The 122,705-nt window shown below is 37.0% G+C and overlaps 1 protein-coding gene across 1 annotated transcript; it reads right to left on the bottom strand.

Annotated features, from left to right (window-relative positions):
- Window positions 1–6,086: 6,086 nt before the first annotated feature.
- On the bottom strand, window positions 6,087–112,798 carry PHIP (pleckstrin homology domain interacting protein). The gene is made up of 40 exons (XM_053937843.1): window positions 112,301–112,798; window positions 112,133–112,191; window positions 111,907–111,936; window positions 111,689–111,748; window positions 101,549–101,699; window positions 101,337–101,435; window positions 90,725–90,885; window positions 85,437–85,658; window positions 84,769–84,869; window positions 79,047–79,117; window positions 78,178–78,278; window positions 78,022–78,062; window positions 76,791–76,889; window positions 74,663–74,816; window positions 73,574–73,708; window positions 58,426–58,554; window positions 53,113–53,338; window positions 50,074–50,211; window positions 48,837–49,020; window positions 48,049–48,172; window positions 40,201–40,341; window positions 39,323–39,399; window positions 38,430–38,661; window positions 35,262–35,381; window positions 31,645–31,752; window positions 31,115–31,239; window positions 30,831–30,913; window positions 27,643–27,754; window positions 27,364–27,425; window positions 25,686–25,841; window positions 23,620–23,740; window positions 21,983–22,108; window positions 19,957–20,029; window positions 19,506–19,556; window positions 19,063–19,212; window positions 17,449–17,601; window positions 15,293–15,456; window positions 14,537–14,817; window positions 14,062–14,223; window positions 6,087–12,291 (listed from the first exon to the last, which is right to left on the bottom strand). The coding sequence occupies exons 1-40, from the start codon at window positions 112,344–112,346 to the stop codon at window positions 11,645–11,647; spliced, it is 5,475 nt and encodes a 1,824-aa protein (XP_053793818.1). The 5' UTR covers window positions 112,347–112,798; the 3' UTR covers window positions 6,087–11,644.
- Between the last annotated feature and the right edge of the window lie 9,907 nt (window positions 112,799–122,705).

Below are 122,705 nucleotides of genomic sequence, written 5' to 3'. Positions count from 1 at the left end.
TATTGTCTTTACATCTGTGAGGCTTTTTCAAATCAGAACTAAGATGTGCTGAAATTTGAGACTTGTGTCTTTTACATAGGTGTTCTCAGAATACCCAGGTTTACTGCAGCATTCAGCCACTCTGTTCTCCAGGAGCACCTGTTGCAGCTCCTACTCTCTCCTGGAGTGGGATACTCAGCCTGAAGCAGAAGCAATTCACTACAGTTGTGTCCAAGTTGCTTCTAGATCCTGCTGTCCTAATTTATGTAATATGCAAAATAATTTGGGTTACTGTAATATACATATCACATGTGCACATGGGAAGGTAGATTTATGAAAACTGCCCAACAAAAGGAGTCAAGGTCACAAAACAATGCCAAAGGAGGTTCAAAGAATATTGTAAGGAATATGGAAACATCTTAGTGTGTGATGAAGCCTTACCACAAACTGTGTTTTTTACTTCTGCATCATCTGTTTTAGAGCTACCAGTAAAGACAAAACATCTTATTTTAGACGTTATCAGTAGCTGTAGAGTACTTGGTTAGCCTTGTGTGTTGTGAGGGGAGGAAGAGTCACAGTTACAGCCATGAGCACCCTGCGAGGCAGGAGGGCTGGACAGGACCCGGGGATCGCAACCGCGCTGCCCTCTGCACTTACCCAGTACGGCAGTACAACTTCTGCCGCTGCACATCTTCCTCCTGTCTCTAAAATCGGCATTTTGAGCAGCCGCATCCCCCAGACCGAAAGGATGCGATAGGCCGAATCAAAGCATTTTTGTGCATTTTTGGAAACACCCGAACAGCCGCAAGAAGTGCGCTGTGTTTGCACCCCCCGAGCGGGCAGCGCCCGGGGGAGCCGCGGGCCCCCTGCTCCTGTCCCGGGCCCCGCTGAGCCCCGCTCCGGCCCCGCGCAGCGCGTCCCGCCGGGGCGGCAGCTGGGGCCGAGGGAAGGGTTGTGCTCTCCCCTGCACAACAGCGCCCTAAAGGACCCCGGAGAGGCGAGCGCCGAGCCTGAACCCGGGCCAGGCTCTCAGCCGGGCTGGGAGGTTGTCCCCAGCTCCCGTCTGTCTATCGCACAAAAAGCTCTCAGGGCAGAAGGGATCAGGATTTCTTAGTCTCAAAATGCAACAAACACCCGCGTGGACTTTACACCCCGACAGCTTTAGAAAGATTAAAATGAAGAAATAAAAAGTTCTAATTTATTTCTGAGGCTAACTCAGAGAGAGTAACATTTTCAACTTCCTTACCTAGGTATTTTTTTCTGTGAATGCGGATGGACAAGTGGCTTGAGCCGGCTATGAATAGAAGTCCGGTGGTAGCTCCCTCATGTGAAGTTTATGCAAAATATGTCGTAACGCAGCCCTGTAACCCAGCCTCATGTCATGCCTCTCAAAACGCTGTTGGTACTTCAGAGAGCACCTGGTGCGGCCCCTGGGCCCGGCTTTGTCACAGCTGAAGCAGGAGCTTCTTGAGGAGTTTCCGTAGCACAAGTGTCAGCACCCAGCAGAAACTGCGGGGCTGCCCCTGCTGGGCTGCTGCAGGGCTGTCAAACCCAGCCACGAGCCTCATCTGTGTCACATTTCTGTGGTGTAAATTCAACAGCAACCAGACTTGCTGATGGCGCTCAAATCAGAGTGGGAGCAAACAGAGGAGGCAGACTCAAACTGTGAATGATTCAGAGAGATCGGAGCAATAAGAACATTATAGACAAGAAGAGAAATTCATCAGCAGCAAACATCAAGCCTTACTAAGAGAAAGGAAATGCTCTAGCCATCACTTCTCACTGAGCACAACTCTCCAAAAGGCAAGACTCTGAAAAAAAACAAAAGTGTTATGAAGCCATGCCATACCTAGCAAACATGTAGGAACTAAGGGACCAGGCTGGGATGGATTTAAACCTGTGCAACATGGCAGGAATGCCCAGTTGAAAACTCATATGAATACTAGCCTAGACTAGAAATACAAATTCTACCTAAGAAAAATAGAATCATAGATCGCTTGAGTTGGAAGGGACCTTTTCAAGGGCACCTAATCCAACTCCCATGCAATAAGCAGAGACATCTTCAGCTAGATCAGGTTGCTCAGAGCAACCTATCTGCTTCCCACAGCCCACCCCAAGGAGAGTGGACTCGTTGGGGCCATCGTGGCTGTGTTTGCATCACACCAGCCCAGGCTGCAGTAAATACTGGGACCTACTGTCTCCCTTGAGCAAGACCTCAGGAGCCATGTAAGCACCTGATCCCACCTCGGGAGGCTGAAGCTTTTAAAGTGTTACTCAAGCAACCTATTACTACCCAAACATTAAGACATCTTCTTAATACAAAGTAAATCAAATTGCAATATGAAGATGCTTCTTTTACAAAACAGGTTACTCCCCGTGTGCTTGAATGGAGATTTTCAGTGCAAGAGTCAGAAAGAAAGCAGCCCTGTGTGCTCTGTCATGACTGAGAGGTGGGCAGAGGCCAAAGCCAGAGGAAAATTACAACTTCATAAATTAGCATGCAAGAAAAAATGAGCAATCCTAACCACAACACAATTTCAGATGATCTGCCCTTTCTTAAGACAATGCTTATGTGAGTTTTCTAGTAACTTTTCCTAAATAACTTAACCACTGATTTCCCTTGTAACTGTATTGCTCAGAAGAGTTTAACATTAGCACACATTGTACAGCCTCAAACACTTTACAAGCATTAAAACAGCATAAATGTTTTGAATTCCAGATATTTAATCTTTCCCCATGTAGTTGTGTGTGCAGACTGATTGGTGTCAGTGAGGGACAACAACAGTACAGACTGTACATATACCCAGCTCCTCGTGTTGAGATTCTAGCTGGGTAAAAATAGGCAGTGCATTCAGAGGCAATCACTAATTACAGACTTCCTGGTAGCTCTTTTTTTTTTTTTTAAGTTTTTGACAGCTGTATTCCATTTCTTAACAGTTCATGGAAGCTTACTCCATCTTCCTTAATAGTGAAGAAAATTCAAGTTTTGAATAAGGTGCTCAAATTTCAAAAAAAAATAACCCCACTAGATTTCTCTGCTACTGAATACAAATACAGTAATTCTTTCTAACATTTTAATCATATTCTATCCAAGTTTGCATTTTAAGTTCTGTCTTTATTATGTTGAATATCCTTGTTCAAAGTCAGATTCTGAGATCTGAGACAAAACACAAATTTACAGCTGAGGTTGCCTGGCTCTTGAATGCTAACATTACTTTAAGTCAGTACGTCCAGGAATAGGCCTCTGCAAAACTTTGATGCTGAATGAGTTGGTTACCTGCCTCTTGCTTCCTCCTTCTTGATTTTTTGTTTGTTTGTTTGTTTGTTTTGTTTTGGTTTTTTTTTTTTGTTTTTTTTTTTTTTTTTTTTTTGTATTTATTTATCTAGCTAAAGTAAAATGAAAGGCCAACAGACCAAGTTTGGGTAAAATCTTCCCATTTCAGAGACAAGAAAAGAAGAAAAGGAAGCACAAAGGAAATTTGTATGGCTGTTACCAGACTAGGAACATCATTCCCAAATTCTCTACCGTGTCCTCCCTTCAACACTCACACAGATTTCAAAGCATAAGAGAAGATTCATAAATTCTCACTGCAGTCCTGTCAAACAGTAAATTAAATCTCTTGCAAAGATTTCTTAGCACATATTTCTCTGAGTTAGAAAAACAACCAGACGTTTTGGGCTTTGAGTTTCCTGTTAACAGTAGTAAAAGCCACAAAAATTATATTTTGCATTATAGTTTGTTTGTACAGTAACTCAACTTTTTACTATTTAAATTCCAGTCACATTGTCCATTGCTTGCTGGCACTTGCTTTATTTTCACATTTGCTTCAACTAGCAACATTGATTAATTTTTAAAGCCATTAGTCTTTGCTCATTTGTCTTTGGGAAAAGTGACAAACGTTTTTTGCAAAGCTCATATTGATTGCTAGAGCAGTGAACACCAACTTTGGCACAAAAAATTTTCACTTTGAAAGCAAAATGGTCAACTTCAATGATCACACAATTTCCTTTGTTTAATGAGCATTATGATCTGTCCTGGTTAAAGAGGGGATGGAGTTTAGCAGTGTGGATGTGACCAAGTTGTTACTGTGTACCACACGCCGCATCACCTGGGCCTGCACTCAGCAGGAAAAGCCAGGCGCCCTTACGGGAAGATGGCCACTTTTGCTTCTCCTGCTCCTGCAGAAGGGTGACAGCAAAGGCCCCACAGACTCCGTGCTGGGATTCTTTCCTGGGCCATGGTGCTGAGGCGAGGCTGTGGCGCTGCAGGACAGTGATCAGGGGCAGCACAAAGCCAGCATCCCAGTGGGACCATCCTCCCCTGCCCTGCTGTACAGGAGCACTGGAGGCAGCAGCAAAGGCACTTGCACGGAGCTGAGCTCGGCAGAGTGGTGGCACCACCCCTACTCAGATGACCCAACTTCCAGGGGTTTGTCTATCACTGCTTTCCATTGTTTTGGGCTGGAGATGTTAGCCATGGGAGCTCCCCACCACAGCACCTTTGTTTCCCTGACCACCATGTGGACAGCGTGCGGGAATGATCATCCTATTGCCTTTGTCTGGAAAAAGCACACGGACACGACCCGTGGCGAGTGTTCATCACCACCTTCGTTGTTGTCCCTGGTGGTGAATCCCTTTCTGTGGGTAAAACACCTTTCTCTTTGTGGGTGTATTATTCCATCATTTCATGTTTCAGTAAGTTATCTCTACTCATAGTCTCTCCTCTTTTGTCCCTCCTTTACTGGAAGGGACAGGGGCTGGAGTGTGGCTTGTTTGGAGTTTAATTTCCTGCTGGTGTTAAAATCAGCACACGTTCCAACAGCATTGTCAGGTTCCAACATTTCACAGCATCTGTTAATACTAAGCAAAGTCTTGATTTCTACACAAAATGAAAGAACCACAGTAGGTTTCCAAAAGGTATCTGTCACAGAAATGGGAACAGGGATACAATTGTATTTTAAGGTTCCTCTACAGAGTTGCACAGAAATATAATTTTTAATATTTTCAAAACAAAGGAAATATTAACTGCTTAAGACTATTCTCAGTAACAAAACTAAAACCCTGGACCTGGAGTGGCTTATGCTTGGATAAGCACACCACTATTGCTGTTGTGCTGCAATACTGGAAATGTACATTCAACAGAACTACCACCTCCAGGACATAACAGCAGCACCAAAGTGTGTCATATTTTCAGTATTCTTAAATTATTTTCTCCAAGCAGAATGCGCCAATGAGCAAAACTCACATGCTTGGGTCAGAGATTTTTCCTCAGTTGCTAAAACAAGTCTTGCTTTTGCCAGACTTCATGTGGAGTCTGTAAAGTCACAGGGAACTCAATTCATTCCACATTCCTGTCGCCCAGAAGCACACATACCTGCATCTGGGAGGTGAGTGAGGGCCTCTCCCATCACTTCCTTGTGTTTTCAGGTAAGGAACGTAAGGGAAAGATCATCTGATAAAGCAAATAAGATGTGAAATTAAACAGAATCCACATTTCTTTTTTATTGCATCTATTGAACAGAAAAATGTAGATAGAAACAAACCAACCCTACAGTTTTGTGAAAACACATCCTATGTCTACTTTTTCTTGCATCACCCACTCAGGGCAGCTAGGCTGCAGACCGGTACTCTACAGGAGGGAGGCAGGGCATTCTCTCTGCTTATGTGTTTCTAGCTTCTTCTAGAGCTGTTGGGAAGCAGAGATTTCCATGGATTGGACATAGCTCTGGTACAAACAGTTGTCACCTGAACAGGGAAGGCTTCCTGGAGGGTGGGAGGCAGATGCCCTGGTGCACACGTGAAAGCGAGCTAAGAGGACTCAAGGAGGTGTCTTCAGTGCCAGACACTACTGCCTTTGTATTGCCTCTGGAACTGCAGGGCTTAGTGAAAACCCCTACCAAACAGCAAATTCTGATCTCTATCAGAGAGTGCTCAAGTTCCAGTTTTGTCTGTTCCCACTTACCCACCACACCATACTACCAGATACAGCTATTCCATATTCCACAAGGAATCAAGAGGAGCTGAATTTAGGGAGCTCTAAAAAACATACAACCAATCATCGCATAGCACAGTAAATTACCAGATAGAAACAAACACTGTTGGACAGCTTAGAAAAACATGTTTTCTATTTATTTAAAAATAAGTTTGTAGTTACTACATTGCAGTGACAGTAATTCTTACACGTACATTCTAGTTTGTATAAAAGGATTCAAAGTATTATGCATCAAAACTAACATAGAAAGTGTCCACATAACAGTAAAGAAATTTCCAATCCGTATGTACAAAAAGAAAGGGCACTGTTATCCTGGTGAGATACTTCAGGTTATATATAACATGATAATCTAGATTTCTGGAAGAAAAAAAGCTTTGATAAAGCTAAAGAATTATAGTTTTCAAAACTGTTACTCATTACATACAACAGATTTGTGTTTTACATAATTCTGTACAAAATAAGTGTAATTTTTAATCTGAAAATCTGTCAGTTTTAAAATTAACCTTTCTAGGTAATTTACTTGAAGTTGAGCTCCACTCTATACATATTGAAACATTACGACAGAATTTAATTCACGCATGATCATTATCCAGTTGTCCACCACACTTCTGCAGTTTTAGTATGGTCCAAAAATGTAACTTCTGTATGGTCTCAATGCATTAGCAAACCAACCTGCACAGTTGTAAGCACAAAATAGTACATGTACATCACACAGTACATGACAGGTGCTTCTATTTCTTTCTACTCCTAATTTGTGTGACCTCATTCTTTGTTCTTTCAGTGTAGAAATTCATAGTATAGTACTACTTTCCCTCCCTAAAATGTATTGTTTGCATTATTTGAAGTGAATTTCCTGATGTATTTATCTGCATTAAAAAGGACCCAAATGACTACTTGTCTCACTATATACCCCTAAAAGCTAAATTTATTCACCCTTATTTTATTGCAGCATATAAGGTTTCTCTCTAGAGTGCCTTGAGGCTGTTAGAACCTTGGGAAAAGGGGGGGTGGGATGTGAGGGGGAAGCAGCTAATCGCCTTTTTCTGCAATTTAAGATGTCTTTTAATCTGGCTTCCTGGCATGTTTCCTTCTCTAACACACTGTAAAAATGACATGGCGAATTCCCGCATTAAAATCAGCAGAAACACAAGAGCACCTGGAGGTTAGCTCTGGTTTAAAAGCTACCTGCTGTTTTCCTCCAGACATCACAGAAAGTGAGCAAGCTGTATTCACAATTCAAAAACAAGAAGCTACGTAAGATGTCAATGCCAGATTTGTTATTTGAAACACATTGTCAAGCCCTGACCAGATTTATGAAATGTCATACACTTTCCTCTGCATACGAACAAACATGTATATACAGTAATTTACAGCAGAAAACTAACAGCCCTTTTATCAGTTGAATATCTAGGTCCCCTTGGAAACCAAACTGTTACAAGAACTTCAGGGATAAAAGAAAATACATACTCATTTTACACGGTTCACTTGTCTTCATTTAGGTCATAAACAGAAAACGAGCTTTTGCTGTTTCTAGGTGAGGTTTCAAAACCCTCTACCTTCTCTATCACAGCACGGTAGCAGAGTTATAATTAAATATTTTAAACACTGTTAAAAAAAAAGGCAAAATGAGAAACCTTTGACAATCTACTATAGACAAAAATACACTATTTTAGAATAAGGCAAGGACTCGGGACACAATGTGAATATTGTGGTATGGCTATATTTTAATTGACCAGTGATGTTAAAATTACCTCAACAAGATTCACATGCTACAAATAAAATGTGAATGTTGATGAAAGTGAGCTTAAAAACCTCTAACCTCCAATCTACTAAATAAATACAGGGTGAAAGGGTCCCATCCAGTTAAGCCTATTGCTTTTATAGAACCAATCAACTATTTAACATGTGCCTAAATTCAAATTACACACTAAAGCATTTACTTGTAGTCCTCAATCCAACAAATGTGAGCAAAATATTTAAAAATGCGGTGTAAAAATCGTAACAAGCTTGAAATTACCGAATGGACAGACTGTTTTTTGTGTTGCATGTTGTCCTTTTTTTGGTAAGACAAAAGCCTCTGGCACAGAATTGGTACTTAAAAATATTTGTACAGCAGTATAGTGAATAAGCTGTCTCTACCCTACAATTTATTTTTTAATAGATATTAATATCTATACGTGCTGCATCAGGGTCCTTTATCAATGAATAGCTTTACAGATATTAAGCTATAGTAATATTTAACTCAACCAACTCAACCTTACAAGTCTATCAACAAACTGATCACAGGTACAAACCGGACACTGTACAAATAAACACCTGTAAATCTTTATCACAGCAGTCGAATCACTGGAGGAAGACATTTCTCTGTGAAGTTGTATCACTGGTCATTGCTGAGTGACAAAGAGCTCTAGTTCAATATTGACAACAATAATGAACACTGCACTGGTAAGATTTCAGTTCAGTTCCCAGAGAACACACTAACAACAGAAACAGAGGGGCTGAAGATTGTTAAGTATGTAGGCACAGGTACAGGGTTCCTGTTAGACATTTAGAGCACACTCATGACAGAAGCAGAAGTATTTCCTCACTGGCAGTTAAAGAACACACTGTTATGGAGATACCACTCAGCAGCAAAGAGCAATTAGAACGTTTCCCAGTATAGCATACAAGTACCAGAACAGTATCCTCATATCCATGTCAAATATAAACAAATGTCATGAATAAAACTGAGTTAATTGCTGCCAGATCATTTGCATGTGTGTGACTATGAAGCTATGTTATTTACAATGCAAATGTAAATCACATGAGGTTTTGATACTTCATTTTCTGAACCAGTTGTTAGGTACTTGAGATGGCATTATAAAACATGCATATAACTATAGATCTTAAATTAGTTCAGAACACTGACCAATAGTTTATTGCTCACATTTAAAAACCTAAGACTCTGTAATCAAAAGCTCTTTTTCTGTATTGAAACAGTATCTCACAACCACCTCAAATAATAATTTTTTCCCCAACCAAAATACAGTCTGATGGTGACTAAAGTCTCATTAATAAAGTTTGCAACCTAGTGAAATTAAATTATAAAAAAATATAACTTTAAAATAAATCTGGTATTAATTTCTAAGAAATGTCTAGCATTGCTTCCATAAAAAAATTGACCCAAATTATCCACAGTTTATTTTTAAAGGAAAAACATTAATGTATCTAATAAGAATCAAAAACTTTCTGGCTAAAGTCACCGATATTACTGGGTGGGAAGCAGTACCCATGTTCTGCAGGTAAGGCCTTCTACCCCTGTAAAATTAAGATGTACACTCCTCTACCTACTGTTAAGGGAACGCAGATTATTTCAGGTTCCAAAACTTACACAGAAGGTATTTTTGATATATAAATATATACATAAACATGCCATATAAAACATTATTACAAACGGAGTAAATACAGAAGATGAATTTTAGATATAATCTATTTTATATATTACAATGCAGATAACATCAGGAAATTACACATTTTCAAATGATTGCCTCCATCAGTGAGATTTGACAAAATTAACAAGTAGAATCAATCAGTTTTGAATTGTGAAGCTGTATTGCAGCTGTCCAAACGTAGCTTGTTATCTTACCATATGTTTAGTGACTTCATTTCAATTGGATGATAAAGAAATACTTATTAGAAAAAATAAATATGCCAACAAATCAAATTCAAACTAATCCCTGGCCCCCTAATTCCAATCCAGAACAATTCAAAGAGGATCTGGAAAATATCTCAGCCATTTTTTGTAGCAAAATGAACTACCTAAAAATAGGTATGGTGGATACTAATATGCTATCCACAGTAGCCTATTTCTATTACTCTTGGTGGCAAATACCAACATTCTTTGTTCAAACTTTTAGGCTTTTTTTTTTTTTGTAAGAAAATAAAGAGTGAAGAATCAGGCCTCAAATACATATACAGAATCTGTGCATATTTAAGATCTTAATTCTGCATGTCTTCCCTTCCAGACATTGTAGATGATGTGTAAAAACAACAAAAAAAAGTATAACCAGAAAATTTTGGTTACATTTTTGTACCATACCAGATCTCAGTAAATACCACTACTTATGTATTTTTTTCCTTGAAACTGGACAATACTTTTTTTAAGTGATAGAAAATGGTATTAAGGTTTGTTTGTAAAGGTATAAAATAACTAAATGTACCATAAACAAATAAATAACTGCTTTTCTTTTCCAGAGCAGTACATATAACAATACATTCCCCTAAGTCATATAGTTATCATTTACAATAGACAACTTAATTTTAGTAAGGATGCAAGAAATAATAGAATACAAGGCACAATCATTAAATGGAATTTTTCTTTAGGGTGTATATTGACATATGTCAGCGTGATATACCATAAAAAGTGCAGAAAAACACAATGTGCAATGAGACCACTGTATAAAACATGATTGCATAAAAAGTGATTTGGCCTTTTAACCCTAATAATTGAAAATAACCAATCTTCCCCTTAAAATTAAACTATAAAGTATGACATTTTAAAATTTTCAATTCTAGTGCTATCTAAAAAATCCTGAAAAAAATTTATACCTGGGTAATATTTTAGACATATGTGTTTATGTATATATTAATATATACACATACACTATTCTTTGTAGGTCATTTCAGCCTCTTAAGCATGTCTAAAGTTGTAGAAACAACAATCTGGATCAGAAAGTAAACATCATAATTCCATACCTGTCCTGTAATTTCCTTGAATCCTTTAACCAATTATACATTTAGACTAAAACATCTCTGTCAAAGGACCCCACCAGTGCATTATTTTCTACCAGAAGTACCAAAAGGATACATTTCAGAACAATGTTAACAACTTACTATTTAAAACAAGACACAGCTTTTATCACTGCAAATGGTATGCTGTACTGACACTCAAAAGAAAAAAAGGTTTTCCACTGCACTGATTCTCAGTCTTTGGCACAATAAACAGAGATTTAGTGATTGATACAAGAATCAAGGTCTGAAAAATTAGACATCAGTCAAACTTTTTCCAATGTGGATATATATATTTGTGATTACATTTTTGCTATGTTTGGCAGAACTTGGATAAACAATGGCCTGTGCTAGGCTTCTTTTGCAGCTGAACGTTCCATCACAACTGAGATTAAACTTTTACAGATTAGCAAAGTTTGGTATTGTATTATTTAATAGAAATGCAAGTGAATTTACTGCCACTTTTTGCCTAAGTCTGCCTTCCTAGGCGACTTGACTTTACAATCAAAGTGTACCTTGCATGGTCAAAAATAGATTTCTGTTTTCAATTTGTGGCAATTAAAAGTTCTATTACCTCTTTTCAAGTGTGTAGAGATATTACATATACTTGAGCAGAGTAGCTCTGAACTCTGTACGTCAGTCAGAAATTGCTTCAATTACTCTCAACCATGAACAAAATGACTGTTGAAATGTATAACCTATTTGGAGGGCAATAAATAGCAAAAGTTTAAAATATATATTTCTTTCAAAGAATGTTCTTTCAGTTTATCATTTTGCTAAATTTTTCTCCTCGAATCAGAACATACTCTTCTAACCCATAATAGCAGCAGGGAAGCAGAAGTCTGTTCTGCTGTTCCTTAACTGTACCTGCTTCATAGCATTCTGAAGTAAAACCCTTGGTAAAAATTACCAACCAATTAAATTAGCTTTTGCTTTTTCAGTCAACTTTCGGACTCTGCCTCTGCTTGAAGTTCCAAAAGTTAAGGAGGTGTCTTCAAACAATAGCTGCCTTTGCTCTTCCTCAGAGTCATCTTCATTGTAAAAGGCTGTCCTCCTACCCTGGTTTCTAGTTCTCATGTGAGGTTCAGAATCTTTAAGCTCTTCAGAACCCTCCTCCATAGGCTCGTGTGTCTTTTTCCTCCTGCTTCTCGTTTGCATTTTAACATTTGCAGGAGCTAAGAGGTCTGAGCCTGGCTGGCGGATCTTTATCTTCCTTTTTGGCTTTCTACCCCCTCGGCCTTTTTTTTGTAACAAGTCTTCCTTCACATTATTTTCAGAAAGAGAATTGCATGCAGTAGAAACAGAGGCTTCCTCTGGTATATCCCTTGTGGTCTGGATTGTATTCTGCTCTGCAACCTTTTGCTGTTCAACAATTTGTAGCTTTTTTGGTTTCCTGCCTCTTTTCTTGTGCACCACCACTTCACAGCTACTGTTATTAGTCTCCACCTTGGGCTTCCGTCCAGGACCTCTTTTAACTGGAGGTTTCAAAGGCTGTCCTCCATGTCCATTTACCTGAATGTTTCCTGATGCCAAAGCATTATTCTTGCAATCTGCTGTAAAGAAATGGTACAGAAATGTACACGTCACATAAGAGATCTGCATTTACAGTCATTTTCACACTGCCTTAATAAAACTCTTACTAAAATATCTGAATGGATTCACAATGATTGCCAATCTGTCAAAATCTAAGAAACCCAAAGTTGAGCTCACAGAGTTTTTTTCTGCAATGGAATGAGGACTAACTTCTAGTTGGATTTAGCACATGGTAGCTGCAAGGAAAAAAAACCTAAGAAACAAAAAAAGCCAGGAAAAATGCAGGAGGGAAAAAAGAAAAAAAGAGAACAGCAGAAGAGTTTTTCTCAGATGATATAACACCAGTGGACAAAACTCCTATTTTGTATCTGCAACAGCAAAGGGTTGCTCAAGAAGCATTGGGAATGGTGCAAGGATTTGGAATGCTTCACAGTAAGTCATCTGGAGAAATAAAGAGTTTCTTTCAACCTGAGGTACCATCTTTTGTATCAAATTTGTACAGATTTCTCACACTAACAGACAGCATAATGTACTTGCTTGGAGACTTTTACAGGGTATGAATTTTCATTACATGAGGGGTAATCAGCTTCCTCAGAGGGGCACGTCACTGGACCTCTTAGAAGGATGTTCTGACACCTCAGCCTTGCCTAAAATATGGCCAAGAAGAGGCTCCTAGCCAGCATGATAGTTCCTGCAGCCCTTTCATGGAACACCCACGCACAGCTTCTGCTGTTTGCATGTGCACCATCAGGCACTAAAAGCACAGCCTCTTCTGTCCTGTGAGTGGATGTAAGGAGACAGGACCATGTCAACAACATTCAAAACCCCTGATATCCCATCCTGTACCAGCTGCATATTTAGCCAGGCAATGTGGGTACAGCTGGGGCCTTTGTGAGAAAGCTCACAAGCAATGGACAGATGATTTAACTTATCAGACCACAAGCTACTTTTTCAGAAGCATGGAGGAGTAAGAAAGAACTCCTTGGGGAGAGGACTACAAGGAGTAGGCAGATTAATTAGATGGGACCCAATTTGCAGACTACTGTGTCCCCATTTTCAGAGAAAAGATGTTTGTTTAGTGGATCTACCTGCTTCAAGCATCTTCCTAACAGTTCAAAGCTCCTTCATAAACAGGAAAGCTTTCTGACTAGGAGATCTTATTTCATCCTCCACAGAAGCTTTGAATTTTAAGGTATTCTGACATCAAAAGACCAAGCAAGCTCACACAGGAGATTTCATGAACTAGGTCCAAGCAGGCCATTCAAATATACTAAAAACAAGCAGTAAACACTGCATAGTTTGTTGTTTTGGTTTTTTTTTCTGTGCCAAAAAGTGAAATAATGATCCTCTGATCCTTATGCTTGCTGCTCTGCAGAATGTCATCACACTCAGTGTTATTCGACCCAAATATAATGCACAGAAGTTTTATGTGATTAAACACACAGGATTTATAAAGTGTAACCATGCAGAAGTCTGCTTTGGAATTTAGAAACTTATAACATGACATTTGTAATAATTTAAATTAAGGTACAGATATGTTAACATCTCAAAATCATCTAGACAACAATTATCACACCATGGAAATTGTGTTAAGAGTAGTCAAAACCGTGCTAATTCATCAAGAGGGAAACTAATGGTGACTGAGTTGTTCCATTAGATTTCCCCATTCTGCTAAATCTGAATGCATTCTAATTTCCCTACCCCCCAATTACCACAACTAAAGTACCACACTACAGTCACTACATCAATAACTCTGAGGGTGGGGAGGAAGTTCCAGAGAAATTTGGTACCTTGTGGATTAACAGTGGAAGATTTTACTTTGCGCTTTATTTGCTTCTCTTTCTCAGGATTTTCTTTTGTGGAGTTATTCCTAGTGTTATGACTGGAATCAGATGGGGAAGGGTTTGATACGATATTCTGGTTCTTGGAATGTTTGGTTGAATTCTCCAGTACTAGAAGGATAAAAAGAAAACATAATTATCAACTTAAGTAATTTATATTACATTCAATCTTGTTGGGCTAAACTCATGTTCTACTACAAACAATTTGACTCTGTGATCCAAAAGGGAGAGAGCTTCCTAGATAAAACAACATAGCCTAACTTGTTCAATTTTCCTCTGAAGAGCCTCAAAGGCCCATCAGTTTGAAAACAGAACCAGTCTTAACTGAAAGAAATAGATCAGATTTCCAAAGAGCCAGTTTTATCTTTAAAAACATTCATGGCTTAATTAATAGAAAACCAAAACCAAAAGCACCCCAACTTGCCTGACTTTGCTGACCCTGCAGTGGTATTAGGCTTTGTAATTAAAGGCTTTATAGTTAAAGGCTTTGCTGCTGAAGAAGTAGATGGTTGCTCTGTAGCAGCCACATCTGTAATCCCCCTGTTGCTTCGAGTCCGCACAAGGGAGGAGGCCTCCGCGGCTTTTCCATTCATCTGAGGCGGAGCGTGTCGCAGTGCTGTCGACCGTGCAGCTGCAGAAGATGATGAAGTGGCAGAAGTTTCTGCCTTCAGCTGAGGTTTTATTAATCTCCTCTTCCTTTCAGGGCTGCAAAAGAAGTAACAATTTGTATCCTGGATGACCACCTTGTCATTTTACAGGAATAAATAAAATTAAATGCTAGTGTCTGAGATCGTGGGAGTAAAACAATCACCTCTGCATGAAGTATGTTAAAAATATGGCATTTACTGTGGAAATTCATGTAAGTTGTGAGCTTCTGGAAAGTGAATCTTTACAATAAATACTATAGTTATATGATAAAGCATGATGCCATCACTATCCTAACAATGCTGTTTTACTGTACACATTTAGCAGTTATTTGAATTTTAAGCACTTACACTAGGATAGCTCTAAGTAAAGTTTAAAACTCTTCCACATCATAGGGACTTGCATGTCAAAGCTACCATTCTGCAATATAGGGAATAGTAAAGGAAGTATTAAGAAAAAAACACACTAAGTTTTATTCTTTAGGTATGTCATAAATTCACAGCATTTCATGAATACTGTAAAGGAATTAATGTACCTGGATGCAACACTACTGGAAACTGAGCTGCTTCTGCTTCTTTTTTTCCTTCGTTTCTTTATTGTATTTCTTTTATGAAAGCGTAGGGCAGATTTATAATCTGATAAAATAGAACTTATGTGCTCTTCAAAGAAAGCAGAAAGGCGCAAGCTCATGCTGTAGATCTAAAAAAGAAAAGCCAATAAATAAGTTTGATACCTTTCCAAAGCATCCCTTTACTTATTTATCACTGAACAACAGCTAGAAAAGTGAAAAGTGATTAATATAGAAACGTTTTAGGGAAATTTACCATCTGCCTCAATAAATATATGCTAACCCATGTGTAGGTTTGCTTTAACTATTTTCATGGTTTTGAAAATTGTACCACAACTGAAGATGACACAGAAAAGGAAGAATTGGAAAAAACAGTCTTTCAATTGCCTTTCTAGAATGTAACCCTTTCTAGTTTCAACAGAAATTAAAAGAGAGATTCTTAATGTAATTTTGCTGTATCATACCAGGGTCAAGAAATCTTATTTTCTGCTCTATTAACTCGCATCCTTCTATCCTATATTTGACACCAGTCTATTCCTTTTATATATGAATGGATACTGCAAGTAAGTTGGCTGCAACAGGTACAATAAATGTATTGGAATTATGTAAGTGCACTTTTTTTCCCATCTCTTGGATGATTTACAGAGACTCCCAAATTCAGTTTAGATCACAAGTAATTATTTGAGCACAGTTGCTATTAATTCTGGAAACAAAAAACACCAAAGTGACCTGCCTAGGTACTTTGAGAAGACACAGCACCCTTTGTGTTGAAACAAAGACAATATTGAACCAGGTCCTACTTAATGATACACCAAACCATCTGAGTGTCAGACTCAACAGTTTTGACAGATTCTGCACATGTTACTGAAGATAGCATGCATGTTTGATGTGCAAGCCAAAAAAAAAAAAAAAAAGCTGATGACTTTAGGTTTACTGTTCGAGAAAGCATCAGTGACATAAAGATGAATGACATAGTAAAATCATCACATTCAACTACATATTCCATGCACTGAAAACACATAGGTTCTAGAATATTAAAACACTTGACATAAGAACATTCCACTTCTGAGTAAAGCAAGAAAAGACAAATTTATTACTATACCAGCCTGTTTGGAAGAAACATGAAAGAAATGAAAATGTCAAAAGAATCTATGAAACCACACAAAGCTAAAGATAACATCAGGTATGATGAGGTCAAGGAGAGAAAGAAAAACCACAAAAGAATCCAGACCTGCTGCAAAAGCCCTGCCATTTGCTGCAACTGAAAGAGTAATTCTTTTATGGGGTATGGCAGCCTCAACAGTGAGTGGGCCTGTCTGCTACTGACTGGAGAGTAATCACTGATCCTGCTAGTCACCTACTAAGAAATTTGTGCCCAAGTCTTAAAACAATGAAGTCCTAATGATTAACTTGCAATTTAGAACAACCAAACATAAAAGCTGTTAATAATTCTGGTTTTAAAACCTAACACACATTAGTAGAAGAAAAGCTACACAGAAGCCTTGAACCCATGTAAATATGCATCCATAATTTAACTGCTATCAGATACTGCACCTACTACCAGCAGGACATCTCAGTATGAAGAGGTTTCTCAGCTGGCTCTTTATGGAAACTGTCCTGTTTCCCACAAATCCTAAGAGTTTCATTACAATCCTACTGCACAGTAGTGAACAGCACAGAATTTCAACATCCTCTTCTGTCTATACCTGGATATTTCAATTTTGGGCAACCTTCAAAGTAGAGAGGCTCCCTGTGTGTTTGTTTTGAAAATCTGGTTTCTTCCCCAAAATATCAGTTAAATTTCACTATTGTACTCATAATCCTGCTTCTACAGAACTTTTCTTCCATGTGGTTTTCTATTTAGACTCACTTTCTAATATTTACTTTTGAAACACATATGCAGAACATCAGAAATTTTGGTATTTAAAAAGCTCACATTCCTTTCTGTTCAAATACAAAGCTGTAATTGTTTCTCAGAAATATTCATATTTTAAGATCAGAAATAATTTAACTTGTTTTTTAAAAGCCATCAAATTACACTGTCTCTCTGCTTTTTCGGTCCCATATTTTTCAGATATAAGTGTTCTTTCAAACAACAACAATGAAAACCAGTAAAATCTTACCCTTGATCTTTTACTTGGTGTATAGGCCTTGGAATTGCTGAAAATAAGTCTCACATCTTTACACAACTCCATTGGTGACTCGTAGTTGCCAGCTTCCAGTGTTTCTCTAACAGTAGCAAAGTCCATAGGCGTGTCAATAATATCTCTATAATCCTGTTTGCAAATAGCAAAGCAATTTATTACAATTTTTCTCCCAAGTCTTACTATATAATTTTCATCGGGATGAGTCTGATAAACCTGTTTAACCAAAATGTCCTGTTTAAATAGGTATGGAAGACTGCTGAAGACATTTTCCCCCTTTCCACTAATATACAACATACCTCCCTTGCAGACATACTCAGCAGGGTCAAGGTTAGAAGTTAACTGATAGATGATTTAATTCATTTTATAAACTGATTTACTGAAACGCAGAGCTCAGAATTTTGTGTCCTGAGGGTTGCATTACTGACACACTGACATGAAGATAACAGTGATATGAAAGTGTGTCTACAAGCCTTCTGGGTGGCTTAGCAGCTCAAACTTAGGACTAAGACTAATAATGTTCTCACATTTTAGCTTTAAAATATGAAGTTTGAATACTTGAGCCTAATCAGAGGCTTATCACATCCTTTCTGAAGCCTGAGCAGTTTCCCAAATGGAGACCTGACCATTTACAAATGCAATGAAGTATTAAAAACTCCACAGGCTTAGGTAGGACCCAAGTCAAGCCAATGACAGAAAAATCTTTTCCAGGCTATGGAAGAAACAGAGACATGTTCATACAAGAAAAAGCCTAAATACCGAATTTAACCAGAAAGTTTAAGTGAATCCATCAGAGGAAATAGAACCTGAAGGAGTGCCTCTGCATGTTAAACAGGCTTGTGGCACCGGAGCAGTGTGTTTCATGCCTAAGCCTAGTAAAGTGCTCTCTATCAGGTCATTTGAGGATCTCAAACACATAGGACCACTTGTAGTTGGCCACAGCATAAAGTTTAGGCTACTTAAAAAATAATGGTACCCAGTGGCTGCAGAAGTGTCAAGACAGATGTACTAGTGACTTCTGAAAGAGAAGCATTTATTTTCTCTAATTGAGACAGTTAATTTTGCCCAAGTTAATCACCATGGAGTGATATTTTACAAAACTTAAGATATGCTAGAAGGAAAGCAAGCAAAATCTTTTCTTTATTACATTAAGTTTTCATATAATCTTACCTTTAGTTTTTATACTCTGAAGAGAAACCAATGATCCTTCAAAACACATCACATGCAGAAACCAAATATATGCATTTCATATATATGACCATTTTCTTAGTCAGAAAAGGAAAGACAATGTATTTGCAAAAGCTGTATAAAAGCTGTAATCTACTTAATAACACAAACATCCCTGAATATAAAATATTTTCCAACAAAAGTATCTGAGAGAGCAGAGAAGTATTATTTATTTTGAAATTAGTTGGAAAAAAAGCAGTAAACATTGAATAAGTGACAATGAAGTGCTGAAAAGCATTCTGTCACTACAGTTGTCTGAAATTTCAATTGAAAGAACTGAAGAAATAGTCAAAGTTAAAAAAAACCAAACCAACATACCACTTAACAACTGGATTATAACCAGTCACCTTGTTCTAAAATACTCACTGGATACTCAAGAAGATCCACTGGTTGTCGAAATGGTTCAGAGTCTTCACACTGAAAAATGAGATTCAGCAGCTCCTGGCATTGCTTCTTCCATGACTGAATGTCGTATGACTGAGCCCTGTTACGTAGGCGCCGCTTCGGCTGATGATCCTGAAATGACAATATTGCCTGGTATATATTAAATAAACTAGCTGCTTTTACAAAATCTAATGGAAGAACCACCCCACAGGATATAAATGCATTCACAACGTGCAGCAGCACAGACAGAAATACTTTCACATACAACAGTTCAGTAGAACAAAACGTCAGTAAGTTCAAAACTTTCAAAAAGCTGACATTACACAATACTAGAAATATTTCAGTTTTACATTCCATTGTTTACAAATCCATTTTAGCAATTGTAGCACTAAAAAATATCAATTAAAAAATTTAAAAACATTTACCTTTCTTTTTCTAGTAGAAGTCCCCGGCACATTTGTGTCTTTCTCTTCTTCCTTTGAGCAAGATAATGAGTCGCATAAAGAGGTTAAAAAATATAAGCATATATGAGTAGGCGAGTTCTTTTATACTTTGAACTTATAATTTGAGTCTTTACAGTCCTACCCTCATCCCTCTGAGAAGCATTTTATATGACTGTCAGTTTTGAGAGCCTCTCAGAAATCTAGCAGAAGCAGCATCCTCCAGCAAACTATTAAAGCTCTCTGCACTAAAGGAAGAGAGAAGGCTGGATTTTCACCCAGTTTCCCAGCTGACAAGAAGAAACATTGTAGTGATAGACAAGTACACTCCACTTCCAAGCAGTGACTGAAACCAGCACTTTGGTCCTGCACAGGACAGCCAGCAGTCTCGTTTCTCCAGTGTATCAATGCCAATGCCCAAGACACAACCACTCACCTCATCAGAGTCAGACAACACTTTCTTCTTCATTGTATTGTATAATGGAATTATGTCATAGCAGCTCTGGTCTCTGCAAAAAGGAACACAAGCTTACATTTATTTTCTATCACCACCTGTGGAATCAATTGTAATTTGCCTAGGAAACAGAAAATATTTATGAAGCCATTCCCAAATAAAATGAGAATGTGTTTAGTGCTATATGAATACTAAGAGAAGTGAAGTAATAAGTCAAGCTAGCCATCTGCTCAAAAAGTTGCAAAATATAGATGACTTAACAGTGTGAATGTTTTAAAATTAAAATTCATAATCCTTTACCATGTATTTGTCAGCATCAGAAAAATCTAATCCTGTAGTACATAAAAGGTTTGAGGCCCATCTAGCTTTGTAAGGAGCATTACAGTAAATTTATTGTACAAAAGCACATCTTAATAATTTAATTTAGCACTCACAATGTATGACATTTGAAATGCAAGTATGGAAGGACTAGCACTGTTATTGCATAAACCTGCATAATTAAATCAGCAAAACACACTGATTTTCAATTCTTGGTTAACAAATAAAACTTCCTTACAAAGGAAAGCTCAAAGGTGTTCTACTATGTAGCAATACAAACCACCGGGCAGAAAAGTGGTTTGTAACACTTTTACCACTTGTAACTGTAAACTCTCAGCAGAAGTGTTTCATCAGAATCAGAATCCTAATACAGGCTACTGCCATTACCACTAGAACAGCTGTGAGAGAAGGTAAAAAAAGATTAACTGCAACACCCACCCCCCATTTTCAGCTCTTTAAGATACTTGGGTAACATAGGAAACTAAGAGGTATATTCTCGGAGGCATCTAGATATTTCGTTCTCATTAGAACCATGGGCTTTACTTTCCATTGTCTAGGCCTTCTACCTTCCAGTTACAAAGTCTGGGCTTTACATGACTTACTAGTTCACTTAAATTAGTATATTAATAAGCTCAAACTATAGGCCGTTATTAAATAAGAATATTCAAGAATATCCACTAATTTAACTAAGCCAATTAAAAACATACACTTTGAAAAACTCTAAGCTACATACACTTTGAAAAACCCTGAGCTGCTTAATTAATCAGAAAAAAACCCATGTAGGACAAAGATGTTAAAGAAGAAAATTAGTAACAGAAAAGCCCTTTAGACTAATATCTGTTCCTATATACTTCACTAAAAATTTTAATGTCTAAAGCAGTTAAGTGTTTTACATTCTCCAGCAAGTATCAGAAATCACAGGCACTGGAGAAATTGAAGATTTATTTATGGACTCAAAGCCCTAGATTTCCAAATACTAAACAGAGTTCTAATGTTTTTTTAAGAACACACAAAATAAAAAAGAACTAGATTCAATTTAACACTGACAAACTAAATCACTAAAAATGTCACAATTTTTGTTAAACTAATGAAGTAGCTTGCTGTGTCTACAAGGTGGAAACAGCAGCGCTCGTTGTGTACGAGCAAACCAAGGCTGTGAGCACAGTAAGCTCTTACAAACTTAAGCTCTGTAGGTGTGTCAACTGACTGAAAAATCTTAAATATTTGTCATTGAGTTTGTCTATAGATAACAACAGAATGTTTGAAAGACAGCTACAACTTCAGTTGACTACAAAGCCTTTAATTTTTACTTTGCATACATATAAAACATCATTTTCAAACCTATTATAAATTGTAATCTAGATTTTAGAATTATGTTAACATAGCCAGTATTCAAACTTAAAGTTAGAACTCCTAACTTACCAATGAATATATCTGTAACTCCATGAAGATACTCAAACCCATTTTTATAATTTAGGAGTAAGTCTCTCAAAATAAAATGCCATGCCAGTCTATGCCACTCAATGTATTACAAAACTTGTTTTGCAAACTTATGAATGCTTTGTCACCATAAGCTCTATTCTTTTCTGCCCCAACAGCAGACAACAGGTTTATTTTAAAAATTCAGATCTAAAAAGGTTCTTAGCTCAGTAAGAGATAGGAATAACAGCAGACCTACTAAGCAACTCACTTTATGAAGTGTAGCAGAAGATCTGTGACAAATTTGGCAGATTTGACAATAGGACTTCCAGGTTCGTTAAATGTGCGAGTGTTGTGCTCGATGTAGCGGACTTCCCACATTAACGAGGAAAGGCGCCTGTACCAAAACAGTTGGCAGAACAGAAGAGGAAAAAGAAATAACGACAATTTCTAGTGATGTATTTGAACAGGGGAAAAAACGTTACAGCCTTCTTCTCATTACCACTCGTTTCCCTTACATCAGAAAAGGTGCACATCGGATATGCTGCCCTAAGTGACCAGCAGCAGGCAGCTTCCTCTGGCTTCCCATTCTTATGTGAAATTCTATGGTAATCTATACAAATGGCTTTAACATACAGCTGACAGCCATCAGGAAAACTCAGCTGTGGCACTTTTTATTTTTCATTTGTGATATATATAACCCATCCTACATCACCTTTGAACTCAGTTAAGGATTAACAAAATAGTAATAAAAATGTTCTAGAGTATACCTTTTTCTGACAGATAACAATCAGATTTCCCCTGATTAATAACCTAACGACAGAAAAGCCACATTATAAAAAATTATGCACAAAAGCAGAATAACTGAAAAAAATAGATCCAAGTCAAAAAGAGAAAATAAAAAGATAGTAAAGATTGACAGCATAAAAGTTACAGTTTCAAGGTAAACCTCATGAAAAAACACCAAAAATCAAGAGATCTAAACAATCTACTAAATGTAAAAACAAAACAAAAACCAACCAACCATAACCATATATATATGTATATATATATATAAAAATCTCCACAAAGCACAACGCAGTGTGGTTGCTTACTACCTACCTAGACCTCAGCAATATTACAAACTAAAAAAGCCCTTTTATTGAAGGTGTGTTGATTACCAAAAATAACTGCTTACTCTTTTGACAAGAGAAACAAAATCCAGCAAAGCAGCGCATTATAAAAGAGAAAGCTGGATTACCTCAATAAACATAGAATTCAATATTGCAAGAGAATGATAAAAATCAGAGGTGCTATTTTGAAAATTAAAAAGCATTCCTATATATAGATAGTTACAAAAACAAAACAAAACAAAACAAAAAAAAAAACAACACAGCAACTGCAATCACAGTTTAGGAAAACATCAAAACAGTATCAAAAAGTATAAACTTTTTTTGTTGCTGTACAACACTCAAAAGTTCAACACCAATAATTTAAGAAGTCAGATTCTGTGTAGCTGCTTAAGTGATGCAAGAATATTTTTTAAAGCATATCAGGACAAAAAAACACATGAGATATTTCTAAGGTTTCTCTTATTTAAATTATTTTGAAAATACTTTAAAAATTATTAAGTGGAAACTTTATTCTTTGGACCAAAAGTCACTTTGCTAACCCTGCAATTTGAATCTCACATGGAACAAGTAATTTGCATAATCAGGAATTTGAATGCCATGTACTTCTAAAATACATTTTGGAGATGTTCAATCCTTATTTGAGTTTTAGAAAATGGAAACCTAGATCAAGGATAGAAGATGAAAGGAAGTAAAAGCGCACACTCATGCGCACCTCCTAGTTTGGTATGACAAGACAAAGAGCTGCCAAAAATACAGCTGCTGGTAGATCACAGCAGAGCTGAGACTTGGGTCTAACCTGTAAAATCTGCTTTCCAGTCTTTGCTTAATGGTACTGAGGTCTGTGGGATATGCCACAACAGTGCAATACATTGGGTAAGCCTGAAGATCCACTGGTGCCACAAATGCAGAAGCAATATCTAGATGAAAAAAAAAAGAAACCACAAAACCCCCAGTGTTATATACCACAAAGTTCTATAGCAGTTTCAAGATTCACCCCCCTGCAACATAAGCTATTTCTTCATGTTTGAAAATCACAGCAGTTTCCCAAAAAGAACAGTAACTAGATATTCCAAACGATTTCTGATATTCTATTTAGAGTACTTGCTGAGGCTGTGCTGCAGTGACTGGGTGCCCATTATGTTATGCATGAAGCACCACACTCCCCAAAGGCATCACAAGTCCACATAGGAAAGATACACATTTGAAAAGCCTAAAAATTATACACAGATCAAGGCATGCAATTCAGAATCATTATTTACAGCACAGGCACATTTCATTTCACTTTATATTGCCACTCTCACATCTTTAAACAAAGCAATACATTACATTCCTGCCATTAAAGTTACAGTGCTATTTCAGCCTCTGTAAGATGTGGGTAAAATCCACACTCAAAGTAAAACAGAAACACACTCTTCTGTCCCTACCTAAAAGCAAAGAAGCCTTCCAAAACCAATCCAATATAGTGCTAGAGGACTGCTGAGCAACTTAAGTCTCTGCACCTAAACTTCCTTGCTTTTTCCCTCCTGTACTTAGAATCATCATAAGAGCTTAACACATCATGCTAACATCTTGTATCTCAAGGAAAAATACTGCAATACAAAACCATAAAATCACCTTTAGAAGTCTCAAAAATCTTTAAAAATCATAACTTTGACATGCTGTTGCTAAAAAGACTGCTCTTCTTCTAAAATCTGTTTAGTTACTCTTTGAATGTTCTAGCAACTGCTACTTTGTACCAATATGCACCACACCTGCTACAGCCAAATCCCAAACTAAGTGGTCTGCCATACACCACAAGGCAAAAGGTAAAATGATTACTTTTAGATGGCACAGCAAAAACATTTCATTTCCTCATAGGTGATTTTTTTTTTTTTTTAACATAAATCTCTAATTTGTTCTGCTACACTGTACAGATAATACCTTTGTTTAGGAAGCAAAGGGAGGCTTCTTATCCAGTACGTCATCAAAGAAACCATACAGGATATACAGGTGATCAGAATTATTTCAAGAGTTAAGAGGTTTTTGGCCTTTTTTGAAACATAAATCTTACCTTGCATTAAGTGCTTCAAAAATCAGTTAAACAAAGTATCTGTAACTTTTACATTTAATGCATGACCACTGTTAGCCCAAAACCTAAGACTACTGATTGAACACCTTTTGATCCCCATAAAGACATACAGAAAACTTGTAACTCAGCCTCTACTTACTTATGGATCTCCTTCCAGACATCCATCTTTGATCAGGTAAATTTTGCAGCAATGCGTTAAACATTTTAACAATTACTTTTTCAGAAACTGCCAGTAAAGAATTGCTCCACAACCAAATAGCAAGTAGCTTTCCTAAGGTAAATAAATTACTTTTCCCTCAACATTTTGCATAATTAAGGAAATGTGGGGAAAAAATCAGGAATTAGAAGAGGCTAATACAGGGAAAATCCACACATAGATACAAATTATCTAAGTAAATCTATGCTTTTTTCTCCCCTGTCATGTGTCTGTAATTTAGTTAATATTCACTTAATCATAAAGGTTTTAATTTTAACCCCAACTTGAGATTCTGGTGGCTAAAGTTAAAAAATCAAGTAACTTGCTTTTAACATATAAAACCCAAACCCCTAGCATATGTCAAATTACCTACCAAAAACAACAGTTACCTTGGGAAACAGGAAAAAATGTAGGTTTCATAAGTACTCACTATAAAAAAATTCTAAAAATGTTTAATGAGAAAGTTTTGTTCCTGTTAATCAAGAGGTTAAATGTGTATTTTATCACATTCATTTTGGCAATTTCAGAACTGCACATGATCATAGTCTGAAAAACATAAACCAAACCAAAACCATTTCCCGTATTATTCAGAATTTACCTAGAGTCATAAGTTGGTTTATGCCCGCAGTAATTCTGTCACACTCCTCATCTCGGGTCCTGGAACCCCACTCTCCATCCAAAGGTTTGTAGAGCAGTGTTCTACGTTCATCGTCAGTTAAAGGAACGCTAGTTCCCAGGACTTCTGGAAATACAGCTGGAATGCAATATGAAAAGGAAATAAAACACTAATGTTTGTATCTTGTGTAATACTTACACCTGTAAGTCAAAGATAGCATGAAATCATTTTTATAAATGCATAGCTATTGATTTGATCAAAGACATTTTGGATGTATCCAGTATCTTTTGTGCATATTATTCTGTGTTACATTTAAATCCTTACAATGCAGTTTAGTGTAGAGGTCCTCCCTGAAGATTCATCCTCTTCCAAATACTAATTGTAAAATTTATTTTAGAACCTACTAAGACATTCATTTATCACAGTTAAAATTTGTATTTTGGTTTTGGAGTTACTCTGTGTTTAAAAGCCAATATTCTTGGAAATCAGTTATTTTGGTAAGGAATGGCAGATGATTTCCAGATAGAGTTTAAGATAACTTTGACATTGCTGCTAAAACATTCTCCACGTAGTGGTTCTACACTGCCACAGTTTTGATTTCAAATGCTAAAACCACAGTTCCCAAGTATGCAAATTAATAGTGTTATCACCTTAGCATCCCTGAGGACCTACCAATTTTGACAATTTATACTGTAACAGCAGATTTTTAAAGTAAGATGTTAAGCAGTCCTCTTAAAAATCTTTAAGGAATAACTAATGTTGATATTCATGAATATGGCAAAAAAATCAGGTTCAGGTTTAGTTATCTTAATCAGTACCTATTCTTTATCTAAAAATGGTTTTTCTTTTCTTAAGACAACAGGAATTGGCCTCTACTAAGTAAACAGGGGCAGTCTATTTTAATTATTTATTTTAATCATGTTATCACTCTGACACCTGTATTTTACTTATGACAAAGAGGTATCTATTAAAAGAAGGATCAAACCAAAATAAAAATTTGAAATGAACACAATTACAATTAAAATAATTAAGAATTATTTATGCTTACTTTTGAGAGACAAGATTATCAAATGTTTCATGGAAAACACAAGGAAAAAAAATGCTGATTCTACTTTGCTTTTTAACATGAGTTCTATGAAGTCTTAGAAAAAGTCAACCAACCAACCAAAAAGCTGTGAAGATGTGACCAGTGCCCATGCTATGCTGTCCCCTCTGCAGCATGTGTATCTGCTACATGTGCTGGGCCAGAGGGGGAATAAACCCTGCTAACCAAACTCTCTCACAGGCACAGGCTGCATCTGCAATGCACTGAATGTTTGCAGGAATGCTGACCTATCTTAAAGCAGACAGCTTTCTCAAGCTGACCTAAGTTATCTTCCTAACTGTACAAAGAGTTAAGTTTAACTGTACATTATCTCTAGCAATTTCTGTATTATTTCTATTTTCAATATCACTGTTTATCTAGCATGGCTGTTTTTTCACAGTTCTTTTATCTTGATTCACCTTTAGTTTAGTAATTGATTTAAAGATATTCTTTAAATGCAATTGGTTTGTGGACCTTCCTCCCATTCCCCCCCAAAACCAGGATTTTTATGTAAAACCATTTTTTTTCTTCTTAAAATACACTCGTAAAGCAAATTATATTATTAAGGTAACATACCATTACTTGGTATCAGCTCCATGTCCCAAGGGCTCATCTTCTCAGTATCACCATTGTCCCAGCTTAAAAATAACCACACTTCAATTATCTACTAATACTGCTTCAACAATTTAATTATTTAATGTTTGAAACAAAGCTTTGATTTATAAACCACAGAATATTATAATAAACTGGTACAGTGAGATGCATGACTGAATTTAATGAAAGTAAGTTTCTCAGTCAGTACTTCAAACGAAGTAACTAATTAACATAAAGAAGATTGAAGATAAATTTGCTAACCAGACATTGTAGCACTGAAATAAGCTATCAGGATAATCAGGCTGAAGAGGTTCCTGGCTGTCAATTGTTCCAAACCACCAAGCATCATCTATCACTGACCTGAAACGATCACCTAAGTAAGAACAAAAAATAATTTTGTCAATATAAGGCATGTTACCCTCCCAGAAAAGCAGGTTTAGATATATCTGGCTTGATCTTGAATACAGAAATCCTTCTGAACATTTACAGCCTCAGCAGGCAAGCATGAGTCAATGCTAGTTAAAAACCAACAAAACTATTAAATTCTTTCTGAAGATTGTTTTTTAACCAAAATGAAAGTTAATATGGCATTTTAGAAAAATAATGATTCACAAATCTACCTATATATTCTTTACTTATGAATTTATTTCTTAATTTCATATAAAGGTAAGACATTTCAATGCTTTAAGACTCCTTTAAAACTCAGATCTATTTGCATTAAATACTACATGCTACCTTAAAATAACTGAGCACTATGACACTTCTGTATGGGGAATATTTTACAAGCTGCTGAGCTCGTCCTCCTTAGTTTCTGAAGTGCTTTTTCAGCAATGCAAATGTAACTCAAGAGGTTCATTCTCTTTACTATGCAGGCAATCTGACTGATAATAGAATAAAATTTATTAAAACTGGCTCAAAAGGTTAGCAAAGTAATTTACTGTGACTTGCCATGGCTTCACTACCACAAAGCATTCATGCAGCTGAGAAAAAAGGTCAGAAGCATTATTAAAAAAAAATACCCATGACAATGCATGTATTACAGACCATCATAAATACTAACATTTTCTACAACACATGCCACAAAATTAAGAAAGTATTTTAGCGTAGTATTCTGTTCAATACAAGAAAAAATGTAATTTAAGCCTGAGATTCCAAGAACTACACTTTTTTATGTGGGATTTGAATAAATACACACTCTCAGCTGCTGCAGTATTGTTCCATTTGAATACATCCACCCTCTGCCCAAACACTTGCTGAAGTTGTCTGAAATAATAGGAAGCAAATATATTCTCAAAAATGGTCTGCTTTCTTTACTGCATTTAAAAAAAAATTGAATTTAATGGATAAGTAATTCAGGACAATTATAAACCTTCTATTAATAACCCTAATTGTGCTGAATAGAACGAAGTAAAGTAGAAATACCTGAAATGCAAGATCAAAAATGTAAATAAGGGCTGACGCTTTAATTTGAAAGAAGAATTTATTTTCTGAAGAGCTATAAAATTACAGTTTTCCAATATGGCCTTCTCCAGTGATCAGTTTTACAAAGAAACATCCATAGGTACAACTAGGAGTGACTTCACTGAGCTGAATATTAAGCAGATAAAAAAAAAAAAAAAAAGAGGCTGATACTGGCAGCTGCTTCTAAGTTCTCAAGAGCCACAGCATTCCTACAGACAGAATGCAGCAGCAGAAAACAGCAGGAGTGAAAGAACCATCTCCTGAATCTCTGTTTTCCCCATGTCCTCTGTGCTACCTCATCTATGCACAAAGTAGTCCAGAATCTCTCAGAAGGCAGCTCTAGTGCAATTTTCCAGAATTGAGTATCCCTGCATAATGCTCACTTGAAGATAACAAGAAATGTATGTCAAACTCACAGTGGCTGCTATGTAAGAGACAGGTACAAACACCTGTCTAAGACATGCAGCTGAAGTTGCAGGAATACTCTGGAATAGCTTCTAGCCCAAGTATTAAAATCAAAGTTTAACTATAGTAAGATAAAGATATGCAGTAAATAGAATCTGAGTGCATGTAAGAACCTGTAATTTCAAATTTTATGTTTGTTCCTTCAAAAAGGATTCATACATTAATATAAATTTAATATTAAAAAATATAATAGATAAGCAAATATTCTTTCCTGAAACAAAGCACAAACAACAACAGAAATTCACATTATTTGCATTGGAAGTTTGATAAAAGGTCCTGGTATTTCCAATACTTTCTGTGTAGCTTAGATTTATTCCAGACTGCAAATTTCTTGAAATCCAGTACCAGCTCAGGAAGCCTGGCTAGGCTGTTCACAAACAAACTATGGCAATCATTCTGCTGCTGCTGCGATGATTTTGCGCAGAAACATGGCAGAGGAGGACAAGAGCACAGATCCATAACCATGAGGAACGAGCAAACTTAGCAACCTATTAGTAGATCTTCATCAACATTGTCACTTATGAGATCTTTGAACTGAAATGATCTTTGAGAAGAGATCAAGGTTTACATTTCTTATTGGATCAGAAGTCTAGGGTCTTTACCCAATTCCCTACAGAACTGAAGATGAGCTGTCTTTTAACATAGTGTAAAGTATGAGGTGATATGGAACTTATTCCTATGGCATCATGTAATTTATACATTATAAAATACCCAACCTCAGGATACTGCTGAGGCACACAACCATAGGACATCAAAGGACAGGAGATTAATTCATTCCATTGCTGAAAGGCGATCTTTGTCATCATATGGAAAAGATGACTTGGAAACAGATCTGACTGGAGGACCTACCAGTCATGGGCAGTGTTCCAATATCAGTACTCCAAAATAACTGGGCACAGGCAAAGTAAAAAGAATCCAAGTCATTCCCTCATCACTTGGCAGCAAATTACAACTATATATGCTTCAGTGAAGCTAAACCACAGGATTTAGAAAAAAATTCAAAAAGTGTAAGAAGATGGAAAGAGTATCCTTTTTGTACGATCTAGACATCAATTTGCAAATTTTGAAAAAGTATTCCCATGTTTTCAGCAGAAATTTCAGAAAGTGGTAAAAATTAATCCTAGCAGCAATGCAGTTGTAGGACAGCCTTCAATTAAAAAAAAAAGAGATACAAACAATATATAGGCTACAAGAAGTTATTAGCTAGCAATAAATACCATATTCCTAAAACACATCCCTAACTATTCTCTCTACAAATATACAACTGAAATTTTCTTTGCACTTCCTTTTAAAGATCACCTGCACTGTTTTGTTTGCTTGCTGCAAATTCTTCTAGTTCCTTTGGTCAAGGACTAAGTAGAACTCCCTAGCTAACTATGGGCAGAGGTTACTCTCTGACTTCACCACAGTATCAGGATTTCTTTACCATAACTTACTTTTAAGAAAGTTATCACGCAAATAGGTAGACACTTAGAAAAAAAAAACTAACAAAACCACAGCACACAACTTTCCCCACAACTCACCTATATTCCATCGCCTATGCTTTGCATCATCAAATTGTTGCCTCAAAACTAGGAAATCTATGACATCTGGCATATCATGGTACCTAATTACAATAGAACACACAACTATTAAGCAATAAAACAGCAAAAGCATAACATAAAGCACATAAAAACACTTTGAAGTCAACACTTCAAAAGCACAAGGTCAATATTAATGTTATCATGTAGCTTTCCAACCTCAACACCCCCCTGGCCATCCCCATCCAAGAAAACCCCCAATTTGCATACAATATTGCTTTCCTTACTTCATGGTGAAGGCTCCTCCAGTCAGTTTACCCGTATCGGGGTCAAGAAAAGCTAGTTTAAGACAGCAGAGAGTAGGCAATCCCACTTCATACTTAATCCCAACTATTTTCATCAGCTCTTGCTCCTAGAATAAACAAAACAGTATGTATCACCACTGAAGTTAATTGAAATAGCTTTCTGAAATGTGAAAACATGGGTATATTGAATGTACTATATTTCTGCCAGATCACATCAAAATCAAGAATCTGAAATTTAGTCTTCCACAACGACCTATTATTTCACAATGCAGTATGTTTGAAAAATATTTTGCTATGAAGTATAACCATCTTATCTGCTCAAGCTGATATAAAAAGCAGTACAGTTTAAGGTCTTATTTCATTTGACTAGTAAATTAAATTTTTCCCCTTATCTTACAATATTAAGAGCACTAGATTTACTTGCATCAGGGACTTACTTCCAAGTTAGTTTCTTTTTTTTTTTTTTTTTTTTTAATATTAATATATAAACAAAAAAGAAAAAGAAGTCATACCCGCAATTCCATTTTATGCCACGGTTGTTTCTTGGGATTAATATTATAAATTTTGTTCTTCTTGGCCATTACAACGTATGCTTCATGACCTTGTCGGAAATAGTAAACCTAAAAGTGAAATGTGACAGTTATCCTATCTAGTTCATCAACTTTTCAGTCTGTTTTCCTGCCAAAGACATGGGTCCTCAAAAATTAACTAAAGGACAATTTAAAAAGCTATTATAGAAACATTTACCAAAAAAAAAAAAAAAAAAAAAAGCAGGAAATACTTAGAACATTATTTTCTGTATGAACAAAATACCCTAAATTACACATGAGTGAGATCAATAAAATCAGTAACAAAACCATCCATTTATCATTGCACCATAGAGCAATTAAATGACAGCAACAGGAATTCCACATCACTGCAGGACAGCCCTAAGTTAACAATCAAGTATCACTAAATTCACTATCTAGCTTATCTTTTTTGAACAAGAAATATATTCTAGAAAGAAAAGTCTGTTATTGTTCTGGCAAGATTTTGGTGTTTGCTTCCGTATCACTGAAGAAATAGCCTAACAAAGGCCTGAACAAACTAAAATAGACATTTCCAGTTTAATCCTTTTAGTATAAATTTCCATGGTTCAGACATCCAATGTCTAATCCAGTTCTGCTTTGATCTTGTTGTATATCATACCACATGGATGAATGCTTTTATTATAAGCCATCACTATAATGAGTTAGTGAGCTCAAACCCATAAACATTTATTCAAGGAATGTATTTGAAATGCAAAACAGAGGTTCCAGAAACTAGTTAGAACAAAGATCTGATAAATGGCTGTATTCTTGGTACAATTTATGCCAAATAAAAGATCCTCTTCAAGTGTCCCAACATGGGATTTCCATCTAATAACACAAAGGAAAGATAGCTTTAATGTAAAGGTCCAATACAACAAAAAAAAAAAAAAAAAAGCAGAGCAGAAATCACTCTAAGTTTTAAAATACACAAATAAACACACTAATATTTATATTTCTAGCTACTTTCTAAAACTCTTGTATCATAAGACATTAATGTAGAAACCCTTTGCCAGGTTTCTACATTAACATGTACTGAACTCTTAGTGTCATGTGGCAAATTGTATCTTTTTTTAAATGGAGGACTCAGCAGTACATTTTTTTTTAAATCCCTGTTTTTAGAGTATTCAATATGCACAATATCCTCACAGGGACAAAACACACAGCAGCTACAAAAGGCATGAAAGCAGTGAGAATCTCCTAGGCACTGTCAGAATCTATCTGTCAGGAAAAGGAACAGAGGCTACTGAGACACATCTGAAGGCAAATTTACATTACACTCTCAACATTGTGATGATTGTTTCCCATACATTCCAGTGAATCAAAACAGAAAAAAGTGCACAGGCTACAAACAATCTCTGCTACACTAAGTGTTTCTGCTAAACCACTACATAAATTCAACCCACTGTTTATGGAAGTGAAATATTCTTTATTTTGCAAATGACTCTAAGCATTGCATCTTCTGACAGAACAACAAACTGGAAAGATATCTGTGAACAAAAAAGAATTAATGTCTTTTCCCAGGAAATAATATTTTTATTCTTGATGAATTCCTGCTTCTGCATGTTTGTTGTAGTGCCCAGACAGAAGTGTTTTTTATTGTGTTAAGGACAGAACACTCCAACAAACATGCCATGTATTTGGATATTCAGACAGCAAAGTTTCAGCCCTATCTCTCTGGTGTGCTTCCACCGTTCCTCAAGACACAGGGCAGAGATCTGTAAACCACACTGTTCAGAAAGGGAAATGGGATGCTATGTGCTATTCTTATACACTAAGTGTAACTAAATTTAGCACTACTGTTTTTTCTTACTTGTTTGTACAGCTTGAGAACAAATTTTAAATATACCTCCCCCAAAATCTTATCTACCATCCAACAAAGTGTTGGAAGGCCACACAATATCTCTCCTCACAACATTCCTCTAATTAAACCAACCTTTTATTTCTGTAAATCTCAAAAGTAACTTTCTAGATGAATAATTTCTTTTCACATATTACGTACATCCGGGGCAAGTATCAGAGATGGAATTTCAGACAGAGCAGCTGGATTACAAACATACTCTCTATTGGTGCAATTATTGCTACTTTCTAGGCACAGGACACAAAACTTCCTGTTTTCCCACATAAAGCATTTTCAGCAGAAGGATGCACCCTACTTAGATATTCCTAGTACACACTGTACATGGCATTCAGCAGGTGCCAAATCAAACACAACTGTTTATCTTACTAAACCAATACGATGGTAAAGTCTCCTGAGCAGTATGGTACTGATAAATCTTTGGCTGCTTCACTGTATCCAGATGGTATCAGGCACCAAATATATTTATTTGGACTTGATCTTTTGAACAGGAGAGTCTCCAAAACATGCTTCCTGGAGGGTATCAATCCATAAGCATTCTGTCTAGCTGCAACTCTCAACTTGAAATGCTCCTTCCCTCCCTCGCTAGGCTTTGCTGATGTAATTTTTGTATAGCTGTGCTGTGAACTGGATCAGTGAAGTGATCCAGTAAAAACAAACCTGCTTGCACATCCAACCTCTGTTCCTGATTCTGTTTCTGAGGTGGTGCCCACAAAAAGCTTTAGCTGGGAACAAAGTTAATCAACTTTGCCACCATGTCAAGTATTTCTCCAACAGCATTCTGAAGGTGTGAACTATACAACAACTCTGCTTAGTAACTCAGAAAACATGCTGCTCCCCAAAGAAACAACACACACTGCCCATTACAGCATAAGCCAGCTATTTCCTCTTATTTTAACCTGAGGGGCTTTTAAGAAACATGCACAGACTCTGGCTTTCAAGATTGCATTCCACCGAATACTACTTATTCACAAAATTCAGTGTAATGTTCACCTGCTACATATTCCAAAGTAGAAACTGGTGGGTATCCTTTTGCTACCATATTTTGAGATATCTGGGTCATGTTTACAAAGTATTTACAGTCTCGTTTGTATAAAATACATATATACAAAACTTTTCTCATGGTTTTCCATTGTAAGAGATGAGCAGTAGTTTTTTATATCAGGAACACAAGTGATAAGGACTATATCAGAGTTTTTCTTCAGAATAAATTTTTTTTTTTAATTACATCAAAACAATCGTACCAAGCAAAAAAATCCATACTCTTCCCCAGGAGGCTTAATTCTTGGGGTTTTTTTTCAAGTCCCAAACTGAAGTATGTTTTCCAGACTTAATTCCACAACTGATTTCTTACCTCTTCGTCAGGATACTAAATGCTCTACAATTAAGGAATATTTTCATGACATAAAGCACCTCACACAGCTTGTCTACAGGTGTCATAAGGAAATCAACACACTGAATACCATACAAGAAGGAACACTACTGCAACAGCATGGAATAATAATAAAAAGTTAAAGCAACATTATGCAGAATATTTTCTAAGTACAAGGAAGCGAAAGTAAATTTTAGCCAGATCAAAGAATGTTTTTAAGAAAATCCAAAATACTTCTATTATAAGTCTCTGGGGAAAAAATGCACAGATGGAAATACAAAAGGCAAAAAGAAGCTGAAAGAAGCAAGGACACAGAGGGAAGCACTACAATACCTCATCTCCCATCTGTGGGACAAACGGGCACCGCCGAGGAACAGTGTCTGTAATCCATGCTGAAGGCAGCCATTCTTCCAGTGTCAAACCATTTTCTGCCAGGACTCCCACAGCCAGCCTCTGAAAAAAACAGAGGATTAGTACGAATTATTGTTAGTGTGAGGATTCATCTCAACTGCTTTTTAAGGTTTTTTGGGAGGTGTGTGGGGATGAACTGAAACAAAAACTGAATTTATTAACAGTCCAGTAATTATGACTCATGCCCAAAAAGATAAAATGGAAGCATGTCATTCTCTTGAACCAAATTCACACGGTTGCCTTGGCCAAAAAGGCACTAAAATTATACCACTGCCTCCAATTAAGGAGCCTTGCACAAAACAAGGAGGAAAAGATTTATGAGGTAAATCATGTGAAAATTACCTGGATTGGGTACATCCACATTAGCTACTGACATATTTACTATAAAGTGCTGTGGAACTGCATTTTCAGAATGAATTTCCACATCACATACTTGTAAGCAATGACACTCAGGGCAGTTGCTAGTCCTAGGTGCACACTGCTTGTCTGTATCCAATAAGTCAGATAAAGCAGGGGTTTGTACAACCATTCAAGCAAGGCTGCTTTGAAATTCCTAACAGGATCCTGTGTGTGTGTGTACAGAAAGCAACCCTGGACGTGTGTACAGAAATCCACTTCATAGTCCTCCACTGCTGGAGGACTGACTGCATCTCCAGACTGAAATAGGCTATGCCATGTGTAATTCCATTAGACCAATTCAAATGTGGTTTCACATGACAAGAAGCACTGTGATGATTGCACCTGTGAGTATCACAGGAAAAATCATACATATAGTAAAAAACAAAAGCCCATCAAAAAAGAAATCAAAACAGAACTTCTCTATTGTAGTAAGTCAATAACATAGAAGCACTTTGTGAATTCTGAGGTTCAGGCAGGACTGTCTTGCAAAAAACTGGTACGCTGCATCAGAGCAAAGTGTCTAGCTAACTGGTAAATTATGGGAAGGTAAGAAACAGCCTTTATCCCTTGTTATAACTTTACACATTAATCATCAGTTTAAAACCTTCTGGAAGCCAAGTCTGATGTTAGTTACTCATCAGGAAGGGACTATTCCCAGTGACTTTATTAAATAATTTCTGAAACTCTACTAAATTCTTTAGTAATTAGTTCCACTACCTGACTACACGCTCAAGTGGGTTTGGGGTGGGAGAGGGATGTTGAATGCGAAAATGGCCATTTTTGAGCTTTACTGTATCATCAGATGCAACATCTCACTGTAACAAAACAAGGAAGGAAATAATTCTGCATTTATTTTATACAAGCTTTTTCATCATATCTCTTCCAAACTCTCTCCCTTCTAAGAGTCAGTCTCTGTGTCTGATCTAAAGAAAAGAAAATGTTCAGTACTTTTGATCTTCCTGGGTGATCCTTCCTTGTCCTTCTTCACTGCTGTATCAGTTTTTAGATTGATTTTTGGTAGAGGGGGATTAGAAATGTAAGCAGCATTCAAGATCATTAAACCCATGCAATAATAGAGATGAATGTAAATTTTTCTCTACTCCATTTTTAATTTTTAAGATTCTGTGTGTGGCTACAAAGACAGTCAGAACTTCTTTCCTCAATGGAAACACCTAATTTCGAATCAGGATCAGAATTAGGAAGAACTTTCTACCAGAAAGGCCTGTAAGCTCTCTGCTCAATAGGGAGGTCAAATGTTCACCACAAGAAACTTCAAAGTTTAACATCTGCCAGAAATGACAGCTATAACTAATGCTACCCAGGGATAGAGGAAAGAGAGATGATTTTCTGCAATTACTTCCAGCCTCATATTTTCATCTGACAAAAGAAATAAACAGGTCAGCTTTAAAAGTCTGAAATATCTAAACCTGATACTTTTTGAATCAAAGATATCTCATATCTCAATAACACAGACTAAAATGGATGCAAGATTCCCAAAACACTCAGTTTAGTTTTAATCTAAGTGGAAATACTAGCTGTCAACCAGTTTTTTTATTTTATAATAAGAAGCTAAACTAGAAGTTTCAATCATTTAAAAAGTCCCCCACCATCTATTTTTCTCATCTGCTTTCTTATTCCTTCTGATACCTTCTTTTGGTTTCAGACTGTGTAAATAGCAATATACTTTTAGAATTGACAGTGCAACTAATGACTGTGTACAATACAGAAAAAGTAGCCAAAGCAAAGAATAAAGACTACCACCTGTATGCATACATCCTGCATGCCATACCAGAGAGTCACAGCTCATCTGACACTGTGCCAACCTCCGTGTTCAAACAGCTGTTTTGTCAGTCTACCTTCTAATGAGGGCTAAAATACTGAAATAATGATCTTAAAGAATGCTGAGGACTCCTAATCTAATAAATAAACAAAATGCAGGTACTTAGGTTAGATGATACAGTTAACTTCCTTGGGTACTGCAAAAATAGAAGCTGTAAGTTTACAAAAACTAATAACATCTACCAGATAGATCACTTCTGGTCTCTGTAAAGAAAGAAGGAAGAATGAAGTTTTCAGATCTAACAATCAAAAAGAAAACAACCTCTCAAAAAACACTGAAAATAACTGAAGTCACTGGAAATTTCTATGTACTGATCTAAACTGTAATTACATTACACTAGAAAGCAAACAAAATACAAATAACAAAATCCTGATTAAGTCATATTTCCTTTGATGGAGTCAATAGTGGCAAGCCTAATGCAAATATCATATATCATAGAATTGACAGGAAAAAAATTACATGGTTGCACAGATCTAAAAGAAACTGCAATTATATAGGAAGACAAGTCAGCACAGCTGTAAAAAATACTGGCACATTATATCAATACTCAATTGTATTGGAAGTTGAATACTCTACTTCCACAGAAAGGAAGTTTCTGGTGTGAGCAAGGATAGTGATAAGGACATTAGAAGTGCTCTTTACATCAAACATATCATATTCAGAAACCATATCCTTTTAGCCATCTATCATTTGTCTTGCAAGAACTCTTTAATTATCATTTGTAAAGAATAAAAGTCATTATATGTTTTAAAATTAGACAATATTAAGTTGTAGATGTAAATGAATCATTCATCCAATTATTTCTAAGTCAGCTGGAATGAGCAACCTGTAATACACAAAGAACATCTAACCTTTTGTTTTCTCTCTTTGGGTTTCCTCTTCTTTGGTGATGTTGATGGTCCATCTTTCTCCTCAATACCCTTTTTCCTTTCCTTTTTAATTTGCTTCCTTTGTTTTTCAGGTCCTTCTTCATCCTCTGAACTACTTTCTGCTTTCTTTGTTTTAATTTTAGGAATTTTCTTTGGTGGTTGCAAATTGATTCCTGCATCTGCTGTCCAGTCAGAATAATCGCTAGAATAGTCACTATATATGATATAACAAAGAAAAAAGAAATTAAACCCTTAAAGTTAAAAAGTACATTGGATTCACAGATATAACCAAATAAAAGATTACAGTTAGCAGTCTAGCTAACTACAGTGTTTTAGTAGTTAAAACCCTGATGTTTAAAACCCTATATTCTATCTACAATTTAAATGGTAATATACCAAAAGTCCTGACATCATTTGATCTTGCAAGAAACTTAACTTATAGCATCCATCAGTTTACTTCATCAGTTCAAGATGATAAACTTTGAAGTCTGGATATTGTTTTCAAAACTTCTGGTTTTGAATAGCTTTGAATGAAAAAATAAAGGATGCTCTATTTGCTCTTCAATTTCAAACCAAGGATGACAGCTCAGACTGAGAGCCATAGGAAACTGCTACTACCTGCCTGAAGTGTTTGTGTGCCTGAAAAGAAATACCTTCCTGCAAAATAATTCTGCTTCTAGCAAACAAGGAAAAACCTTCCCTAAATTTTGGTTAGCAATACGACTGAAAATTAAATCCTGAAAGTTTCATGTTCTTCACTTTTTCTTCTAAATCTGCACAAGTGTTAGTTATTACTCATTAACTATTTACAGCAAAAATTATTAAAGATTTCTTGGAAAGAATTTTCTCTGTATGTTATATATACTGTCACTTACCTAGAACTGCCATCACTGTGCCATGCTCTTTCATCATCTTCTGATGTTCCACCACTGGCAACAACTACTTCTCCTTCCTAATACAGAGAGCAGAGGGCATTGGGAAGGGGCAGAGGGCGAAGCAGAGAAAAATAAAGGATTTTCTCTAGAGCTCAAGTTATATTATATGACAATACAATGAAAACTTTTCTAGGCTTTATATGTGTTATAAGCATCTGGCATTTTAGAAGTTTTATGCTAAAAAGGCATTTTAGTTTGCAGATAGTTCCTTTACTTTAGTGGACTTCTATAAAAAAAGTATGAAGATATCTGTGCCTGGCCAGATGCAGTTTAGAGCAACATTTTTCATCACCATTTGACAAGGCTAGTTTACCTTCTCAAAAATTATTTCAAGTGTTTTTAACATTGTATTTCCACATCTTTTCAATATGAAACAAAAACCCACTATTAACGTTATGTACTCCTCATTCATTCTCTACCATAGTTACAGAAGCAGAGAATAATTGAGGCTGGAAGGGAATTCTGGAGGTTATATTATCCAACCTCCCTGTTCAAGCAGGGTCACCTAAAGTTGGTGACCACATTGCTAGCCATGTGGGTAGTACTGCCTAGGCTTACAAATTGCACATATACTTTGCAAAATACCTTTACAAATGAGCATTTTTCTCCTTTGTCAATTACTTTTCAAGTCAAAGCTAAACATATACAACAGCCTGTGAAAACCTAATACGACATAATTTTTTAAAGAGGTGAAAGGAAATGCCCAATGAAAAATGTAACTTGAGTTTCCACTAGAAATAATGTTTCATTAGCTGAAGCAGGAGCTTAATGCATAGAAATGGAATATGTAAGAACTGCTTCAAGAATAAAGATCTTACATCTGAAGAACTGTGTCCATTTTCCAACTCTTCAGCAGGCCTTGCAGTTTCTTCTGCTGCGTATCTCGTACGGTAGTTGTGCTGGTTAGCTGCTTGCTTCTTTGAGTCACTAACATCTAGTAAATTATCATGAGAATGGTTCTGTGAAGATATAAAAGTCAAAATACATAATTTTTGACTATACATTTATATGCATTTTCTTTAACAATACTATTCCAGGAAGCAATTTTTGCATTGGCAAAAAGTTACAAGTCCAAAACTAAAGAGCAGCTGAAGATAACACTCCACATGTGTAGCTGAATGATTATAAGCACCAAACAGTTCCATGTATTCTGGAAATAATTAAATTTCTTCCCAGACATAAGAACAATTTTTAAATCTGTAATTATTAAAAATATTCATTCTCTGCAAAGTACATGTCAATTAATAAGAACTAAAACAAGGGCTAAAACATAAGTACTGATAGGCTGCTAAAGACCTGTAAAAGCTTAGAATTACACTAAAAATGGCTAAGGAAAGAAGATTCTTAAACAGAAGTCCAGAGTGTTATTTTGCAGCCAAGGAGTCAGATGTGTTAGAAAATAAACCCATACAGTAATACATCCCTTAGCATAGAGAGATGACAGTTAGCAAATACAGACCTCTAAATAGCATGATGATGCATTGAAGAATTCAAATGAATGAGTCAGTTTGAAAGAATATGAAGCTTAAAAGAATGAAATAAAGCCATAATGTAGAAACATTTCATGCTCCAGCATTAAAAGACTTTGTTCCTCCTGTAGAATATTTATAATGCAAACACTTGCTCTCTACATCAAGTGTGCAATCTTGTGTTAGTCCCCAATCATTGGGAAAAAAAACCAAGAGTTATGATCTCAGTTTCAAGAGTTTTATGCTAATATGTTTTTGCATGTATTCGACCTTCACCCTAGCTCAGATCCAACAAAATAATTTCTGGGCACATTTCTAAGTGCCACATGAAGAGGTACACTTCCCCAGTGTTATCAATCTGCCACAAAGAAAACCTCAGATATCTACTAAGTGCTGATAATATTTCAAAAAAAAAACAGACCCGGAGATGAAGATAGCAGAACTGTAACAAAACAAAAAAAGGCACTAATATTTTGACAGTCTTCTAGTAGAGCAGATTGCTTGTACCTATTCCTCTTGATGTTTTTTTTTTCTTTTGTAGGAAAGAAAATACCTTTGCTATCATGTATGATAAAAGCTGGTTCATTAGGTTAAATTTTCTTCTTGAGGAAAATAACTCCCACTTTTTACAATAAAAGCTGTACTAAAAACTGGCTAATCAACAGTAGCTAAGATTTAGTTTTCCTTAGCCCAAAAATCATCATTATAGTCCAGAAGTGTAGTAACTAGTTCTCCTCCCACGCTCCCTTTTAGAAGATACACACCTTCTGCAAGCATGACTGCAACAGTTCAGTAAAGTAGGCCAACACACCACTGTACAGCTGTGTTGCAGTTTTCATCAAAGCACAGAGGACCAACACAAACTGCTCAATGCTCTTTTCAGTGAGTACTGTGCTGCTGTTGTTCTGTCCTTCTGTCTAGTTGGGGAAGTTAGCACTGGCAGCACAGTTATCAGAGACACTTCTAATGGGACTGCTCAGCTATCAGCATTTTATCATTGTCTAAGACTTTTGAGACCTGAGGCACTCATTCCTCCTTCTGGATTCAAACTGGCAGCGCACAGGAGATCTCCTCAAGCTGCTCTGACCTGACCCAGAACAGCTCCAAGGCAGCCCTAAGCCCAGTGGCTGAGCCCATCACACAGCTCTCTGTCCTTCAGCCTTCTGGGGCTGCTCACTTCTTACCAAGCTCTCAAGATTCATCACTGAAGCACAGAGGTCACAAAGCCAGTGTTACAGGAACTTGTTTCTGCTACTGAACTGTGACTTTTCCCACCATGAAACATAGTGGAGAAAGCAAGGATAACAGAATGGAATCACATAACCCATATGAAACCCACACAACCCATATGGAAACAAATTAGTCAAGTATCCATTTCAATAAGGGGGACATATTTTGCAGAAGCTACAGTACAACTTGACTGCAATGTTCATGTCTAGAATCCAAAGTCCTAAAACCTTACCTCCCTGTTTCTCTTCAGATGTGTTATCATAAATACAGCTTTTCCCTACCCAAATAGAACTACAGGTGCTTGGAAAACTGAAGCACATTGCATTACTCTTTCGTTTTGAAGAGTTCTTTTCTTTTGGCTGTTCAAAGATTGAGGGGAAAAAACAACACCCCAGCCCCTCTGCCCGAATCATTCCTACATGGAAAAACATAACACCACTGTATAAATATTGGTTCATAGTGATGCTTTGGGAAAGATACAATGCCAAAACAGTAACAGAAAATTAAAAAAAAAAAAAAAACAGAGAAACAAAACCACAAGTACTTATCCATGAGTAACAGAACAATAGAATGAAGTTGGAAAGGATCTCTAGATGTCACCTTGTTTAAACCCACTGCTCAAACAGGGATGAGAAGTGGTCATAATTGTGGTCATACAAAAGTGGTCATACAATTGCCTCAGCTTGCCAAAAAAAAAAGCATTTTAACATCATTCATATTCAGCTTAGCTTTTCAAAATCTGAAGAGAAGCTGTAAGGCAGAACTTTATTTATTTGAGGAGAGGTAGAGTTGAATGTGAAGGTTTGACTATAAAGTACTACAGGTTTTTTTCTGACAAAATGTAGTTATCACCAGCATGTTCAACTGTAACTGAGCAAACACAGCTGATGCCTCCTCTCCCTCAATATATAACCTAAAGAAAGAGCTTGAAATTGTACTCTCAACTCTAACAGCAGGCTGGGAAATAAAGCCAAGATAACCTATGATTTGAGGTTCAATCATCACTTTTTCTCTAAACACTTTGATGAACAGTCATATATGCTGACAAGTACCTTGTACCTTGTCCAAGGCTTCCAGTCAGTATGAGAGCACATCTATTAATACACCAGAAATTACAGCTCCTGAGAGATGTTTTTCTGTGAAATAAAAATGATGGCATTTCCTGTATTTGAAAGGGATACTGGACACAGCTGGGGGTCTTGGTAACATCATTTGTGAGAGATACAGTGGAAAGCCAGTGATGTCCTGACAACTCAGAGCACTCTGCATGCTACAGTCCTTATGACTCTGACAGCACTGGGAAGCACAGCTTTGCTGCAGTCTCATATAGGGCTGAAGCAATTCTGGGGAGCTTTGGCTGTAGCAATTTCATAGTATTTCTTAACCAGCAGCATCTATTTATTTATGTGAAAATGATTCTTCCTTCCTTAAACCTACTGGAATTAACTTCTACTAGGAAGTTTAACAGGGGCAAGGCACAAACATATGTCCAGTGTCAGAACCCCAACATTAAAGAGGTCTTTTGCCCTGGCATTTTCTCTTTGGCTAAAGAGCACCCTTCCACATGCTCCTCAAGTCTGAATCAGTGTCTGTAATTACTTAGTTTTGACTCTTACCACATCACATGTATGTAAAAAATGAGTAAGGACTGTTCCAAAAGCAGTGAACATAACAGGCACTAAGTGCAAGGTTCTGAGTTGTAGATTTTCCTCTTAACATCTTGCTGATTTAATTGGAAGTATTGTTTAAATAACATGTAAGTAGAAAAACTTATTTCTGTGGAACAAAAATAAGCCACTTTCAGCAGAACAAAGCACATGTTTCTCCTCCCTGGCTTCTATTAGCTTACAATACAGTCATTTGCACCCATCACAACAGAGGTCTATCCCTACTTTTGTCCATCCATAACAATTTCCCATGTTAATTCCTTGAAATTTTGGCATAAAATTTCCACTTAATGATAATGAGGAATATTTCCATTTTTGTCACATTTTACTAGGACACACATCATATCAAGCCTCTAGTGTACAGAAATTTCACACTCTGAAATATTTATTAAAATGCTCTAATCCCAGTAGCTTAATAAACTAACCCTCTTAATTACTTGGACTGGGAATATTTACCTAAGCATGTTATTTATCTCAATTTTCATCTGCTCCTGAAAACAAGTAATTTGGAATACAGTTCCATTTTGAAGATGTAAAAGTTCCATTCTATCCTCTTTCATTAATGTATTGGGGGTTCAAGTTGTTGCTGTTTGCTTTTTAAAGTGTTTTTGTTTAATAATAGAAAAATCCCTATTTTTCACCAGTGACTTTGAAAATCAAACCAAGTTTGTCATTCAGCCTGCAGGTCAGTGATACTAAATACTATTCAGGTCAAAACACCCAAGTTTTTACTTTCTCCCCCACAACTCCATTAGTCCCTTAAGCAAGCATATACAAACACTTTTCTGTATGACCTGTGTCAAAGAAACCTGGGCTTTCAATAGCAGAACAGTTCTGTGACTTCCATTTAAATTGCAGATATTGTTAAAGAAGAAAGGCTGAGCTATAATTCTGTACTACTTTTAACACACCCTACAATGGCCCTGAATTAAAAATTAGCAATAGGACTTTGGAATCTCCTCAAAATATAATTACAGCTGGCCTGTGTTCTTCCTTATTGACCTACACTTCAGCTTGCAATCCAAAATGCTAATAACATTAATTCTTGCCCATCTTTTCACTTTACTTCTGTATTTTGACTTCTTGCAGTTAGAAGGGAAGAAGGGAACAGAAGAAAATATTATTTCATCATTATCATATGAATATACCTGATAAATTTCAAAACTTGATATAAAAACCAGTATTTCCTACTGGTATGAATTACAATTTTCCTATGAAGACAATGTTTTATTTAAAAGCCTTTTTTTACTGTGCTCCCAGAGAAGCTGACAGTTCTATAGCGTGAGACATTTTCTAGAATTCTTGATGCTGTAGTTCTTAGGTCTAGAGATTACTGGAAGAAAATGTCATGCCCTGTATTTTTTGTTGGAGGTGTTCCCCACCTCCTTTAGATCATAAATTCTCTCATTAAGCCTGTAAGAATTCACTATGCAATAAGGACTATAGTCTTGCAACTGTAATATAACTTACAAGGAATCAGTATCAAAACCTACTGGATGTTCTCAAGGAAAAGAAAGATTTACACTGTGCTTTCCAGTTCTATCTTCAACCTAACACAGTTTGTATTTCAAGTCACACTGCTACTGTAAAAGTACAGCAACAGAAGAGCAACTATAATGAAGTTATTAATTTCTACTTAAAACAAGCCTAAAAATATTGCACAACAGTTTTTGGATTGCAGTCAATCTTGCTCCTCTTCCCGGGTGTTTATTTGAATTTATTGTGAACACTACAGACAATGACAATACCAGTTCACTATTCCTGTTGTTCAGACACTCCTGAGCCGAAGTGTTGCTCATGTTAACTTAAGTTACAACAAAAATCATGCAAATCTGAGCAGTTAATTTGTGAGACTCAATCCCTCAAGATCAAACACCTTTTTTCTTCTTGAAACGTGCTTATTTAAAGCCCATGGGATATCTACTTATTTCTGAATCCCTCTGAGATTTTACTCAAGAGATTTGAATTAGTGTACTTCTCAGTCTAAGTCCTCCGAGAAGAGATGTATTTAATGAAGAATCAGCTATGGAGGAATACCACTTTTTTATTCCAAGGTGTTATAAAAAAGTATTCAGTAGGGTTTATGAAGGCTTTAAGTGTTCTGAAAGTATTACTAAGCATATCAGTAATTATTATGTAGAAAATTTACTGACATACTCATATGAAAAGACCACAGCTGCGTGGGGTTTTTCGTTATTTCCTCAGAACAAAAGGTAGAAAGTGACTAAAGGATTTACCAAGTTATCTCTTTCACATTCTGAGAATCCAGTTCACAGAACCCCCCAGTTCTGAATATATGAAACTGAAGAAAGTTATTCCTAAGTAGCAGTTGCTTTGAAGGATTTCAAGGAAATAAATATCTGGAATAAGATATCTGGCCCAAAAGATCCAGTGCTACCATTGCAGTTTGGAGACCAAAAAATTTTTTTTTTAAACAGGATTTTAAAAAAACATTTGCTTTAAGATTCTTTGTTTCAAAGATATCATAAAAGTATTTGCTAAAACCAAAATGCTGGACCGGCTAGGCTATTCTCTAAAACTTTTATGTCCTAGTGAAATTTTAAAATTAGAAATTTAATGGTAATTTGGTATTAGTTCACATTATCAGGAAGGATCTTTTGACTAGGCTGTAGCGAAAGACATGGAGATAAAAATAGAAACCCTTGAGCAGTGCAAATGTTTAACTAAACTAAAAGAAAGTGTATAATTCAGCTTCCCTTAAGACAGGAAAATACATCCCTTACGACAGGAAAAAACTTTGTTAAATTCTGAGTTTGTCGGGCCCATTTGGTATTATTCCCAAAATAAAAGTAAGAGTTAGACTTCTGATGTCCTGGTATTTCACTAATGAGTCCTGTCATGTGGCATAGTTTCCCCTCTTTATGTATGAAAGCCGGAGACAAAAGTGAACAAATTTCTTTCAGTGTATCTTGGGAAAACACACAATGTTAGTGCCTGCAGAACTGAAAAGAGTGCATCAGTACCATTTTTTAAGATAGCAATGCAGTCAAATTTTAGTACAAGAAAGAAATTGGAAGGAAAAAGTAAGAAATAAATTTAATAAGGAAATTTAACATTATTAGGGAACTGTGGGTAGGGGACTGTTCACATCACTTCTTTTGAAATCTTTACTTTGGTTAGTTATGAAAAAAGTGGCAAAATAATACCGAAATTTAATATCAAATATAAACTTGCTTATCTCAAACTTACTCTACTACATATAAGATTAATTCATCATTATTAAAAATTACAGAATCACTACAAAGCATCTGAAATTTACTTATTTTCAGATTGTTTTCAATCTCAGTTCCTTCCTTTACAGGCATAAAGTATGGTACTCTAATAAAGGTAAGAGCTGCAGTCTTTTGCATTCTTATATCCCATAAGTGATTTTTACTTTTCAATTGCAATTGCCACAATTTGCAGGTGTTCCTGAAAGCTGTATTTCACAAGCTTTGGATTGAGGTTGAAAAAAGTTTCCTCTCTATTGAACATCCTACGAAACCCAAAGCATGGGTTCTCCTTTACCATTGCTAAAATGTACTTCCCTTATTACAAAAACATAGTTGGTTATTTAGCTAGAAAAGCATAGATAAGCATGTGCAATTAATAAATAAAACTAATTTTAAACAAAGAAGACCTAAAATTCTTTCTGTAAACATAAAATATATATCCTTCTATTTTTAAACCAGTAAGAATATGCAAGATAAAAATTTTTTGCAAGTTATATTAAAAAAAAAAAACATGTAACTTATGACAATTTAATTCTTAATACAACTTATTTCCTTCTACTTAATCTATCCTGCTTTCATTTTTTCTGAAAACGCACTCCCAGCTCTAGCAAAAAGCATGACTTAGATATATCCCTTAACATCCCAAAATATGATTTTTTAGGGTACTATGAGGGAAAATACCCAATTCTCTGTTTGGAGAGGTATTCAATGTGTTAAGGTTAAGAACTGTGACTTGAGTTTTAATACAACCTTCCCACAGAACAGTATGTCAAACAGACAACAGCAGCGGAGTGTATTGATTAATAGTGACAGACTCCCTACGGCAAATCATGTCCCTAACAGTAGATTTGCAGGGATTTCTCCCCACTTCTGAAAGAAATCCATGTTGTTTATTATCAAGAACATACTGAAACATCAGTACAGACAGGCTTCCTCATTCTGAGAAGGCAAACAAACTCCTGTACTCTGGTCTGTAAATTTAAAACTGAGAACAGGGATGTAAAATTATGTGACCCAATTTATTGAATTAAATTTTATGCTTCATTCTGTGATAAGGTGCTGCTTACCTTAGAGAAAGTAGGTATTTTGTTTTCTCTTGAAATGTGACTCATTACATGTTTTCTTTTCTCTTCTGATCGATACACCCTTACTTCTTCTTCTCCCTTTGCTGTTCTCCATTCTTCTTGCCTACTGAAAAAAGAAAATGGAGATGTTAACTTCAAAGGACATTACTAAAACTAAGAGGATCTATTCCAAACCAAGGAATAGACATTCAACATCATTCTTTGAGCAGCAGTTCTTCTCTTTACAGTTAGCATATGGTTTTAAAGTTAGTTTTTTTCAAACAAGGTAAGATTTTCATCTTATTTCATTAAACTAGGGCAGCTGGTGCTTGACTATGGCAAGTAGGTTTTTTGACTTCCTGATTTAAGTATTCATCACAAGAAATAATTACTGAAAAAAATTAAAGTTCCAGTTTGGAAATCAAAATTCATCTCAGGCACCTAATAGTTTAGGTCAGTATTCCAGCCATAAAACACCATGTAATGTCAGGAATTAAAACACATAATCTTATGCTACAAGTCAGAAGACATGGAAGCAACTAGATTCCAATGCCCATACAAGTTTAATTACTGTGTCATTCATTAAAAGGACAATTTTTATTCCTAATCCTTCTGAAATTACAAGATTTTTCAAGTGATATACCAACAAGTGATTTCAAACTGAAACTGATGTTATAAGAAATTAGAGATGACAAAATAGAAAACAAACGACGATGTGAATGGCGATAGGAATTCCAAAACTGTTCCATTTAATTAAGTTCACCACAGTAAAATTGTCCATCTATGTTTACCTGGCCACACCAGAAGACAGTTCAGGCACCACCACCCTGCGGCTCCAAGCCACAAGGTCCCGCTCGGTGGCGATTTCACTTCTCGGTGCATTGCTGTGCATCTGACGCACGCCTTCAATCTGTCCACTGCGCCTCAACCCTATATTTGGTGGGGAGTGTACTTCTGAGGTAGAGCTTACAGATCCTAAAAAGTCAAAACGCAATAGTTCTTGATCTGAAATTCTTAGGGAATCATTAGAAAAGAAAAACTTGGAATGAAATGGAAGAAATAACTTTATTGATCTATTACTTCCAATGAAATCATATTAACTGAGTATAAGTATTTCAGCAGTTTCTACAGTCATTACAACAAAGCACAAACAGCTACTGGGCTGCAGCACCCTGTTTAAAAAGTCACATTGAAAAGAAGCAGGTGTACCAACAATCTGAAGTGAAGCAAATGTTTGCTTCTTTAAAAATACCTTTGAAAACATTTATGCAAAGCTGACTATTGCTACTGCACTCTAGATCTGTGTTATGAAACAGTGAGCAATCTGGCTGAATCAGTGTGCTCTTTAAACAGCCTTCTACTTTTCAAAAAAAAAGGAAGCCTCAACATTGGAAATTAAGAATCAAGCCATAAAATTTACAGACAAAAATTAAAATGGTCAAGAGGTTAAAAATAACCAAACCAACCCAAAACAAAACCAGACACACATGCAAGAGCCCTCAAACACCTACACAGTTGCAAAATATCAACATTTTTCCATATCCTTACACACACAAGCTAATCCTGCTTACTCTAGTGGCTTGCTAACCATAATTTTTATTGAAAACTACTGTGTACTCTAGTGCAAAACACTGAAACATGGAACAACTCTGCAGAAAAACAAGTAGTTCCTTCCACTTTTCTTCCTCCTGTGTCCTTATTTGAAAGAAGTCAGATTTCAAACTACTAGATAGCCAGTTCCAGATTTCCAGATTAAACAGTAGGGTAGTTACTCCTAAGGGAATGCAGCTGCTGCATTTCCCTGGGTGAGGAGACAATAACAAAGATAAATCTGTGACGTTAAGAAGCCCAACATTTTGCAAAAGGGGAAAAAAAAAAAAAAAAAAAAAAAAAAAAAAAAAGCTGTACTGTTTTCTACAGCTCCATACTGCCTTTCTGCCAGTTCAACAAAATGCACAGGTCATGGATAATATCAAGGGATTTATGTTTTCCAACTCCCAGCCTCAACACCCATCCCCAGTGATCTACCTCTGCTTATGCGGCTGGTACTACTGGTTCCTGCCTCCGCAGAACGCCTCTGGTCCTGCTCTTGCTGAAGTCTTTGAATCATGCTATCCAACGGACTAATTTCTTGATTTGCTTGCTGACTAAGAACTTGATTCAGTCCTGTGAAGTAAAATACACAGAACAACACACAAACATAAAATTCTGGGAAATTAATGTTACAGACAGTTCATCTAAGTTTTAGCTTTGATACAAGTATAGTAAATTATCACGTGTAACTATGGGCTAATGCTTACTTTTCTAACAGTTATTTCTTAAAACAGGACAACTTCTTTTCTTAATATATTTGAGAGCATTATATTTTCTGGAGCAGGGTCAAGATGACCACACTTGACTTCTAATAAAAGGTTAAATTTGATCAAGTGCCAGCAAGCCACAGAAGCTTAATACAACTGTTGTTTGTCAGTTCAGTCAATGCAAACTGTTCAAATGCAAGATTAGCCTGCCTCAAATGCATTAAAAAACACTTTATAAGCTTCAATGAAAGAACTACATCAAGAAGGTCTAACCGAATTAGAAAATAATGTAGAAAACGAAGCAGTAAAAATGTTTAATTGAGCTCCACATGGACATAATGACTGCACAGATCAAGTAATGGTAATTTTCTTTGGTATGTAAAACAGCCAAGAAACCTCCTTTTGGGTAGCTCTTGTGAATAGAAGATGGGAAACAGTTCCAAAGGTGATAATACTGGTTCTGAGCAGCAAGCAAAATACACAGCACATAAGCATGAACAATACAAAACCTGCTTTCATACTTACAATGATCACAAAAAACAGTTAGAGAGGTATAGAGAGAAAGACAAGGGTTACAGTACTGATTAAAAAAGAAGTCAGACATCTCCACACAGAACAGTGAGATGGTGGAGTGGAATGGTTGGAAGCTCTAGTCAAGAGAAGCAGAACTTCATAATGAGGAATAGCAATGTTCAAAGAAACAAGATATAGAAATTATTTTTCCAGCATGACTCCAAAGAAATATCACAGTGTGAACTGCACTTTGCAAGATCAAAGACTAGATATTACAGTAATTGTGCTATGAAATGAAGAGCTTTGATTATGTGGCTGAACAGAAGCAGCTATCTCTTAACAGTATTCAGAAAAAAAACCCATAAATATTTAAGATAGCGCTCTCAGGCTTTAAAGGTTATTGAAGTCAACTTCCCTAAAGCAGCAGAACCTTGGAATAACAGAATGAGCTCTGCTATAACCACAGTTGGTTGTTTTCTGAGTCAGGTACACGAGACATTAATTTGTCAATCTTGTGAGCAGACATACTGTCTACTGAGAACAATGGGAAATACTACTAATAACCCAAGAATGATCTTAAATAGGGAAACTGCTATCTAAACAAAATGAATGTTTTTATGTATCTAGCCTGTGAGACAATGCCTTCGCAAGAAACAGCGAGTCGTTTCTTTTTAAATAAAATAAAGACAGTGGAGTATACTTGATTTTTTTCAAAATATCTGTTTTAAAGGTGCTTCATGTTCATCAAGGCAGTAAATCAAGTATGACTATCTGAATTCCCCCTACTCTTAGAAGTCCCTACAGAGAACTTAACAAGGAATAAATGGTCAGTGCTCTGAATGAGATGCTTCAAATCCCACAACAAAGCTTCAGAAAGAAAAGGAACTTTCTTAGTGGAAGGGAACATATAAACTACATAAACGCTGTTTAGGTCTGCATACAACTGCATTGTTGCTATATTGTAAAAAGGTAGAAAAATGTCTTGTGCCTGTCCATCACTTGTCAAGCTGATGGATGGCTCCCTGCTACTAAACAAAATGCTATGGACATAATCTCTCTATAGGCATTCATGTGTCATGCAGACACACCTCTAAATTTAATTTTGTTGGGTCTGTGTGCAGAGTCTGACTTGTTTCAAGATACATTGAAGAATGTGCCCGGGACATTTTCAAATTTGGAGATTTTCACAATGCAATGGATTCACACTTTAACTGTAACAATGAAGCAAAGTCACATCCTTCCCTAAAAATCAAATTTCATTTCAAAGACACTAAGAAATTTACATTCACCAGGAAGGATATTTTCCGTCTTACAGTTGCTTCTCAAGTAGCATTTCTTCTTGTAATTTTGGAGGAAATAAGGAAATCCTCCCCTAAAAATATTTAAATATTCACTGCCCTATAATCCTGAGGTCTACAAATAAGGATAAAGAGATTTTTTGGTAAAAACACTCTCAGTTACCCTTCCTGGAATGTCTGACACACCACAGGTTTAAGCATCATAGACATATAAACTACAATTTACAGGAACAGTCAGTTTTCACATATTTTCAAGAATATCCAAATACTTAACAATGCTTATTTTGAAAACATTTAAAGCTACTTTCATCAGTCACTGTTTGCTTATTCATACTAATATCAAATTAGTAACATATAATAAGTAGGCATTGTTTTTCCATCCCTACCCATGGGAAACACCTTTAGGCAGTTTCCAACAGCCACCCACTGGCCCTATACATGCATGTTCTTCTCATGTCATGTACATGAAAATAAAACTTTTAAGGAACTTCCTAGATTTTGTATCTTTTTCAAGTCTCCAGTTCTTTAACCAAATCACCAAAGCTTAAAATTAATGACTGTCTTCAGCTAATGAGAAAGAGAATTTTGCTTCTTTCAGATGTCTCCTCATTTTTGCAAGTGTTATCTTTTCTAACTGATCTATTTCCTAGGTTTTCTAAAGCAGGAAATCTTATCCCAAAGAGAAAACTGAGAGCTCACACAGCATTATACATTGTTCCAATAATGAAACGAACTCTGAGCTAACTGGTGTTGTAGCATCAACTAGTGCCAACTTGATTGATGACAATACTACTGTAAATGAAATTGTCACAAGCAATCATTGCCAAAGACATCGTAATTCTTCCACACCACATGAACTACTATGCCCATAAATGAAGAAAAAAGACAAAGTGAAAGTGTAGAACAACTGAAGTAACTAGATAGACTACTGGTCAGTGAAGTGAAATTTTCCATACCTGAGGATGTCACTCCCATCTGAGGAATAAGCTGTTCCTCCCTGCAGTTCTCACGCCCAGGAACTAGTCTTTGATACCTTGCAGGATGAGGGTTGCCATCCACATCAACCAAAAATGGGGGAGGCATAAGGTGTGGAGCCTGCTGTGTCTGTTCATCCAGGACAAAGTTGTTGGCATCACGGATAAGGGGCCGATAATCACTATGAAAGAACATCTGATCTGCTATCTGTAAACAAAGTCATTTTGTAATTTTTTTAAAGAACCTATTACAAAAGCATACAGAAGAGAACTGCCAAAAGTATTTTTAACAGTGGTACTCATGGTCCCTTTTGCAAAAAACAGGGCTATAAGCTGATGTGTTTATTTCAGTTTAAAGGGGAAAATTTAATTGACTCCATTATTATTTTGTTTCAATGTACTCTTTTCTAAATAACACTGCAAAGAGAATAATCCACGTGTTTGAGGGTGGGAAGCATTTAAAGAATAGGGGAATGGGGTAATATTTAACTACTAGAAGACATCTGACCAAATACAGCATTAATGTATTAGTTTATAAATTTTCTTCTACAGTCTGAATATATGAATAAATTTTCTGATAATAAAAAATTGTGTCACAGACTTATGAGATATGGTGCAGGCAAAAGACTAGGAAAATATTTATTACATCGGGGCATTGCCAAATATTTTAACATCATCAAAATATATATATCCTTACTATAATGGTAGATATCAGAAAAAGTTTCAGTTGATAAAATAAAGCCAAAATAAAAACTGAATTTTTCACTAAGTTTTCTTTTTTATTTCTGTCCACCTGCTCCTAATTTATTATAGATGACTTTCCACAGACCCTCAAGACTGAAGAATAGTTTTGGCCAAATAAATATAAAAAGATGTATGTTCCATCCCTCACTGGCACAGGTATCTCAGTACTGTGCAATAAGAAAGATATTGAAGCACAAGCAGAAAAGAAAAAGTGAATAGAAGAGAAGCTGATGCATACACTACACATCCCAGGACCACCTAGTGGCAAGCAAACCCTGCGGCAGCTCATGTGTTCAGTTGAACTGAATGAACAAGTGAAAATCAAATCATAAAATCATCATTCACACAAATTAAGATTTCTAGTGGAGTATGAAAATAATAAAATGATTGACTCAATGCATAGGGATCTCAAAAAATCTTGTCTTTGGAGCATGGAGAGAGGAACACCCAAGTTGTCATAGAACATCCTCTGATTTCTGGAGAGCATGCTCTATCATGACCAATCCATAACATGGTTTCCAGTAATTTGTTATGTAGAAATCAGTAAGGCAGAGATTATAGCAGCTACTCAGAGGTCTGGTCTCTCAATGACAAATATCTCCCTCCCTGGAAGCAAGAAGGCCAGGAAACAAAGATGACAACAGACATTTGTCAATTACATCATCAGAAAGTGCATCCAGATGACATGGATTAAAAAAGAAGAATTGGGAAAAAACTCATAGGAGTCATGGGCTCTAGACCTTAAAAAAAAACTCAGAAAAATAACAACAGGAAGAAATTTGAAAGATACAAAGAAAGATGCAATGGAAAAGAATTCACTTCAGAGGTTCAAAAGACTACTTTTACAAAATACACATGGACAAGGTGATACCCCACTGCAGTAAAAAAGCTGACTGGATGAAATGTTGCTGCTGGATTCTTTGTCAACAGAGGCTGAATGAGAAAGATAAAAGCTTTCATGTGTCTGACTTACAGAATCAAGGCCTGATTAACACCTTTGTTTTTTCATCTCACAATAGCTCAATGTGATAGAGACAGAGGTCGCCTGGGAGGACTTACAATGTCTGCAGAAATCATAATAGAATGTGAATTACTTACACCTAGTATAAGTCTTCCTACCAAGTACTTCCCACACTGAGAAAAAAAAAGAGTTTCCAATGGCAAGGTCATACAACCTGTGAGTTTTATTATGTTGTGTCTTGGCTGTACAGTGTAGTCTGCATTCCAGGTTCTGCGAGCAAAGGGAAGACCCAGTACAAGATCACAAGAAACTTTGTTGCAATTACACTTCTGTGTACTCTATATAGCAATCAAGTATAATAGGGAGACTAAATAACAATTTCCTACTCCATAAGATGATGTGGCATTTGTTGGAGAACACGGGCTCAGGACAACTCTGAGGTAGAATATCCCTACTGGAATCCAGGAAAATGTCTTATCCTGAGAAAAATCAGAAGAATTAGACATTCCATCAGAAAACCAGCCAGAAGTATTAACAATGAGACTTATTTGTTTATATACTATTAGAGATCAAATTCATGACAATAAGATAATATCACATCACCACTTGCATATGAGTCTTCTATTCATATGACTTCACAAACCTAGCTTGGGAATGAGCACAAAAGCTTACCACAAGGTCTGAGCTCTATGGATAGATTCTCCTCCAATCACACATTCAGAATGCTCAGTTTCTCCAAATGGGCACAGTTACACAAAGAGGTTTTCCCCAGTACTGCACCAGTCCACCATACACAAACTTGCAGCTAAGTACTGTGGTTTGGGCAGTCTGCAGAAACAAATGCCTTAGAAAGCTCAGAGATCAGGTTCCCCCGGGAAGTGGTCATGGCACCAAGCCTGCCAGAGTTCAAAAAGCATTTGGACAATGTGCCCAGGCACATGATGTGCTTTGTGCAGAGCTAGGAGCTGGTCTTGATCCAAGTGGGTCTCTTCCAACCCAGAATATTCTGTGATTTAAAATCAACAGAATGTACCTTACACTTCAGAACTGCTAGTCACTCCTGGACAAGTTTCCACCTAATCAAGAACTTCTGAAGTGCATATGCCCTGTTGACAGTGAACTCAGCTCAACTCTGGTGATGACACACTCAGATTTCAGCTGAGATTGGCTCAAGCAACCCCAGAGAAGCAGCTTTCTTTATTTTGTACTTTTTTTATTATTATTTTTTATTATTATTATTTATTATTATTTATTATTTTATTTATTATTTATTATTTTATTATTATTTATTTTATTATGTACTTTCTTTATTATGTACTTTTTTTATTTTCCCCCACAAAAGAATTACTTCACAAAAATAGGCATCATAAACCCACAAAAAACCCCATGAACTCCAAACAAAAAACCAGCACCCCACCTTCACTGTGGCCAAGATCACACTACAGGGGAAAAGAAAGCCTAGGCATTGGTTCCAGTCAACTAGGAAATGTAGATGCTATCTGAACATAACATGAAAATACAAAGAGCTTGTTCTCTCAGTAGAATTAACACCATCTCAGCTATAATCACTGTCAATTCCAAAATGCAGGAAACAGGACAGGTTACCACGCTTCTTTCTTCTGTAAAATTCATTTCCCTAGAGAGATGGGAAACACTTTAAGGCCAAAAACCACATATCCTACCAGATGATAGTCTGACAAGATGTCTGAAACCCTCCCCAGTATCTAAGGGGAGAAAGGCAGAAAAAAACCCTGCCATCTCCAGCACCTACCTACCTGTAGTAACATTTTCCCATAAATCAGGTCAGGCAAAAACAGAGGGGATGAAACCACCCATGGAAGATACCAGACACTTCCAAGCTGAGTTTTCTGTGAGTGGAAGACTGAGATTACAGTGGTAACAAATAAGTCCTTATTTGCTCCTATTTCTTCTATGATGAATGCCAAGAGTAAAACTGGCACAGCAACAGCTGTACAGGATTATTTTAAATAATTTAATAAGTGAAAATTTTAAAACAATCTTTTCTCAGGGGCTGCAGCAAAAACCCCAAGAGAGCCAAGAGTTTGTAGAATTCAGGCAGGAAAAAGCAACTGTATTCACTCTACAAACAGATTTAATCCCTCACAGGTAAATTCTCAAATAGCAGTATAAAGGAAAATTCTGATCTACCACAGCAAAGACCAAAAGACTCACAGTTTCAATTTAATTTCCAGAATTTCAAAGTAGCAGAGAACTACATACTTCCAAAACAACTGGACAGAAAAAGAAACCTGAAACAATTCATGGAGATGGTAAGAAAAATGCTCCTATTACAACAAGCTTTAAAGTTTAGAACAGTCAGAATCCTGAAACACAAAGAAAATTATCTGATAATCCTGATTTTCCTTGCTTGTGATGTCTCTACTTATTTGTTTTACTTGGAAAAGAAGGGGAAATGCACAAATAGTAATAACTGAGGGATAGCAACAGCAGCTTAGTAGTGAGGACTCTCAATTAATAATGGTTGAGAAACAATGAGAAAAAATAAATCCCCAAATGCAAATCCTTCTGTAAGACTATAGAAAGAAATCCAGTAGCTTACAAGATAGAGATTAAAATTCCTTTTGCTCTCCCTCCTTCAGGTCCCTCCGCACTGTCGTTTGCCAAAATGCTTTCAAAACCAGCTCGAGCCCAAAGATCCAAAGCAGGAGGCAAGATCCAAAAAACAGCACTTCACCAACAGCTTTCAAGTGTCAGCTGCCACAAGCAGAGATGAAAATGGAACAGATAGATCTACATAATTCTCAGGAAAAGGGAGAAGAAGCACACCTCATTTCTTTCCTGGGTGGTAAAAGAACTAAGATCTTGTGGACATTCCAAACCTGTAGGGTTCCCAGAGCACGTTCCTCCACGAAAGAAAAAAAAACAACACCACATATCTTTACAGTCATGAGGGTCTGTGGCAGGACACCCACACTCAGAATACACAAAGACTATGACATTAGAATAAAGATATAATATTTAAATCACACTAATGGTGGAATATTGCTGTGTAAGCAGAAAGGCATCCATGATGGTACTTCATTAACATACACAAAACAGCATCACTAAAACATAGCACATTTTTTGTAAATAATTCTCTCACAGGCTATGCAATATTTAAATACAGATAGGAGGAATTAGTTTTATTACACACCCATTTTTGGGGGCTTAGTTAGGAAGCAGAAAAAATATTTCAAGTTGAATGTGTAACTATGATCAGTTCCACTGTAACTTATTCCCATTATCCATGTGGATCCATTAGTAGATACTTGTAACTTTGCCACTTAAGAGAGTAGACAGTGACTGGTTAATTTTGAATTCTGTTTTTAAATTATTATTATTATTTTGAAATTCTCATGTAAGCAGTAGTTTAACAGAATGCAGAATGTTTCTATAATTTAGAAAAATGACAGCGAAAAATCTCATTGCCAACAACAGGCATCCAAAACATCCCATATTAATGGCTCAAAATCATGTCAAGACATGCCCTCTTGAAATGAAGCTCTGAAGAAGTTTGCACAAATGCATTCAACACAGACAAACATTTTGATTTACATCTTGCACTGTACCTTGTCATATTTGCTACTGGAACCAAAGCCAAAAATCAGAAGGTGCCCGTGAGAATCAGTACATGCAAAATGCTGTCCATCAGGAGAGCACTTGCAGTCGAAAACTGCACCATGTCCTTGTCCTTCAATCTGAAATACATCAACAAACAAAATAATTAACAGAAATTAATAATTTTGAATTACAATTCTCAAAACTGTGGTGCTGACATAGGAATTTATTATAAAATCTGTATGACAGTATACTGCTAGATGGAAGTTACTTTAATAAAACAAAGCTTGCTTTTTAAGCTATTCACTTTTCAGTGAATTTTGTAATAATGCTCATGGAAAGATTCCAAATTGATAGCAGTAGAAACTGACAGACTTTATCCACAAAGCAGGCACAGTATAGGAAGTGAAAATAAAAGCTTCCCCTTGAAGGTCCTGCTAATGAGCCTAACCAGAGAGCTGGGCCCAGTTCAGGGCTTAGTCACTACACCCTTTCCATCCTCTGCCTTCTTGCTAAGCTACCCCAGTAGCAGTGGCTGCTGCGGGGTGTTCCACAACACCTGCCCCCTGGAAAACGCACTGACATGGACAACCCACATTACACAGCTTAGCAACTACCTGTTGCTGTAATTCCTACTCCTAATTTATTGGAGTGGGGAACGAGTAAATTTGCGTAACAACTCCACCTTTTATAGGAGAACTGCAAAGATTTTAAAAAAGGAATTTTTACCTGATACTCATTTTCTGTTTTCCAGTTCCATTAAGCCAGAACAAATGGGTTTTTGTTTTTCCCTGCAACCTGTCAATCAAGCAGAGGTGACCAATCACCACTCTGAATTTTCATGTCTTCAGCACCTCTTCAGAAAGCCCCTTTCTATTCTCCCCAGCAAAGCACTTTTGCATTTTCTTTAAAGAGACACCAAACGAAATTCTTTCCCTAACTGTGGCACGCCTATATATTGCCAGGAAAGGGGGGAAAAAACAAAACAAAACAAAAAACAGTGATATTCAGCCTTCAGACAGTAACACTGTGCACTTCTGCAGCACATTCCAGAGGCCATAAGCATTATTTTAAAAAGTTAACAAAGCCTCAAAAATCCTTTGAGATATGTACTGTTTTCACTCTCTTACAGGCTGAGACAAAGGCAGGAATTCTAAATCTTTTCCCCACAGTCTTACAACACGTCCACACCCCTGCACATCCCCCCAGTGAGAGAGGCTGCTACATCTATTGCTTTCAGGTCTTTCTCACTACAGGCAATTTCCCTAAAAGTCAAATGAGTTTCTGGACTAGCGAAAGAGGAACATAAACCAATGCAAGTCTTATGTTCTATTTTGCCCATTATTCCAGAAGAAATGAACAGAAGTATCTCACAGAAAGAGATAGAAAATAAAAACTGAATTTCAAGCAAGTGACACTAACATCACAACAGTCAGGAATGCAGAATTATTTAGTCTAAGCGAGATCCAACTACCACAGCAAAGTTACAACTTTGTGCTGCTTTTTGCATATAGAAAGCTCACTGTATTAAAGGGAGACAGTTTGGGAAAGCAGGTGGAAAGCAGACAGAATTTTACCACAATAATAAGCTTTGCAGAAACACAGTTAAAAATGGAAAAGAAATATTTTATACATGGAGATTTCTGTTCCCTCACCCTTCCTCCAACAAAGGAAACATCAGTATCAAGCTTCCTAATGTTCAAGTCCTTCATAAACAGAATTTCACAGTTCAGCCTAAGTTTTGAATACCTTTTGCTTTACCAGGAAAACAATATGTGTTGTGGGAAGAACTATTTGCTAACCATGGTGAGGGGAAAAACGAGAAACAGAAGGGAAAAAAACCAGCTACTAAGATGATGGGTTTTTTAATCCTTTCCCTCAAGAAATGGTTTGCATGGACCATTTTCAAGAAACCCCTGGAAATTAGAGTGTTAATCAGAAAACATTCCCTTCTTATGTAAAGGAAAAGAATAGTGTTCTACTATCTGGGGATAAATACAGTGCAAATAGTTTTAATCTAAACGTGCCCAGAATTTGGTTTTAAAAAGGGCTTCCAGAAAGGGCAACTCTAAGACCTTTCAGTACAAATCTTCAAGTCTGAAGTACAAATACTTGGAAATAAAGATTCTTATCAGAACAAAAACTACCACTGAGGATATCTTCCAAGATACAATTACTATTCTAAATTAAAGTCAACCAGAGCGATCAGAGAACCAAATTCTACCCAGTAGTATTTTCTTTTCAATAAAACTATTTCAGGATTCATAACTGACAACTTACAATAGAATTTTTTTTCCATAATAAAGCTAACACAGAGGAGCTAGTCATTTGATACAGAAACTAAACATTAAGTTGCAAAAAGGGAAGCTGTAGCAAATCAGTGAAACTGTTACTTCAGCAGGCTAGATAAAGAATTTCAGCAAGAAGGAAGCAGCCTTCCCCTCTCCATCCCTTTTAAATCCAAGCTGCAAGAACTACATAAAGACTGTATTCCAAGAAGATTTAGAGTGCTTATTCTGTCTGGAACCTTCCCCTACTGCATATAAGGATAGCAGCTGTGAAGGGAAGAGACTGCTCAGGAGTACAGAAAAAGCACTGGCTAATTAAGAGCTGTCACAGAATCACAGAATTATTTGGGATGGAAAAGACCCTTAAGATCACTTAGTTCCAACCCCCTGCCATGGGCAGGGATACCTTCTAGACCAGGTTGCTCAGAGCTCCATCCAGCCTGGGCTTGCACACTTCCAGGGATGGGGAGCCCCCAGTTTCTCTAACATGCTGTTCCAGCGCTTCAACAGAGGCTGTGTCACAACAAAAGGCTGTGAAAAGTGAACAGGACACTCCAGGTAGCAAAGCAAGTAGCAAGGATTTTTCAGCTTAACAGGGAAGAACCAGTGATGCTATACAATGAGGACTAAGTAAAGATTATTTTTAGTTTTAGCTCCAAGAATTAAGAGTCCAATTTGCCCATATTTTCACTAGCAAGGAAACAGGTGGATATTGGTATATCCCAAAGAGAGGACTGATGATTAAATAAGAAAATGAAAAGGGGAAGACTTTTCCTCACAGTTTTGAGGAAAGCTTATTGTTTGCCCCAAACCAAAGAGAATAGAGCTGTCAAGCTTGTACACAAAATAATGTCTTAAATGCATAAAAAATTATTTGTTATATGAAAACAGAATAATAACACTAACATAGTGAGCTCAGTAATAAGCCTTTTTGACCTCTTATCAATAGATAATATGAAACAGCTAAATCCTACTTTTCAAGAAGAATATAAAATATGGAAGAAAAAGTAAAAAATTCAAATAAGATGAAAAATTAATAGAGTAGAGAGTACCAGAGAAATTTAGCAGACTTCCTTCAGAAAAATAACTAATTTTTTAATGTCAAGAAAATATAACTCATTCAACCTAGCTAGATTTCAAAGGCATAATATGGTATTTAAACTTGATTCAAATGATTGTGATTAGTAGGAGAAATGCAGAGTAGGCAAACTTTATAAAGAAAGGTTAACAGTTACTGATTTCAGAAAGACATACAGTGCTAAAAGGATGTTATCACTACGGTTTCTCAAGTCAGGCCTTTCTGTGATTGACTAAAGAAAAAGTAAGAGCCCTTTGATGAAATGAACATTAGGGAATCATCCACTGAGAACAAATTTGGGACAGCATAAATGATATCAATTGAAGCAATTAAAAGCCAACAGGACAAAATGCAACAGAGCATAAACCTAATAAGATTATTAGAAATAACTTACTAGCACATTTACTGCCAGAAAAAAAAAAATGAAACTCAGTCTACATAAAATAACACTACACATTTCTATAAAATCTTCCAACACTAGTCACCAGCACAGTTTTTAAAAAAAGTTTATAAAAACAAATAAAAATCAGTGAACTAAAACCTACACTAGCCCAAGGAAGAATCCATCCTTCATGTTAAAGAACTGAGGCAATTAGTTGGAAATATAGTGGAAAATACCACTGTGCATTCTTATGCAGCAGCAAGAAGAAAAGTGCAATTCTAAACCAGACCAGAAGTGCATCCAGAAAAGAAAGTGCATATGTGCTAGACAAATAGACAACACTAAGAACAAAATCTTCCAAAGCAGTACACATTTTTTGCTTCCCATGTTCAAGATGAATACATTCCAAGAGGAACAGCTACAGAGCCACTCATCATAACAAAATCTAAGAGCTCAGCTTCTTTATATGAACACTAAGGAGAGAGAACTATTTTGTATGACTGTACTAAAAAGACCTTTAGCAGGAAGAGAACTACTATACTAAAAGACCTTGAAAAGGATGAGAATTTCTCTAATTACATGCATAGGAACAAATGAATATAAGTTACAAGCAACATCTAAACTGAAAGTCAGATTCTAACAAAGACAATGGTATGCTAGAACAAATTTCTGAAACTAGCAAAAAAAAGCAGCACTAATTATTATTAAAATCTCTTTTATAAGTGATGAAACTACATCATAACTGTTCAGGTCAAACCAGCCTCCAAGTATCTGGAAGTTCCTTTGTAGGTTTGTGCTCTCCTTTGCTTTAAGGAAAAATCTTCAATCACAACATGCTTCCATAAGCCAAAAAATATCTACAGACTTTCTGCAAAGTCAAAGGAGGTTGCTACTCATTTGGAGGAGTGGAAAGCAGACTTACTTTTTAAACCAGTTTATAAAAATTTTTAAAAACCAGCAGATCTGCTACACTGCTCACAGAGCAGTAACAAGAGATGAAATGGTAGGAAGACAAGAAATAATTAAATTCAGACTAACAGATTTACTAAAAATGTTTCTATCCTCCTACCAGCCAAGTCATTTATTCAGGAATGCTGCATATGTCTTAAAAATAAATCTATCAGTTAAAATGTCTGATAGGTCATCCACCCTGTGGATGCCTGAAGTTATATAAAGGCTATATGTATATATGAATTATTTACAGCTTTTTTTGTTATTGTTAAAGATTTTTCTTACTATAAAGAAAAATCTTTAAGTCCTGAAAACTTAGTACTGGCTTCTTCTATTTGAACTACTAGAGCATTATGCTGGTTTTGTTCTCCAGAATCTGTTTCTCAGGATGTGCTCTTATGTGCTATTCAAAGGTGGAACCTCTCAAAAGTTTCCAACAATTACAGGACTACAGACAAACTGATTCAAAATAATGCATCCATAACCGTACTTAGGTCATTCTATATTTCACTTAACTACAAAATCTGACCTAAAAATACAATTCCACATAATTCCACTGAAAGTGGAAGCCTTTATGAAGGCCACAACATAAGAAATATTGTTTTCACATCTCTAGTTCCCACTGGAAGTTACAATGCATGGTTCATATACGCAAGAGACATGCCTTTCATGCTTTAGTCAAAAAAAAAAACACTTTGTGTGGCAGAAAATCCACACACTGAGCATTCTGCTGAGGTGTTCTAAATGGAACCTGATCTTTCACACTGTTCTTTTGACAAGGACTTCCAAACTTTTGGTATGTCATTTAGCCTAAAACTAATCAAGTTGCTAACAAAGACCTAGGTAGGCCTGATAGGTTTAAAGAAAAGGAAACCATGTTGTAAGTGACATGATAATGCTATTATGGCTTTAGAGTTTGCCAGTTCGCATTGAAAGTAGAAGCAGAATTAGAAAATATGAAACCACATCACACAGATCAGTGGAAGATCAGACTTCAGAAGATGGGGCAGGAAAAACATTAAGGTACACAGACATAAGTAGCCATGGCATAAGAACTGCCTGCAATGAAGTGTCCACTTAAAGCTAAAAATAAAGGACAGTCAACAACCAGCTCTCTGAAGGAGCAAGAGCACACAGAAAAATCCAATTGCAACTCAGTGGTCTCTGCTTGATTGACAACTTGCAGGAAGAAACCCTTTTAACCTGAATCAGTTTATGCCATAACACTGACAGTAAATTCTAAACAAAACAAGGATTAAGCTGCACTAAAACATTAAAACAGTCATTAACAGGGAATGTGTGTGTCCAAATTCACAAAAACTAGACATCATTGCCATTATGAAATACATTCCTACTACAACCTCCATGGGGTTTCTAATATTTTTGACTGATTTATATAAACATAAAATGTGCAAAGAGGGCAGAGAGACTGGGCAAGTAGACAACCAACACATCACTGCATCCAGACAATCTGGTTCTTCAACTGTACTGCAGACCCTCCATTAACAGGATCAAAATTACACCCTCCACAATTTCCATTGTAGAAACCAGGAAAATTCTTGCAGCTTGCTTCACCTTGACCTTTTTATGGTCAAGTTCTGCACATGGTGACTTCTGTCACTGCTTATACTAATAACTCCAAATAAATATAAAAGATATCCAAAGCTCTCAAAAGCTAAGAAAGTGTTTCTATTAAATTTTTTCAAAATATACAATGTTTAAAAGTTGGAGAAAATGTATAAGCTTAAAAAAGAATCATGCAATGCAACTACCATGCATCCTAGAAGAGTAATTAAGGACTTGGAAAGAAACGCATGGAACCAGGAATAGCACCAGACAACTTTACATTAGACAATCAGTTCACTACAGACTTGGGGACAAAACACTTGGACATTATCTTCAGCCATCTTATTCCTTAATTTCTGTGTAGCCATAACTTTCAACCTTAACATTATTGTGTGAGATGATTTTAGGGTTGAGGTTTTTTTGAGTTTGTGTCTTTTCATTGGGGTTTTTTAAATATATATATAATATAAAAAATTTATCTGCATTTACAGACATTTACTTGTATCTGTCTAGGAAAAGCCATATATTCACCATGGTAACTTCACGTAGTGTATGTAAAACAAAATTAGCATGAATGTACTCACTTACTTCAAAGCTTTTTCACTGGATGCATGGCAATACACATTTTCAGTTTCGAAAACAAGTTTAATGTTTTAAATACAATTATTGCTTTATTAAATTATGTATCACCCCATTTCCTGATTTTATGCCAGCATTTTTAAGTATAATCTGTTTCATTACATTATTTTAAATAAAACCAGCATTTAGAGAGATACAACTATAATCTTCACATAACAAGATAAGCATGACCTTACAAGGTAGGTTAGTATCTGCTTGCTGATTCTACTGCTCCAACTGTTTTCAAAGGCAATCAAATGAAATAAAAGAATTTCAGAGATCACCTTCGAAACAACCTTATCAAATCCACTTTTTGTTTCTTCAGCCCAAGGCTTCTCAACAGAGAAGCAACCTGAAAAAGAAAACTAAGGACCAATACAAGTGAGGGTTTTTTCTTTACTATAGCAAAGTTGTAAGAGCTTGGGTCTTAACTTCAAGATTGGCCAGAAAATCAAGAGATCTAAAAATAAGTTTTTGAGTATATTCTCTCAATCATATGAAAGCACTCTTCACTGCATAAAAAGTTTGAACGAAGTCAAATGAAAGCTACTACAGCAGAGCTAAAAGTAAAAAAGGTTTTAATGAGTGGTCCTGCACCATTCCAAGATTCTTCCAACACATATTTTCTTCTACCTAACTTTTGCAGTGGTAACTGTTAGAAATATAGTCATGTTGTAATCCTTAAAGTGAAAAAGTGGATGCTGGAGTCTTATCTTCTCAAGTAACACACAGAGGTCTCCCAGCAAAGTAAATCTTTTATTCTTCACAAACAGTATTTCAGGAATAACAAGACATAACCACTACAGCTTTTCAAAAGCATCTAGTAAAATTTATTTATACAACTGCCTCACTTCATGTACCTGACATTGATATATAGATGTTAAAAATGTAACCCTTACACTAAAAATTAAACAGCGCTGAGAGAGGTATAACACATGTTGGTTTGAAAACTACATAAACAAGCTGTGGTAAATTTTCCCCTTTGGGGTATTTTCTCTAGAATTTGTGGTAAAATAGTTACATTAAGTCAGTCATGCTAAATACCTGGTCCTGATGTCTCACTAAGAAATCCTGACCAGCTTTCTCAACCACAGCTCAGTATTTTCAACTTTCTGATAACAAGCACTGAACAATCATATTTGAGACTACATTAGAGAAGCCAACTCAAGCTATGAGTCAAGTTGGTAAGACAGGATAAGACATTCAAATTTTAAAATTCTATAGTTGAAAATAGAAGATGTTTGTATTTTATACAATAAAATATAAATATAACTAAAACCTTTGTAGAGTCAGTAACAATTTTACCCTGCTGCAAAACTCTGAGCTTTTTTTTTTAATTTGGTTTGGGTTTTTTGTTGGCTTGGGTTTTTTTTCCCTAAGGATTATTAACTTCTGCAGTACTTTTCTAACTCCAACCAAGAACATAAGCAAAACATCGGCCCTCCAAGTTTGTTAGGTCTGATAAAGTAGCTTATATCTGTTGCACTGTATGTTCAACCACCATTTATATTTAAGTTCTTTAAAGAGTTTTTTGGTACCAAGAACTTTAGAGTTGCTATTCCCTATTAATACAGTTGTTAAAGAGAATGACTACATATAAGTTTTGATGTGGTAACATAATGCCAAATCATATAACTTTATCTTGCTGAAAGGATCTGTAACTATTTCCATAAGGTTCCAGTAATTCTTTCATCCTTTCAGAAATTAAAGTTTCCTCACCATTTCTCTTTTAGCTGTCATGATTTTAATTTGGAAGAAAAACAATCCAAAAAAGAAACATATCTTTGTTAATGCAGTTAAATCCAGATTTATCCAAAAATTTTAAGTAATTTGCTTATGGGCTGACAATTTTAAATGAAGTCGGACAAATAATGTGCTGCTAAATTTATATGAAAATTGCAAGTGCAAAATTAGAAAGTGCATTATTAGAAAACTGTCACTTTTCAATTTAGCTGCTTACATTGTACCTGTTTTAATTTGTTTTTTGACACATATGGGAGAAATTATGCTTATCATACTAACCAAATCTTTGAATAAGCTATTAAACCTTCATTTTAAATAAACACAAAAGTGTAAATTCTTACTTTGCTTTAAAAATGTTCATATTTAAGGTCTAGGTTTCATAACCTGTTGAAAATCAAAACATATTGTAAAGAACCCATGTAAATCACAACATGTCACACGCTTTCTACTTCTGGATACAATGTCTATTTATATAAAATGTAACTAATGCATTTCAAATGAAAGTGTGGGACTATTCATCATGAGCTTGTAACAGAACACTGCCTAGAAACAAAGAGAAACAGCTAGGATACAGATACAGCTAGGATACAGAGTCTCTGATACAGAGACTTAGAGCAAAATATGCCCCAGTTAAAAAAAAAAAAAAAAATCACTATTTTTTTTCCTGGGACCTATAAGAAGCCTCATCCTACCTTACATCAACTACGGCAAAGACATTGTTGTCCTTCTAGGTCTCAGTAAAGATCAGATTTTAGCTCCAGGATCAGTCTTTCAAAAACAGCCAAGAAATGGAACGTGGCCTGTATCTTCTCCAGTGGCAATGCTACAAGCTTGTCAGCCTGCCCCTCAGGCCTTGCCATTTTAAAGGTTTATGTTGTTTTATTTCTTTTTCCTGACCATTTCCATAAAAGTTGGACAGAGGGCATAAGAATGACAAATACCAATTCAAGCACTAAGGGTTACACTGCTATTTTTGAACTACCAATATGGTTTCCAGGGCAAGCAGCATTTACTAAGTGGAGAGTGAGCATTTACACAGAGGAGAACAGTGGTGTTTCTGGGGGAGATTAAAGCTTTTCTTTCACAAATATAACTGAGTTACTTGTCATTTCAAAGGAAGCTGAAGGTGGGAAAGGGGAAGAGCAGGTTCAGTTAAGAATTTTTTCTTTTTCCTCCTCCTCCTCCAAAAGAATCAGAAGTTTGCTTCCAATGACCAGTTTAGAGTTCAAATTGTAATGCATTTCTGAAACATCCTTGGTATTTCTATATGCTCTCATGAAACGTGCTTTGGCATTTAGAAAAAGACTCATCATACAATTCTCAACAGTTAGAGATATACATACTGTGATGTATAAGTGTCAAAGGCTAAGGTGGCTTAGCCTTTCAGCAACTCAGATAGTCACAAAGGTAGGAGGATTTTGAAGTACTCAGACCTGTGAATTTAATAGCAAATTGTAAAAAAATTCTTTTTGTATCAGTATTCCAAAGCATTGCTAACAATATGATGAAATATTTATGGCCATCTTAGCCCTGAGTTCCAAGGGAGTTCCAGAACTACCACCCAGAGCATGTTAAGGATACCCTAACACAAACAGTGCTCTGAAAGACTCTCTCAGCACCAAGGTAATGTCACAAGAATCAGTCCAGATGAACACTTCACAACTGGCAACACATTAAGATTACAAATAAGCAAAAGGCTGACCTTGACAGGCTGTCAGGCACACAGGAGGCACCTGAGGCACACATATGTCAGACATAAGAAGGCTGACTGCTGGCTACAGCTGAGCCTGACTTCTCAAAGAAGCCACTCACAATGAGAGTCAATCAAGTAAGACAGGAGAACAACACCTAGTCATGAAAGATCTTTTGTTGTTGGTTTTCTTTGGTATTTTTTTTTTTTGAAATCTGTTGTCCAGAATATTTTTTTTTCTTTAAAGGCTTCAATATTCCTACTTGATTAATTTATACATTACACAAAGATTTCTTAAACATCATAAGGCTCATCTTTATCAAAACACAAGCTTCCTGTTTCAGTAATTGCAATGCCTACCTACAGAATCTGCCTAGTCAGGTATCAGATCCAGGTAAAGCAATGACATTCAAAGACACAGTAAGAATTCCAATATTCTATAGTGCAAAAAAATTTAAAATGCCTGCTCTCTCCTAATATTTCATTATTGCTACTGTAGTACAGTCTTCATACTTTCAAGAACATACTTTAAAGTAATAGGAGTCACCGTATGTTCCTGCAACTGTTCATAAATCTATGCTATAAACAAAATTATTTAAAAAAAATTATAAACCCAAAAACTAAAGGAAGAAAAAAACAAGCAAACAAAAAAAAAAAAAAAAAAAAAAAAAAAAAAAAAAAAAAAAAAAAAAAAAAAAAAGATGAACAGAACTACAGGTTTGTACATCTCCTAAAATCTTTTAGGAAACTCCTTTCAATATTCCTTCCCAGGGCAGCCCACTCACAGGATAAGAACTATCAGGACAAACCTATACTCCAAGGCCCCAGACAAAATGCTTTTTGCAAGCAGTCTGAGTCAGCAGAGCCCATCCCCAAGAGGTATTTCTTAGAGGAAAGTGTGCTTAAGTGATACTGCCTAAGTCCAAAAACTGACAATCAAAGGCAGCACCATTACACAACAAACCTATTTAGGGTCAGACTCGAAGAACACCAATACTTAATGTCTAAGTTATAATACCAAAAAAAGCCCAATCACCAAACCAAACAAAGACCCGTGCATCCACCTAAAACCACCAGACATCTCCATTTAGATCTGAAATATTTGTCCCTGTAGTTTTTTTTTTTGCCTTCATATGTTCTCAGCATTGAGAAACTGCTAAGCTGCAGCACATACCACCCAAGTGTCAGCCCTGGAAATCCTAACAAACCAACGGCATCAGATCTACTAGGAAGTAACTCAGTGGGAACACCTGAGAGAAAACAAATGCTATGACAAGAACTGAGTGGTGTACACCTTCTATTTATCACCTGACAGAACAGAATCCTACAAATACAAAAGCTTGCCTAAAGGCAAAGAATTTCTACCACTTTCTAATCCACCTAGAACATTATTTGTATGCCCAAGAAAACTAGCCAGTACTTAACCCACAGGCTACAGATTCACTTCTCTCCATAGCAGCACAATTTGGGAAAATTGGGAAGAAGTCCTGTCTAGAGCATTTATAGCCAAGATGCTCTCCTGAGTAAGCAGCAGATGTTGAATTGAGTGCTTTACTACTGAGGATATAACATGATCTAGGTCTTCTATTTCCTGACTCTAACAGCCAAGGTAAATAAAAAAATTTTGAGTGCCACTTGCTCCTGTAGGCTCCTTTAGGAAAGCAAGGACCTCCCTCAGTTGTTGGAAACCTGTCTTACCACCCAAGGAATCCAGATGCCTTACTGCAGCTTTGACTAAGGGACTGCATTGCAAATATATCTTTATGTACATTATCATGCAGCTGCTTTCAGCAGACAGCCTACCATTCACTGGATCTTTCCCCCTTGATCATCCACCAAGACACCTACAGTTCATACATTGTTCAGCAAAATTAATTACAATTTAAACATTTACAAGAGTCTGCGCTGTTCTTCTGTAGCAACAAGACAGTTTTTGTGAAATATATAAACTCTGAAACAGTTGGCTAAAGAAACCACTTGAGAATTATTACCCTGTTTCTTCAGAATGCTTCTTTGTACCTGGGAAATACAGCAGATGAAACTGCCCTAATATTGCACTAAGAACATATTCTTCATTAGCAGCTGTATTAAGGGAGGCTTGGTGTGAATATGACATAGGCCATAAACCAAACACCTGTATTTACACATGCAATTTAAAACAGTCTTATCATCTCGCTGAATGTCAAAATTGCCTAAAATGCTTTAACCATCTCACACTCTTGATATTTCTATGGCAAATTGCACTCTCTGGCTTATTGCAAACTCCACCTGAGTATAGGAGAGTCAAGTCACTGAATTAAACCAGTTCTGAATATCCATGGACTCCAACACCAAGTTATGCAATACTTACACAACTAGACCAAATGAAATGAAGACTACAGGTGAAAACATGAAATATATAAAGCATATATACTTACTGAGAGTACCCCATGTGACAGTATGGGGTGACTATTAATGATAAGGACCAAAATCTGGCAAACAGACCAAAGATGCTTCAAACAGACCAAAGATGCTTCAAATTAACCGCAATTATGACAATTAATTTAATAGCAAATCTTCAGTTTAAAAACCTGGAAAAGGATGTTCTGCAGGACCACCAGAGTCACCTAGTGGGACCAAATTTCAACCAGCAAGGAATAAATAAACGGAGGAATCAAAGTTTAAGTTAAACACAAAACAAACAGTATATTTGGTTACTGTGATTTTCTTTGCAATTTCATATTCACTGACTGGATAAAAGAATAAAGATTGACACTGCTTGCATCCCTGGGTGTTTTGTTTCCTTTTTATTTTTGGGGGGGGGTTTGTTTGTTTGTTTGGGTTTTTTTTCATGTTGACAATGAAGGCATTTGGGGCAGGGTGGGAAGAAATTCTAAAAAACCCAACTCTACTTTAGGGGTTTGCCACAAGGCTTTAGATGTACAAAGTAATCCATCTAGGGTAGAAATACCTGACTGGACTAACATTAAGCCAACAGTCATCTATGATTTTGCTAATTCAACCAATTCCCTTAAGGTCTATAATATTTTTAAGGAACTTTTGTTATGAGAAAATCACCAAATGCTACTTCTGGTACCACAGACCAGGCAATGCTAATGAGAGATTTTTCATTTGCCGTTTAGGAAACAGAGAAGACTGGCAGCTCTGTATGAATTCATTTACCCCAGTGTACTAAATCAGAGCTCTTAAACTTTGTAGCTCTGCAGAGGTGTCTGCACAATATCCTCTGCCTGCCACCCATCACCTAAGAAAACCTGTAATTTCCATCCATGTCTTTTGCACCAAACACAGTGGTGAAATATTCCATCCATAGAGAGATGCCTCTCTTGTATACCTGGCTCATACAGTGTAATTTCTTGGTTTGAGATTAACTGGTTGCCAGATTTACAATTCCCCTCATCTTGCACAGCAGACAGACTTTCTCATGTTAGTTTCTAGCATAAAGCACAGATATCTAGCTGCTGAGATCTTCTGATTGTCTACAAATTTCTCTGACTCCAAAGATCTTAAAATGTATATGACTACCACCTTTTTTAGGTGTTTATGTTGCATGGTACTCTTGACATAAATATTCCAGTGTTTTGGGGGCTGCCTAATATCACAGGCACCTGTAATTTAGATTCTGATAACTCTTAAATGGACTTGGTTTAAAGAGTATCTAAGCTCAGACTCTTCTGACCTAAACTCCATGAAAACCATCATACATCCATTGTAAGTAGAACTGGAAATGCAAGCTAACCAAGAAATGAGAACACGCACCTCAGCTGGAAGCAGTCAATAGCATCTAGTAAGGAAGATGCATGCTCCTAGCTCCAATGTGATTGTCTTGGATCCTTCATAAGCTCAGTTACAGAAATCACTGCAGAGAGATCACTACTCAGCCCAGGTCATTGCTGAAGGAATCTAGGTTGCACTCACTCTGATTAAGATTGGCTGAATTCTCTCTAAGACTTTATGAACTCTATTGTAATGCACATCTCAAAACCTTTCTTTAGGTTCAGTGACCTTCCTGGCTTGAGTTAATTTCTAAATGTCTCTTATGTTTTTGTGAATCTGTCTATGATAGGTCTCTTCTTCAGATGATTTTCTTTATGCTGGTCTCCATGATTGCCATTCCACTACAGCTGAAGCCCATTTGCCTACTCTCAAGCATTCCAAATGATTGTGGATATTCTACAAAGGCTTTTGTAATTTTGTCCATGAGACTAAGTCTGAATTACACACTACATCGTAACCTTTTTGAGGAAAAAGATACATACAAAAACCCACTTAATATCAAGAAACAGATGAAAACACCTATTGCATTCATCTTGCAGGAGATTTAGTCTAGTGCAGAACAGACCAATTTTGAAACCTGCATGTGGAGAAGCTCTACACAAAAAGACTGACAGTATTCCATCCAATGGGCCAAGGCAACACCCAACAACCTAGTATGAGATCAGGAGACTCCTGAACAGCTTTAGCCAGATTAAGAATTAGTAATGCAAAATTAAACCAAGTTCCACCTTGGCTCCCCAGGCAGGAAAAAGAGCACGAAAGGAGGGTCTTTGTCATCCTGTCTCTTACACATGATCTCTGACAATGTAGTGCAATTCCAATTTTGTGGGGATCAAGCATACCAAAAAAAACCACTATGAAATACAGGCAAATAAACAACTTTAAACATTTTACAGATTTACTCTTTGCCCCACTGAACTGAAAAGGAATTTCTCATGACTTCAGCAGATGCAGGATTTTGCTCTATACATAAATCATACTTGAAGATGGCCTACATAAGAATGTACTAAAAGCAGAAGGTTTAGAATGATTGCTCTGGCATATCTGTATAAAGCACAATAATTACCATGTTGAAGTAAGACCGAATTTTGACCCCTCTTGCCAAATCCCAAACTATGACATTTCCATCATGTCCAGCAGAGAAGAGAACTCTTGGATCAAATGGGTGAGGTTCAAGTACAAACACTTCATCTTCATGTCCCTGAAAATAAAGACACAGCAGAATGAAAAAGAGTATTGTCTCAAATATTTACCCGAGAACTCAACATGGTAACACAAGCAGCTGCTACACTAACCTATGAAAATACCCAGCAAAAAACTATTTTAACCACACTTTATTTTTGGTACCAGTGGATTACACTCCTTTCTTTCCAGTTGCAATTTTACCTTCCTAAGTAGTATGCCAAGTATGTCACCTTCACAAGTATGTCACCTTCACAAGTACATCCCAATAATTTCACCAGGATTTTAAAAAGATTAGTGTCCAAAACACTTGGTATCTTGGGGTCTTAATATTCCACAGATTTCAATTTTTTTTCCAGCACAGTATCAGTTAGAAATTGAATTTAAACTCATAAAGAATGAAATATATAACTTAAAGTTAGAGAATACTATCTTTAAAATTAATGCTATATTTTAGCATTAAGTATTTCCATCTCTAAGCAGAGTATCAAGTTATCTAGAGTTAACCATTTTCTCAATTACAAAAGAAGTGTCAGACATTAATGAAACTGTTGATTTATTTTAGTTAGAAAACTAATTTTTGTACTCATGGAATGATTAGATTGCAGAAGTGTCTCTGTTTAAAAAAGGCAAATTTAATTATTAACAGTATTTTAAAACACCACATTAAATAAAGATTAAAAAGCCATTTCTTTCTCTCCTTCAAGATAGAAGGCCATTGAAAAAAAATAAAAAAACAAACCAAAATGTCCAAAATTAGTTTCAGGCTTCTTGAACAGCAGTGATTACTTGCAACTTTAAGCTTTTATTTTCTAATAAGCAGCTGACAGACATCTCTATTACACTTCAATTATCTGGAAACATTTGTCATGGCAGTTTTCAGACAGGAAAAAACATATAAGGAGGAATATTGATGACGTATAAATAATAAATTTTGCATTCAAGACTGATAAATCAAGATGGTATACCTTACCATGAGAATGTGAATGAGCTGGCCAGTGAAAGAATTCCAGACTTTCAGAGTCATATTATTAACTGCAGTTATAACAGAGTTGTCATGTCGGTCCCATGCCACCATGGTCACTTTCAGCTTTGTGATTTTATCTTCAACTCCTTGAAAACTTTGTCTAAAACAAAAAAGTAAAAAATTTCAGTGTAATCCTACATTGCCTAAATAGTTTAACACTACTAACAAGAGAAAATATTCCTGTAAATTGCTGTATTTTTAAGAATATTTCTTGAGAACTATTCTTAAAATTTCTCTGAAACCAGAGAAATTAAAGATGTTTTCTATAATGTAGCACATACAATCACAAAGAATTGTAGATACTTAAACAATGACTAAAGGATATTCCAGAAAATGCCCTCTAATACACTATCTAATTTGCTTAAATTGAAAACTACAATATTTTTTGTGGCATCTAAAGAACAAAAATCCAAATTAATCAACCAAGTAACAGCAAATTGTTCTAAAGAATATTTGTAATAAGTAGTTCTCAATATGGAGAGAAGTATTCTATACCTTTAAATTATCTAAATTCTCAGGCAATATTTAGAACCACACCACTACTCTGACATTACTTTATTCTTGGTAATATTGGCACTTAATCTTGCATGAAACCCGAACAGTAATCTATAATATAATATATCAGAATACTCAAAAATTACATTTTTGGCAGTGTGATTTAAGGACTAATCACCCTTGAATTCTTTAGCACATTTACTTCTATGAAAACATCAACCAAATGCAACAATAGCATGCTACCACTAAGTAGGCAGAAAAAAAATACAGAATCTTCCATATAGTAAGCATAACAACACATTGCATAATAGTATGTATTGTGAAACTCAATAATAGAAAATGTAGTTATAACCAAATTCCCTTCCAGATTCAATGCAGAACCCAGGAGACTTTATAAGCTGAAATTACTCTTTCCTTTCAGTGCCATGATTTCATTTTTTGATAAAACTGTTCTTGTGCACAAAAGACCTAATTTGGAACTGCACTTATTCCTCTCACCACAAGGATAAAACAGAATTCTGCTATAGTGTTTTACTAAAATGAGCATTTCAGTTTCTCAGATAAATTCAGCATTTATGACTACAATGAAGAAGAAGCCATTCCTCTTTTGCCCAGTATCAGTTAAAATTGAGAATTTTTAGTGAGAGTAACTCAGTCTGTTATCAAAGTACCAGGGTTTTATACACTCTTGTCCAACATTTTGATACCTATGCTTTGTTGCATCTGTCCATAACTGAAAAGACAATGTCTAGTCAAAACATTTAACTAAATCACAGCTTATTTAGCCTTCTCTTCCATCCCTCTCTTGGTCTTTCAGGTCTCTTACCACATATTACTCCTGAAATCATTATAGTTTTCTTTTCTACTAAATATCCTTCAAAGCACTGAATAGGGGGAAAAAGGTTTATCCCTTAAACCTGTTATAAATCCTTTTATTTTATGCCAACTGGAAAATATCTTCATGCCAAAATACAAAGGTGCAAGCCACAATTCCTACTAAGTCATTCTCCATCTTCAAACCTCTTTTGTTGCTTGTTCTAGAGTACAGAAGTTTCCCATACCTACAAACTCTTGTAAATTCAAGGTTGTTTTAACAAACACAAAACTGTTAGAGAGCCAGCAATTTCTTTGCTCTGGCACATTGTATGAAAAGGATCCAATACTGCTTTTCTGGAGATGCATGTCCCACAATAGCTGTAAATATTACTAAAATGCAAGCAGTCTCAAGAAGAGACCTGCCCTGGTTTTCTTGCTCCAGAAACAAATGTCTACATAAAAAAACATATAAATTTGACCATCAATGGGTTTTGATTATCTTTTATTGTTTTAATCTAATCAAAATACTAGTGGCACTACTATCAGGACAAGCTAATTTCCACACCTGAATAGGTTGTCAAATATTTATTTTAGTTGGATTTCAAGAGCTAGATAAACATACTGTGCATTTAAGCAATAATAATTTAAGCCTTCTCTTTTTCTCTTCTCTCACTGTCTTTTAAAATTTTTTTTAGTAAGTCAGCAAATTATATCAAAGGCCCTCAAGAATCCATGTAATAGCAGAACATTTTACATCACTTACCCTGCTGGGCGAGTAGCCATATCTAACAAAATGCTTTTCCATTCCCTTCGCTTAAATTGCCAGATTCGTGCTGTTCCATCACGGCTTCCACTCACAAATCTAACAAAAGGGGGGGAAAGTTACTCAGAGATCAAAGGCACATCTGTACAGAAAGGACACCTGAAAACTGAAGTCCCAGACATTAGAATTCAAAAACAGAAGGTATGAATAAGAAGTCCAAACAGTGTCAGAATGCTGTACAAGTGGTTTGAGGTAAAAAACACTTCCCATACCAGCAAAAAAAATGGAAGGCCTTCAAAAAGTCAAACCTGCTTCCCTGTCCTGAACCCCTTCCAAAGTAACTGTTCTATGAGCTTTGGTGCACTTTGCTGAGTTATGACACAGCACTGGCAGTGGGAACCACAACCCAAGGAGCATTCCAAGGGACAAACCCTATTACACCAGGTCAAGAGGAGAATCCTGCCAGTAGAAGTACAGACATGATTTAAAACTTAACCTACTCCCAATAAGTTAGCATTGTATACTGAGTGAGTATTATGATATTTATATGAAGAAGTGTTTCCCAGCTTGTGTTTCTCTCCCACCCTTTTCTTCCCCCTTTTAGAGGTTCAGGGGTAGGAGGAGGAGAAAGAGGTGGGTGAAGCTTGGTTTACAACTATTTGTATCATGATAAAAGTATAGAACATCAAATAAGTAAAGTGCCAGATGCTTCATAACAAACCATACTGTTTTCTTGAGCATCCTTCATAACCAACATCCAGAACTTAAAGTGAAACATTAAAAAAAGAATCAGGCTATCTAAACGAAACATTGCTAGATCTAGTTTGATATTTTCTCTTTATGCAGCAGTCAAGGTTTACACATTAAAATATATCTAGTTTGATAATTTCTCTTTATGCAGCAGTCAAGGTTTACACATTAAAATATATCTCAAAGTACATGTATTTGATATGTGAATATATATATACACACACACATATTTCTCAGGAAAAAGTTTCAAGTATTTTATATCCATAATTTTAGCAAATTCAAAATACTTCAATCATTACAATGAAAACAACTGTGAAACTAAGGAGTTCCATTAAAAAGAAACAGTGAGACTCCAATAGTTATAGACAATTTTACTGGATGGAACTCAAAACAAAGCTCTGCTTTTTAAAAACTCTCTCTGGAAACTGGTATTTAAAAATGCCTACAAGGTCAAAAAGCTAGCTCTGAATAGTGCGCTTACCTGCTACTACTATTAGAAAACTGAATGCTGTCAACTTTGTCCTATATAAAAAAGAGCAGAAAAAGAAAAAAGAAATCAAATTTCTCCAAGTTATCCCCTTTTATCCAAATTATTACTTTAATCAAGTACATATGTAATTTTAAAAAATGTATTTACAGTATGAAACTCCAACTCTGATATCTTCTCTGGCTGACCTGATCCAAAGAAATAAACCCTAATGATGTGATCTGTACTCCCAGTGGCCAAAAACATTCCACCTGAGAAAAACAAACAGATAAGTCTTTAAAAAAAGGGCAATCTACTGTTATTACAGTATTTTCAAAGGGATGTAACATCAAATATTTCAATTTATTATCTGAAATTTATAGCTGTATGTCATTTCAACTATGCCTGTAACTGACCTTTAAATTAAACAAGATTTAGAAACTCCAAAGTTTAACTGGAGCTGAATTACCTCACATTTGCTGTCAGTAAATATGCATCAGCAGATGTATCCAAAAGATTAGCTAACCAGAACAATTTGCTTGCAGCTAAGCCCTTAGAAGCCTCCCTCTTAAAAAAAAAAAAAAAAATCAAAAGGAACTAGAGCTCCAGTACATTTCAATATTTTATCCAATTATTTACGTAGCATTCTTCAGTTACCAGTTCTAGAATCAATGAAACACAGACTGTGAGAACTATGTAATCAGCCCCTTCTTGTACAAATCCCCAAATATTACACCTCAGATAAAGCTGACTCTCCTAATTATCCTGCAAAAAAATAAATCTATCCTGTTCTGAAGTGAATTGCAGTCACAAGAGATTTACTTACAACATTCCATGTTTAACTGTTTCTAGGAATTTCTGTAGCAGCAAGTATTAATGCACAAATTCTGAATTTCTATTTTAAATATTTGGGGTCTTTTAATAGCCACTTACATCCATCTTATTAAAAAGAAATATGCTACAGTAACTGTACTGTATTTTACACTTCAAATTACTTCCTACACTGATACAAGGAGAGGAGGAAAAAAGAAGTCTTTTACCAGCACTAAAAGAAGAACAGATCATTTGGACTCCAGGCCGAGGACGTTCTGTAAACTTTGTTGGCCTTGGACTACAAAAAAATAAACAACGAAAAAGAAAAAAAAAAAAAAAAGAACAGTTAAATAATTTCCTAATAGGGCTTCAAGAAACAAGTCAGTATCTTAGAAATAAAGAACAGAAGGATAAAATTAAATATGAAGGAACAGATGGCTGCCCATTTATAAACAATTTTGTGTGACTATGTTTCATGATCTGATCTTTAGGAAACTAAGATATCCAGATGGACTAAGTAATTCAGGCATCAAGGAGAGTTGTAACATAACTTAAATCCCATTCCCTTCTGATACTGCTATACAAAACACTCTCCTGAAGTTATCAGCAAGGCAGAACAGAGCCAGTTCGCCATGATGTTCAGTTTTAAACTGCTGGGTGTACTGGTTTTCTCCTGTGGCATATGCTTCCTTTTACAAGAGAGAAACAGAGCTGGGTGCTCTATATAGACAAGGATATCAAAGAAATGTAAATAAATTTGGAGTTTTTCACACTATTAGAATATAAGAGTTTCTTCAAATGACATATATCCTTATAGGCTAGTTTCAAACAGTACCCAAAATGTCAGGACAAAGAATAGAAGTTTGTAAGAGATTTTACTTTATGGCCCTCACTTTTCTCTAGGCATTTCAGAATCTCATGTGCAAGCAAAACTAAAGCTTCAGTGAACCCGGCACTTTTAAGGATGTGTAAAACCAAAACAAATCAGATCAAGTTCTTCAATCATTATTTCAATTCTGTTCATGCATTACAGCAATCTCAAACCAGTAGGTGGTCTTGCACAGTATGCCATCTGCAATCTTCCCTCAAAGAATTAACTTATGAGAGAACAGCAGCACTACACCCACGAGTGTCATCACTAAAGATTTGCTCAAACATAAAAGAATGCATATTCAGAACTTATCCAAAATGTTCTCTTTTAAAAGCAAAATGGCCTGTACAATTCATTTCACCTGAAGGCAGATGCATAAGATATCTTTCTCTACTCATCAGTTATTGCTATCTCAAAAAAAAAGTAATAAGGATTAAACCTTGGTGATGTTTATGCATAAAACAAAGTAATAAACATCAGCAATACCAGTTAAGAAATCTTTCTCCAAATTATCCATTCCCTATAAGCTGTTTCTGTGACCTTTCCTGCAGGAGTTTTAAGGTAACTCCATGCAGATTTGTGACAAGGAAACTTCACAAGGTACACTAAACAAGACAAAGATCTTTCCTACAAAACAGTTGAAATGCTCCTTAAGTGATATACTAACAAGAACTACCAAACAATTCAATATGCAGTTTACATCATTTGGAACAAATGTAAATAGATAAATAGACTGTTATTTTCTTCCACTGTTGTTTGTGAACTCTGCCTTTGGCATTAGGACAACTACAAAATAGAGAAAGTATGCATTTACATTCTAGTTCAAAAAACCAATTTAAATTCTCAAACTTATGTCTCTCCAATGTGTGCTATTTTAGGCATTAGAAGACAAGAGATTACAGCACTCTTCTACAATAGAGCAGATTGCAAAATGAGTTGGGCAATCAGTATTTTTGTGAAGTGTGCAAAGGGGACAAAAGCTGGTTCTCTCCAGGACAGTGTTTCACTTTATTGCATTTATTAAGTGTTTTATTAGTTTATTAATCTAACCCTCAGACTAGCCTACCTCTGGTCATGTAGTAGTTAAAGCAAGACTTCTTCACAGAAAACAAGTGTGTGACATAACTTCTCTAACTTAAGTCTTTGTTCACAAGTCAATGAACAATGTTCAGCATATCTGAGTTCTGATATATTACCAGCCCCTTTAACATCAAGTGCCTTCTGCATAAGAAAGCAAATGGGAAATACCACATCACACTGATGATAATTGAAAAATCAGTGTCCTGTCCAAAACAGGAATGTCAAAATCAGCATGTGTTTTTCCTGATTTTTTCCCTCTTTTTAAAATTATGGAAGGATAAATAGATAAGAAGAAAAGCAGTACACCAAGCTCCTCTATTCAAATCTGTGAGACGGTTCTGCTGCCTTGCTTATATGGTCTGTCAGTAACAGGCTAACACTGGAAACTTTTGATGCAAAAGGTGGCAGAAGAAAAATGAAACTCCATGTCTTCCTCTGAAAGGATATATAGGCAAATATTTCACAGTGTAACTAATTTAAATGTGATGCACTGACCAGTTGTAATAATTCTCCCTTAAATTTGAATGAAGCACATGATTATTCAGTTTCTGATGAGGCATATTTTCTCACTCCTCCCTACTGCAAACTGATGCAGGATTCAACTCCTGTGTTTACTATCACCACTCAGAATAGTAAAAGCAGACTAAACCCAGGGTAAGACTCAATTGCCTAAATTTTCAATTGTTTCCGGATTTTGTTTGGGCTACATTCTGTGAATTCCTTGCCTGCAGCAACAACCAGTCTTCCTCTGTTTGGAAACTGCATTAATCTACCTGGAATGTTACTGCTTTTAGACATACATGGTAGCTTCCTGGTCATAAGTCTCTTCAAGGAAAGAAGAGGATACAGGTGCCCCTGTAACACTAAAGAACATGCATCCACAGTAATCACAGAATCATAAGAGCAAGGTTGCTCACTTTCCTTTAAACAACCTGAGAATTTTGTGCTCAGCTGCACCAATGTCTCTTTCATCCTATGACACTAAATCTATTGTAACGTGTCCTTCTGCAGTTCATCAAAACAGAACTGTCACTAATATCTCCAGACTGGGCCATATGTCTGACCCAAACACAGAACATGCCTCAATTAACAAGGCTATTGAAAAATAGGAGACCAACACGGGAAGCTCCTCTTTTCAGACGTACTATTAATTAAATAATATTAACTGCAGCAGTGTTGTTGGCAAAGCTGAGTTACAAGATTTTTGTAATCTGAGAATGAAACAAAATAAACATTTGCAAAGCTAAGAAAAAAAACACAGAAAATACAGCTCAGTGTAGTTAAGAACTAAACTGATTATTTTTAATTTGAGAGTACACTGAACACAATACCAACTCTGCCTTTCCCATATTCCATGGAAAAGTTCAGCAAAGTACTAGTGGCACTGACAATCATCTTGAAATTACAATCAGCCACATGATCATCAGGAGGCTGCCCCTCACCAGGGACACCAGGTGATTTGAGTAGTGTTGCATATATCAATTTTTTTTTCTTTAAAGTAGCTAAGATGTCAAGACTTTACCACCCATCCCCATTTGAAGCATTGGATAATTTAGTAACACACTTTCATCACTGATAGCAATTGCATCCTTGTAGAGCAAGCTGCAGTCAAGCTCAGGAGGAACATGAATTCAAGTTCTGGCTTAAGCATGTTACAGTATCTTTCACCTGAACTACTCAGAACTCTAAGTCTTGCTTGAAAGCTCCAATTTCTCCTTCCTGGGGTGGGAGTTGTACTAGAACCAAAATACAGGGCAGCAGCTCAGAGGCTGAACAGCCATGGTAAGCTGTCCCTGCCAGCTTTCCTTCTCTTCAGAAATACTGAACAGAAGCAAGCCTGTATTTTTTACTACACAGATAAATGGAAGGACAAACTTCCCACCTTACCAGCAATACTCTCTTCCAGATGGCCTACATGTCATATTTTTTACTGTAACTTCAAAAGAGGCCTTATGACAAAAATTAACAGGCATCTTTCTTTCCCTGGATGCTCTTATATTGCTAGTACTTGCTTTCCCCCAGCACATAACTGAATGGATGTAGAGGGAACCTGCCACACTTCTGCAGTTCTGGAAGGAGAACCACATCCAAGTGTGTAAGAAGTGCAATCACCTCACTGAAAACTATATATATAAAACAAATATATGTTATAAAACAAATATATGACAATATACACCCATTGCTGAGCTGCACTGGCCATGCAATGCAGCCTTCTTGTGGAAAATTACACTGGATTGCAAGTTTCCCAGTAATTTTTTTTTTTTGGTTTACTGGATTAATCATGATAAGCACAGTTAGAAAAGTTTACAGTTTAGCACATTGAGTAAAACTTCCTCTAACAATTTCCCTAAACTAGTATATTGTTCAATTCAAGAAATTAAGACTTGTGTGTCCAACAGTTTTGATATGACAAACAGCATAGAGTTGTACTCCAGTCCCAAGACATATCTTTTTCTTATTTAGACATTTTTATCAAGTTTTAGTTTGGATTAAAAAGCATCAATTACTTGAAATACCTTACAGCTCTACTAAGCTTAAAAAAAGACTTAAAAGAAGAAAAAGCACACAGTGATGCCTTTAAATATCTCCATATAATGCATAATACCCTGAGGCAAGGAGTTTTGTAACTCAGTTGCATGTTTTGTAAAGAACCAATTTAGTTTGAAAATTGATACTTTCATTTGATACCTTCTAGAACCAAAAGGACCCACAAGCAATTCCTCATTATATTCCCTCTTCAACACACTCACGACTGTACATTACTCATCTTCATGTATTCGGTTTTTTCCAGACTGAAGAAATACAGCTTAATGATTTCCTCTCCCTTCTCAAACACAACATAAGAAGTATTTCCAAAACAGAAGGTAAGAGCAGTAGAAAAATTCCCGTCTCAAAATTTAATCTGCACTCTGTTAAGCAACAGAGTCACTGGCATGACTTTGGTTACCAAACCACTTCCTTGCTGTGCTGCACAAGACATCTCAACTGATCTGTTTTCTCTATGCCCCTGTCTAATCACATCTGTTGAAATGACTTCTACATGAAAGCATTCCTCAAATATCTTCTATTCTTTTAATATTTATTGAGCACATCACTAACAATTTTTATTCTGGAATTATATATCACCAAGGGAGAATCCCCTACCATAACCAGTACCAATTTTCTCCTTCTCTAAGTTTTATCTCAAGACAAATCTCATCCAACTCCATGATTCATTCAAACTTCCATAATTTTAAAATATTCATCTCCCAGCTTATATATTATAATCTACCTAACTCTCAAGGATTCACTATTTTCTAATGACAGAATTAGTTTCAAAAATAAATTCCATAGACTAAAACTTTACTTAGGAAAAGGAGAAGAAAAGAAAGAAAAGAGAAAGATAAAAGAAAAAGACTTGTGGGCTCAAAAGATTTACCAATCAGAGAGACTAAAATTTCATCTTGTCAATAAGAGCTCAGACTTAGGAAGCCTTAAGAAAAATAATGTGGTGGCAACTCCTTTCCCTCACACAAAAATAAGCATGTAAGCTATCTTCTCCTGTCCTCAGTAAAAAGGGGAGTCTTAATTTGATTACAGCATGCACTAGGTAACAGAGGAGTAAGAACGTGAGACACAGCTTCATTTAGAGTACCAAAAGAGACAAAACATCCAGGGAACATCAAAATAGTTAAGACCCAAACAACTAGAAAAGAACCTATGCAAGTAATGGAGTACCAACTTTAACATTATATTAAACAAAAAACCTCAACAGTAGACTCATTTTCTAAATTAACAGATATACATTATCACTCCACAAAATGTTGTATTATCAACTTAGTTTTTAAGAGATAAGCAAGCAAGCTATAGCTACATCAGAAATAGATCATACCCAACTATCACATACTGAAGTAGTCAATGACAAGCTTAGTTTAGTCACATTTTTCTCCATATTTGGAGAAAATACATCATTCTTAATTACATAAACAGAAGTACTAATAAATAAAATAGCAACTAACTTTATTTTAAGGGTGCCAGCATCCCACAGCCAAAAGCATATAGTTCCATCTGCCCCGGTTGAAGATAAGTATCTCTTTGAGCCACTGCATAAGGGAGAGAACTGGAAAAAGGAGGAAGAAAAAAGAAAAGTTTTCCTGTTAATCTCTTCCAGATGTGCTAAGGAGTTCCATAATTCATCTCAAAAAAAAAAAAAAAAAAAAAATTCAAGCATCAAACCATACTTAAGGGAAACTGATTGGAATGAAAACCAAAATAACAAAATGTTGCTCTGTCACTCCCTCCAGAACAACCCTTCTTGGTTACTTGCCAAAGCACTCCAGGTTCCTCCACCCTTCCCACCACCCAAGTTGCACAATAGCATGTAACTCTAAACAAAAACCAAAGTGCTCCCAGGGACTGCAGTTTTTACTCAATGCACCTGTGCTCAGAATCACAGCCTGCAAAGGAATGGTACCTCAAAACAGAACTGCCCACATGTGTCATGCAATTTTTTTGAACAAGGATTATGTCTGGGATTCTTCAAAGGTCAGGCATTTTGACAATAAACATGTGTTTTTTTCCAATGCATACCATGAAAATTCCTTCTCACTTCAAGCTTACTTGCCAGGCATGCATTTTTATTCCACTGAACTTTCTCATGACTCACTTTTGCAAAGTAAAAACCTACCTGCAATGACGTTATAGATGCACTGTGGCCCTGCAGGACTGCTAATGGTGCGCAAGTTCGAAGGCACCAAACTCGGATCATTTTGTCACAGCTTCCAGCAGCTATCATGGTGTTTTCATAGTTTACTGCCATATCAGATATTTCAGCTGCATGCCCTCTCAGGGTAGCCAACAACCTGCCATCATCGGTTGCCCAGATTTTTACAAGGCAATCATCTGACCCCTAGAAGGAAGGTAGAAATAATTTCAACCATACCATTTGCTGTTTTGATGCTAGAGTTAGCACAGTGAAGTGGAAAACAGAATTAGTGACATGCAGATACTCCCACCCCTGCTTTTAACAGTTTTCCACACTGCATTTAAACACAAGTTTACATTGATTCTCAACAGTATATACAAATCATGATGCATTTATAATACAAATCACAAATCCTACAGCAAGTTGGTTTATGCTCCAGTAAAATATTTTTCCAAAAATCCAGCACAAACTGAAGATAGCCGTTGCAATGCATTAAAATAAAGATTTATATTAAATGTGAAAGTGAATTATAAACTGGTACAGTCTATAATTTATACCCACATATGTTCCTTATCTTCCTAGTTTCATCATCATCATACTTACCACAAGTTAGGTAAAGGGCATGTATGAACAGCTATTCTATTACTAGGTCAAACTAGTACAAACGTGCTTAAATATTCACATTTACATGAACATCAAAATGACCATTCTTTCTCAACAAACTCAAGTGGTTTCATCTACATATTCATACTTAACTCAAGTTTTGCTGGTCTTCCCACACAATTCTAACAGCTACTTGCCTGTATACAACAAATTCCCAGCCCTAACAAAAATTTGGAACTCATTCCTTCATTTTCTTATTGCATTTCTGTGCCTTCCTGAAAGTCTGAGCATCTGCACTGCACCACGGCTCAATACCATGACATTTGAACACTGCACACACACACTGGCAGACAATGTTTATTGTAAACATTTAATTCAATTAATTAGGTTCAGAAGGAATACAAAGTTGGGTTTTAACATTCAGAGCACTGATCTACTGGACACACACGTGCTACAAGTTACAATGTGACACCACCCTTATAAAATTTCACCAGTTTTTCCTATTCCATCTACTTACAGTGCTTCTGCATATCTGCCTCTGTAATCTAAGCAATTACACTTTAAAGACAGCAGAAGGCATGGCAATCCCATCATCTACCTTTTATAAAATAGAACCACGTCTCCTAGGCAAAGGAAATAGTTACAGAAGCTTGTTCATAATTATATTTTTAGCCTCTTGGGTGAGAAGAGCAATGATACAGCCTATACTATTTCTACCTATGCACAAAACTTCCATGTTGAGATTCTGTGGAACACATTTGCCTCTTTTAACTGCTAGACTGCCACAGTGCCAGACCAGGGAACACAACCGGAGTCTGAGTTACAGCAATGAGCAGAGGACAGAATCACAGAATTGTTGAGGTGAGAAGATACTTTAGTCTAGTCCAAACTCCCTGATCAAATAGGGTCAGCTAGAACATGATGCTGTATCCACCACTCAGATTTTGTTATCTTCTGGGCATCTACTGAAGGCACCATCTTATTCTGTCACCCAGGTCTTTAAATGAAGCCTGAGAGAGTACTGGTCTCAGTACCAAACCCTGTGGGGTACACCACTAGTGACTGGCCTCCAGCTGGACCCTGTGCTGCTAATCACAACCCTTCCAACCTGAAAATGCCCTAAACTGACAGTCTCATAGTCCACACATCTAACCTGTACATCATCAGTTTGCAGTAAGGATGTTACAATGATCTGAAAGATAGTATCTACTCATGAGGGTCTGTTATCATTATGAGACTAGAGTACAAAGAAGCTTGCATATTCTTCTCAAAATGCAGTCACAACCAAAAAACCCAAGAAGCTGAGACAGAAGGGTATGTGTGCTTGCTGGTGTGTAAAACTGCAAATAAGAGCCTCACCACTCAAGAGAGACCTGAAAGCAGGAGGAGCGAATGGCAGACCCAGAACTACCAAACATTAGAAAAGGCAGAAATCAGTCACAAAGATGTAAAATGGTCAGCAAGGAAAAAAAAAATACTTGTGGCACCTAACACCACCTGGAGGGTCCCCAGAGGTCTTTTTAGTAACAGCAAACCAAGGAAAGAAGATCAGCATAAATCCGGCCTGTTCCCTGCCAGCTGGCTATAGTGTCACTATAGAGGCACGTGTTGTACATCTCCACTGCAGAGAAAAAACACTGGCAGCCAAGTCTTAACAATGGAAATGGCAGGGGGTGGGGGGGGAAGGCAGGGGCAAAGGAAAACAGAAGAGAAAAAAACTAAGGTAAAATTGTAAATTCTGTAGCACCTTGGCAAGACATCAATATTAGAGTTCAAAATTCATGTCTTACTATCTGATCTGAATGGGACAATCCACAACTCTTAAAATACTGCTGCAATACTACTAGCAAGGGCATTTGGCTTACACCACAGCTCATGCTTCCAAGGTTATATCCACAACTGTTGCAAATTACATACCTATTAAAAAGCATCTGTCAAAAGTGAATCCTAAAACAACTTCAGCACCTAGAGAGAATTGATGACTGCATTACCAAGGTATGGAGTAAAATTGGTTCATTTTCCTACCATTACACACACTTGTGGGATGAAGTGAAACTGCCAAGCAACACACAAATTAATCTTGGGTTGGAAATCTTACACAGACTATTGCACAATGCTGTTTATTATTCCCTAGAAAGAATAATCTCAGCAGAGACAGGAAAATAAAGGTAGGGAGAAAAGAAGGTTTTTGCAGTCAGAAATTTAAGTAGTGCAGGAACTAGAGAAGACAGTATTTGTTTCTATTAACCTGCATGGGTTCTGCAAGTCACACTTTTCAGTAGATCCAGAATACAAAGTTTCTACAGGCTGCAGAGGGGCAGTTCTTCACCACAGTCTTGCCCACAGGTTGCTGGGAATCTCTATTCCAGCACCTGAAACACCTCCTCCTCTTCCTTCTTCATTCATGATAGAGTCTGCAGGGCTGTTTCTCTCACGTGTTTCACTCCTCTCTCCCAGCTGTAGCCATCCTGGGATTTTTCTCCTCCTTCTTAAATACATTATCCCAGTGGCACTACCACCATCACTGATGTGCTGAGCCTTGGCCAGCAGTGGGTCTGTCTTGGAGCCAGCTGGCATTGGCTCTGCTGGACATGGAGCAAGCTTCCAGCAATGTCTCACAGAAGCCCCCCCAGCACCACAACCTTGCTATGTGAACACAAAGACCAACTAAGCTAGTAAGGAAAAACATATACTCTTCCATTTCCACTGTCTTCAGGCAAAATAGAAGTAATGTCTTTCCAGCAAGGACAACATCTCCCAGATGACTATGACTCAAAAATGTGCTGAGAACACCTTCTTTTCCTTTTAATTTGAAACACAACATGAACAAAGCTTGAGTTTAGAGGCTTTCAATCCTTCAGATGTCAGGTGGAACAGGAAACAATTATGATGAAGTTTCCAGAACCAATTACAAATCTAAAACTCATCTAACTAACATCACACTGAAGGTTGTGGAGTAAAAATGTAAGGCAAGAACAATTCTCTACTGATGCATGCAAACTTACACACCACACTAGAGATTTTAGTAGTTGCAGTGGTCTAGGTTGAAAAGAACTGGCACCATTTCATTATACAGATGCAATTACAACAAACAGTTCATGACTTTTTACCCACTGACTATGAGGCCAGGTAGAGCAACTTGGATTTTACTGAAATATGGAATACAACCATTTGCCAACAACCACTTCAACATCTACACGAAGAACACTGGATTTACCTAAAAGTGCAGAGATAAGAAGTTCAGTCGTAGGCCCTCCAAAATGAAAATTCAGCAACCACAATTAATATCTATGGCCACTTTATTTAACTCCTGAAGTAATCATGATCTAAACTGAGAACTTTCTTTAAAACAATTAGACCAGGACAATAGTCAGCAAAGGAATGCCAGCAAAACTCTGGGGTTGCAGAAACATACTGCCCCTCTCCATCTCCCATTTTATTTCAGGTTGTTCTACTTCTCTCTTCGAAAAAAACTGCTGTCACAGTCAAGAGAATTCTCTCATAAAATCTTTAATGTATTCTGCCCTGTCATATACAGAATAAACCCACTACACAGAGCCCATTTCCTGGCAAGTAAATCAGGTATAAACCACAGGACATAAGATTTTAATGCCTTTGATTTAGCTTGCTGACAAAAACAAAATAAATATGAAAATGAGTCTCTTCTATGCCTGAAGTGAACAAATAAATAGACCTGCTTAGAACACTGCAAGGTGTCCCATTCCTTCAACCACACATTTCCCCATGGGACAAAGCAAGATATACGTGGCCAAAAGGGAGAATCATATTTGCAACTGCCTTGAAAGATTTTTAGAAGTTAGGACTGCAAGGCAAAATAGGAAACCTGAATTGTACTTCTATCAGCATTGTTCAAGCTATCTGACATGAGGTTAAAAGGACACAATCAAGCTCCTGAATCCACACAGGTATCAATTACATCTAGTGTTTGTAGGAAGGCAATAAATGCAGCCAAAGCATCCTGGACTGGCATGAAGTGTGTTTATGAAATCTTTGTCTCTACTGAAACTGACTGCTTACCAAGAAATCTAAATAGCACGCTGATACCTATGTGGTTTTATAAATCCCATCCCTTCAGAAACCTGCAATTTCAGTACTGATTTCAGACATCTGTCTAGTATTTATGACTTAACAACAACAAAAAAAAGCAAATAGTTAAAAATACTAAAAACACTAGTACTTAAAAAAGTTCCTAGGATCTCATAGACAATTTGTTGTGAATCAACATTTGTTACAACACATCATGTGATTGTTCTCTCTCTGACTTCCTAATTTAATTCTGTGGTGGCAGTTCCTTGTTTTGCTTATATTTTTGCTAGAGAAAACAAAGCCACAAGAAAGAACCTATACAGGTAAATCCTTTCCACTGAAAATGAAGTTTTCTCAATGAACTACACAGATCAGCACCCACCATCGCATCTCTAGTGTTCGGATACATATGCCAAACCTATTTTTGTGTGTAAACCAGCATGGCTATTAAAAAAGCAAATATGAGAGGAACAGTAGTAAAGGACTTATTCTGCTTTTCATTCATAATCAGTGTATCTATCCTATATTCAGGTTTTAGAAATAATTAGGTGACATATTACATGTACTTAAAAATGAAGAAATAAATAAACAAAGTACAAAAATAAAGATTTTGTACTCACAGTAAATATTCGCCTGCCAGTCCGATCAAAAGTTACACAGTATACAGAAGATAAATGTCCTAAAATTCGCTTGTGCATCTTCATATGTTGATAGACTGCAGTTGGAACAAGGCGTTCAAGTCTGTATTTTCCATTTAGTTTTCTTGAAAACAGGGTATCCACTACCAAATGGGTAAAGAAAAATGAAGAGACACATTTATATTGCATTCATAAACTAAAATACTTGACAAGGATGGAAAATTTATTTTAACAATGGACCACCTGCGCATATGAACAGCTTACTATAGTAATTCCCATTTTGCCCTAGTTAGAGAAAAATACATACAAAAGTAGCCTATGATAGACATGGAAAAAGTATTGAACTGCAAGGCATAGTACAAAGATGCAATATAACTTCCAACTTTAAGTACCCAAATTCAGGAGCACTGAGGCAGCTTCCATGAAGGAATAATCTACCTCAAATGTAAAAAGTGTAAAAGCTTCCACATAGCTCTTAACTGAAGGTCAGCGCACATTCAAATCTTCTCCAAGGCAAACTGTTTCTTGAGGTCTGCTCAAACATTTACCCATCACTTGTAAGAGCATTCATTTTTTAAGAATCCTGTTACCCACTACAGCTAAACAAACACACACAAAACCACCAAACAAATATACAAACGAATTCACCAAAACTTACAGAAGTTTCTGGTTTTGACTAACAAAACTTTGTTTCAAAGAACTTGGTGATATTTTTCAAGTTTAAAAGCCAACAAGTTCCAAGAGCAAGAATTCAGTTTAACAAAATGGAACTCTTCCATCAAGAATGTCAGTGAAGAAAATTAAGCTCACTGAAATTAATTTCAAACTGCTATTCATGGAATAACAAAGCAACAAAGTATAATACTTCTCTGCATAGATACATAAACATTAGTCACACTCCATATCCTTATCAGACCAAAGAATGGCAGTGGTGATACATTTTATAATCTACAGAAGGCAGGTAATATAACATGCATACATACAAGGCAGGTAATGTAACATTCGTGTGAATGGTGCTGGACGACTTAAAGAAATTTGGAAGGGACCACAGGCAGTCATCCAATCTAACCTCTCTGCTCAAGCAGCATCATCCTAGAGCAGGTGGCACAGGACTGCACCTAGACACTTCTTGAATGTCTCCAGTGAGGGAGACTCCACAACCTCTCTGGGCAACCTGTTCCAGTGTATGGTCACCCATAGGGAAGAAGTTCTTCCTCATATTCAGGTGGAACTTTCTGTGCATCAGTTTCTGCCGGATCCCTCTTGTTCTATTGCTCAGCAGCACTGAGAAGAGTCTGGCTTCTTTCTCTTGGCACCCTCCCTTCTGATACAAACAGACGTTGATATGGTCACCTCTAAGTTGTTGCTTTTCAAGGATGAGCAGGTCCAGCTGTCTCTCTCATATTTATCTCAGAGACACTTCAGTCCCTTAATCATCCTCATAGCCCTCCACTAGACCCACTCCAAGACCTCCACGTCTCTCTTATGCTGAGGAGCCCAGAACTGGACACAGCACTCCAGACTGACTTCATCAGGGTTGAGTAGATCACTTCCCTTGACCTGCTGGAAATGGTCTTCCCAAGGCATACCTGGAAACCACTGGTCTTTTTTGCCACAAGGGCACTGCTGCTCATGGACAACTTGCTCCATAGTGTCAACTGCAAAAGAGCTATAAACCCCTTGGACCACTCAGGTTAGCCCCAGACCAACGTAACAATGGTTCAAAAGCCAGCACAGGTCAAACTACATCAGATATGCCAATTTTTGCAGTGGGATTGTAGCAACTTTGTAAGAACCACAAGCTTCTTGTGTTATAGCCAAGTGCCTAGTCCATTAGCCTCAGAAAAAGATGCGGTTGCATTTGCTTTATGACAAACTTTTCCCTTGCCAGCAGTCTACTGCAGAACAGCAGGAAACCAAGATTAGTTCAGGCACAAGATAAATCTAGTTTTGGTATCTCACAAATCATCCTATGTTTAAAACAAAAAACCCTCAACAAAAAAAAACACATACACAAAAAAAAAAAAAAACCAAACAAGTACACACACACAAAGAGAATAAAGGTCTGTGTCCCAACAACCATAATCCCAACCTACAGAGAAATTACCTTTTGTCTACTTTTAATGTAAGATGGATATGGTTTATGGCTATCTCAATGAAACAATAGCTCACAAAAACTGAAAAAAACTTAACTAAAATTTTAATTGGCAGAGATGTGTCAATGAAAAAAAAACTGCAGGGGGACTTCAGGATAAAACAACAAATTACTTTACATAAGAATACAATTTTTAATATACACCTGAAATTATAAAAAACTTCTGAAGTACTTGAGATCAACTTCAAGCTTGAGGGGGTTTATGGAAGTGAGTTTGGTTTTGGGGGATTTTCAGTAACACTGGAGAAGATAATCTTAGCAGAACACAAGCCAGTATTTCTAAGAATGGTCTCGCTGATGCCAATCACCAATGGGCAACTTACTACTAGTTCACATATCCCTGGGAAACTCAGCAGGTGAAACACCCCTTGGTCAGTATCAACATACCTGAGGATATAAAAGGGAACACTGTGACACTGGAATCAATACTGGAATCCATCTTACTCTTTAGCCTTAATCCAAACTTAAAACATGCCAAAAAAAAACTGGTTAAAAATAAAACTAAGTGAATTAAAAAACAATTTGACATGAAAAAAAACCTCCACAGTATCATGAACTTACATTCTCTGGGAAGAATCTTTTTTACCAAGTCCATGCAATTAGCAGAGGGGAGGGGAAGAATCAATTCCCCACAAGTCTAAACATTATCCATAAGCACATAACTTTTAAGACTTCCCCAACTGGGGGGTATCTTCTGGTTATTTAAAATGGAATTCTCACATCTACCACTGTTTTTCAATATCCCTTTCTTTTAACTACCTTTCTATTTACTCTTATCAACTTTGCCAAGTGCCAAGAATCTATCCTCATTTCTCTGACCAATTGGCACTATTTTTTCCAAACACCTGCAATCTTTGCTAGTACATTAGCTTTTTTCTCCCCTCCAGACTACAGGTAAAAATCAAAAATACCTGTGTGAAAAATTCCTGCATTCAAACAATAAAATTGATTTGTCTTGTCCAATACAAGATGAGAAGGGTTACCCACTGTTCATAATAATGCCTTTGCACAAATTATAGGCCCTTGGTTTTATAACAATTGTTACATCAACGCTTGTCAAGTCTCTATGCTATTTAGCTAGATTTTAATGCATTTGGAAAACAATGAATTTAGAACTCTGTGACAGCAAGTCTAATCTCTCTTGTTTTAGCTGTATTAGCACTTTTCTGTCTTTGCTTGGCCTCACACAAATGAGTGAGTATGAACAAAGCTGTTAATCACAGGAAGAATGATAAGGTATAAGTAGTTAAATGGTTGCAGTGGGAGCCACAAACTACATAAGGGAGTGAAGGAAGATTACACTTTATCCCAGGATGCATTAGAGAACGCTGGTTGGGCCTTACAGTGAGTCAACCACCTAAAAGGGAAGGGTTGTAAAGAAGAAAACAACAGAATAGAGATTGCATGCTCTTTGGCTGGAAAGGCATTGTGAAATGGACAATGCATTGAAAAAACTATCCAATGCCTGGCTGACCAAGGAAATTGACACTACCTTGGTTTTACATTCCCATCTTCTACTTACACAGAAGGTCCTTTTTTAAAAATAAATAAATAAAATAGAAAAGAGATTAAAAAAACAGATGCTACTAAGTGGTTGTTGCACAACACAGTATGATAAACTACCACTTCCTCCCAAATAATATACAGGTTTCAAAATCAGAACCCTTCATACTTAATAATCAGTGAAAGCCAGTGTCTGAGAAAGCTGTGAATTTGTTGACATTTTGAAACTTTTTCACAAATTCTATCATTTTAAGTTGCTAACAATTGTTCACTAACTGGTTCCAAATGAAATTAAGTGGCTTCTAGTTTTTAGTAACTCAGCTTATATTTTTATAACATGACCAGCCTCAAAGACTGACATGGTCTACTACTGAATGGCTGAGGTGGGAAGGAACCTATATAGAGGTCATCTATTCCAAGCCCCCTGCACCAGTAGGGTCAGCTAGAGCAGGTTGCTCAGTGCTGCATCCAGTGTCCAGTTTGAGTCTCCAAGGATGGAGACTTAACAATCTCTCTGAGCAACCTGTGCCAGAGATCTTATCACCCCCAAAGCTGTTTTCTTATGCTTAAATTGAAGTTCCTCTATTTCAGTTTTGGTTCATGACCTCCGTCATGTCAGGATGCACCAATGAGAAGAGCCTGGCACCATCTTCATCACATGCTCCAATTCAAGTATTTATAACCATTGATACCACCACTACCATCCTGCCCATGCCATGCTTTCTCTATTCAAGGCTAAACAAGTCCATGTCTCTTGGCTCCTCCCTGTATAACAGAGACCTCAATTTCTTCATCATCTTTCTGGTCCTTTGAGAGACCAGTTAACAGCTATGTTTACCAGTTAACAGGCTCTCCATGTAGGTCTTTTCCTGAGGAGCTGGATCCAGCACTCCAGGTGTGATCTTATTTGCACTGAGTAGAGGGGAAAGAACACCCACAACCTAATGGCAATGCACTGCCTCCAGCAACCCAGGATGCTGCTTGGGTTTTGTGTGCAAGGTCACATTGTGTCTGACACGCTCAGCAACAGGACAGCCAAGTAGTTTTCTCCACAGCTGCATTCCAGCAGTCAACCCCCAGTATCCACTGGTACATGAAGTTATTCCTCCCCAGGGGCAGGACCTTTGCTCTTCTCTTTGTGAAACTTCATTAGATTCTTGTTGACCCATTTCTCCACCCTCCTCAATCATTCACTACTCCTGGATTTCAGCTGTTTGACAAACTTTTTGTTCCATCATCCAAGTTCCTAACGAAGATGTTGAACAATACTTGCTCTTGCACCAACCTCTGGAGTACACCATTAGTGACTGGCTCTTGTGCCAGTCACTGGAATTCACTCTGCTGATCACAGCCCTTTGATCCCAGCAGTTCTGTCATATCTTTTCAGTTTGTCATTGAGAATGTTATGGAAGTCTGTTCAGAAAGCCTTGCTGAACTCCAGATAAATAACATCCAATATTATCCCCTAATCTCCAAGCCCCTCATCTCCTTTAAAAGGCTATTGGGCTAGTCAGGCATGATTTCTCCTTCACAGATCAATTCCAACAACTCTTAACCATGTACCTGTCTTTTCCTACCATGACCTCCAGAAATATTTGCTTCATCACTTGCCCAGGGACTGAGATGAGGAGGACCCACCTTTAGTTCTATAAAGTCTCCTTCTCATCCTGCTTCAGGTCCCCTGCCCCATTCAGCAGCAGGACTACTGCTCCTCCTACTGCTGGTAGACCTGAAAAACTCTTCATGTGTTGATTCATATCCCTCACCAGATTTATTGCCAGAAGAACTCCAACTTCCATTACTGCAAAATCACAGAATGGTTGAAGTTGGAAAGGACCTCTAAAAATCATCCAGTCTAACCCTCCTTTGAAAGAAGGGGAAAATATTGCTCAGAGTCTTTAATCTCTAGAATTTAAAAAAGCAAGTGGGGTAGAGAAAAAAACCTGCCATTCTTGACCTAAAGGCTCTAAATGTAAGAGTTTAAATTCCTTTTTTTTTCATAAGGGCCACTCAGGAATCTAAAATGTAACTTTGTTTTTTAAAATATTGCTTCTGCTGTCACAATTCACTGCTGACAACAATCTTTATCTCAAAACCACACATCTCAAAGCATCAAAAACATCTTATTTGTTTGGCATCCTGTGGAACAATGTAAAAATCAAACAAAGCTGATGGAAGTGAAGTGGTGGGAGTTTTCAGTGGAACTTACAAGAGTATAGATTTTCTCCCACTCAAAAGGCATGCAACAGGCATCAAATTAATGCCTCCAAAGTTTCAGAACTTCTCTAACTCATTTGCATCCCAAATAGAACAGGCAGCTCAAAGAAAAACAGAAATCTGTTAAAAGGATGATAAATTTGGGGGTCTGAAAGATATGGCAGTATTAGCCTTCTTTTTTTTTTTCCACTTGGCTTTCTTTCTGCTTTCTAATTTTACCAAAGTGATCCATTCTATCTCCTTATTTACATGGTCTTATCCCTGAATATGGAATATGCCTTAAAGATGGGGGATAGTAATCTGCCTTATCCACTAGCCTGTGATAAATCAAATTTAATTTTGTACCACATATAGGTTTTTAAAATATTTTTTAAATATTTCAAAATATTTTTAAAATCCATACACAATCTTTCACAGTCTTCCTTTCTGGAGTTATATTTAACTAATGGAAGTTCTGTTCTGAAAACCAGAATCCAACTTCATTCCCCTTCCAGACACACAAAAATAGAACCAGATTCAGAAGAATCCTGGAAGGATACCTAAAGGATATAATTCACTTACAACTCTTACCCTTAATGAATCAAGTTTCATTAACTTAAGAGGCTAGACAGGCCTCTAATGAATACCACAGAATTCAGAGCTGTTTAAAATAATAGTAGAGACTGCTAGACAACTCCTTTCACTCTCCAAGACTGTAAGATTGAATGTATCAAGCATTCAGTTTGGTGCTGTTGAAAGTTTTTTTCCTTCTTTCTTCAAAGACTTCCAAGACAAAAAAAAAAAAAAAAAAAAAAAAAAAAAAAAAAAAAAAAAAAAAAACAACCAAAAAAAAAAACCAGCTTGAGCTGGCTTCTAACTTCCTACCATTCCTCTGTTCAGCTTTCGAACTCTATACAGTATTCCAAGTCTCCTGACTCAGACATGATTGTCAACCAAGTAAAATGATTAAGCTTGCTATGTTATCAAGCCAAAACTTGTCTCTGGTCAAATCATGAAGATAAAAGAATATCAACTCCTAACTGGAGGATTTCTGAAAACACCAAAATTCTATACACACCTCAAACTTCACATACAATATTCATTTGCTTGATGAAAGCAACTGCCAACCTGTCCCAATTCAGAGTGGTAGGAGGTGAGATACTTCAAGAGGCAGAAAGCAAAAACAAATGAAAGCTACACAATCTTCCACACTTCCCTGACTTCAGTAATACCCCACTTGCTTTCACTATATAATTCCATTGGTACTTTACTCAAAGTTCCATGACTTCTACCGCTTATTTATTCTTGCACACTAACAAGTCATTTATTTTAGTATAATTCACTCTAGACTTGACTAAACATGTACAACAAGATATTGCTTTTACATAGATCTTTTAATAGAAATGCAGTCTTTTCCTTTATTTTCTTCCTATAGTTAACAGAATAGAGTTGCACAAAGTACTGGCAAGCTAGTTTTTAGGCCTGAAGTATTTACTGTATTTCTAAAAATAGACATTTACACTGCTTTCAGAACCTGGCATTCTCTTTACAGCCAAAACACCAGTATCACTTAATAAACATACTGAAAAAAGTGTAAAATGCTTCAGAACTTTTCTTGAGATTGATTAGTCTGCAAAACTGTGAAATACTGGTTTTGGAAGACAGATATTTTTGCTGGTCAGGAAAAAAAAATCATCTTTGTTTGGGGCAAAGAGCCAGTCTCATTCAGATCCTCACACCCAAGTGGTCAGCTTTCCTGAGAGTGTTGAGCTCAAAGCTCTCAAAGATTTATGCTTAGTTTCATTCCTTTTTCAGCAGCTCCCAAATATTACTGAAAAAGAGCTCTTTTTCTGCATCCACAAAAATAAGACCTTCAACAAAACAAATTAGCATATGATTTAGCTGCTTTTGCTCTTTATTAAGCACTTCAGCAACTTTTTTATAAGTTATATTGCACAAGAGAGCCCAATTGGACAAAGACTATTCGATATTTAACTTTTATTTTCATCATGTTCTACAGATACTCTGTAGTTTTCAGGGGAAATATGTATTTGTACAGATCTATTTTAATTGGCATAAGCCAGCTACCTACAAGGCAGGTGGTATAATATACACAAAAATAATTCTAAATAATACTCCATCAGCATCATACCTGGATTAATTCATCAGGCTACAAAATAAATTAACAACTTTGTGCATTCACTGAAATGTAAGTTAAGTTTTCCTGGACAGCACAGAAGAATTTCAGTGTCTTTGTTCCTGTTCCTCAAACATTAGTAGATTATCTACCTGAAATACATACAGCCTGAAGAATAATAGGTTTTAACTTCTTTTTTTTTTTTTTTTTTTTACATAGAATGTAGTCTTCCCAGGGGAAAACTGGAAGTTATTTAAGGAAACAGAAAAAAAAATTCTAATTCAATTTATAAAAGAAGTGCTATTCAAGTTCCTTATTTCATTGAGAGTTCAGAGTAGATAGAATAAGATACATCAAAAGTAAATGCTTTAGCATACAGCTCTGAACCAAATATCCCAAAAATCCAAATACACTTCACAGTTGAAACCATTCAGTTACCAGCACTTATATGAATGTTTGGAAAAGGAAATCACTGGTCATGAAAAAAGTGGTATTTGAAATAACTGTAATTTTGCAAACATTCAGTGCTCTGCAAAAGGTTCAATAAAAATAACATTTATTTAGAAAGCCTGACTTGTTCTTCTCTAAAAAGAGTCTGAAAGTTATTTTTCTTAACATTTTATTTCACTACCACAGCAGCTCTACAGCCTTCTTTGAACTTCAGCTACCATGGATCTCACACACTGATCTTTTTCCCTTTAAAAAGTATGCACCAGCTACTATACACTGTAAGCTACAGTACAACGTAAAACAGTCCTCAATCATTCTGATTCCTCCAACATGTTTTAAAAGTTCTTCACAAGAAAAGCTAAGCAACCACTAAAGAAATCTTAGCTATTAAAAAGCTCAGTCCTACAGTCACCTTGCAAAAAATAGCCCAAGATTTCCCAAGATTATTATCATCAAGCTATTGCACAACCACTCAAGAAGAGAATTTTCCAACCAGAAACAAGCATTTTCTCCTACATACCTAGAGCACAACACAGAAAATGCCCTCTAAATGAATACAAAACTAGAGGCTCTAAACAAAGCCACATTGAATGATGCAGGTACTACATTAGATTTCAAGTGAAGCACTTCTGATCAATACACATACCAGCTGAGGAGTTCTAAAGCTCAACTCTAAACAGCAAGCAAAACCACATTATCATCCTACAGTCCAAGCATCTACAGAAATATCATGGAAAGCATGTAACTTGTGCTTTCAAATGGAAATGCTACTAGGACACTAAACATTCTGCAATCTACCAAGTCAAAATTGGCTGTGCTGAACCTGAGAGCTTAGCTATAGCATGGTTCTGCTTCAGCTGTTGGAAGAGAACTATAATTCTCTAGATTAAGTGTAATGGTGTGTATTTTGAGATTTGATTTTGAGTTCCTTCAACTGATGAAAAAATACAAACAGCCCAAATTAACCTCTCTTGATTTTACATTTCATATATGCGTATCTATTTAAATTCATTAAAAACTTAGAAGCTACCAAAAGCCTCCAAAAGGAGTTCAGAGATTGAAGAATTGCCATGGCAAAGTTGCCACATTAAAAAAATTCTCTGTTCCTAATAGTGTCTGCCTACATATTTATATTGTGATACTATATATAGTGTATGTAAATATATTTTTTCACATACTTTGTTATATATTAGTTTCCCAATGTATCTGCAAGTCTTCTCTTTTTTTTGCCAAGACAGAAACCTTTGTCTTTGCAGCAGCAGCTGCACCTGATCCAGAGCAAATCAACTGGATATTCTCTGCCCGCTCTCATCCAACACTGCACATCTATCTGCAACTACCATTTTAATAAAAAAACCCAGTCCTTTTCTGGTGCAATCCACATGGACAATTTGGTCTTAATCATTCTCCCTTCAGTGGACATCAATAGAGAAAGATTAAAAGATGCCAGTGATACTGCTCATTTTTCTATACGTGGAAAAAAAAGAAAGGGTGCTCCTTAAACAATCTTCTCAAATATCACATCTTGATCCTTCTAGCAACTAAACAAATGTGTAGCTTTGTTCTTAAAACATGAAAGCTAACAAACATTTCAGTGACCATGTGAGAGCTTAAAAATAAAAACTGGAATACCTCTGACCTTCACCTTTCAATTTTTCAACCATACAGAAAGCACATGCATCCTTCATAATACAGCACACAGAGAAAGCTAAAGGACAGCTACAAAATTAGTGAATGGACCAGAAACCAAAAATAATAACTTCTACAAGACTCAAATTTTTCCAAAGGAAACCATTACCAGTCTACATGACTGACTTTTCCTAACAACAGGTGTAGGCCTTGCTGCCCTATAATACCAATTATTTATCTACTGGCAGCCTTATTATATCTTTAAGAAAGAGTTTTGTTTGTATGTAGTCATTGTTTAAATACATTTTATTCAATTTCATACTTCAAAGACAAAATTAGCTTCAGAGAAAATTTTACAATAAATAAAGAAACACAGCATCTTAATAAAAACACTAGAAATAAGGCATGTGACACTAACAAGGGCAAATATAAACAGAACTACTATTTATCTCTCACCATCATAATAATCAATCACCCTGAAAGTTAGGTATTAAAATGGCAGTGCCAGAATAAAATTGACTTACCTATACTAGGTGGGCTGCCATAATTTACAGGGGACTCTGGAGGTCTTCCACAATGTAGTGCAGCAAGAGCAGATCCCTTCCATACAACGTGTTTGCAACCTGTTTGTCAAAAATCACACCAAAAAATAAAGGCAAATGAGCTTTTTCATGCAAAACCACAGGAAAGGTGTGAAATATCAAGAACTCTCAAAATTCTCATGAAATGTTCATACTTTTGTTTGTACGAAGCAAAGACTGTCTGCCAGCTCCCAATAATGTCTGCACTCCAGGGACACTCTGTGGAATTTCTTGCTCTAGAAGTGGTCCAAGTCGATGGCATATTTGAAGCAAGTGGTCAGGTGCCAAGTGTCTGTAGTATTTCACCTATTACATCAAAGAGCAAACAGAACATTTGAGAAAGAATACAATATTTTTGATGTATTACTGGTTTAATCTTTCCCCCCCACCCCAGACTGCTACACAACTTCATAACAAAACTATAGGATATTAAAGGATAAAAAGAAATAATGACCTTTAAGCACAATAATTCATTCCAGCTGGTCCTAATTAATTCTTCTATTCAACACATGCCACTTTGTACAGAGAACTGTTGGTATTTACTACTTTCTGACTTCAAGGCACAATTGGTCATACACTAATAAGCTCCCTTATAACCACAGTAAAAAAATGTGAAGTATATATTCAATATTACATTTAAGTAGTGGTGTGGTCAATTCAAGTTACTGTAAGATAAAGATGAGACAAAGATTGTAAAGACAGGAACATTTACTTCTTTCAAAAATTACAAATACCAAATAAATAACACAGCTTTGTAAAAGAAAATGCAAAAACATTCTGCCTGAATTTACCTAAGTTAAAATACCTTGAAACTTTACAACTGGCTTGATTTATTTTACATCTAAAGCTTTTAAACAAAAATGTTGGCTTAAGTAACTCAACTTTAAAATTGGTTTATGTCTTCCCTATAAACATGACAAGTTTTTGCAACAGGTCATAATTACACAGTACAAAAACAAGCACCTATTATCAGCAACATAATTTCCCAGCACTTGATAATAAGCCACCTTTAATGACTGCCAGATAAAAACAGTTTATTCTTTTGAACTACCATAATTCTAGATCAGAGAACTGTCTTAAATAACAAGGGGGGGAAAATGCTTTTGAAATGTATGTGACAACAATATAAATCCTACTAACATAAGACTTTTAGTTAATAAATAGCATTTTTAAAATGCAAAAGCTATTGTCAATTCAGACTATAACAAAAACAAATTAAAATAATAAATTAAGAGGGAGAATAGACTCAATTTTTCCAATTTCTCCAATTATTGTATAGAATTTGGCATGTAGTAGCTTTGTCTTTCATACAGCCTGAAATACATCTTCACAGTTTTACTTCACAGAAGAGGGGAAAAACCAGCAAAATACTGAAGAAAAAGCTTGTGATGTTTTGTTATTCTGTAACTAGAGGAAGTCTTAACTGACACTTAGGCAAAATTATGCTTCTGTATTACACCCAATTAACAGAATATACCTCATTCTGCATCAAATGTGTTCCTTCCTATCTTGCTGACACACCACAATCATTTAATGTACACTCAGGCAGTTTGATAACATAAAGAGTGCTGATGTCTGAAACTGAGGTTCTGGAAAAACCTTGCTCACACCAGTAATTCCCACCACCACAAGGATCTCCTAGTGAAGGAGGGAAGGTTTTCACTCTCCTGTCTTGGTCTAACACTGGCCAGTAGCTCAGCCTTCTGCAGCCACTTGCTCATTCTCACTGCAGTGGAATGGTGGAGAAAATCAGATGGGTAAAAGAGAAAAAACTTGTGGGTTGAGATAAAAACAGTTGAATAAGTAAAGCAAAATCTGCACAGCAAGTAAGGCAAAGTAAGAATTCATTTACTATTCCCATCAGCAAGCAAATGTTTAGCTGCTTCCTGGAAAGAGGGGTTTTTCTTCTGTGGATTATATTACATTTGTAGAAAGCTTTGCAAGTTGTCTGAATTTGGCTGCCTAAAAGTTAAATAACTTGCAAAATTCACACAAGTGAAAAAAGTGTTCTTCAAAAAATACTAAAAATTATATTTTACTTAAATAAAATTGCAGCTCTTTATAAAGATCAGTTAATTTTAAATTGCTAAATTCAATGTCATCAGACAGCACACAGAAGAGTGGCAAAAAATAATTCAGAATTATGATAAGAAAAATTAATCAGAATAGCAAATCAACATGCACTTTTCTGCTTAAAGAAGCAATCAGTCAAAATACATGCATGAGAGCTCTACAATATCTAAATAGCCATATGAAGTTATGAAGCTGTCTACACTTTTGCCATCAACAGCCCTGATCCATTTCCTTAGCTTTTGTTCTCCTCTCTCATATCAAAAGGAGCACAAAAGCTTAACAAACACTGTTCTTTGCTTATTCCATCTGAAACTAGAATTTAAATCTGCAGAATCTGAATTCATCTTTCAAAGAATAATAACTACTAAGTTTTTTTGTTTAACCATAAATAACACAACTAAATACACACTACAGTTGTCATTTTATCCTGCTCAAGACCCTACAGTTTTACACATCCTAAGAAATGCACAAAATCTAAAGTAAATGAAATAAATAAACTTTGACACATTCCAAAACTACAGCAAGCTGACATCTTGAGTCATATTTCTCATGATTTGTCATCAGCCATGTGCTCACTTTTTATTTTAGCAGAAATTAGGTAGGCTCAATTCCTCTTGCAGTTTTAAAGCAAATGTTTTGATAAGAGGTATCTGTCTGTTTTGTTCCTGATCATCTGTATTAAAGATCTCAATATATACCTTACACCCACACTACCGTCTCTTCTCATTTAAGTCCATTTGTGTGAAAAGAGCTATTTATGACACATTATGCAGTAGTTGTGTGATGCTTCTTCACAGTATTTGTCTAAGTAATCATAGCTCACTGCTAAGCAGCATTTGCAGCGGCTCATTAACAAACTGATTCAACAATACTGAGCGAGCTGCAGGCTTTGCCAAAACAGAAGTGGCATTGCCCATTGAAACACTTGTCAGTCCCAGGAAGTTTATAGAGCTATTTCATGAACCATGCACAGTCTATATTCGGCTCTCATTTTCCTCCATAAAGCTAAAATACACACAAGAAACTTAAATAAAAAGGTAGGTTTCATTTCTCTGTAAAAGCAGATAAGAAAACTTATTTCATTAAAATCTTTATTTGGACTGATTTATTTTTCTTTTTCTTCTTCTACAAACAAATAAAATGAGGAACTTGAATAACTTATTAAAAACAAGCTATTAATTTTCTCCAGGTGACATCATTTCTTCATTAAAAAAAAAAAAAGTTTTATCTGCTGCCAACTGCCTGACTACTTCAGGGCTGACCAAAAGTTAAAGTACAGTGTTAGGGGCACTGTCCAAATGTCTCAGCCAGCAACAGGCTTGGGGCTTTGACTGTCTCTCTGGGAAGTCTGTTCCAGTGCTGTATGTGTGAGTATTATGGTGGAAGTCACTAATTAAAAACCTGTAACAGAAATTCACCCAATTTCTCCCTTTTAAAAAAGGAAAAATGAGCATTGCAGAAAAAATAACCACAACCTGGTAGCAACAAATCAAGACAGGACAAGGTAAGTTTATTTAATACATTAAACTAAAATTATTCAGATTGTTCCATGGTGCAGCCTACCAGAAAACAACTCTTGCACTGACAAAATGCAAAAAGAACATAGAATCAACAAAAATATACCTACAACACAGAAAAATCCACATCCAGAGTACTTTCAAGTCAGATTACTGAGACAAAACAAAATAAATAAATTTTTGTTTTAATGGTAACTTTAGAAGCTTTGTCAGAAACAGAAAAGCTCAAGACAACACAGAATGAAATTTGGAATTAATAGAATGAAAGAATAGAATAAAATTTGGTTTGATATCAATCTCTGATTCCAAGAGAGAAAGGAAAGCAAAAAGAAAAAAATAACAGATGTACAAGTATTTAAAATTCATACAGCTCTAAATGAAAGCGAAAACTGGACTCTACAAACAGGAATTTTTAAATTATATGCCAAAACTGTGATGTCAAACAGCATAAAACACACAGGATTTTTTTCTCTGCCAGTGTCTGCTGAAATTCTAGCTGTTTTTCTTTCTCGCCCTATTAGACTTACTACAATGTCTAATTCTGTTTGTTCTCCCAAAAGAAATGCATAGGAGACGTGCTTTTAAGGTAAAATAATAAACCCTCCTTCTATTCTCACAGCCTTTTCACGTAAGTTAACACTTCTTAACTACTGCTGTAGCATAAATTAAACTCTGTTAGCAAGTACAAAATTTTCAGCTCTTAAAGCATGAATATTATTTTATAGAAAATCAGAAGCAGCATTACCCTCAAACCTCTCCCTTTACCGACTACCCCCCCAGCTTCATCTATTCCAAACAAGCTGCACAGGAACACACAAAATGCAGTTACACACCTATCTGGACTAACGTACAAATCTTTAGCACCTTTGAAATAGACCCAAGTGCTTATATTTTCATTCTGCATGACTCTGCAGCATAATTCAGCATCAGAATCACAATGAATGAAACAAAAGAATTGTGATTTGACCTAGAGTCTTTAGTTAAATTTGCAATACATAATGCAGTTATTCACCATCAGTGTTTTAGACATCAAGTGAAATATGACCTTATTCTAGTGTTCCAAATACTCTGCACACTGAAACATTCTCTCAAAAAATTGTTAGTTCCCCCCTCACCCTGCTAGCAGTCAATATGTTCAACTACCAGGTTGGCTGTAAATATGTTTCAGAAAAACCCATTTCCACACAAGGACATTTAACAACAAATCCGGTGACAGTCAGCTACCTATATTCCAAGATGTGAGAGCTCAGTCTTACTAACACCAGCAGCTCTCCCACTTTAACTACCCTGCTATGCAACTGAATTACAGTAATTATTGTACTATATCAGATCATCAATCTGATAGAGTACCGTGTACCACCAGCCACTGCATTATCACTTTAAAATTAGGAATTGCAATGAAATGCAAGTAATTTTCTCTGAAGAATTCTCATTCCCTTTTTTCTTTTTTTTTAGGGGGGGTGGGGGGGTGGTCTGGGGAGACAGGACAGGGACAACCAACAACAGGGAGGGAGAACCATTTTCCCCAAAACATATTTATTTCTTGTATACTTTCTAATCCTGCTTGAGCTAAAACTATACTGATCTTAAACCACCATTTTCAATCAGAATGGCTATTATTTTACTATGAGATTACTCTTTCTCTAATTAAATACATCTATATGAAACCAGACATGCCAAGAACACATTATTTTTTCAACTATTTAATGCTTTTAATAGGTGTGAGGCCAGAGCAGATTAGCCTTAGCATAAACAGTGTGCCACAAGCTTACCACATGAGAAGGTGTGAGCAGAGGCAGCATGTTTTGCCTTATGGACTAAGATGTTCAGCTGTGCCTGTTACTGTTGAATTACCTGTAGCTATTTGCCTTTCTTAAACTCGCTCGTAACATTGTGTGGGTTTTGTTGGGTTTGGGGTTTTTCAAACAAAAGTTACACTTTAGAAACTTAATATTCCTCTTCATCCCATCTCTCAACATTGTTTCTTAGTCCCAGTTTGAAAGAACTAGCACAACAGTTGGCTTGGCCAATTCTCTTGATTATCTGTGGAACAAACAAATGTGTGGTGCTACCCACGACAAACAAGTGTTTCCCTATATCAAAATATAATAGTTTGAACAGAGAGGTTTTAACATCACCCAAGTTCTCAACTATGGGAATAGTCTATAGAGGAGAAGCACTTGTCTTTCAGAACTCAGAGGAGCTAATTTAAGTTGATATATGTCCAACAGAAACACTGTTAATGAGACCAAAAATCTGGCTAAGGATAACAGTCAAAATACTTCAGTTTTCTTAGCCATAGTGCCAAGTTTTTCGGAACACCTTCCAAAATACTGTATAGACTGTCCCCAAAATACTGTTAATAAAATCTAGGTGATAATGCAGCTCTCTGATTCAACTCAATTTTGCTCCCTATTTCTTTGAATATCTTTACAGAACAAGCTTACTTTCAAAAAGAAATAAACCACTAATTATCTGTTATTAAGAAACAATTTCTAAATAGTAACCACAATTTTGCCTAGAAGACTGAACTACTACATGAACAAAGAAACACAGTATCAATGTACTTAGTGCCCCAGTCCCACAGATACTCTTTGTAACTTCACGTAGGTTTGCACCACAAAGAAAGAACAGTGGAATGGCCTCAAAAAAGTGTTTTGTAATTTTCACTTGAAATCACATTTAATAACTATGGGCTGGAGAAGAGAAAGGCACAAATGTCAGCAAAACAATCATCAACAGAGCTCCTGAGACCAAGACATACTGTCTATTAAACATATTGGGTCATCCAATTTGGTGTGAAGCCCCAGCTTTTCCCCTCCTCAACCACCACCACCACCATGAATAAAATTCTAATTCAACAGAGAAAATGACAGATTAATATTCGGGATAAGAAAATTTACACAATAGTTGTGATCATCTACACTATGATGCTTGTACCATAGAAGACCTTAATAACAAAACAAGACAAAAAAAAAAAAAAACCACACACACAAAAAAAAAAAACCCACAACATTCCCTATGGTACCTCTAAATTGTCGAAGTGAATCTCAACAGTTGGTTTCATTCAGATTAAGTCTACTTTGCTCCCAAAAGAAGCAACTGCAACAGATTCTCCCACCCCTCCGCACCCACTCCTATCATCTCCCTCATGGTGGTGGTAAGACCCATGGTGTAGGACACAAAAAGAGCTGAGCCATCTTAAAATTACTGTTCATTTTTCAGACAGGTCAGCTGCCTCATCCAACTAACCACACATTTGGATGAGCACTCGTGCCTACACAAAGGATGCAGCAGAAATGCACAGCTTTTATCCACAGCATACAATTAGAGCAGCTACACCCATAGGGAAACTGCAACACGAAAAAAACAATTACCCTGGAGTCAAATGATGCACCAAAACTTGCTCGTGTAACAAAGGCCCTAACAAAGGTGTTGAAAAGCCTAAAAATGTAATATAACACTTAAAACATCTTATCCACAATGTCTGAACAATTCACACCGCTGTCTTGCTCTGCTCTTAAATGAGCTGTTAACTCTTAAAATTTCTCAGTTTCTGTCCACCTTAGTGAGAAATCACAATCTTTCAAAAGAGAGAAAAGAAGCTATCCTACAATTTGCAAGTTTTCACAACAAACACAAAACATCCTGAGATCTGTTACTGAAGATCTGTTACCCATCATCCCTGGTAGACCTACGTCGAAAGGGCCTACCAAGGACTCAATTCTCACAGGGTCTTAGGTTATAGCACAAATAGAAATCTCAACACTGCCAATATTAGAATGAGATCAACACTCTGAAATAACAGCCTACGCTACCAAAGCCATATTCCAGTTATTTATTTCACCACACATGCTGACTCTAGAAAAATACAATAGAGGAATACTGAAATTCACGAAAAATCATTTAAGAACATAATATAAGTATAATAGCATTTCTAAACTCATGTATTTGCCTGTGGCATTACAAACATCCACAGCACGGTATTAGCTTATTTAAGAAAACGAAACATTTACTTTCACTGGCCAAACAGAAAAATGAAAGTAACTTGCAAGATGAAAATTGCACCAGATTTAACATTATTTGCACAAATTAAGTAACAGAAATAAAACATCTAGGGCTGTGATTTCCAGTCTAATAACAAAAAGTTAACTCCAATAAAAATCCTTAAATAAATGCTTTCAAATGAGGACCAAATCAGAAATATCATAATCTCTTAAAAATATATCCATATATATTAAAGGAATTATTTTTCAAAAATATAAGTATAATAAAAGGCATGATTTTGTACACAACAAAAGAGAAGCTTGGGATTAAATTTCATCCCAATTACACAGAGTCCTTATTCCTTCCCAGAGCAAAAATCAGGCATCTAGCAATAGATTTACTGGTAATTTTATTTTTTAGCCTTTTATCCCTTCAGACCTCTCCACAAAGTTTAGTGAAAGCTTAGGGCATTCATGTCTGAGAAAAGGTATTAAAACATGGCAAAATGTGCCATCTTGACAAGGAACAGCTGGCATCTTAACGCTGGAAAGTTGAGGGAAAAAAACAAAAAGAAACAATGTTAGTTTAATCATTATTTCAAAAGCTAAGAATCCTTTGGTTTGAGACAAATAAGTTTTTGTTTAATGAAAGAGGACAGAGAGAAAAACTCTTCTTTTTTACAAAATGTAACTGTCATGCTGCAAATACACTTCCGTGCCAGCTTTCACATGACTAAAATGTCAAGTAATACAAAGTTCACATAGCTTTGACAACTAAGGCAAGAACAAACACAGGATGGAGGGAAGCATCAAGAACAAAGTAACCAATTACACACACACCCCAAAATCTAGGTAGGGAAAAGGTGGGAAAGCACTTAGAAATGTTTATTAGTAACTCTAAGGAAACTTTGTTATGAACAGAAGATAGGAAAAGAGAAAGTCAGCATCACCTCTCTGAATATAAGTATCCAGCATCAAGTCCAAGTTTTGAGAAAGTACATCTTATGTCATTACATACCTATGCTGACTAAATTGGTATTTACCTGCACTCCATAAAGAAACTAAGTTTCTTGGAAAGGGTCTGAATGAACTTATTTCTCACCAACTCTGCTTACTTTAAACTTTAAAATGTCTTTTTTCCTCACTTTTCCCTTCTTCACATCCTTTTGTACTCTGACTATATAGAAGAAACTCAAATCCATGCTACACTACGACTGTACCTCCAAGTCTTTATAGGATAAAAGAAAAAGATTACCAATAAGTTTTACCAAGCAACTCCTTGAAGTGGGTAAAACAGCCTCACAACCTTACAAATAAATAAGCAAATAAGAATAGCATAATACATCATGCACTTTGAAATTCCCAGTTGAGTTTCTTCATATTTGATTTCAAGAAAGTTAAAAAGTACTGGTAAGCATTCTTATGTCTTCCACAAGTTAACTGCTGTCAACTCTCCCACGCCATACACATGAAAATGCCTGTGGCCAATGCAACTCTTGCTAAAGAAAAGAAGCAATGCTGTAAGTAAACCTGTTCTAACTACAATAAATACCTATGCTTCATACTATAACATTTGTTACACAATTAAGAAAACGCATACGGCAACAGCCTTTATCAGAGGCATTACAAATGGAAAATGGCTCTGTCTCCTTTTGTGTAAGCAGAAGTACTGAAGCTCAGAACTACTACAAGCAAACAGCAAGAGCAATCTCTTTGATGAGCACCATAAACAGAGCTCAGTCTTTTTCTTAAATTGCTTTCAGGAATTCAGAGACTAAATTATATAATAGTGTACCTGCAACGAAAACAATACCAGCAACAAGTTGCTAACAGACAATTCGGACACCTTAATTGCTGTTTTCCCAAGTGGTGCAGTTAACAATACATTAGGGGGAAAAAAATCCAGGCCCCTCTCTGCTAGCCGGAGCTACAGCGCTGAGAGCAACACTTTGTTTTATTACTGATCTAACCTGAGGTGAGAAGCACGCGCAAGGAAACCTTAAGAAAGAGCAAACCAAAAATCCACTCGAGTCAGAATCGTGCCGTGAGGCCGGCAAGCCCGGCTGCTCCCACGCACGGTATACAATACGGGCACAGGGAATACAACCGCCTCCAAGGCACACAGGGCCCGTGGCCAGCGGGGCGCGCCCGGGGGCAGCCGCGGGTTCCCTGGGCCCGGCGCGGGGCCGCCGCGCAGCGCGCTCGGGAGCGCGGCCATTGTGCGCGCGCGCGCGCGGGCAGGCGGCGCACAGCGCCCCCGCGCGGCCGCGCGCGCCCCGGCGCCCGCCGCCGCTGGCCCCGCCCCGCCCGGCGCCGCGCCGCGCGCGCGGCTGTGGCGCCCGCCCGCACCGCGTCCGTGACGTCGCGGAGCGAGCCCGGCCGGGCCCGGCGCGCGCGTTGTTATTGACCCCGCTCGGGCGGGCAGCGGCCGGTACCCCGGCCCGAGCCCGCCCCGGGACACTGACAGGGGGCGCAGGGAGGGACAGAGGCTGTCATAAAAACCTAAAAATAAAAAAAAAAAAAAAAACCAAATTCCAAAGTTTTGTTGCTTTTTTTTTTTTTTCCCTAAGTTGCTGCCCTTTTTTTTTTTTTTTTTTTTTTTTTTTTTTGCGGGAAATTCAATTTTTTTACCGGGCTGCTCAGAGAGAATGAGGGAGGGGGAAAAACAACTTTGCCCGCCGCAGCGCTCTCTCCTGTTACCAGCGCCTGCTCCTCTTACCAGGTTCTCGTAGCTCCGGGGATGCTCCTTGCCCGTCCAGTCCGTGCGCTTGGGCAGCAGCTGAGGAAGGGAAGAGAGGGCGCCCCGTGAGCGGCTCCCGCCCCCCCCGAGGAGCCCCCCGGCAGCGCCCGGGATGGGGCGGGGGAAGCGGGAGAGCGAGGGAAGGGGGAGGGAGGCCGCAGGCGGGGCGAGTGCCGGGTGCACGGCGCCGCTCTTACCTCTTTCTCCGCCACTTCTCGGATCAGGACCTGCAGCAACAACAAAAGCGGGGCGTGAGAGGAGGTTTCAAAAAGAGAGAAAAAGGGAGAAGGAGGACGAGGCGGCCAGCGCGCCGCCCGATCAGCCGCCCTGCCCGGCCGCCCCCTCCCCACCAGGCCCGGCGGCGCCATCCATCCATCCATCCATCCCTCCCTCCCTCCATCCATCCATCCCTCCATCCCTTACCTGAGCCGCTTGCTGGCATGGTCCGTCCTCCAAAAAGCGAGCGATGAGGAAGTAGAGCTCTGCGGGGAGAGGAGAGGCCGTCAGGGCTGGAGCTCGCCTCTTTCCCGCGGGCTTCCCTTTCTTCCCCCTGCCCGCCGCCCCTCTCCGGCTCCCCCGGCCACCACTCACCCGCTCGCAGCTCCGCCGTGTGCCGGCTGCCGCCGTCCCCGGACATGGCGAGGCGAAAACGGGGGAGGGGAGGGGGGGAAAGGGGGAGAAGGGGGGTTGCCCGGGCCGCGCTCCCGCGGCAGCGTCGGGTCCCAGCGAAATGCGCCCGCCCGGTCGCTGTCACTGCTCGTTCACCGGGGAGAGTCTCGGCTCCACCATTCAACCCACGGGCAGCAGCAGCAGCAGGAGGAGGAGGAAACAACAACTCGCAGCCGCCCGCCGCCAACGCCGCCGCCGTCGCCAGCCGGCCAGCGCGAGCGAGCGCGATCCCTCCGCCAGGAGAAAGAGTCCCCTCCTCCTCCGCGCCCCCTCCTCAGCCCCCACGGCCCCGCGCGCCGCCCCTTCCCCCCGCGCCCCCCCCCAATCCCCGGCGCTGCCTGGCGGGGGTGGCCAGGCAGGGCAGGAAGGGGGGACCCGGGCTCTCCTGACCCCGGCTACCGCCCCGCTGCCGCGGCGGCCGCCAGCGCTGTCCGGCGCTGGAGGGGAGAGAGGGGCGAGCGCTACGCGTTTATTAGCGGGAAGGCGGGCGGGCTGTGGCAGAAGATGTCGGCGGGGTGGGCGGGAAGGCGGCAGGCGGGCGGCTGAAAGGCGCTTTCTCTGCGCGGTGCCGGCGCGCGGAGGGATACGACGCACGGCGAGGAGGAGGGGCTGCGGAGGCGGCGGGGCAGCGGCGACTCGCGGCGGCGGCGCTGGAAGTTCCCGAGTTCCAGCCTCGCAGGAATGGGAAGCGAGCGAAGCCAAAATTGCCCCCGGGGAGCGCGGCCCCGCTGGGGAGGCTCGGCGCTTCCACACCCCCGCCTCGCGGCTCCCCTGCGGCCCAGCCCGCTCCCTCGGAGCCAGCCAGGGACCTCGGGGCGCTGCCGGGGGCTTTGGCATCTGCGCGTAAGTGCCACAGTGTCACGCGTTGTTGCTGCTGATTCTTGCAACATCGCGCCCGGGCTCCTGCAGCGGGTCTGGAGCGGGGAGAAATCCCAGCGAGCCCCCGGCAGCCAGAAAGGCGCCTTTCGCCGTCGTTCGGCGGGGCTGCCCAGGCGGCTCCGCCTGAGCGGTGAAGGGCTCGCAGGGCGCTCGCTTTGAGAACTCCCCTTAAAAAAAATAAAAAACAAACAAAAAAAGCCAAAACAAAAACCAAAATCAAAACAACCAAACCCCGAGAGCTGATAACGATTCTGTTCATTGCTCTTGCCGCCAAGCAGATCCGACATGCGGGACTGAGGAATCTTCTGCCTTCCAGGAGCGATGGATAAGAGGAGCGTGGCCAGGGCAGGACGAGCGGTGGATGGTGATGCCTGCAAGCCGTGGCTGAACTGGAGGTAAATCACTAGCGGATCGATAACCTACCGAAGGTTCCTGAAAGGCTGCAACATTGTACGGAGCCCGGTTAGCGGTTAAAAAATTGCTTTATTTCATGTTTGCTACATTGAGGATACCGAATAAAACCTTCTGGTTTGTGCTGTAACTGTTTCTTTGCTGCTTACAGGCAAAAGAAAATAAAAACCGAGCCGGTGTCCGCTGATAATTAGCTTTTTTAAAAAAATCCATATCTGATGAGGGATTTAAAGGAGCATGATTCGTTGTCTTTATGTTTTACAACGTGTCTGTGTTTTTTCTGGTCGAGTTGGGGCCTTGCAAGAACGAATGTGTTTGTGGACAATAAGAATGAATTTAGCAGGGATCAATGTAAACAGGTCAAGCTGTAATTTTAAAATATTTCTTTAGCCTCAGTTATTAACTGATGCAGCTTGTGAAGCAAAGACAAAAGTATATTTGAAATTGTACAGAAACTAGACAAAGAACAATTTTTTTTTTCCTGTACATAAAACTCCCTGAAATTCTCAGCTAACTTTGAACAAAATTAAATTTGAACATTTCTGTGCAGCTGAGGCTAACCTGCGTTGAGCATTTTTCTATGTGTTTCCAAGGCCTGCAAGCTCAGTGTAGGAGCTCGAGCTTTGTGCTTGACATGGTGAGAAAGCTTCGCTGCAATCACCCTTCTGCTTTATTGAAGAAATGTTACCCTGAAAGGTTAAAGAAAGGAGGCTAAAACATCACTTATTTCCATTGTCTTACTATAAAAACTATATTTATATAATAGATGTCTAGATGCTGTGCATTTTTAATATACAATTATCACATTTCCTGAAAAATCTTTAAAATTCTAATCTACAATTTGTTGTCATTAAGGTAAATTAATTTTGTAGGATAAATTCTTATTTTAATAAGAAGAAAAGCAAGACTGTATGTACTAGATTTGATCACTGTATCTGATCACTATATATTTAAAAATCTACATGTACCCTTTCCCCAGATTTGTTACAATAACCACTCTGTTTCAGCTTCATTTTAAATCCACACTTCAAATATTTGAAAAGGAAATGAAATAATATTTAATGTCTAATAAAGATTTTAAAAATAAAATGACTTGAGTCTTTTCTTAGTGATGTAAAATGTGTATTGTAATATCTTTCATAGGTGATTCTCACAACAAAGGGCTACATGAATAATGTGATTAACATTTTAATTTCCCTTGATGTTTACATAAAAGAAAGTATACTGATGTATGACATCACTGAAACTGTAAACCAAGCAAGAGAAAAATTTTAACAGTTAAGGAGTCTGAAAGTAGAGGAAAAACTCTCCTAGATATATTGACCCTCCTTGTTCTTTTGGCAACTCATACCTTTTCCTATTGCAGTTCAAAATACAGCCCGCAGAATCAAAAAGTTCTTGGTGTTTTGACAATAAAATAAGGATTGTGTCTTTTATGTAATTTTTTTAGATCACCTAGCAAAATGAAATCATAAGTCCCAGACTTGAGATTGAGCACTGCAGTACTACAAGCAATATTTAATAAACAGCTTTTACAAACATACATTGCGCTTCCTTTTTACAGATAAAATCTGACGGGATTTTTACGTGTATGTGTGGCACAACATGAAAGTCACACACAAGAGAAAATGCCTAATTATTATTGCTTGGTGATACATGTTAGATTGAGTCCTAAGAATTTCTGTAACAGCAACAAATATTCCATTCATTTCTCAGAGATATTTTAAAAAGCTTTTTTATTCTTTCAGTTAAAATTAAGATTTTTTTTTTATAATGTACACAAGTGAAGAAAAATATATTCTCTGAATTTTTACTATCTTTATTGTTTTGCTTTCTAATAATCCCTTTTCTTTCATGCGATCTTGTCACCTTACATTATTCTAAAATAAAATACAACAGTCCTGCTTTATCAGCAAGATTTAATGTTTTCAGGAGAAATTACTCTGAAAGGCCTTCATAAAAAAAGAAAAATAGTAATGGAATTATTTCACTTTGTGAATTTCAAATGTTAATATTCACACACAATTGCTAAATTAAATTTACAAAAAAAAAAAAAAAAAGAAGAAAGTTTCCTAGATTTTCCTGTTGCTGTAGATTTTACACACTAGCTATACTAAGCAATGGACTGATCCTAAGAGTTGCTGGTTTGGGATGTCTCTTTTTACCCTAACCTGGCCTTTTTTTTTTCCTTCCATCCTCCCCTTCCCCCCTAAAAAGTGCTATAAGCTCTATAAGTATCCAAATACAGATATATTAGAATTCTCATTAATTACTGGTTACCTTTGACAGATAAGAATGTAGTATCTTTTACTTTCTTCTTTAATTTTCTGGTATCTTTCTGCACTTTTGGGATTAGTTGGTTGGGGGGTTTGAGGTTGAGGTTTTTTATTTGTTTTTTTTACTGATTTATTTTAGCCGGTGTGGTTTTTGGGGTTTTTTGGGGTTTTTTTTTGGTGTCAGTATGATTTTATACCTTGTTCCCAGAAAGTGCATTTTTTGGACCCTAGTAGTGGCAGTACTTGACATGAAAAGCCTTTCTGTTTCTTTTGAAATTTGCTCTTCTCCTTTTCTCTAGAGACAAAGGAAAGTATTTAGGGTTTGTAGATTGTCAAGCTGAACAATGTAGCTAAATATTTGAAGCATGATATTGGCAGGGGGTGGCTGAGAGCAACATAAAGCAGTGAACAAGTTTTCCTCGGGTTTGGATGTTTGGTTGGTTACTTGAACAGGGCTTTTTTGGTGAGTTTTTCCCACCTCAAAGGAGAATTATCACCACTAGTTGCTTTTTGGTTCTTACTCTTGAAGCCAACCATAAACCTTCCAAGGGCAAGACGTGTGATGAGTGCTTGTGAGGCCAGCAGCTTTTTTTATCATTATCATTTGTGTTCACTTCATGCAGAAAGGACCACACATGCTAAAATACAATACTACCATGAGCAAATTCCTTCTGGAGCTTCAAACAATGACTTGGAGCTTAACTAAGTAGCTTCACATCAAAATTCATTTCAATACTCACTTGTTCATGCTTCATGCCAAGAATACATCAGTATCTTTTCTGCACCCTGCATTGGTAGCCTACCTGAACTTTCTACTATGAAGTTCCTTAATACAGTGCTTAGCTGCTTTGTATTCTACCCTTATCAGATATTAAATAGTGAACTGTATGCTTCTATTTTTTACTTTATTTCCCATTTCAGTGTGCCCTTTACCACAGAACATGCATGTCTTCCCACTCCACTGTTTTTGAAAATATTTCCTGTTACTCCTGCTTGCTTCTCACCAGTGATGAAGAGGAGCATAGAATTAGGCACCTGCATTACCCAAACCACCAGCAGCACTGACAAATTAACATTTTTTAAAAAAACACACAAATAGATTAGCCTCTGAAAATGTTTTCTATCACTTTTGTGTAAAATAATTAGCTGCAAATCTACTACCAGGCTTTTGAAAGTAGATCTATATGTCATTTATATTTTGAGCAGTAAATGAGCCTTGTTGGAGTTCTTCCAATGAACCTAAAAACCTCTTTAATATGCTGTTACCCAAATAAATATGAATTGCACCAGCCTTGACATTCTTTCGGTTTCACTATTGCATCTTTGAGTACAAAACCTTCCCTTACAAACAGAAACTAAGAATAAGGCCTATGTTATTCCTACTGAATAGAGGAATTCTACTGGTTCATGCTGGGGATTTTGTTTGGGTTTGTTTTGTTTTTAAGCAAATTTATTTGTGTTCTTGCATTTTGCAAAAGACTTTCAATTAAATTTCCTGGATCTGTTTGACATTTCAGCTTTCTACGCTGAATCCATTCCCTAATTATCCAGAGGATATTGAGAAAATTATTAAAATGCTGTACTTATTTGTTTGCTATTGGGCTTTTCTTCACAGAGACTCTTGGATATTTGCCACGTCTATTTTCATGTCTATTTGATGTCTCCAAAGTTTTCTGAGTCTTCTAAGGATTATGTAGAAGTTTTTTTAAAGGAAGCTTTGAAAAAAATTAATACACAGGGTATACTTTAGAGGAGAGCTACTCCATAATGAAAATAGGAATTATGTTGCTTTGTATACCGACAATTATTTGCTTAGATTATTACTTCTACAAAAATTTTGGAAATGTTTGCTGTTACTTAACTTTGTAGTAAAGAGTTCTAATATGCTAAGGCAATTTTTGTTGAGCAGAAGATTCTCAAAAATAACGTGTACCATTCATTTGTTTCAATGCTTTCATAATAGTGTTCTGAGTCTAAGACTTACTTGAAGTCTTAAGTGACAAATTTTATTTAAGTTGGTAAATTATAAAGTTTGTTAAGGCACAATTTAACAGTGGCCTTCAGCTACTGTTTGTCTTTCCATTTCTCTAAATGAAAATTTAGATTCCTGTTTAACCAAGTTTGAGGTCATTTCCAATTAGGGGTTTGGATTTGATGTTTTCATTTACTGTAGTAGCCTGTTAGAAATGCAGCTTTTAAAAATACAGATGAGAGGTTATTTGCCTGATTTCTCAAAATTATGTTGGCTATCATTAGTTTGGTATAGACTTGGAATTTCTCTGAGTTAATACAAAAGACTGTTCAAGATTTACATCTGTGTAATAACTTAAGGGATTCTGTGACACTGTTATCAGACATATAGTCTGATAAACTTGCTAATATGCAATTTAGATAAAAGTAGAGGAGGCCGTAAGAAATATCAGTGAAATCTACCCAGGGAAGAGATGAGCAGAACAATGTAGGTATAATTTCATGATGTTACATTCAAAATAATGTATTGAAGAAATTATATGAGTCATTCATGCTCCTTATGGGCTCCCAGTCAATATAAGGGGGAGAAAAAAAACCCTCTATTTGATAGCCAGTAGTAAATCTTTTTAAAAGACCATTCTATTTACTGCATATTCAACATTGAGAATATGGTCATTTTTTTTCCTAGAACTCTAATATGAAGCCAGTGAAACAAAACAATAACACATATTCTGTTGTAATACTGCATTATGTCTTTCACCTTATCTCAAAAAATTAGAGCTCAGGAGAAAATTAGGATCAAGGAAAAATACTTTAGGAATAGAAGTATTCCAAGGAAAAGGAATAAAATACATGGAGGAAGTAATATTCAATCAGTGGATACAAAATTTCTCTGTTTGAGAGAAGATAAAGCAAGACCCTCTATAAACTCTAAGGTATAGTTCAAGAATTGAAACACTTGAAAGATTTCAGATTAAAAACTATGTTTTTCCTCATAACAAAATATAGCAATTTGGGCTTTACTTTTGCCTCAGAAGTCTCAAAGGCAAGGATTTTAGCAGTCTTTAGAAGAACTGATATTTCTATAGGTAAGAACAGCCAGTGATAGTACAGATACATAATTATAGATTGTTAGTCTGATCCAACACAGCCTTGCTCTGTTGCCAGCCTAAAGACCATCCTTAGTTTTTCCCAAGTGTTTCCTTCTAATGTTGTTTTAGTTTAGACCTCTTGAGTATTTTTATTTCTATGCAATTGAAATATCTACTTTCCCCAAAATAGCAATGATGTAGAGTGAGTAGTACCAATATTTGCACTTCCAGTAAAAATTCAGGGCTGTTAGCATTAAGCCATTTGGCTGACAGTGCCTACTTTGTGTAGCATATGTGATTTGTCAGTCATCCATGAAATACACATCACTGAGATTCTGATCTCCATTTATTGTTCAGTCTTCTGAGAAAATATTGGTCTGCTGATCCAGATTTCAACATTTTGTATCCTTGTATTCTTCATCTACTTGGTGCCTTGAAAGAATTATTTTATATTTTCAGTTTGCCCAGCTCTGGTGAGCCACATAGGCATGGTGTACTAATTGAGATACTAATTGTGTAAGATAACTGCTGATTTAAAGTAATTGAACCAAGCTCTTGATTTTACAGGTTGTAGAGTACCAGTGCTTCACAAGAAGTGTGCTCAGACTGCAAATGATCCCTGCATATAAGTGACACTGGTTGCATTTTTTGTTTGCTTCCTTGTTTTTAACCTAATACTAATGTAAGATGAAGATTGGCACACGTGACTCCCTTTTCCCAGGTGAAGCCCTACCACAAGATTAAAAGATTGTGATCATTCTAGATGGACTAATCTGTAGTTTTCTCATGCCGAGGGGAGCAGCTTTCTTAACAGAGATTAAGAAGAACCATATCTTGAGGATATTTTCCCAGGTGGCTAGCTCAGTCTGTTCTGAGGTACAAAATACTGATTTCTCTTTCCTAGAAGAATTTGAACTGAAGTGGGATCCTCCTGCACACAAGAGTAAATTAAAACTGCACAACCCCCTCTTTGGTTAGGACCTAGTTTGGTAAGCATGCTCAGAAAATTATCCATGAGTAGGGTGTACAAACAAGACAATCAGAGATTTGTGGATCATGAGCTAGCTGGAACAGGCAGTGCTGGTCACACTCAGAAGTTTTTTAGACACTCAGAAACTCTCACTGTTGGAAAATGACGTATCTATATATTTTGAATGGTAAAATAATGGAAAGATTATTTTATAGTTAGTGTCATGCACATTCTCACCTCATCACTGATGAGTGCTCTTGCAATAAGCTCTGAAGCAGAAGCTTAATGCTAGTTTCTGCACATGTGAATTTTTTAAAAATCCAACTTCTAAGATTGAATAAAAAAGGAATTGAACTTGATCTTTCAGCATCAAATTTGACTACTAATAATTACCTCTTGACAGACCCTTATAAATAAAGCATCAAACAACACTAAAAGCCAATTAGCTAATGTAAAGAAACATCTTATGAAAAATAGATTGAGCAGTTAAAGAAATACATAGGAATTTATTTTTAATATAGTTGTTATAAAGTGATGTCTATTTAGCCCATGTATCATTTTTTTTTTTGTATATATGTTTGAAAGTGCTTTCCTCAGACCCTACATAGCAGTTTCTGACAGTTTTAACAACATGCCTGTCTTGGTGCATCCCAGATTTCACCACATTAAGTGTACCTCTGGATTGTGTTGTTCTCATATACTCCCAACCCAGATTTTTCAGTTGAAATTTTTCAGCAGCCAGCATACTTACATTTTTCTCTTCCCCCAGGAGAGTGGTGTGTATGCCTTTCAGTTCATTCACTGATGGATAATTCTAATAGAGTAAGAGGACAGGTCATAACGTATTTGCAGACACAACATTTCCAATTCCAATACACAGAAGGTAAGGTGTTCTTGCTGCTGTATTCCTCACTTCTGAATTTCACCCATGCTAGTAATCTGAAGAGCACTACTGCTCAGTCCATTTCTGGCCAGTTGCTCATGCCAGTGGCCATATCCATGTTACTGGGCTCTTTCAACCTCCAAAACAGGACAGCTGCATCTGCATTGTCAGCTGGGCCTGAGCTACCCCTGAGCCATGCCAAGGGTGCCTTGGGAGAATGCTGCTTGTCCTGGACCTAGTGCAGGGACTCTGCTGTCAACAATTTAACAGTGTAAGGTCTGGGCTTCAAGGCTGCAGCTCTGAGCCCTGGCACCTTTTGCTTTGCTAGCATAGACACAGCTTTTGCAACAAACAAAACTGAAGCTGCCATTGTGCTTTATTTCTGAAACGGAGATATCTTTATAGCAAGGTATAGTATGTAAAACATGGAGTACATTCCACAACAATGTCCTTCGCTAGGAAGTTCTAGAGGCAGAGGTAAATCCTAGCTAGTTTGTAACAAATGCTAAGACAGCTCAGTTCACTTTTGCTCAGCCTCCAAATTACTTGAGTCTTTATTCTGTCCACTAAATAATGTGAAAATGCTGAAATGCTTAAACTGATCATAAAAGCTTCTCAGGGCCACACTAAAGATCCTTGAAGGAAGAGTTGATGTGGAAAACAAACTAGAAAATACAAAGTCTCAAACTGATGAGAAGTTGAAAGAAAACAATGTAGCATTACAAGGAGGTAAACAAATTAACATCTTTCAGAGAGATTCACAGTATATCTCAATTATTGCTACAGTGTTCTGACCTGATAACTGCCTACAGTTTGTAGTAGTCAAGCGCTGGCCCAGTTGCGCCCAACAAATCTATTTAAAGGTGCTTGAGAGGTGTCACAAAGGACATCTTACATCTTAGAATCATGGAATATCTTGAGTTGGAAGGGACCAGCAAGGACCATCAAAATCCAACTCCTGGCGCTGCATAGGTCAGCCTCAAATATCACATCATGTGCCTGAGAGCATTGTCCAAACATTCCTTGAACGCTGTCAGGCTGGTGCTGTGACCACTTTCCTGGGGAGCCCATTCCAATGCCCAACCACCGTCTAGGTGAAAAAAAATTTCCTATTATCCAACCTAAACCTTCCCTGACATAAATTCAGGCCATTCCTTTGGTCCTGTCGCTGTCACCAGAGGGAAGAGATCAGTGCCTGCCCCTTCCCCTTCCCCTCACGAGGAAGCTGTAACTGCAGTGAGGTCTCCCCTCAGTCTCCTCCAGGCTGAACAGACCAATTGACCTCAGCTGCTCCTCACACAGCTTCCCCTCAAGGCCCTTCACCATCCCTGTTGCCCTCCTTTGGACACTCTCTAAGAGTTCAATGTCTCTCTTACATTGTGGTGCCCAAAGCTGCCCCCAGCACTCGAGGTGAGGCTGCCCCAGTGCAGAGCAGAGCAGGACAATGCCCTCCCTTGCCCAGCTGGTGATGCTGGGCCTGATGCTCCCCAGGACACCCAGGTCCCTTTCCATGGCACTGCTTTCCAGTATCCCATTCCCTGTTCTGTCTGTACATTCAGGATTGTCCCATCCCAGGTACAAATCCAGCACTTGCCTTTGCTAGACTTCATATAGTTGGGTGATTGCCCAATCCTCTAATTTGTCAAAGACTGTCAGACCTTACTGGGGACAGGAAGACCAGGGCATGGAAAGCAGTGAAAAGAATCCTCAGTGTTTGGCCATAAAGCTTCTTGCCACTGGCTTGTTATCTGGTGAAAATATGACTATGGGGAGGAAAGTGGAACACCCCTTTCTGTAAGAAGTAATATATAACTGAGTCCTTTTTTCATGGTCCAACAATAATATA

Source organism: Vidua chalybeata, chromosome 3 (genome assembly GCF_026979565.1).
Source record: "Vidua chalybeata isolate OUT-0048 chromosome 3, bVidCha1 merged haplotype, whole genome shotgun sequence".
NCBI lineage: Eukaryota > Metazoa > Chordata > Aves > Passeriformes > Viduidae > Vidua > Vidua chalybeata.
Note: the sequence above shows the minus strand (reverse complement) of the source record. Positions and strands in the feature narration are given on the sequence as shown.

What these genes read in the sequence shown, in the direction of transcription:
- PHIP (XM_053937843.1), bottom strand. Translation starts at nt 112,346, where the DNA reads ATGTCCGGGGACGGCGGCAGCCGGCACACGGCGGAGCTGCGAGCGG. An exon ending in TTTGCTTCGTACAAACAAAA is followed by an intron (nt 101,436 to 101,548) that starts GTATGAACATTT and finishes TTTGACAAACAG; the next exon opens with GTTGCAAACACGTTGTATGG. An exon ending in ATGGACACAGTTCTTCAGAT is followed by an intron (nt 39,400 to 40,200) that starts GTAAGATCTTTA and finishes TCTCTGTATTAG; the next exon opens with GAAGGAGAAGTAGTTGTTGC.